This window comes from Watersipora subatra, chromosome 3 (assembly GCF_963576615.1).
Source record: "Watersipora subatra chromosome 3, tzWatSuba1.1, whole genome shotgun sequence".
Taxonomy (NCBI): domain Eukaryota; kingdom Metazoa; phylum Bryozoa; class Gymnolaemata; order Cheilostomatida; family Watersiporidae; genus Watersipora; species Watersipora subatra.
Genome location: NC_088710.1, coordinates 65,249,757 through 65,393,935, shown reverse-complemented (window position 1 = coordinate 65,393,935; position 144,179 = coordinate 65,249,757). Strand labels below are relative to the sequence as shown.

At 36.5% G+C, this 144,179-nt stretch overlaps 11 protein-coding genes across 14 annotated transcripts in view; 6 read left to right on the top strand and 5 right to left on the bottom strand.

Moving 5' to 3' along the window:
* LOC137392175 (MFS-type transporter SLC18B1-like) overlaps window positions 1-19,121 on the bottom strand; it is a 25,666-nt gene extending 6,545 nt beyond the window's left edge. Inside the window, exons 1-9 of the mRNA XM_068078814.1 lie at window positions 19,019-19,121; window positions 18,432-18,579; window positions 17,961-18,184; window positions 17,302-17,375; window positions 16,617-16,764; window positions 12,623-12,691; window positions 8,854-8,941; window positions 3,361-3,500; window positions 2,033-2,131 (exon numbers count right to left, since the gene is read on the bottom strand). Of these exons, the coding sequence (XP_067934915.1) occupies window positions 2,033-2,131; window positions 3,361-3,500; window positions 8,854-8,941; window positions 12,623-12,691; window positions 16,617-16,764; window positions 17,302-17,375; window positions 17,961-18,184; window positions 18,432-18,564 (975 nt within the window). The 5' untranslated portion in view covers window positions 18,565-18,579; window positions 19,019-19,121. The remainder of the gene's footprint in view (window positions 1-2,032; window positions 2,132-3,360; window positions 3,501-8,853; window positions 8,942-12,622; window positions 12,692-16,616; window positions 16,765-17,301; window positions 17,376-17,960; window positions 18,185-18,431; window positions 18,580-19,018) is intronic.
* Window positions 19,122-28,237: 9,116 nt separating this feature from the next.
* On the bottom strand, window positions 28,238-48,778 carry LOC137392174 (MFS-type transporter SLC18B1-like). Its single transcript, XM_068078813.1, has 12 exons — window positions 48,636-48,778; window positions 48,171-48,394; window positions 47,468-47,541; window positions 46,793-46,940; window positions 43,916-43,984; window positions 41,890-41,977; window positions 36,005-36,144; window positions 35,283-35,381; window positions 30,133-30,233; window positions 29,935-30,027; window positions 29,585-29,753; window positions 28,238-29,128 (listed from the first exon to the last, which is right to left on the bottom strand). The coding sequence occupies exons 1-12, from the start codon at window positions 48,769-48,771 to the stop codon at window positions 28,985-28,987; spliced, it is 1,485 nt and encodes a 494-aa protein (XP_067934914.1). The 5' UTR covers window positions 48,772-48,778; the 3' UTR covers window positions 28,238-28,984.
* A 656-nt stretch (window positions 48,779-49,434) lies between these two features.
* LOC137390882 (putative leucine-rich repeat-containing protein DDB_G0290503) lies at window positions 49,435-50,306 on the top strand. Its single transcript, XM_068077199.1, has 2 exons — window positions 49,435-49,497; window positions 49,764-50,306. Exons 1-2 carry the CDS (start codon window positions 49,435-49,437, stop codon window positions 50,304-50,306), a joined length of 606 nt encoding a protein of 201 aa, XP_067933300.1.
* A 2,626-nt stretch (window positions 50,307-52,932) lies between these two features.
* On the top strand, window positions 52,933-53,346 carry LOC137390881 (uncharacterized). Its single transcript, XM_068077198.1, has one exon. It carries the CDS (start codon window positions 52,933-52,935, stop codon window positions 53,344-53,346), a length of 414 nt encoding a protein of 137 aa, XP_067933299.1.
* Window positions 53,347-54,706: 1,360 nt separating this feature from the next.
* LOC137390880 (uncharacterized) lies at window positions 54,707-56,938 on the top strand. The gene is made up of 4 exons (XM_068077197.1): window positions 54,707-54,751; window positions 54,965-55,131; window positions 55,913-56,031; window positions 56,196-56,938. The coding sequence occupies exons 1-4, from the start codon at window positions 54,707-54,709 to the stop codon at window positions 56,936-56,938; spliced, it is 1,074 nt and encodes a 357-aa protein (XP_067933298.1).
* Window positions 56,939-74,299: 17,361 nt separating this feature from the next.
* LOC137392176 (MFS-type transporter SLC18B1-like) lies at window positions 74,300-91,187 on the bottom strand. The gene is made up of 13 exons (XM_068078815.1): window positions 91,051-91,187; window positions 90,735-90,862; window positions 90,269-90,492; window positions 89,573-89,646; window positions 89,081-89,228; window positions 87,959-88,027; window positions 85,790-85,877; window positions 84,107-84,246; window positions 83,385-83,483; window positions 76,267-76,367; window positions 76,069-76,161; window positions 75,620-75,788; window positions 74,300-75,157 (listed from the first exon to the last, which is right to left on the bottom strand). The coding sequence occupies exons 2-13, from the start codon at window positions 90,850-90,852 to the stop codon at window positions 75,014-75,016; spliced, it is 1,467 nt and encodes a 488-aa protein (XP_067934916.1). The 5' UTR covers window positions 90,853-90,862; window positions 91,051-91,187; the 3' UTR covers window positions 74,300-75,013.
* Window positions 91,188-91,549: 362 nt separating this feature from the next.
* On the top strand, window positions 91,550-100,449 carry LOC137391895 (uncharacterized). 3 transcript variants are annotated; one of them, XM_068078445.1, is made up of 6 exons: window positions 91,550-91,686; window positions 97,392-97,578; window positions 97,674-97,835; window positions 99,212-99,446; window positions 99,637-99,832; window positions 99,917-100,449. In XM_068078445.1, exons 2-6 carry the CDS (start codon window positions 97,399-97,401, stop codon window positions 100,116-100,118), a joined length of 975 nt encoding a protein of 324 aa, XP_067934546.1. In that variant the 5' UTR covers window positions 91,550-91,686; window positions 97,392-97,398; the 3' UTR covers window positions 100,119-100,449. The 3 variants fall into 3 exon arrangements, with proteins under 3 accessions (XP_067934546.1, XP_067934545.1, XP_067934547.1); XM_068078444.1 differs by having other exon boundaries at window positions 91,561-91,721; XM_068078446.1 differs by lacking the exon at window positions 91,550-91,686 and adding an exon at window positions 91,849-91,875.
* A 100-nt stretch (window positions 100,450-100,549) lies between these two features.
* Window positions 100,550-108,292, bottom strand: LOC137391894 (beta-catenin-like protein 1). Its single transcript, XM_068078442.1, has 13 exons — window positions 108,258-108,292; window positions 107,287-107,391; window positions 106,736-106,842; window positions 106,422-106,593; window positions 106,050-106,209; window positions 105,583-105,806; window positions 105,263-105,411; window positions 103,987-104,128; window positions 103,696-103,830; window positions 101,416-101,496; window positions 101,199-101,330; window positions 101,001-101,073; window positions 100,550-100,753 (listed from the first exon to the last, which is right to left on the bottom strand). The coding sequence occupies exons 1-13, from the start codon at window positions 108,285-108,287 to the stop codon at window positions 100,659-100,661; spliced, it is 1,605 nt and encodes a 534-aa protein (XP_067934543.1). The 5' UTR covers window positions 108,288-108,292; the 3' UTR covers window positions 100,550-100,658.
* A 124-nt stretch (window positions 108,293-108,416) lies between these two features.
* On the top strand, window positions 108,417-127,241 carry LOC137390231 (zinc finger CCCH domain-containing protein 18-like). Of its 2 annotated transcripts, none has more exons than XM_068076544.1 (19): window positions 108,417-108,729; window positions 109,169-109,390; window positions 109,891-110,058; window positions 110,204-110,244; window positions 110,435-110,683; window positions 110,776-110,859; window positions 111,059-111,194; window positions 111,321-111,508; window positions 111,662-111,798; window positions 113,995-114,121; window positions 114,236-114,342; window positions 114,813-114,953; window positions 115,617-115,688; window positions 123,982-124,142; window positions 124,284-124,467; window positions 124,733-124,899; window positions 125,264-125,436; window positions 126,458-126,551; window positions 126,844-127,241. In XM_068076544.1, the coding sequence occupies exons 2-19, from the start codon at window positions 109,243-109,245 to the stop codon at window positions 127,065-127,067; spliced, it is 2,601 nt and encodes an 866-aa protein (XP_067932645.1). In that variant the 5' UTR covers window positions 108,417-108,729; window positions 109,169-109,242; the 3' UTR covers window positions 127,068-127,241. The 2 variants fall into 2 exon arrangements, with proteins under 2 accessions (XP_067932645.1, XP_067932644.1); XM_068076543.1 differs by having other exon boundaries at window positions 110,204-110,253.
* A 467-nt stretch (window positions 127,242-127,708) lies between these two features.
* Window positions 127,709-130,671, bottom strand: LOC137389860 (ubiquitin-conjugating enzyme E2 H-like). Its single transcript, XM_068076003.1, has 7 exons — window positions 130,520-130,671; window positions 130,162-130,238; window positions 129,971-130,045; window positions 129,458-129,497; window positions 129,318-129,370; window positions 128,940-129,068; window positions 127,709-128,240 (listed from the first exon to the last, which is right to left on the bottom strand). Exons 1-7 carry the CDS (start codon window positions 130,570-130,572, stop codon window positions 128,080-128,082), a joined length of 588 nt encoding a protein of 195 aa, XP_067932104.1. The 5' UTR covers window positions 130,573-130,671; the 3' UTR covers window positions 127,709-128,079.
* Window positions 130,672-134,826: 4,155 nt separating this feature from the next.
* LOC137390038 (serine dehydratase-like) lies at window positions 134,827-140,801 on the top strand. Its single transcript, XM_068076269.1, has 7 exons — window positions 134,827-134,993; window positions 135,169-135,321; window positions 135,897-136,015; window positions 137,019-137,122; window positions 137,635-137,764; window positions 139,178-139,302; window positions 140,280-140,801. Exons 1-7 carry the CDS (start codon window positions 134,853-134,855, stop codon window positions 140,474-140,476), a joined length of 969 nt encoding a protein of 322 aa, XP_067932370.1. The 5' UTR covers window positions 134,827-134,852; the 3' UTR covers window positions 140,477-140,801.
* Window positions 140,802-144,179: the final 3,378 nt, after the last annotated feature.

Sequence of the window (144,179 nt, the reverse complement as noted above, 5' to 3'; positions counted from 1 at the left end):
TAAAATAATATTGTTGAAGATAATGCAAAACATGATTTGCAGAACATTGAATATATCATGCACATATATGACACCTGTGCTGAAATCTTTTCTGATAGATGGATTTATGAAGTGCAATCAGAGCTGCATGGACAGGCACTTTTGCATAACTCAACCATTTGCTTAGTATAACGTTAATGTTATACTAAACAAAATGGAGTGTCGATAACGTTGGCAGTAGTACTGCACGATATAATTCGATGTGACGATATATTTCAGTGGATGATTTTATATTTGGTCAGTTTTCAAGTCGATATGAATATCGAAGCCAATATTTTATCGAAATATCGGCTTATTTTATTTTGGAAAACTAGAGTTGTCTAATCTCTTTAATGTAAAAAGGTGACAACTCCTGTTTTTCAACCGATACTAACCAATATCCTCTAATATTGTTTATGTTAAAGCCTAACAATATATATCGAAAGAAGACAACTCCAATGTTTGATATTTTCCGATATTCGATATATTTAGAGACCAAATAATCAAATGTACATGCAAAGATATCGTGCAGCAATAGTTGACAGTCGACTATACAACGTACATGACTTCTAAGGATGTAGTTGGTTTCGCCACATATTCTTTTCAAAGACGCAGCTTGCTTATTTTACTTACGGTAGTAAGAAACTAGTTTTCGGTGTGGGGAATGATATACAGCCCCACCCCAGAATAGGCGACGGGCATAATGTGGGCGGGGCTTTTGGGAGGCTGTATATCGTTAGTGTGGGTAGCGACGGAACATTGCCAATACAAAGACCTTATTCTACATAGTTTGCTTGACAGAATTACCGTAGACCGGAAGAAATGGTAGTCGGTACTAAGATGTTTACACAGCATTTAGAAGAAGCTAATATGACAAGTTTTTAATTTTCCTTGTTTGAAGCCTTTGAGACATTGGTAATAATGTATCTGTAGCTGGATTTAAAATTTTATTCTAGCCAAATACAAACTATTATACTGCACATTATTGAATTATACAAATTATTATTATAGCAAATACAAGATAAAATATATGCCAATAGAGCCGCGTAGGACTAGACTTTTTATCGCAAAAGCCGATGTCAATACAAGAGATAGAGACAGATTGTATCACGCGTTACATCATTTTGGGCAAGTCTGGGCATGTTTTTTTGGCCTGAGCCTATTTACCGCGATCGAATTTTTTTGATTTTAATCTTCAAATATCTTGACCATGAGATCACCTAACACAACAAATAGCATATTAACTGATAGACAAAGAAAAATACTTTCTTTTAAAATCAACTCAAATTTGACGCAACCACATCTTCAAAGTGCTAAATTTATGACTGTTAATGTTATGTTGAATAACAAATGTTTTAAAAATAGTGTCCCCTTTACGTTCATGTTTAAATTTTATTATGCAGATGAGCTTTTAGAGGCTGATGCAGAAATTAGTGTTGCTGAGCACTTGAATGATGCATAGATTGTGCTGTACATCACATCTTGCAGTACCCTAGATGATTCTGATGAATAACATGAGAATGAGCCTGATACTATTGAACCTGCCACTTACAGCAACTGATGCAAACAACGTTTTAGATGTCCTCAGATGTTGTATAGATATGAGGGAGTGCAAGGACTATAATAACCGTTTAAAGTCTGTATCTACACTCAGTTACACTGTTGATCTTTCTCACAAAAATCACTTGTAAACCTTGACTACACTTGATAATTATTTTAGATGTAGCAACTAATCAGATGTAAAACACGCTTTGTTGCATCGGGCTTTACTTGCAACAAATAATCTATGTTTTTGACTTCTCTATATATAGTAGTTCGTGCATATACATGCACCTAAAGATAAGTACACACATTTATGACAAGCTCAGACAGGTTGAATACTCTGATAACTCTAACAATTTTGGTTGGCTCTGTGACGTTTAAGTTATCCAGGTTTGACTGTATATAATATACCACAACATGCATTTCAGAAGCTATCCGGGTAAATGAATCAAGAAATAAGAAGTTGTCTTACCTTATCACTGATATATCCAGAAAGAGGTGCACTGAGTGCATACACCCCAGGGCCAATCATAAAGATGAGCCCCACCTGAGGGATTGTCACACCCTTGAACTACAAGTAGTACACACAATAACCTTAGTCTATTCCTTCAAAAACAATGCATTTAGAAATGTACGGTAATAATTTAACATTCAATCAAACCTCTACGCACAGAGTTAATTTCTTTGGAGATAAACTTTAAATCTTAAAAATTTTACCAAATATGTTGAAGCAAATACTAACTTGAGAATACGCTGTAATTAATTCATTCCAAAACTCAACAACCTATCACAAACTAATTTCATTTAGCTTTCAAACAAGAGCATTACATAAAACAAAATAGAAAACTACATGTATATAGAAAATTACATTCGATGTAAAAACATAAATTTATAAAAGTGTTGATTATTACCTTATCTCAGAGACTCGCGAATCGACTTGTAGTCTTAACCAAGCATAAGTTCGGAGACAGAGATGGGAGACAAGGCGGAACTTACTCTAACAGACTGGATATTACTTACACCAACTTTGCTTATATATTGTTTATTATTTTCCATTCTTAAATTTTATTATTAATTTTTATTAGAATTTGTTAACGCCGTACGTTGGAAACTACTCTGGGTATAAAGGAGTCAAATGTATACTTAAACTAAATACAGTGAATCCCGCCATACGAAATTAATCCCTTTCTGGTGTTAGCATCGTAAGGCGAAAATGTCAAATGGAGAGAGTTATGGAAACCCATAGTAATTATCTAATGCAAACACCTCCTGGTAAAAACATCACAAATTTATATATGCACAGTAATTAAAAATTAATAACAAGATACATGTAGTATATCAAATTTTTATGTCTTTAACTGGAGAAAATCTTGGAACGTATTAGAGCATTTACATGTATTTTACTGATCTTATAAAGTAAAATCCCTATAACTTAAACGTTTCTGGAATGTATTACTTACAATGTAGGAGCCCCTACTGCACTTATAACGAATAATGCTGAGCTGAGACAGAGAGTGAGCATCGTATCTCTTTCAGGCATTGCGCGAGAGATTTTTGCGAATAGCATATCGACATCTTCGTTATTCCGACGCATTCAGCACACCGACTGCCAAATTTGAAATTCGAGAGACATTTTTGTTGATGTTGTATAGGGAAAAAAGCCGTCTGGAGAGGACGAAAAAACATCGCGTGTTCCACATCGTAAGGTGAAATAATGTGAAACAGGGACATCGTAAGCTGGGGGATGCACTGTATTGTAAGAGGCTTGACCAGTAAAATCAACCTGCAGAATGTACTCACAGTTGATGTCATCCATGGACTGAATGTAGGGTCGAGGAAGCTGAGCGCCATGCCACAGCTAACGATGCACAAGTAGATGACAAGACAGCCCGGGATCTTCAGTATGGCCAGCATACTGCCAGAGAGCTTTGCCACATTATCTACAGAAGAGATTACTTCAGCTCATCTAATCCGTCATTCTCAATGTGTCGCAATTTCAAAAGACACTTTGCAAAGTAATTAGTGTGTTTTGCAATGGAGAGACTTGAAGACAAGATCCACTAGCCATCATACAGACAGTCGATCTAGCTTTTAAAAAGCTGATAAGGATTTCTCATCTTGTTGCATCATCACTTTTTATAGATGATATCTGGGTTCGAGATTCCAAACTAAAAGATTACTGCATTCTTAAATACATCAATTACTCCTCTCTGATCAGCTTCGATACACAACATGGCCACGATCTGGCACTATTCTCAAGGACAAGGTTAACTTGACTGGCAACCTTCTAAGTCACTTCACATATATCATTCTTCTACCAGCGTGACAATTGGTAGATGTCGAGCTACTCTCCCATTCAAAATCAGATCTATGTATTTCAAATGTAACCACTGCAAGTAACAAACTGGACTTTTTTTGCAAAGAGTACAAATTAACTTTTGCAAAGAATACACATTAGCTGATGTCTATTTGCTTACGCTTCTAGAAGCCAGTTCTTTAACCTAAAAGGACATACTTCGTAATAGTGCCTTATGTAAATATTGACCAATTAAAAAATTCTCTTTTTTACATTTACCTAATACTTCTGTAATTAAAAAATTTGAAAATGTGTGTGTCTGCATTTGACTAAATGTTCACGTGTTCTGAAACCCGAGAACCCAGCATCTACTATATGTATTATATAACATAGAAAGTGTTTCATCACTACTGTTGTAACAAACATTTCATCACTCTATCGCAACCCAGGAAGTACACTACAGCATTGGAAGGTTAAATAATACTGTATATATTTGAAAAAAATCATTAAAAAAGAAACTTTAGAAAGTTCTTTGGAGATAGAAATCTTTTTGACGCATATTTACTGATCCATTTATTCACAATATTTCAAAGTGATGTATGTTAATTCTAATTGGTATTTTAAGCATAGCAACAATTTAACAGACATTTATAACAGACATGGTATAAAAAAGTATGTTACCATCAATACACAACATAAATGACGCTTTTCACAATTAGCCAGTGGATTATTGGGTATTCAAAAATCAATGGTGTGAAACATGAATTGTTTTTTGCTTTGTCTGAACACCAGTCTAGCCATCACAAGCTCCAAGGTATTAACTCTTTAAAGTCGAAATTAATTTCCAAAAAATATTTCAAATGTCAACATGGGCATATATAATATTTTATAACTTGCGAAATAATTGGTACATCTTTAAAGGTTGACTTGCAACAAAATTCACATTGCAGTTATTTGGCATCAAAAGATTCACCATGTCTTACTCTGCTGTGTTGTAGATGCCAAATATGTGGAAATGTGATTACAAGGTCTTAAAAGCTCAAAAACGAACAGTTAATCACAGCCATCACGAAAACGCTGTAGATTGGTATCTCTTTATTTTGACGACATACTCAAACATTGTGCTTATTGTTTTTGATCACGTGAATTTAAAAGCCAATAAAAGGCTCCATATATAACATCTCATAGCACTAGTTTGTAACAAACACTTCGGGTTCTACCGGAAAGCTCGTATCAAATATAGATGCTCATACCAAATATAGAATACTTTACAGTTTTGTTTCATCTTGGTCTAATCATCTAGTTGTAATCTGATCATGTGACCCGAACTTCCTGTCAAACAGCGCGAATAATTTCTGCAGCATTTGTCGACTATCACAGGTGACCAACAGGCTCGTCATGTTTATCAGCGGATGATATGCACTCCTTCGAGCTGAGGTTAAAAAATTAAACGAATTTTTATGGTAGGTTTTGAAATATCAATGCTCAAAATGAGAGCATTACGATGATGATGATATAGACGCATAAGGACAATAAACATGGTTTTATTGAACGCGTGAAGTATATTTGTTGAAAATATTTCGACGATTGAGGTTGCATGAAAGTGTAAACAGAAACCATCGTGTTCAACTACGTCCCATTTGAGCCGTTTTGGAAAGAGATTCCAATTTACGGAGTATTCGAGATGGCTGCGATGAACTGTTCGTTTTTGAACTTTTAAGAGCTTGTAATCACATTTCCACATATTTTGCACCTACAACACAGCAGAGTAAGACATGGTGAATATTTTGATACCAAATAACTGTAATGTGAATTTTGTTGCAAGTCAAACTTTAAACTGAAAATTACACCGTATTCAGCTTGGAATTTTCTTTTTTAATGATATATAAAAATAGCTAACTTTACTAAATGCTTTCATTTTATAATAATGGAAGAGATAGGATTTACAAAAATTATTTCTAAACCGCCCCTAAAACGCAGGAGATTATTGGCTATAAGAACAAAAAGTAGTGTAACACATGTTTTGTGACCTCTCGTGTTAGTTATGTCTATCATAGTGAACGCTGAAACCTTGTCATCATAGTAGCTTTTTTATTTTGCATTACAGAGAACATGTTTCCATCAAGCACCACATGGAGTTATGAGTAAGATTTCATATAACTTTTAACAATTTATTTACTTTTTCATGTGTTTTATTTTTTATTGTTTATACTTGGTTCTACGTTTTTATAATTTTTTATAGATCATAATAACGTAATATGATAAGCATTATAAGTAACTATAGTGATCATTAAAGATTAGATGGTGTATTAGCTTCTTTACGTTGTGTAGTAGTTGTTCTAAAGTGTTTGGCCCTTGTACTGATAGCAGGAGCAGCAGTAGCAAACCTTTTACCTTTACCTCCATCTTTGCCTTTTTCTACTACTACTGCTAGCTGCAGCAGAAGAGGTAGAAGGTGAATCAGAAATAGTCCCACAGCTCGTAAAAGACCCATTGGCATCAAAGACGCTTGTAGAAAGCAGAATTTGATCAAAAGTACTTGTCGAAGGCATGTTATTATCAAAAAGTAACGCTAGTACTAGTAGCATTGTTGTTACTAGTGTTACTACCACTAGTAGTTGCAAAAGATTTATCAGAATGATAAGAAGAATGCCTTTCATTGCTATGTAAATTATCTGGACTTCCTTAAATTCAAGATCATCCAAGTCAAAATCATTCTCATTTACTGTTAATTTTAGCCTCTGACTCTCAAATAGAAAGAATATTCTGAGTGCCTTCAGCACTTAGAACATTCGCATGACTGCGAGTAGCCATTTTGCCAAAAAGGGTGATTTTACCTTGATGAAAAGCAGGAACGGAAAAACATAAAGTGAAACGCACAACTTGTTGTTGCAGTTGAAACAGAGTCTATGTTTTAGAACAATCTTTTCTGTACAAAACCAAAGAAATTTGTTTCTAGACCTAACACTTACTGAAAAACTGCCGAAACCAACAGCGCCTGTAAAAACCGGTAGATGGGTGAGGAAAACTAGCTAGCTAGTTCTGTTGTTCTATAACTTTGCTAAAACGCTTTTTTTTGGTCGAAGCTGAATAAAAAATTCCTGGAGATTTCACAAAACAAAACTCACGTTGATTGTGTTGCTCGTTTCATAACAATAAGAAAAATTAAAAGGTTATGGAGGAGATAGGCAGGAAGCAGAGAGTGACAGAATGTAGCCATATTAGATTACATATGGGTGTGGTTCCACGACACACAGGTCTATCAATGCTAAATCAGAAAACTTGACTTGAATTACTTGCACAGAATACAACTAGCTTAGGATTAGTTAGACATTTCATGTAGAAAATCTCTAGAAGTTGAAGTTGTACATCAAAGGACTTATGGTGAACCCTTGAAAATTTAATATCAAAAATGGCCCGAAGCTTTGAGGAGGAAATTTTGACTCCTACCTTCTCTATTAATCTTAACTTAAATAAAACAAAATCACACTAACCCTGATAAGAATGACACCTGATTGATGCATCAAGTTTTTTATAAGGAATGATCAGGTGTAAGGCAACTAACTGATCTCAGTCCAAGCTAGTTAAGAAAATTCTCTTGAAACCACTATTAATGTTTGGGGGGGGGGGTGTGAAATGACTTGGGGCTATGTTTTTAATGTTCGGTATGGTTACTGGACTCACCTTTGTTTGCTTTATACCCCAAAAATTTTGGTGTTTGTTATTTCTTTTTAAACTTTGTTTTCATTGGGGATGGCATATAAAAACTGGTCGACAAAGTTCCCCAAAGCCTAAAAAGCAAAAGCACATATTCTTCACTTGGAAGGAGCCATTCACCAAAATTATTAATTAATTCACCAGTAATTATTAATACATGTACTAATTAATGAAATTATAACTTTTTGCTATCACCAATCATCGTTTTATTTTTTTTATTGTTTCACCGAGCTATATTTGTTTCAAACTTTCTGCGGCAGTTTTATCTAGTAAATTAGATTTATGATTTGACTTTAGATGTTCACTTCTCACTTGTAGAGAGTGAAGAAAATCGATTGATCAATGCAAATCTTCAACTTCCAGAACCAAAGCTTCGAATTGTTGGCTTGGCGTACTTAGGCTTTTGTTGAACATTTATTCATTTTTAAAATTACACTTGCAATCCCCATTTGAAAGCTTTCAGTAGATACGCGTTAGAATGACATATCTATGAATGACATATATTTATTGCATTTGTTTTACTGATTACAGGATGTTTAAGTGGTCCAACCAGCCGAAGCAGCTTTGTCAGTGTGGAAAAATCAGTCATTTTATTGAGTACTATTAGTGAGCCATTAACTTTCTTCTATGTAATACACCCTGTGGCCAAGATGGAGTCAATGTTCCATGTAATACACCCTGTGACCAAGATGGAGCAAGTGTACCATGTAATACACCCTGTGACCAACAAGATGGAGCGAGTGTTCCATGTAATACACCCTGTGACCAAGATGGAGCGAGTGTACCGTGTAATACAGCCTGTGACCAAGATGGAGCGAGTCTTCCATGTACACCAGTATCAATGTTTGGTCAAGGAATGGTACATCCTGAATTGGTTTGGCTGGTGCAAGCCTGACAAAAACAGTCTGAGAGCAAGGCCGACAAGATAGGGCAAAATAATATGCTACCAAGAGCAGACAACTATCTAGCATACAATACAACAAGACAGCTATCTCCATTACTCTAGCCCTCTAAGTTATAATGTGTCAAAGATATCGCCAAACAATATGAGTTAATCTTTGAAGATACAAGGCTTTCAAATTTAATACTACTAAACAAAATAGCAGTGAGTTGTTTAACCTGTACATTGTGCAGCTTGTTCTTTGCTCTAAGATAGTATAGTTAAGGTGGGCTCATGAAACCACCCTAACTTAGCATCCTACATTGAGCTATAATGAATAGCGCAATCAGAATGGCAAGCACGTATAAAAGGGAGGCTGTCAGAGTGGAGAAGAACTCACCAATAGGAGGAAGGATAAAGAAGGCAGCAATAGCCGTTATCCATACCAAACAGCCAATCACTATAAATGGTAGCAGGTACCCACCGAGCTGTAAATGTATCAGCATATTCAACAACACCTCAGCAAATGACCAAACACCAGAAAGTACAAACAGAGCAAAAATGTTACTTTCATTTTGTGTTGCACATTGGTTGTGTTAAATCCGTAGACAAAATTTTGATATAGTATTATTTTATCAATTGGTATTAAACTGGTAGACTCCTATATTTTTTTGATTGAAAATTAAAATCCTGAATATGTTGAATTAATAATAGCAATTCGTGGATCGAAGTATGTGAATAAAAGAAGGTTACTGTTCCAGCAGACGCTATTCATCAAAAATTTGAATACGACGATACTGGTACCTCTCGATAATGGTACAAATGTAAAAATGAGATATTGGACTTTGTCTGGTGCTTTATCTGACCAAACGGAGAGAGAATGTAGAAGCTATTCCTACCCGAGATAATACAATTGTCCGTGACGTGAAAAATATTTCCCTTTACCAATTTAGCAATCAAACTTTACAAAAAACCGGAAATAAAAGTGTAACTCAAATTTTTTTTTCAAAACGGCGCATTTAAAAATTACAAATTAAAAAATTAAGTGATGGTAGCAAAAGATTAGTCTTTCAACAATTTCTAGTTTTATTATACTAGAAATTCCACTGTCATACAGCCCACGACCAAAGAGATGGCCAGAGATACTGGCAAAAAAATAAAGGGTACTGATGGTTGAGAAATGCAATATTAGCAATCAAATGGCTCTGCAGTGCAATAGGATAACTGCAATGGTAGCTGTAATGTACTGGGTGTGGGTGTTATTATATACAACAATAAGCAATAATGAATGGAAAAGATGTTTATATTTTCCCCCTGCAATAGGAGAAATGCAATATTGGCCAATATTAGAAGTAAAATGCACTGATATTCTTAGAATAATCAATTTTATTAATATAGTAATAATAGAAAAACAATACACAATTTTGATTACATTTCAAAACGTAATAGGTAGCAATATCGAGAAGTGGTATTTATATAGGTTTTTAGAAAATTTATTTAAAAAGTGTTTGGTCATGACAAACAACAACAATGAAAGGAAAATATTACACGTTTATATCTCTCCCTTGCAATAGGAGAAATGCAATGTTGGCCAATATTATAAGTAAAATGCACTGATATTATTAAAATAACCAATATTGTTAATATAGTAATACAGCAATAATAGAAAACCTATGAGCGTTCATGCGTCTCGAAGATTTCTGCAAACTGCAGCAAAATAAAAGCTGTTATTAAAGTGTTATAAAGCTGTAGGCCTAATTTACTGTAATGTATGTAATTCAACAACAATAAAGAAATATGTTTATTATAACTCTGAAATGCAAAATTAGAAGTAAAATGGCAAGCTACTGTGTACTATACACAGTTTAAAAGTTGGTTGCGTTGAATGTGGAATGGTTTTGATAAGCGATCTTTAACAGAAAGCGAATAAGAGTATTCACGCGTATAAAACTGTAGCAAAATAAAAAATGTTCTCGTCATGAAGGGGCGTTGTAGTTCGGCCCTAGCTTGTACATAAGTTGTAAAGAATTTCGGTTAACGTTTCAAATAATGAAACCTTCGGTGATTGGACAAAAAACACAGGCTGATAAACTGTGTACCACAATTTCGTACCTGTAAATCGGTCTACGCCTCAAACGGTCTACGTTTATTACAGAAACCTTCGAATAAATTCGATTACAAGTGAAAAATGCCATAGACTGATGAAATGAGCACGGTTTTATCGTGAAATGCGCACTGCTAAATAATTCTACAATCGGTCGCACGGCTTTATTGGCGTTTCAATTTTCGGTCTTAACTTTTATTAAACCGAGCTTTTCAAGCTTTTTGTGGCAATTTACGTTCAAATTAATCCGTCTATTTGTGTATAATCCGATCAGATGGGTAAGTTTTAAGATATTATCGGTGGTTTACAAAGACTTGGTAACATATTTAAATAGGTTTAAATGTGTTTTGTATCGTTATTATACTTTAACGACTTTAAATTCCGATGCTTAAATTTTTTGATGAAATTTCTTGACGAGGGTTCGTCTCATTGTTGATGAATAATTTTCGTAAGTTGTGTGCGCATGCATTTATCATAAAACTCCCACACTTCCGCTCCGCTCGTGTGGTCGTGGGATAATTTTTACAAGCAAAAATATTTTCATCTCGGCATAAAGCTTTTATTAAAAATATTCATCAAGTCGTGGCTACTCACATAGTATTAGCTGATACAATAAGACAAATTCATCTACTGCAACAAACTCAAACAAAACATCATGGCTTATCCAGCACGCATTCAAGTCTCGCTTTCTCCTTTATGGCAGTTTCCACACTGACAAAGCTTCTTCGACTGGTGGGACGACATAAACATTCTGTAATCAGTAAAATAAGTAAATGTAAACAAAGTAGATGCAATAAATATGTCATTCATAGATATGTCATTCTAAAGCGTATCTATTGACAGCTTCCAAATTGGGAGTTAAATAGATTGTGAGTGTAATTTTAAAAACGAATAAACATTTAATAAAGGCACAAGTACGCCAAGCCAACGATTCGAAGCTTTGGTTCTGGAAATTAAAGATTTGAAATGATCAATCGATTTTACCCACTTCCTACGAGTGAAAATAATTTGTAATCATGACTCTAATTTACCAAAGAAAATTCGAAAAAAATATTATAGCTAGGTAAAACGGCAGATAAGCTATGAAACGATGATTGGAGATAGCAAAGAATTATCATTTTATTAATTAGTATATGTATTTATGACTATAAAAAATATTACATTTACTCAAGTATAGAAGACTCTAAGGTAATTTACCTCCATTCTGTCTTCTTCTGCAGCAAAACGCTGCTGACGCCTGTCAGCTTTGGCCATAGGCTGTCTACTCTAATCTTTTACTAAAAGTTGCTCAGATAACTCTGAGTAGCGGTCGCTCGAACTTGAAGCCATTTTAAAACTATGTATAACTTAGTAATTGTTGAAACGCGTTGAATCAGTAACGAGTAAATGAGAATGAATTCTCTAATTGGGAGAATCTTCGAGATCACAGACAACGCGTTTTACGAGTGATAACATTTATTACGGCCTATATAAAAATTTCGCACGCATGATTGGCTAACGAATCGACCTCATATTTATTGCTCGTGGTTTCGTTTCAGATACCTTGCTTGTGACGTCACGAAATAGGCACCCGCTGGAACGTGAGCTTTTTAAAAGAGGGCCTCATTCAAACGCATATATCTCTGGACAGGGTTGGTCTACAAAGACAAAAATGGCATCAAATTGTAGCTGATGTTTTAGCCTTTTATGGGTCCTAATTTCATTAAATTGACTTTTTTGACGCAACTACATCTTTAAGACTACTGTAACACCAACTCCAGTAAGTTTTAACTGCTGATTGATGTTAAGTGCTAAAATACTAGTAAACAGATGTTAGTGAGTTTGATATATATATCTATATATAGATATATATTTACATCTATATATACATGTATATAGTTTAAGTGCTCCCAGTCATACCACACTGAAGTAATCAAATGTTTCATGTCGCTGGTAGTTTTTATTAGCAATGAAGACAACCAGCAACTTTATTCATCTTTATTGGCTTTATTAAATTCATCTTGCTAATGGTAATATAGCAAGATGGTCTGACTGCAATGATGGAACTAGGAGAAAAGCTACTCACCCCATAGAGAGCACCACCGATGGATGGACCCAGGACCATTCCTATACCGCTGAACACTTCGAGTGTACCCTACAGAATATACATAGTACAACAAAATACTAGCAACTAATAACTTATTGTAATCATAGCGCCTATGTTGAGAGGCACAGTTGCTTAGTGCAAAAGCAAACAATATTAGAAAAGTTTCTAAGATGTGCAAATACACCAGTGAGTCAATATCTAGGATGTACATTTTATAGGTGGCTTATTCTGATAAGATACATCTCGGACAAAAGAGGGACAACTTCAATATCCAACCCTCATAGCTTAAACCATACGTGTAACAGCCATGAATAGGTTTCATCATTTGTTTCTGGGTAAATCAGACACGCTGATTCCGATTTTGTACTCAAAATAAAGATTGGTCTACCAACTTTCAAAGTCATGAAGGCTTTTTTACAGCATTTCAATATTGGCCTCGCAAATGACACAACAAGCTCCGCCATAAATAAGACGCAGCCTAGCTTTTTAGGAACAGAAATTGGGGGGGGGTTGTTTAGTCCGATCTAGAATTATAGAGATGGGTGTTTTAAAACCCATTATTATTGTAATTCAGCCTTCAAAATAATCTCACTCTTTGATGAAAGGTAGATAAACTATTTAACATTGTTCGTAGCTTGTTGCAGGATATTTAATAGGCCGAATGCCAAGAAAAATTAGCTTGAAAAGTGCGATTTTATCACAAGCTAGTGTTGTTATCGCGTTTTTTTCTCGGCGTTCAGCCTATTAAACATCCTGTAACAAGCTACGAGCTATGTTAAATGGCTTACCGTAAAACCTCTAATTGAACGCCACTGCTATTTGAACACCACCTCCAATTGACCGCTGCCCTGAGAAAAGGGTTGAAAAATAGACCGCAGAAAAAAGAGAATGTATCAGTTATTTTGATGTTGATGAAGCAATGGGCAAAAAATAAAACAATATTGCAGACCCGGAATTCATTAGGTGAGTGATAGAACTTGGCAGTTTATTACAGTTATTAGTGTGGCAGACTAAAATACAATTAATATAGTTGGTGGTAGGTTTGTAGAAAGTATCTCAAGTTTTAGATTTAATTAAAAAAAGATTGGTCGATCCAGATACCTAACCTTGATATCCGTGCCAATACCGATACCAGAATCTAAGCAACTCTAGTCAATATACCAAGGAATTATGAGAACAAGATTATTAGAGAGACTTATGAAGGAAATTTTAAAGGACTTCCTTGAAATTCTTTTGACTAGTCCACATTATTCAGAGTAAAGAACAAATTTGGACCACGACATAGATACCGTAAAACCTCTAATTGAATGTCGCCTCTATTTGAACGTCACCTCCAATTGACCGCCATCCTGAGAGAAGGGTTGAAAAATAGACCACCATTTTGACATAATTTGATCTTTACGAGCCCATAATATCAACTGATCAGTAGAAAAGTGTCCACAAAATCGTATTAATATGGAATCGTTTATATCAATAACATTTAATTCTCTCTTTGTCCAATTCCAAAGCTTTTCTTCTTTTTTTCGTCAGAACTTTGAAAGCAACACCGTAGACATAATCAATAACGGTCTCAGGGTAGTAGTAGCTCTCTGTTTAATGTGCCCTTTCTACTTCGAAGTAGCCTACATATATAGAAAACGGTTTAGGTTTACGATGGTAGATGAACTTTCAAAGCAGCACTATAGAAATAATTACCGTCTCAGGCTAATAGTGATTCCTTGTTTAACGCGGTCCTGATGTTTCAAAGTACATGTATGAAAACAGTTTAAATTGACGATGGTAGATAGAACTTGGAAAATAACACCATAGAAATAACTACGAACTGTCTCAGGCTACTGGTAGTTCCTTGTTCAACACGGTCCCAATACTTCGAAGGACATGCATATAAAAACTGGTTTGCAAGTTCTGGACCAAAGGTTATATGTTTGGCAAGCAAACTTTTAGCACTGCATCAATGCTAAATGCAGCACGTGAAAGTTTTGATCAGAAAAATTGTTTGGACGCTAATATCAACTGGTTCAGCAATACAGAAGAAAAATAGAAGCCAAAAGATATTGTGGAAGGTATTGGACAACAAGAAGATGTTTGTTCCACCGAAAGCAACAATCAGAACGCAGCTATCCTAGCAAACGATGGAAATATTTTTGTTTTAAAAACTTTAATATTTGTTTCGGCATGTAATATAAGTTTGGTTCGTTTATGACACTTGTTCATGAATATATATATATATATATTTGTATCATTTGATAAATTATTGTTGTATAACTTATAAATATACAGATTTATAGCATGTTATTTAATAGCGTCCTTGCAGCTATCTTAACAGAGTTTACAATGGATCGATGCTAATAACTCCACTTCTATTGCACATAAAAAGCTAGTTTTGGCTGCAAACTGTAGCAAACATATCAGTAAGTGCAGTGAAAGTTTATTCAACAGTGTTAAATATAGATATAACATAAAAATATGTCTACAAATTTAGAATTAAATAAAAATTGAAAACTAACTATTTAACAAATTACAAAGAAGGATACAGGTTATAATATCATCGCAGGTCAATTGCAAGCAATAAATATCAACTGGTAGAGATCTTTCCCGGTTTCTTGATGCTTATTTATTAAAATATCTTTGAAAAGTTAAAGGTTAGCATATTTGATACATTCAAAATGTTTAATATCGGTCTACTGGAAAAAGGGCGAAATATAGGCAACATTCGCATCGTCCGTAATAGGTCTAAATTTATCTTTCGACAATTCTGATGAGCTATTTGAAAAATAGATCGTCAGCCTCCATTTGAACGCCGCCTCAAATTTACCGCCTCCATAGAAGGGTGAAAAATAGAGCGCCATGGCGTTCAATTAGAGGTTTTACGGTATCTACTTTCCATGAAAGACTGAGATTCTTTTGGTGGCTGAATTTAGATAATAATGGGTTTTAAGACACCCATTTCTATAATTCTAGATTGGACTAAACATCCCCAACTTCCGTCCCTAAAAGCTAGGCTACGTCAAATATTTATGGGTAAAACTTGTTGTGTCGATTGTGTCATTTGCGAGACCGATATTGAAATGCTGTAAAAAAGCCTTCATGACTTTGAAAGTTAGTGGACCAATCTTTATTTTGAGTACAAAATCGGAAACAGCGTGTCTGATTTACCCAGTAAAAACAATGAAAGCTGTACATGGCAGTTATAGTTTAACGGGACTTGTGAAACATAATTTGTTATTTTGTGGTGCACGAAAATATATTCTCAAATAGAGCACTGAGTAACCATAAAGTAAACATAACTCAGCAAATACATTGTCATGAAAACATTCATTATAGCTTAGTGAATGCCAAAATGAAAAAGGATCATATGATTACAGTAATAAATGAAAAGGTGTTGGCGCTGATCAGATGATAATAGCTACATTAGGACCAGCCCACCCTTATGACACAAATTACTGTTGGCTGAGAGTTGAATGTAAGCTATATGGTACTGCAACATGGCTCAAAATAAGCTCCAACAAAACAGTCATAAAGAGCAACTACTGTTCCACTTTATCTAAAGCGTGTATACAACAATTAGTAATAATCATTGATAGCTATCCACAGTCATTCTTATTACCAGAATATTAGAATTTGTGGAAGTTAATTGGGAGAAACAGTAATTGGAAAAAATTTCACATGCACAAATACATTCACTAGTATATCAGTCTATATCACAAATCTATAGGCCATATATGTGCAGGAACGGTCATAAGCCACTTGAAATAGACCAATGTACGACAGCCAGACACTTAAAGTGGGATGCGTATGAAGGAGCTTTTGCAAAATATAGAAGCTAAAACATATAGCGTGAGTATTTCTTGATGATTATTTTCTGTGAGCATTGTTGTTATATTTGCTTAGCCGGTACATGAGACTTAATATTGACATTATCTAATTCAACTTTCACGTAGAGAACAATGAAGATAAAAGCCTTACTACTTACCAATGCCTGTCCAACATTCTTAGGAAAGGTGGTGGCCATGATGGCAAAGGAGGCAGTGCTAACCATCGAACACCCGTTAGCCTCTACAGAGCGGCATATAAAGCACATGGCTACATACACTGGACCATCGGGACATCGGTCAAGAAACCTGTATAAAGCATCAGTTAGGCCATCAGGCTGAACTACTATTTTACATAACACTATATATGCACATAGTTACATCAGACAGCATACAATATTATATTAACTTATTATGAAAGGAATTCTTTTTAGAATAACTTACATGGCACAGGAATATGATTATAAGAAACAGTTGTTATATTTAAAGGTAAAATCTCTGCTGTCACCAACAGCAAACCTTCCCAGGTAAACGGTGAACCCTACAACCGCTTTCAAAATACTTGGCATCCTAGTTAGACCCAAACCAGAAAAGGACCAGGCTCTAGAAATACTTCATTCCACATTTCGATAGATAAATCAAATTCAATGATGCTCAGCACCAATTTGCACCATGAATAGGCTACAATCTCTACCCTAGCGCAACTACATGTAACCATCCAAAGTAACCAGACCATCTGTTATCAGATAGCAAACAGAAGGTCAAGTAATGACTCAAGCAATGATCCACAGCAACTTCAGTGATAAACAAGCTTCACACATGTAGTGCTTGCTGACTTTGACTCACCCAAATGATATGCTGCAGCCACCAAGAATGAATGAACCAGAAATAAACATGTATTTAGCACCCATTTGTCGAATCTACAAAATTAATAGCATTCAGTAATCAATAATGTTGTAGAAATTGATTAAACCTCTCAAAAGGTCTTCATGTATGTTGCGTCTACAAAAATCTCTGGAGAACTTCCTGTCTGCATATCGCTCGTTGCAGTCGCTTTCTGTTTTAAGTCAGCTCTGTACCTCAACCCCAATCTACCACAGACAAATTTCACCAATATCACATTCGGCAGATTCTAAACAACCAATTAAAAAGTTCATGTCGTTCACATAAAATACAGCATGGGCCAAGGAGGGATCAACAAGTCACAAAGTTCCACAAAAAGCTATGTGAGTTTTAGCAGCAAAACGCAAACAAATTGCCTGCAATAAAAGGTGAAGTTTCAAATTCTCTGCCTTAAATTTAAACTAATACCCTTACATTCCGGGTACTCTCAGTGGCGGATCATAAATTAATCTGCCCAACAGCCATTTGAGAAACAATTGAGCAATATAGTCTTTGACCAGAATCTTCCTGCATGACTAGCATCATGCAGGAAACTTTAACATGCTTCAAAGTTCCCTTTTAAGTATTTGAGGAATAATTTAAGCATGCTGAGATGTACTTACAAATATACCATATATTGGTGCTGTGACAAACATTACAAGTTGAAATACTCCAAAGACGAGACCAACTTCCGTTGCTGTTGCGCCTTTTTTTGCTGCTTCAGTTGGGTAGAAAGGCGAGATTATTCCAAAGGATATACACAGAGACACATTCATTAATGATAAAGATATAGCAGTTAGTATTTGCTTTCTAGTCCATTTTTCTGCTTTAGGCACATCCTTGGAATCTACAATATGATAAGACCTGTATCAGTAGGTAGACCTTTGAGCTCTGATCTACAAGATGGAAGACCACCAGATCAAAGAAACCTTGAAATTGGTCGTTGAGTTTGCCCAAAGTTATCATCAAATGTATGGCCTAATCTGAGCGTGCCTCTTACAATGCTCATTATAGAAACTCCTGAAACACTTGTTCTAACGAAACTCATGCAAAATTGAATACAGATAACTCAAGAACAGTAAAGTCAAACCAACCTGAAGAGCTGGTTTCCTGAGAAGGCTCATCTGTTGAATTGGCTAAATCGGCATTGATACTACTAGCAGCAGCGTTGACGCTACTAACATTCTCTCCTGCTGCCGGTAGTAAAGTGGTCTTCTCAGATGACATTATCAGAAAATTACTCTAAAATAGAAAAGAGCATTTGTTTGTATCACCATTTCTGGTTCTAATAAGAGAAAAGATTAATTTTGCCTTTCAATGTTTTAAAATTTGCAAAAAAATTTTTAATAAAAATATGAAGCATTCAAACAGGTTTTCATGGCTTAGATGAGTTTCTATGATGTAGCCACGTTTCCGCGGTATTAATAGGTTTTGATGCTTGAAGGATTTCCATATTTGTTTATTGATTTTGATGGTTTACAATGTCTGTAATAATTAAACTCGTCATGGTTTTATCTGATTAATTATTGTCTTCCGTTTAATATTCGCTACAAACCACACGATCATGATCTCAAAATCTATTCTTCATTATCCAATTTATTTATAAGTTACACAAAATCCAGCATGTGTTACTAATTTACAAAACTAACTCTAAACAAAATCGTACAATAGTTTGAATAACCTTCAATTTTGTGTTAAAGTATACTCACTTCAATAGAAGCCAACGATGTTAAAAGTGTGATAGTGCACCAAGCTTTTCGAAGCTTGTTCTGCGATCGATCGTCTGTTTTTGACACAAACTACGTAGCCCGACCAATGCGTTAGTCTGAGATTACACGAATCCCCCAACCACTTGTGAAAGGATATCATCTTGATTGGTTAAAAAGTACGATATCTGAATTTGATTGGCGACTTGCTGAGTGATACCGAGTGCAAATGCCAAAATGAATTTGCCGCAATTATGTAAGCACATGTACTGTATAAAACGATTACGTATTTTGTATTGTTACCTAACATCAATAAACATTACAATCATTATTGCTGATTGTAATGTTTATGTATGTTAAGTATATTACCAGGTAGCATTAGTATAAGCTCTTTAATATTATGAAAAAAAGAACTCGCAAAAGTGGGGTGGGGACAACTCTTATTTTTATTCACTGCGCCGGAACCAATGCTGCCGTCAATACAACCTGCTGAACCCAACAGGAGGGAGCTGAAACCAACTTACTTGTGTACTGCTGAACCCAACAGAGTGCGTGGAACCCAACGCTGCCGAGTGTACAACCTGCCGAAACCAGCAGGAGGGAGCTGAACCCAACTCACTCGTGTTCTGCTGAAACCAACAGAGTGCGGTGAAACCCACGCTGCCAACGCTACAACTTGCTGAACCCAACAGGAGGGAGCTTAAACCAACTCACTCACACTCTGCTGAATCCAACAGAGTGCGCTGAACCCAACGCTGCTGACTGTACAACCTGCTGAAACCAACAAGAGGGAGCAGAACCCAACTCACTTGTGTTCTGCTGAAACCAACAGAGTGCGCTGAAACCAACGCTGCCAATGCTAGAAACTGCTGAACCCAACAGGAAGGAGCTGAAACCAACTCACTCACGCTCTGCTGAACCCAACAGAGTGCGCTGAACCCAACGCTGCTGACTGTACAACCTGCTGAAACCACCAGGAGGGAGCTGAACTCAACTCACTTGTGTTCTGCTGAAACCAACAGAGTGCGCTGAAATCAACGCTGTCAATGCTATAACCTGCTGAAACCAACAGGAGACAACACAACTCTTGTAAGGATAATAATTATTTAATTATCCAAATTATTTGTAGTAACTTTGTGTGAGCTTGCTAGTGATGATGATAAATGATATTTCTCCAATAACAACGACTTTATTATAGTTTACCAATCATGCAGCTATTTCAAGAGTCAAACACAAACTCAACTGCCTAAAAACTTGTGGCAGTATTTATATTACATAAGCGATTGGCCTAAAGATTGACGGTTATCATTTAAAGAGACCAATCATATAGTCTTGCTGACGGCTGAGTTTTTAAGTATTTTCACATTCAGAACAATAAGAAATTATTGCTATTATTGAAAGCGATTGCAGTGTAACAATCTAAACACTAACAAAAAGAACAGAAAATTCTACATACACTAGATAGGGAACAGTAATCGTAACAAAACAGTAAGACATATTTTGATAATGAAAAGCGTTAATTACCAAATCTTATCTCGAGAAAACGTATAAATAATAACAGAAACAATATTGTTTTAGAAATTTAAACAACTAATACTTAATTGGAACAGAAACTAGATTATTCTGACTTGTAACCATGAACGTAAGAAAATTCTTCAAAAGAGCGAACAGTAAGAAATAAATTATAAAAGATTGTTTCCTGCGTAAAAATCTTAAAAAATGGCATCTTTTTTAGGTCAACCACTGTCCCAGAAGTCCTTTCTTTATATATATCACCTAAGTCACCTTTTCCTTTTATCGGTCTACTATGCTTTTCTGCGCCGGGTGTCCGAAGCGCCTTGATGAGCCTGATGTCCATGGGACCGATAGCATCCAAATAAGACAATTCTTCGGAGTTATTCCCCCACAGCCTTTTTCATGGCCACCACTCCTTCCATAGAGTTTGTTCTTTAGAATATCTCGCTTTTGTTTTAAGTTTATTACAATTATATCATCATTTTAAAGCAAGCACTTGTACAGCTGCTCTAAAACCAATAAAAATGGTAAGAGTATTACCTCTGATGAGGTAGAACACTTCGTTAACTTTGGTGTAGTGAGAGTGCCTTATATGTATAACAGTGCGATCAAATATATTTGGCCTGGGGTTCAGCCATACCGCTGATCATGGTTAGCTGTCAGCTGGACAGCCCCTCATTTCGTAAATTTTTCCTTGGTAGAAAGCTTTGGTGAAAGCATCTGGAGTTCACAGAAATTGACGTTGCTCGCCACTAGCTGCTGACCTTGTAGTTGTTGAATGGAAATACTGCGAAAACAACATACCAATAGGGAATGCAGCAGACCACAGGATAAGCATATAATACGTACAAGCAGCAAGACGCATAAGGACATCAAAAGATCCGATAATTAGAAAATGTCAAAAGTAAATTAGCAACTTCAAAATTGGGGGAATCAAGCGTATAAAGTATGTCAGCGCCAGATGGAGAACATGACAAAGGAAGGTCGAAGCAGTTTCACCTACCAACCACCATCACCAAGAAACCACTAGAGAAACATTATCTGATTATTGATTTGTCTTTAGAGACGAATCAAATGAGTCACATACTGATCTGCCACACCTGTCAAACATGACCTAGTAACCAGAAGTAGGTCACGAGCTCCACCCTACATGTCAACATCACGTGCACCAGCTGAAGATTTACGCAGACAAGATATCTTCACACTCTTGACATAAAACATTGAACCTTAACACTCAACCTACACCCACAGGCTAGCCATCCCACATGCCAGGCATTTATAAAAGAGAACAGCTCCAATGACTCAGCATCTCTATGTCCATTCCTCTCTCTTCCCAAGGGCCTCCTTGGACCCTCTCTCCTCTGCCTGCTGAGGAGCCTCTTCCTCTGGAGCCTCTCTCCTTTTCCCTCTGTTTCTGGAGCCTCTACCCTTTCCCTACCTATGGAGCCTCCTTCGCCATCATCTACTTTCCAACTACCGAGCCTCTACATGTAAGGACTGCCATGACTCTCACTTGATCATCGAAACTCGCAGCCATATGGACATGGAAGACCACTCGAGCAAGGGTGTAACTTTATTAACTATTTTAACCTTTTGTCATTAATACTATTGTTTAGAATTTTGTTAGTTGTGTATTTAAGTTTTTGGACGTATGACTAACAAATTAACTTTTACTGGTAAATATCAGTATTTCTTATAACAGCTTAACACTTTCATTTGTACCTGAGCCAGTAATAATCAAATTAGTTCCCACAAGCTAAGCAAAAGTGCACAAATTAAACATAGTCAAAATAGAATAATATGACAAGTGATTTCAACACTGACGTTGTGGATGGATTCGGATTAGTTATGCATAACATAATTTCTCCACAACCACTTATAACATAGTTATTGTACGATCATCTGTTATCTCGTCATACGCTGACGAGAATGCGCTGTGAATGCTTTCTGCTTGCAAGATACATATCAGTAAGTTCAACCTGTGGTTTTTCGTTGCCTCTGAAGTGTTTGCAGGCCTAGATCATTTCATGCATCACATACACTTTTTCTTTATGTCTGCATATGAATCTTATAGCACTGTTCTGTACCATCTCGACATCATGTATGATGCTCTTTAAAGATGGATTCCACATCATGTCAACGCATTTTAGCGTTGGTCTGCATAGACTAGTGCATGCTATGAGACTGTCTGTAGGCTGGAAGAAGGTTGGCTGCTAGGCGGAGAAGTCTGTAGGCTGGAAGCATGGTCCTGTTGTCAAATGCAGTTGTGTGGCATTTTAAGTTGTTGAAGGTCATTTTCCACTTGAAGGACTAGTTATGTACAGCATTTATGTTTGACTGGAAGTTAGTAGCATCTTTCACAGAGTTTACTCGCTGATATAATAATGCGTCATCAGCATAATGGCTAACAACAATTAACAGTTCTAGGTGGATCATTTATGTACAAAAGGAATAATGTTGGTCCAAGCTCGCAGCTTTGAGGTACTCTGCGGTTTCGCTATTTTCTGTGGCGCACTGGCCACCAACTAAGACATTTGGTCTGCGATTAGGGATAAAGTCTTAGATCCTGTTTACAATCTGAGTGCTCAAATCCGGAATCTGTCACAGTTTTTGCAGTAGTAGTGAGTGAGGCGCTTTATTAAACGCCTTTTTAAATTTCAGCGCAATAGCATGTGTGCTCTGGGATTCATCATGTGTTTCTGCAAGGGTGATAAGTAGAGCACAGTTGAGTATCACATGATATTTCCTTACGAAAGCCCTGCTGTCTGTTGTGTAGAAACGTATCAAGAAGCTTGTTGAGGGAATGTTATACATTGTGTTCCACTTCTTGCAGGGAATACTAGTGAAGGAGATAGGTTGGTAATTGTTTGGCGAGTTTTTGCTCCCTGTCTTATGTATTGGTGTTACATTGGCAAGTTTCCATTTTCCCGGTAGTTTACCAGCTCTCACGGAAGCGTTGTTAATGCGTCGTAGGCAGTCAGCATTCATGTTAACATTAACTAGTAGATCCGGTTTTTTAATGCCATCTGGTCCAGGTTATTTGCTGTTTGGCAATCCTCTGATAAGCAACCTGAATGTCATCACCGTCACGCATGTTTATGGATTTCTGTGTGCATTGTGGTTTGGTGTAGCGCTGACTATGAAAGAAATGGTTCAGGATTTCAGCGCACTTTGCTAGATCATCTGCTGCGACTTCCATTTTGGTATCTAGGAGTTTCATAGTAAAGTTGTTTTGTTTATCTTTCTGATGTAGGTGTCTGAAGAAGGGTTTAGAAATTCCTTTTCCATAGGTTTGCAAACCCTTTCAATTGCATACATGTAGTCTCTTTTCATTTGGCGGAGAAGGTTCCGGCTGCATCTTCTTTCAGACTTGTATTTCATCAGAGCAAACGTGTTCCCAGTTTTGTGGTATTTGCATAAGGCCCTCCATCGTTTCTAAATGAACTTCTTAGCAGTTTTATCAAACCAGGCCGATCATCGGTAATCAATGGGGCCTAGAAATTTTTGTGGAATGTCATCCTCACATGCGTCGAGGAGTCCCGTTTTGAAGAGTTTCCACATGTCATCCGGATCTGTCATGTTTTGTAATTGTTCACAAGTAAATCAAAAACGTCTATGAACTTTTCAAACTCTGCTTTTTTATATATTCTCACAACTTCTGTACAATTTAGTTTTATGGGGACAATATAGTGGTCGCTTAGTCTAGAAGAGATTACATCAATGTCTGCGATTACTGTGGTATCATTTGTGCAGGCAATGTTGAGCATGTTCCCTTGGATATATGTTGGTTGCATGATGAATTTTTGCATTCTGTTTTCTAGAAGGATGCCAAGAAAGTCTTTGTGGATGTGTTTGCATCTCGCTCCAGATCTTAGTTTATTATTTTTTCACCCAATTGCAGGTAGGTTGAACTCACCAACAAGTAGCTTGAAGTGGTTAATGTATCTGTTTGAGATTTGCTCAATGAGGCCTTTCAGTATAAACATGTTTTGCATCCAAATGTATGGCCGGTATTAACAGCATACAATAATCTTGTGGTTCAACGTAATAGCTAACATTTTTTATCCTGGGTATCTAGGTTTATCTGAGTAGGTTGCAGGGAGCTGCTTGCTACAATGCTCACGGCTCTTACATCTGCCGTGAGCATTTCTATCAGGTAAGGAGTAATGAGAACATAATAATGATAATACAGAGTAACACAACAAAAAATTTTACACATTCTCTTCTCTAAAAAATCAAGATTTTGCACATTTTTTCGGTTTAAACAATTCAAGTTTAAACCGGAAGAAAGCATGAAGACTTTGGTCAGCACATAGTTCACAGGTCTCTAAAGTAGAGTCATGTAATTCGCATTCAGCCTAATCTAATAAATTGTCATTTTGTCACATTATGTTTTAAATGGGATGGTGTCTAAACACTATGTTGAAAGCGTACAGTACCTTCAGAGTCAAAATTTCAAGGTATGGACGCAGCTTTGCCACACACTTCAGCTCTTCTTTCATCGATACCAGTATCTGAGTTCACTACGACTTCTGCTCAATCACTTGCATGCCATTGCTTTCCATCATTTAACATATATGCACACTAGCTGCGTTGCCTGGAGAAAAAAATTTCTTTGCACAAAAAATTTATTTTTATTTTAGCAACATTATTATAATATAACAACATTTACCAATCTAACTTTCAAGTTTCATATCCTGAGAAAAGTGTTTTGTGCAGTTCAAATAATTTAACAGAAAAAATGAAACAACTGTCAAGGTTTGCGAACTTTGCTCAAACAACTGTAACTTTTAAACTACAAATCATGAGAAAAATGGTTTGTGCAGTTGAAATAAATTAGGGAGCAAAATAAAACTACTGTAAACATGTGTAAATGTGAAATAATTAGCAAGTAATGGTTAAATAAAGTTTGTTTTGCTACAATTATAATGAAAAATGATTGGACAATGATACAATTTGATGCGAACTTGGATAACAAATTAAAAATCATGAATATGTTGAATTAATAATAACCATTAGTATCTACAGTAACTTTAGTGTATTTAGTGATTATGATCTGCCATAAAATGTAGCATTACAATGTACTACATGCAGTAAATACTTTAGGGAGTTCTTGCCTTCGAGACTGACGTATAACAAAAATGTTGAATTTAACTTCAATAAATTCAGCTTACGAGACTCATACTCAAAGTTAAGTTTTAGTATGTATTTGACTAAACTGAACTTCAACTTTGTCATTGGCTAAAATTTTATCACCTGTTTCTGGTTTCGTTTTTACTATGACATAATGAATAACGCTGAACGGAGATAGTGAGCATCACATCTCTTTCAGGCATTGTGAGAGGGATTTCGGCTAATATCATTTTCGTTATTTCAACCTAACCAGCACACTGACGGCCAAATTTTAATTTCAAAAAATGTTCTGCCCATATGTTGATATCATATAACTGAAAAAACCGAAAATGTTTTCAGTTTTTTCTTAAAAAAGGCTATGAGCTTAGATTATTTTGACCCGCACTTATACATAAGGATGGCTATACTATAAGTCGTTTAATGCGCATTCACCTCTGAGTTCTCATTTGCTGCTCATCTCAGTTTCAGTCCAAATTTTGTCCTAACCTCAATAAGACCGTGTGTCGTTACATTAGGGTCTGATGTCGTACACTTCCAGTACCCCTTACGACATGTCCATACCTGCCAACTCTCACACATTGGGCGTGAGACTCACACAATTGCCCCATGCCTCACACATCTCACACCCGTGTCACGCAATTGCCCCTTTTACCCAAGCAAACCTGTGTTTTGCCCCAATCTTCAAGTAGTAATCATATAGTTACCACTAATAAACAACTATGTATAAACATTTTTGTGGCATTCTCATCTATTAATAACCTCCACGACGTGTGGTTTCCATATGGCGTTATATTATCTTTCGCTGTGGTGTTTTTATAGCTATGAAAATTTATCCCACTCGTCAAATCCTCGCGTTTTCATTGCCCCCAAAATAGACTCTCACTCCTTTCCTCACTCCAGGGTTGGCAGGTCTGAACATGTTCATTGAAGTAAAGAAGCTACTAGTTTATTTATTCTACAGTTTTTTATACTGTAGAATAAATAAATAGATGAATAAATAAATAGAATAAATAAATTTGATGCATAGATAAAAACACTCAAGAGCTCTGTATTCAAACTTTGTTTGTAGCACATAATCATGTTGGTACCAGTTTGCTTTTGATGTACTAATTAACTGTACTGCTGCTGTGCAACATTTAACAGCATAATTTATTTGCTGAGCAAAATACAGTCAAAAGTAAGTTCAAATATTTACATTTGCAGAATCTAGGGATTCTTAATAGTAGACAGTTTTACATTCCACATTAACAAATGTATTTTTAATCCAAGTGCAGATGAAAAAACTCTCAGATCGGAGGTGAATAAAACAAAACCGTAACAAGAGGATAACTCCAACATATAAGTATATACATGAATCGAAATGGAGCTACATTGCTGGACACTACGGCACTCATTAATAGTAACTAGTACGCTGGCAGTCTCATGCTGGAGAGATCATCATGTGTAATAGTTATCTGCATTATTATTCTGCAATGTATTAAGGTGGTGCAATTGTGCAGTTAGTAGTGACTCTGGCTGCTACGCCAAATATCCGAGTTCGATTCTTGTGAGATGCATTTTTTCCAGCTACCAAATGTGGCTGCCACTTAGATCTACAGATGAACGGGCATGGCTCTTTCAGTAGATTCAACTAAATGAATCTTTCTAGAGTGAGCATGGAGCAATTTGTGTGCTATTGCCTGTATTAGGTAATTATCTTTTGTATGAAACCTGCTGTCATAGATATTACAAAGGCAAAAACTTCATTTGATATGATAAGCTATAAAGACTATTTCTCAAATAGGTCACAAGAAGTTCACAACCACACTCTTATTTTAGTCTATACATTGTGGTTCAAAAGACAGTTTTGTGAACCGGTGAAATGCAAGCTTCTTATAACTATGGCATTATTGCTGTAAAACCTACTGCTGTATTACAGGTAAGTAGTTTCTCATCAATTTGACCATAGCAAGGCATTTGCTATATTGGGCTACAGTGTTTATGATATGCAGATGAATTCCACTGATTAAAGTGTTGGATCTATTTGGGTTATAACACAACAATTGACATTCTCGAATAACAAAAAAAAGGAAATTTATTCTCAGCTCAAAATTGCATTTAAAACAAATGCGCTCAAATTTGTGACTCTTGTTTACTATGCACGTTGTTTGCACATTACACTTTTTAGCAACACATCTCTATATTGCTTTACATAGATAAATCTTGTCTCATAGATTAATGAAACAAATGATTCGTACATTGTTTCCAATTTTTGCATCTACCTTTTTGTGATGATCATGGAATATTTGAATACATGGTAAATTCTAGTACAACTAGGTCAGATATAATAAGGTTTGTTGTGTACTTGCAGCTGCAATAATTACCCTTAAGAATTCAAAACTACTTTTCCCATAGAGATAGCTGCAAAATATTTTTCATCGGCATAATTTTTAAAAAACGAACCAATCAAACCGTACATCAACGATTTTATGTGTTCAGAGTAAGCAGAGGAGGAATGCAAAGATTTCATTGCTCCATAAACCAATGAACAAATGAGCATGGATTTTTTGGTTTATTTATTATTATTAGAATTATTGTTATTACCATAGGTTAGCTAGTTAAAACCAACCAAACCAACCCAGTTATCTGCTACATGATTCAATGTTACAGAATGTTCAACAGCTTATAACAGTATCTAAAATCTCATTATAGAACAATAATTGGTTTTGTCAGAATTAAAAATGTATAGTTTAAAATTTTGTACAATCATTGCTAGTTAATCAATACTGAAGGTAACAATAAAAATAGAATTATAATTTAATATCCCACCTCGGTATAACAAAATAAATTGAGCAACATCTAAGAATAAAAAAACAAGATCTGTCTTGGTAACGGATAAACAACGAAAGATGCACGCAAACATATATGATCTCTAAAGAAACAGTATATTATGATGATATACAAAACAAAAATGTAGATGCCTATGTGAGATTACCTATGACTACTGAAGAGATATTGTAGTAGTCAGAGAATTCAATAGTAGAACATGTGAAGAGATGAACAATCATTACCTTAGGTGATAATATTAACCCGCTAAATGTATAATCTATGGATGGCTGCAGAATTATGCATATCTTCAAATGCAATATTCAATCCCACCCACCATTTCCATAAAGGTGGTATGATTTTTTTCCGGATATCGTATTTCAGGTTACACCACCTGCTAAACACATTGAAAACCTTGGTTGACAGATGAAATGGGAATAGCTGGCACTTGGCATCATTGCACATGTAGATAGGAATGAACAGGACCTTCATGCATTAGAAATGCTTCCATAATCTGGAGGCTGAGGATTCAAGATGTTAGTGGATGCAGCCTCAGCTTCAACATTCAAAGGAACAGGAGGCCAGCGATGCAGAGATTTCATTGTCAACACATAGCCGAAGAGCACCAGACCCTATAAAACAACAGCCTCATATAGAAGAACAGCGAGGAAATTTAAACCCTCACAAAATTAGCAAGGAATATACATGACCAAACAGGGTTTTTTCTCTTCGGAAATTAAAAATCATACACTCCAATGTGAAAGTATATTTTAAGGAGGTCTCGTCAGAATTGACATTTACACTCCTGTTACTATGCAGAAATTGAAGTTTAACTTACTAGCCGCTGTTAAAGTAGATAAATTCATGCCAAGAATTTCAAGGTTGAATAAGAGTTGTCCGACTGTTATCTGACCAAAAATATATGACAACTCCCATTTTATTATTCTGCTAAAGCAATACATATGCTAATGTTTTTTGGTTAGCGCGGGCATTGAAGCAGACTGACAAACAAGCAACTGAAATTTCAACTAAAAGATAACAGTCTAAACACCAACCAGTGAACAGGGGTTTCCTTCTGGATGACTTACCACAGCTGCAAGTATAATGGCGCATATGGAGGAGGACCAGGCAAAGCCATACAAATCAGCAAAATAACTGGCAGCTGTTGGTCCCACAAAGCCTCCAAGGGAAAATCCAGATTGAAAAAATCCAGACACCAAACCAAAGGTTGCCAGATTATCTTCGAAACCTTTTTCTCTAAAAGTATAGAGTTATATAAAGTACAAAATTTATTTAACTAAAATTGTGATAAGTATTTGTGTGGATATGCTTCCACTTCATATACTGCTTGCATGACCAGCAATACATAACATACCTAAGTATGTTGATGTTATCTTAGTATTATGAAGGTACATGGAAATATACATGTCACACCTACCTGAGTATTGTAAGCGCCAGAGGAAACAGAGGTATTACTGATGCTCCATCAGCCAGACCAAGTAGTATTAGAGCTATGACAGTCTCCCATATTCTACAAGAAGAGTTGCCGGAACACTTAGATTAGCAATTATCATAGTGTCAAGTTTATATGAATTGGAGCATAGCTTGTGAATATGGGTCACTCTAAATTACTCACGCTGTAGGTATAAAAGATGAGAGGAGGGGGTTGGGTCCTAAAAGTACCAAGGCCACACCAGTCAGCCAAAAACCTCCAACTGACATCGAGGCTTGATAACCCTAAAACAATGAGGATTCATTCACTTCATTTTGTCACAATAAGTTAAATCCTTACTTTTCATATTCAGGAGACATGCAGTATTGATTTGTGGGACAAGTGAGGGTGAGAAGAAAAAAGCTCTTCTAAAATTGCTTGACAGCATGCTAATTGTGATACTTGCTAACTAGCTATAACCCATCGACATCCGTGCTGTTATCTCCGAAATCTATCTCAGAAAGCAGGTCTTGAATCAAATTACAGAATTGCTAAAGCACAATTTTTTTAATAGCATTATCACTTGAATTGGCAATACACTTGGCTGATTGACACAGTCATCCATAAGTTAACTGAGACCATTTTAAAATTACAATCAGCTCTTTGGTTTTTCGTTAATGAATTTGTCATCACTAAAGCCATTTGTGGAATTAAAAATATTTGTGATGTGAGCCCATAGCACAGTTGCGTTTCGCTAAAACATATATGCAAGAGAGCAAGAGCATATAGAGCAGGAGAAAGCCTACTATTATGTCCATGTTAGATAGCCAATGCTCGGGCGCCATACAATTAGCTTACAGCGGCTGCCATGTTGAAGGTATTTTATATTTCTGTAATATGTCAGTTGTATGCTCTTGTTAGTCAACATTAGAGATTCCGAAATTCAAAATGCATCAGCCAATCCAAATACTGATCCGGCCTACTGAGAGTTTATTTTATTACAGAAAATATAAATGTACACGTTGTATTTATATACTCATGAAATCTTTACTGTAATAAGAGCATTGTCCATTTGGCTGGCTGTCCAAAACCATGGTAACAGCTTTAGCAGGAAAAAAACCTCACACAAGAGTTAATCTCAGACCCTCAGTTTTACAAACCAGCGCTCTAACCACTACACTACTCAGCCACCTCACCACTTCACTGAATAATTATGTACATACTACTTACTCATGGTGATCACTAACGATGCACAGAACTGCCAAGCGTACTAGTATACTGTATATATATTCAAATACTGGGAATGTACTAATAAATTTAGACGAAATCAGTCAGTTTTTATGTAATTAGTGTTTCAGCTCTCTCTCCGTCTCTCTGTGAAATCTCTCTGTGAAATCTCTCTTCTATCAGGTCCACATATACATTACTACCAGTTTAAAGTGGATTAATGTTTATTTTAATTACTATTAATGTTTCATTTCACTTGGTTCAAAATATACTGTATATGTATAAATATAACAGTAGAAGGAAGCAAATTAGCTTCACAACCAAAGGAAACTAGCTATTGTCAGAAGAGGAAGTAACTTTACAGACCATCTGATCTACTTGTTTTCATAATCATAATAAATTTCAGTTTTACACTGCATTCTTAATTAATCATTGGCTTTAATAAATCTCATCGCTGTAAATGGGTAATACAATACCTAATTTATTACGTATACCGGTATTTGCATTTCGACTAAAACAAGAGAATGTATCAGTTATTTTGATGTTGATGAAGCAATGGGCAAAAACTAAAACAATATTGCAGACTCGGAATTCACTAGGTGAGTGATAAAATAAAACTTGGCAGTTTATTATAGTTATTAGTGTGGCAGACTAAAATACAATTAATACAGTTGGTGATAGGTTTGTAGAAAGTATCTCAAATTCTAGATTTAATTAAGAAAAGATTGGTCGATCCAGATACCTAACCTTGATATCCGTGCCAATATCGATACCAGAATCTAAGCAACTCTAGTCAATATACCAAGGAATTATGAGAACTTAGAGAATTATAGAGAGACTTATGAAAGAAATTTTAAAGGACTTCAGACTTTTTCATTAGTTTAAATTTCTTATACGGTAAAGTAATGTTTTAACCAAGTATGTTTCATAGCCATCAATTACTGTGCAAATTAATAATTACATTTGTATGTCATCTCCAAGAAAAAAGCATTTGCAATATACCTATATACATTATACCGATATACCTATATACATTATACCGATATACCTATATACATTATACCGATATACCTATATACATTGTACCGATATACCTATATACATTGTACCGATATACCTATGTACATTGTACCGATATACCTATATACATTGTACCGATATACCTATATACATTGTACCGATATACCTATATACATTGTGAACTGAAATTTTCAGGCTAGTCAAAAATTATCAGGCTAAACTGATTTTTCGACTAGTTGAAATTTTTTTGACTAGACCGCATTTTTCAGAGTAAAGAACAAATTTGGACCACGACATAGATACCGTAAAACCTCTAATTGAATGTCACCTCTATTTGAACGCCACCTCCAATTGACCATCACCCTGAAAGAAGGGTTGAAAAATAGACCACCACTTTGACATAATTTGATCTTTACGAGCCCATAATATCAACTGATCAGCAGAAAAGTGCCCACAAAATCATATTAATATGGAATCGTTTATATCAATAACATTTAATTCTCTCGTTGTCCAACTCCAAAGCTTTTCTTTTTTTTCGTCAGAACTGAAAGCAGTGCCATAGAAGTAATCAATAACGGTCTCAGGCTAGTTGTAGCTCTCTGTTTAATCTGCTCTTTCTACTTCAAAGTAGCCTACATATATAAAAAAAGGCTTAAATTTATGATGGTAGATGAACTTTCAAAGCAACGCTATAGAAATAATTACTGTCTCAGGCTAATAGTGGTTCCTTGTTTAACACAGTCCTCATACTTCAAATTACATGTACATATATAGAAAACGGTTTAAATTTACGATGCTAGATGAACTTTCAAAGCAACGCTATAGAAATAATTACTGTCTCAGGCTAATAGCAGTTCCTTGTTCAACGCGGTCCCAATACTTCGAAGGACATGCATATAAAAACCGGTTCGCAAGTTTTGGGCCAAAGGTTACATTTAGCAAGCAAACTTTTACGCGTTGCATTAATGCTAAATGCAGCACGTGAAAGTTTTGCTCTGCCAAAAAATTGTTTGGATGCTAATATCAACTATAGTTCAGGAAAAAGGTGAGGCCAGAAGATATTGTAGAAGGTATTGGACAACTAGATGTTCGTTCCATCGAAAGCAACAATCAGAAAGCAGCTATCCTAGCAAACGATGAAAATATTTTTGTTTTAAAAACGTTAATTTTTGTTTCTGTATGTAATATAAGTGTGGTTCGTTCATGTCATTTGTTCATGAATTTATTTCTAACATTTAATAGATTATTGTTGTAGAACTTATAAATATGCAGATTTACTGCATGTTATTTAATAGCATCCTTGCGGCTATCTTAACACAGCTTACAATGAATCATAATTCCACTTCTACTGCACAAAAAAAACTAGTTTTGGCTGCAAACTGTAGCAAACATATCAGTGAGTGCAATGAGCTTTTATTCAACAATGTTAAATATAGATGTAAAATAAAAATATGTTTTCAAATTTAGAATAAAATAAAAATTGAAAACTCCACAACAAATTGCAAAGAAGGACACAGGCTATAATATCATCGCAGGTCAATTGCAAGTAAAAGATATCAACTGGTAGAGATATTTCTCAGTTTCTTGATGCACATTTATTAAGAGATCTTTGACCAGTTAGAGGTAAGTTAACAGATTCATTGCATCCAAAAGGTTTAATATCGCCAATGATATACAGCCCCCAAGGATAGGCGACGGCTATCATATGGGCGGGGTTTAATGATCGTTCTCTGTTAGGATTGTTCTAGCCTGGGTTTCGGAGCTAACACACTTCTCACGGGGCGGTCGCGTTGCCTTGTTAGGTTTTGGAAAACACGACTCGCTGTTATCGTGTCATTAGCTTATTCAGCCAGTAGGCTTCGCGGTTCACAATAGCAAACCTTGAATTTCTACAATGTAGGGGTAACGCCTAACTTAAAAAATGGATCCATGGAAAATAAAACATTTCAAATGATATACTTTTACAATTTACTTTTATAATTTTGAAGTAGGTAGGTGTCGTAGTATATGCTTAAAGTTGAATATAATTTACCCAAAATCACCCGAACAACAGCCTTTTTTTCTCCTAGTTTTTGATTAATATTTTGCTACCCCTAATATAAAATGACAAAGTCTTTCATTGTTGTCACATTGTTTTACCTGGTCAATAGGATGGGACAGCAGGCAAAGCTGTGGAGTGTAGTTTTCATACTCAACATCTAAATATAAAACCGAATTTGGGTTATTTTACGATTGCGACTACTAATATCGTGAATGCTTGTGAATGGCTACTGACTGATCATAACGGTGACAATATTTGGCAACTATATTTACTTGACAAGAAAATGAAACCAACAGATCATTAAAACAACCACTACTGTTCATAATATTTGTAAATTTAGAAGGGGCTTTATTCAGCATATTTGTTTGTTCGGATGCCATGCTCGGGTTCATCTCAACAGAGCTCGATCATTAAACCCCGCTCACATGATGCCCGTCGCCTATCCTTGTGGGGACTGTATATCATTGATATCGCTATACAGAAAAAGAGAGCCAAATATGGGCGAAATTCACTTCGCCCGTAATAAGGCTGAATTTATCTTCTGAAAATTCTGACGAGCCATTCTAAAAATAGACCGCCAGCCTCTATTTGAACGCCGCCTCAAATTGACCACTACCATAGAGTAAGGACTGAAAAATGAGCGCCATGGCGTTCAATTAGAGGTTTTACAGTATGTATATATATAAATATATATGTTTAAAGCTTTTACCGGGTGATATTTGATGTCACAATATCTGTCCATTTTTGTTAATTTGAATATAAAATTTAAAAGTTATGTTTTATTAAATTATATAAGAATATTATTAAAACCCTAAGTTGTAATTTTATCTGCTACAAATAGTGCAATCATTTGGGAGCTGTAAGTTGAACAGTTGCCTTCTAAATTTGGGGCACGATTGGGTCCAAAATATGAATAGACTGGATTGAACATGGACAGCAGCCTCACCTAACCTTGAGCGTCTATGGGCACAAATACAACAAACAAAACCAACAATTTCCTTAAACTTGCCCGGGTATTTTAAAGGTCACCAGGTTAGACAAATCGAGAAATAAGAAGTTGCCTTACCTTATCACTAATATACCCAGAAAGAGGTGCGCTGAGTGCATACACTCCAGGAGCAATCATAAAGATGAGCCCCACCTGAGGGATTGTCACACCCTTGAACTACAAGTAGTACACACGATAACCTCAGTCTATTCCTTCCAAAACAATGCGCTTTTAAATGTAAAAATTTAATATTCTGTCAAACCTGTACGGCTGGAATTAATTTCTCTGGAGACAGGCTTCTAATATTTAAACTTTCATAAACTATGTCGAAGCAAATACTACTATGAGAATACACTGTAATTAATTCCAAACCTCAACAAGCTATGATAAATTCTGATGGTAATTCTACATAACATTAAAATATATGCATTACATGAAATTATACAGAAAACTAAATATAGAAAACTCCATTACATGTAAACCAATTATAATTAATAAGGAGGTGTTGATTATTGTCTTACTTTAGACACGCATGAACATATGTGTAGGTTTAGACATGCATAAACTCAGAGACAGAAGTAGAGATCGGGAGGTAGAGAGACAGGATAGGTAGCATAGCTTACTCTAACAAATTATATTATATAATCTTCATTTATTGTTTGTTATAATTTCTATTTTTAAAAATATTAAACGTCATACACTGGGAACTACCTTGAGTGTAGAAAAGTAAAAGTTATACTCAAACTATGTATTGTAAGTAGAGGCTTGACCAGTAAAATCAACCTGCAGAATGTACTCACAGTCGATGTAATCCATGGACTGAATGTAGGGTCGAGGAAGCTGAGCGACATGCCACAGCTAACGATGCACACGAAGATGATAAGACAGCCCGGGATCTTCAGTATGGTCAGCATATTTCCAGAGAGCTCTGCCACATCATCTACAGGAGAAATTTCATCTGCTCATCTTATCCATCATTCTCAATATGTTGCGATTTCGAAAAACACTTTTCAAAGTCATTAGCTTGTTGTGCAATGGAGAGACTTGAAGTCTATTATGACAACATCTACTAGCCATTATTCAGACAGTCATCTAGCTTATAAACAGCTACTCGCTGCATTATCTATTATCTATTGTTTATATATATATTTCTCTAAGTTGGTCGTATGTCCTCTGTAGCTGCGTCCAGCTATAGCGGGCGCTGATATTTTACTGATGCGGCCACCCGTTACGATGCCTCTGTTGAGAAATATTTTTCGTAAGGTTCGATTACTATATCTGGGGTCAAGGCCGATTCTTCTCACACGGACAATTATATTGTCTCTGTATCGTCAAATTCAAAGTTTTGATGGATAGCTTCTGGTGGAGCAGTAAACTTTTTTCTACACACAGGCCTCTATGCAAGAATTGTCATTATTAATTTTACATGTTCAGGATTTTTATTTTGTTTTCTCAGTTCGTATTAATTGTATCATTACTGTTTCATTTTTTATTGTAATTGTAGCAAAACCGACTTAATTTAGCTATTACTTGCTAATTATTTCACATTTACATCTAAACCTTTTTATAATCATTTCATTTTTTAAAATTTATTTGACCTGCACAAAACATTTTCCTCATTATATGAGGAAATTGTGAACTAAAGAGTCTTTAGTTCAATAGGTTTTTAACAAGTCAAGCAGGAGACAAAAATATGCGCGTCCTTCCTAACCGAACTCTAAGCCGTAAGCAAGTGCCAAGAAGATCCTCTCTCACGGTCTCACATTTGCCCTTCGCTTCCGGTCAAGGGCAGAGGTATAGCGAGACGATATCACATCTCCTTTTGTTTGATGGTAGCGGCTTTCTCGCTGAGGATGCTGACCTAGATTCTGAGAGATCCCGTGAGGCCTAATTCTCTGCAGCCTATATAGTCTGTAAGCGACTAATTGCTGATCTTCTGCACACCTAAGTGCACAAAGGAAACGAGGGTTTCCAGTAGAGTCTGGTATCTCTCTGAATGTTGCTATGAGTCTAGAGTCTCTCCAGATATCATCAAGGTTCAAACTGCGGTTTAGCCAGGATCAAGTAACAAATTCTCGCTGCAGTGTCCATCTCCTCTTCCTCAGCAACCCATGAATTAGGGTCTACCTGGCTGTGGTTACCAGTGACAGGCTGCTCAGCACAGTGTCCTTGTAGAATAAGGTCTCTGGCTTCAGTCATCAGCTCAGCATGGTCTCCTGTTGTGAGGTCGCCGGCTGTGGCTGGTGACGCGACGCTGTCTCCTTCCGACACAAGGCCTTAGCTCTCACGGTAGTCCCTCTTGTGACTAGAGTCTTCACATATCGCCTTACTGCTGTCCTTGGACTGTGATGGTGGTGGAAGGACAGTAGCAACAGGTTTCCTCTGAAATTTGGGAGCCTCGAGAGCCGCCCAGGAGCCTGAAGAGTCAGCTGAGGCTAGAATCTCCGAGTGGGCAGACCCTTTCATACTCTTCTTTCCTAGCACAGAGCTCTTTCTCCTGTCATTCAAGTTCCGCTGGTTCAGCCATGTACCGTCTCTTTAGTGCGGCACACTGTTCTTTGTTGTTCGGCTCCCAACTCTCCATCAAAATCGGTCTGAGGACAAGTGCCCCCTGATTGTCGCTCAGATGTCTTTTAGGGTGAAAACACCAGCGCGAATCACTGCATGCAGAAAGTCGGCTATGGGTTGGTTATAGCATTGACAATCGCTAAAAGGCCTATGATTCTTGTAAAAAATCTATGACCTCCTGCGCTCCCAATAGCTTTGTACTAGCACCTAACACCACATGTACTTTTTAGTTGGTGGATTTTTGTTTGCTTTTGATTTTTTACAGTAGCAACTCCTACCCCACTCAATCTCTTTCCACTGCACCAATCAAAACTGTGGAACTAGAATAAAATGGCAAATCCAAAGGCTTTCAAGTTTCTTCCCTCAACACAGTGACATCAGCCCCAGTGTTTAAACAGAAAAGAAAATCTCAGCCTAGACCAAAAGAGTGAGTCTGAAATCATCTGCTAGTCAACTAGAATCTCAGTTGGAAGCTATCCAAACATTCTTATGAATATTGTGGTCTTCCCTTGATTTAAAAGGACACTCCCTTTTAGCGTTATGCTTGCCATAACATGTACAACATCGACTTGGCCTGTCGCACGCACCTGCCATGTGCCCAATCTTTTTTACAATTATTGCATCTAACTTGGGGGCAGTTTTTCACAAAGTGTTCTACTGAGCCGTAGTCATAGCAGCTGTCATCACCTCCCTGGTACAGAAAGCCACGATGACTTCACCGATGACTATTCCTCTATGTACGGTCTTTGGGACTATCTGAATCGCTGTTAAGACTGTAATGGTGCCAGCGATAACGTCTTCCTTGACTGCCTTCACAGCTACCAGAGCCGTACCTGTAGCCACCATGATGCCCATGGCGTACTTGACTACTCTCACAACTGCTAGAATTGCGTCTGTAGTCATCGTAACGCCCATTGCATGCTTGAGCCTTGTAGTTGCCACTACTATCTTTTCTTTTTCGACGGCAGACTCGACCCTCTCGCTTTTGTACCTTGCCAACCTCCTGTTTGAAACGCAGCTGTCCAGTAGGCCCCCCGCCTGCAGCTTCCGAAAAGGTACTAGCCCCTAGGGTTGGCATTGCAGTTATTGGTGTCGCACTAGGTTGATCGGCAGAAGGTTGAGTAGAACTAGGCTCTGGCGTGAGCATATTTGATGCCTCTTGTGCTACCTTTCTGGTCCAGAGAAGGTTTGTCAACCTTTTCCAATCAAGATTATTTTGGGCCATCAAATCTCGACTCAATTTTGTGTCACGTAGTCCATTCACAGCAATGACCAGAGAAAAGCTCTTCTGTGAATCATCATTCGTGCCAAAATCCAGCTGCATACTAAGCTGCTCCACTCCACTGACGTAAACATTTTCCTCTTTTTCATAATGCCCTCTCAGCAGGTCCCAAGCCTGGTTGTAAGTTGAATCCGGGTTATTACACTCAAATCCCAATGATCTAAATGTTTCCTTACCTTATTGGGCTACAGCTTTGAAAAGAGCTAGTAATCGAGCCCAAGGCGTGAAGTTGGAGACCATGATGAAATCATCCTCCATAGTTGCCTCCCTCTCACCCATCTCAATAGCCTTCATCTCTATACAGAGTAAAAACTCATCACTAAATCTTTTCCAACTACCAAACACGTCAGTAGCTAAAATATTTAGCACAGAGAAGCTAGCAAAAATGTTAGTATTCATCTCTCCTTCAGCCATTATTCTAATTAATTAAAAAAAAATTAAGTAGAAGTCACTGAACAGAAACAAGAACGGAACGGTCAATTAAAATCCGTTCGTGTACTTATGGTAGTCACTACACCGCATTGCACCTCGCCGAGCGTCTATGCACACTCCACAATTGTCCAACACAATTCACTATACTAACCTCACCCTAACACTGCACTATTGTACTAACTTATCACTACACTATTGAATTAACTTATCACTACACTATTGTATTACTTCTCTCTTAAAAGTAAACACTCGTGATACCATGTGAACTAAAGAGCCTGTAGTTGAGTGGGTTCTTAATAAGTCGTTACTAAGCAGGAGACAAAAATAAGCACGTCCGTATGCACCGAGCTTTAAGCCGTACAAGTGCCAAGAAGATGCTCTTTCACTGTCTCGCATTTGCCCTCTGCTTCCGGTCAAGGGCGGAGTTATAGCGAGCCGATAATATCACAGAAATGAGAGTTTAAAAGTTGTTAGACAAAGTTTGAAAACCTTTACAGTTTTTATTTTTTCTCTCAATTTATTTCAATTACACATAATACTTTTCTCATGATAGGTAGTTTGAAATTTAGAATGGCAAATGTTGTTATATATTAAATACAAATCAATTTTCTGACCAGACTATTTTATTACCCGGGCAACGCCAGGTAGCACAGAGCTCTAGTTACTCCATAACGATGATATCAGGTTTCGGGAGGTCGAACTAAAATACTACAGCCTTCTTTAATACAATCAGCCATTCCTTTCTGATTAGCTTCAATACGCAACATGGCCATAAACTGATGCTATTGTCAAGGACAATGTTAACTTGACTGGCAACCATCACTGTGACTTCACAACGTATTAGTCTACAAATATCGTTATTTGCCGCAGTATGTGTTAGTAGTATATAGAAGATAAACTCAAGATAGCATGTGTATATTCACTACGAGATTATGAAAAATAAAGAACCTTTTAATGCGAGTCATGGACCAGTTCTGATGGTTGAACAGTTACAGACGCCATACAAAAGGAAATAAAGAGCTTTTGAAATGATACTACATGGTTTTACAAATGAAGATTAGATAAAAAAAGTATTGGAAAGAGGTGAGGATACATGGTATGAGTAATGCCAGATTGATGCATAAAACTGTTATAAGGAATTTTTGTGTATGAGGTGACTGACAGATCTCTGTCCAAGAAAATATTTTATTATGGCAGCTATTTATATTATTATAGAACTTCTTAGTCCCTTTCTAAAGCTCATGCTTTCAATTGTGATTAAGAATAAAAACTGGCATATGGACGCTGACAAAACTTCCCAGAGAATTAAACAGCAAAAGCATGAGCGCAATCTTTCACATGGAATGAGCCATGCACAGTTCACTTAGTCTAGTGCCTGCTATGAATGAGCCAGTAAATATTTTTCTATGTAACACCCTGTGACAAAGATGGAGAAAGTGTTCCATGTAATACACCCTGTGACCAAGATGGAGTGAGTGTTCCATGTAATACACCCTGTGACCAAGATGGAGTGTGTGTTCCATGTAATACACTCTGTGACCAAGATGGAGTAAGTGTCCCATGTAATACACCCTATGGCCAAGATGGAGTAAGTGTTCCATGTAATACACCCTGTGACAAAGATGGAGTAAGTGATCCATGTAATACACCTTGTGACAAAGATGGAGCAAGTGTTCCATGTAATTCACCATGTGACAAAGATGGAGAAAGTGTTCCATGTAATACACCTTGTGACCAAGATGGAGAAAGTGTTCCATGTAATACACCCTATGACCAAGATGGAGTGTGTGTTCCATGTAATACACCCTGTGGCCAAGGTGGAGCGAGTGTTCCATGTGATACACCATGTAGCCAAGATGGAGTGAGTGTTTCATGCAATACACCCTGTGGCCAAGATGGAGTAAGTGTTCCATGTAATACACCCGGTGGCCAAGATGGAGCGAGTGTTCCATGTAACACCAACATCAATGTCCAGTCAAGAAATGTTACAACGTGAATTGGTTTGGCTGGTGCAAGCCTGAGCACAACAGCCTGAGAGCGAGGCTGACAAGATAGTGCAATATAATATGCTACCAAGAGCAGACAACTATCTAGCATACAATACAACAAGACAGCTATCTCCATTACTCTAGCCCTCTAGGTTATGTGTCAAAGATATCGCCAAACAATACGAGTTAATCTTTGAAGATACAAGGCTTTCAAATTTAACACTACTAAACAAAATAGCGGTGAGTTTTTTAACCTGTACATTGTGCAGCTTGTTCTTTGCTCTAAGATAGTATAGTTAAGGTAGGCTCATGAAGCCACCCTAACTTAGCATCCTACATTGAGCTATAACGAATAGCGCAATCAGAATGGCAAGCACGTATAAAAGGGAGGCTGTCAGAGTGGAGAAGAACTCACCAATAGGAGGAAGGATAAAGAAGGCAGCAATAGCCGTTATCCATACCAAACATCCAATCACGATAAATGGCAGCAGGTAACCACCGAGCTGTAAATGCATATTCAACAACACCTCAGCAACTGACCAAACACCAGAAAATACAATTAGAGAACAATTGTTACCTTTATTTTGTGTTGCACATTGGTTGTTTTAAACCGGTACTCAAAATTTAGATATAGTATTATTTTATCAATTGGCACTAACTACATAAACTGGTAGATTCCTATATTTTTCAATTGTCTAAAATACCAAAAGCTGTTTACATTTCTAAAGTAGGTAATTTTTTTATGTACCATACTTTTCGGACTATTAACCGCACCCTTATATAAGCCGCATCTACTTTATTTTCAAAAAAACGATAACAAAACAATACATAGGCCACACCTTTGTATAGGCAACAGAACTCAGGACGGTGATTTTTAACACGGTTGCAACGTTGCTGGTTAAAACGGAACAGCGCCCAACGACACTGTTCCATATTAACTGACGCTTGTTAACCCATTGCCTAACGGAACAGTACCGTTAGGCATTGTTTCATATTTTCTTTCACCGCTAGAGGCGCACTAACCGGAGATTCTGGTTGATGCGCCCTAGCGGTGAAAGAAAAAACCACAGAATAGCCGCACCCTTATATAAGCCACATGGCTCAAAACATCAGAAAAAAGTAGCGGCCAATAGTCTGAAAAGTACGGTATTCTATAGATTAGCTGAAGATGGAGGTTCACTTGGCTTGGACTACTTTTACAGCACACTCTTCATGAAAGTTGTCTCCCCGTAACTCACAGACACGCTAATGATACCCAGGTACTAATTAATGAGCAGATATTTTATTAGGATCTCTCAGCTGTATGAAATCAACATTTCCCTCAGTTTGATCAGATGACCTTTCTGTTTATATATAGTGCATATAAAAATAGATAGTTCACTCGCACTAAGTATTAAGAAATATCTATCGAACATTCATATAAAATAACTACTCCTACTAATGAGGATTATATTCCAGAACCATCCTCGACATGTGAATTTCGGTGAAATGGAAACTAGATATTTTAAAAGTATGAGCCATAATTGCTACACTTATGCACACTTTAACTGCTCTCTAAATATTCACAATTATTACACATGTAAGTACATGAACTCTAGTATATGTGACATGCTTGTATATAGTAATCCCTCCCACATCGCACCTTCGCTCTATCACAGGTTGTTGATGACCTTTATTTGGATACGTATAACAACACACTGTCAGTCTTGTTGCTGAGGTATCGGACACAGAGCGCAAAGACTACTGATATGAAAGTCTCATGCAGTAATAAGAGTAGAAACCCTTCCAAAAAAGAGCTCGAGACCGTTCTTCAACTATTGAATAGAATTTAACCATCCTTCTTCATCGACAGAAAACCATCAATAAGCTCTTCTCAACATTTTGCTATCCTGACGCTGATTGGCTCAAGAATATTTGGCATTGACTTTACCTCTTTGATTCTCGCCCCAGTTATGCTTCTCCATTCAGATCTTATTAATCTTTTACGGATTTCAGAATTGTAAATACAACGTACTGTATATACAATTCTTTTCTTTGTCAAGATGTTTGTAACACCAATTCCAATAAGTTTCCAACTGCTGATTGATCTTAAGTGCTAAGAAACTAGTAAACAGAGGTTAGTGAGTTTGATGTGAACTTAACTGATATATATATCTATATATAGATATATATATATATATATATCTATATATATATATAGTTTAAGCGCTCCCAGCCATACCACACTGAAGTAATCAATTGTTTTGTGTTGCCGGTAGTTTTCATTAGCAGTGTTGATACATGATTATGCCCTGATGTGTCACACACACAACTTCTCTAGTAAATCTGTCAATTTGTCTACATTAATCTCAGGTTATTAACACTTTCTGGCGACACTGGCTAATGGTAATATAGCAAGATGGTTTGACTGCATTGAGGGAACTAAGAGAAAAGCTACTCACCCCATAGAGAGCACCACCAATGGACGGACCCAGAACCATTCCTATACCGCTGAACACTTCGAGTGTACCCTACAGAATATACATAATACTAGAAATTAACCTGTCATACAGCCCATGACCAAAGTGATATTGGAAAAAAAGAAAGGGTACTGATGGTTGAGAAATGCAATATTAGCAGTCAAATGGTACTGCAGCGCAATAGGAGAACTGCAATGGTAACTGTAATGTACTGGGTGTTATTATATACAACAAACAGCAATAATGAAAGGAAAAGATTATATGTTTATATCTCTACCCTGCAATAGGAGAAGTGCAATATTAGAAGTAAAATGGCAAGCTGCTGTGTAATATACGCAGTTTGAAAGTTGGTTGTGTTGAATGTAGAATGGTTTTGAAAGCGATCTGTAATAGAAAGCAAACATTAGCATTCACATGTGTCTGGAAGTTTTGTGCAAACTGGAGCAAAATGAAGAAATGGGTCATGATCACAGAAACCATGGTTAAGTCGGGTGTGTGAGATTTAGATTTATCTACACTAGCAGGAGAAAATTCTAAGTTATTTTGCAAAAAAAAATTTGATTCCATCTTAATTACAGCAGATTTTATAGTCAATAAACTGAATGCATGTTTACCATTAGTGAGAAAAAATAGTTCTGAGAAAACTGGTGTTAAAGTTTGAGAAACAAAAACCAATGAAATGTAAACAATTTTGTTTACATTTCAAAACGTCATAGCAACCAATATCAAGAAGTTGTGATATTTATTTAGATTTCCGAATTTAGATCCAACAGATTTTAGTCGGTTGTCATAGAAATAGCTGTATATCTATAAAAAAAAATGTAGGCCTATTACTTAATGTTGCAGATATTAAAAATGGCTTGGCAGTACCGCGATATTGGGCACAGCCGTAATATCATCAACAAAATCTTTAGAACAATAATAACAGTAACATATTGCACACCATCGGTCACTATATACTTCGATCTTGTAAATTCGAATGATTATTGTTATAATTAAATCTTATAATAATCTTATGAAATGGAATAATAAAATCGGCAGAAAAAAACGATTAACTTTAAGTACATGTACATCTACGTTAATTACAGAAACCTTCGGCAATTGGACAATGCCATAGACTGGTGAAATATGCATGTTTTTCTCGTGAAATGCGCACGGCTTAATAGTTCTACTATTTGTCGCACGGCTTTATCGGCGTTTTGTTGGCCGGTCTTAATTTTGATTAAAAAAGGCTTGTCAGGTTTTAATGGCGATTTTAAGCCAAATTAATCGGTCTAGTTATGTATTATCCGATCAGATGGGTAAGTTTTAGGATATTGTCTCAACTTTTCAAAGACTTGGTAACATATTTAAATAGGTTTATATGTGGTTTGTATCATTATTATACTTAAATGACTCCACACAAAAATAGTTAAATTTTTTGATGGGACTTCGGTACAAGGGTTTGGTTACAGCCGTTGACGGATAATTTTCGAGAGTTGTGAACACATATGCATTTATCATAAAGCTCCCAAACACTCGCTTCACTCGTGTGACAATAAAATACTAGCAACTAATAACTTATTGTAAACAAAGGGTCTAAAGGAGAGAAAATGATACTAGAAGCCTTCCTAAGGAGTGAGTCAATATCTAAGATGTACATTTTATAGGTGACTGATGCTGATAAGGTACACCTTGGACAAAAGAAGGTCAACTTCAATATCCAACTCTCATAGCTCAATGGGAGTTGTGAAGCATACCGTACTTTTCGGACTATTAGCCGCTACTTTTTTCTGATGATTTGAGCCATGCGGCTTGTATAAGGGTGCGGCTAATCTGTGGCTTTGTCTTTCACCGCTAGGGCCAATTAACGGGAATTTCCAATTAGTGCGCTTTTAGCGGTGAAAGAAAATACGAAACAGTGCCTCACGGTACTGTTCAGTTAGGCACTATGTAAAAAAGCGTCGGATAATACGAAACTGTGCCGTTCGGCACTGTTTCGTTTTAAACAGCAAAGTTTCTGCCGCGTTAAAAAGCAGTCCTGAGTTCTGCGGCCTATACAAAGGTGCGGCTTATGTATTGTTTTATTATCGTTTTTTGGAAAATAAAGCAGATGCGACTTATATAGGGGTGCAGTTTATAGTCCGAAAAGTATGGTAATTCGTTATTTTGTGGGGCAAGAAAATATATTCTCAAATAGAGCACCAAACCATAAAATAAACATAACTCAGCAAATACATTACCATGAAAATATTCATTATAGTTTAGTGACAATAGCCACAATAAAAAGGATCGTATGATAGCAGTAACAAATGAAAAGGTGTTGGCGCTAGTCAGGTGATAATAGCTAACTCCAGCCCACCCTTATGACACAAATTACTGTTGGCTGAGAGTTTAATGTGAGCTATATGGTACTGCAACATGGCTCAAGATAAGCTCCAACGAAACAGCTATAAAGAGCAACTACTGTTCCACTTTATTTGAAGTGTGTATTCAACAATTAGTAATAAACATTGATAGCTATCCACGGTCGTTCTTATTACCAGAATATTGGAATTTGTGGAAGTTAGATAAACAGTAACTGGAACAACTTTTTACATGCACAAATACATTTACTAATATATCAATCTATATCACAAACCTATAAGCCATCCATGCGCAGGGATGGTCATAAGCCACTTAAAATAGACCAATATACGACAGCCAGACACTTAAAGTGGGATGCGTATGAAGGGGCTTTTGCAAAATGAAGAAACTAAAACATAGTGTGAGTATTAATATTGATGATTATGATATGATATTAATTTGAGGCTTAATAATGACATTAAGTTATTCAGCTGTCATGTAGACAGCAATGGAGATTAAAGCCTTACTACTTACCAATGCCTGTCCAACATTCTTAGGAAAAGTGGTGGCCATGATGGCAAAGGAGGCAGTGCTAACCATCGAACACCCGTTAGCCTCTACAGAGCGGCATATAAAGCACATGGCTACATACACTGGACCATCGGGACATCGGTCAAGAAACCTGTATAAAACATCAGTTAGGCAATTAGGCTGGACTATGTTACATAACACTATATATGCGCATGGTTGCACCAAACAGCATACAATATTATATTAATTTATATGAAAGGGATGCTTTTTAAAATAACTTAAATTACACAGAATTATGCTTATAAGAAACTTTTGTTGCATTTAAAATTAAAATCTCTGCTGGCACGTACAGCAAACCTTCTCTGGTAAACAGTGTACCCTATAATTGCTTTTAAATGCTCAGTATCCTAGATAGATCCAAGCCAGAAATGGACCATTACATGGCTCTAGAAATACTTCATTCCACGTTTTGATAGACAATGAAATTCAATGAAGCTCAACACCAATTGCACCATGAATACAATCTCTACCCTAGTGCAACTAACCATCCAAAGCAACCATACCATCTGTTGTCAGATAACAACCAGAAGGTCAAGTAATGACTCAAGCAACGATATAAAGCAAATTCAGTTATAAAAAAAAACTTCTCACATGTATTGCTCGCTGACTTTGACTCACCCAAATGATATGCTGCAGCCTCCAAGAATGAATGAACCAGAAATAAACATGTATTTAGCACCCATTTGTCGAATCTATAAAATTAATAGCATTCAGTAGTCAATAATGTTGTAGAAAGTGAGTAAACCTCTCAAAAGGTCTTCATGTATGTGGCGCCTACACAAATCTCTGGGGAACTACGCCTGCATATCGCTAGTTTGCAGTCAATGCACTTTCTGGTTTGAGCCAGCTCTGTACCTCAACGCCAATATACCACAGGCCAATTCCACCAATATTATACTTTGTCAGAATCTAAACAACCAATTCAAAAGTCCATGTTCTACACATAAAATATAGCATGAGCCAAGGAGGGTTCAACAAGTCACAGAGCTCTACATAGAACAATGTGAGTTTTTAGTAAAACGAAATTTTTTTTGCCCGCAATCAAGGGTAAAGTTTCAAGTTATCCAATCTATCATTTATCACCTCCATACCTAAACTAACATCCTTGCAATTCAGTTATTCTCAGTGGTAGATTACAAATAAATCTGTCCAGCAGCCATTTGAGAAACATTTGAGCAATATAGTCTTGATCAGAATCTTCCTGAATGACTAGTTGCGAATGTTTGAAAGCAAACTAATGATAACTAACCCAAGAAATCATGTGTCACAGTTCCCTTCTAAATATTTGAGGAATATTTTAAGCATGCTGAGGTGTACTTACAAATATACCATATATCGGCGCTGTGACAAACATTACAAGTTGAAATACTCCGAAGACGAGACCAACTTCAGTTGCTGTTGCGCCTTTTTTTGCCGCTTCAGTTGGGTAGAAAGGTGAGATTATTCCAAAGGATATACACAAAGACACATTCATTAATGATAAAGATATAGCAGTTAGTATTTGCTTTCTAGTCCATTTTTCTGCTTTAGGCACATCGCTGGAACCTACAATATGATAAGACATGTATTGGTAGGTAGACCTTTAGGCTCTGATCTACAAGATGGGAGACCAACAGATCAAAGAAACCTTGAAATTGGTCGTTGAGTTTAAAAGTTATCAAATGTATTGGCTGTTGTGAGCGTGCCTCTTACAATGCTTGTTATTGAAACTCCAGAAACAATTTTTCTAATGAAACTCATACAAAATTGAATACAGATAACTCAAGAACAGTAAAATCAAACCAACCTGAAGAGCTGGTTTCCTGAGAAGGTTCATCTGTTGAATTGACTAAATCGGCATTGATACTACTAGCAGCAGCGTTGACGCTACTCGAATTCTCTCCCTCTATAGCTTGCAAACTGGTCTTCTTAGATGACATCATCAGACAATCACTCTAAAATGGAAAAGAGCATCCATTTGTACCAACATTCCTGGTTCTAATAAGAGAAAGAATTAATTTTGCCTTTAAATGTGTTATCATTTTGCAAAAAAATTTTAATATAAATATGAAACATTCAAACAGGTTTTTATGGTTTAAATGAGGTTCTATGATAAAGCCAAGTTTCTGCGGTTTTAATAGGTTTTGATGCTTAAAGGGTTTCCATATTTTTAACAGATTTTGATGGTTTAAAAAGTCTGCAGTCATTAAACTTGTCATGGTTTACCTGGTTAATAGTTGTCGTCAATTTAATATACGCTACTATTGAGATACTTGAAAACAAAAAAATCAATTGTTCTATTATTAAAAAGCTAAAGGCTATATTTTTATCATTCATTAAAGCTTTTTGATACTTATACTTTTTCTAGCAATAAAGCTAACAAACTGCTATATAAATGAAATCATATTCTGTACTCATCAGTCTAATCTTAAGTTACGAATAAACTACTATTGTTATTCAAACACTGGAAGGACTCAGTATTTCCAACCTTTGAAATAACCACATAAACTTCAAGTTATTGAGAAACATAACAGAAATTTATTGGTGACAAGGACTAAAACCTATAGATAAAACAGAAGTACTTGTTTATAGTATATCATCCGATAATGGCAGAGGCAATTGAGAACCTGATTAAGCTGATCCAGTCGCAGCAAGAAAAAGCTCAACAAGCTAGACAAGAACAAGAGCAAACTAGATAAGAACAAGATAGACAAGAACAAGAGTAAGCTAGACAAAAACAAGAGCAAGCTAGACAAGAACAAAAGCAGCTAGACAAGAACAAGAGCAAGCTAGACAAGAACAAGAGCAAGCTAGACAAGAACAAGAGCAAGCTAGACGAGAACAAGAGCAAGCTGGATAAGAACAAGAGTAAGCGAGACAAGAACAAGAGCAAGCTAGACAAGAACAAGAGCAAGCTAGACAAGAACAAAAGCAGCTAGACAAGAACAAGAGCAAGCTAGACAAGAACAAGAGCAAGCTAGACAAGAACAAGAGCAAGCTAGACGAGAACAAGAGCAAGCTGGATAAGAACAAGAGTAAGCGAGACAAGAACAAGAGCAAGCTAGACAAGAACAAGAGCAAGCTAGACAAGAACAAGAGCAAGCTAGACAAGAACAAGAGCAAGCTAGACAAGAACAAGAGCAAGCTAGACAAGAACAAGAGCAAGCTAGACGAGAACAAGAGCAAGTTAGACGAGAGCATGAGCAAGCTAGGCAAGAGCAAGCTAGACGAGAACAAGAGCAAGCTAGACGAGAACAAGAGCAAGTTAGACGAAAGCAAGAGCAAGCTAGACGAGAACAAGAGCAAGCTAGACGAGAACAAGAGCAAGCTAGACGAGAACAAGAGCAAGCTAGATGAGAACAAGAGCAAGCTAGACGAGAACAACAGCAAGCTAGACGAGAACAAGAGCAAGCTAGACAAGAACAAGAGCAAGCTAGACGAGAACAAGAGCAAGCTAGACGAGAACAAGAGCAGCTAGACAAGAACAAGAGTAAGCTACACAAGAACAAGAGCAAGCTAGACAAGAACAAGAGCAAGCTAGACAAGAACAAGAGCAAGCTAGACAAGAACAAGAGCAAGCTAGACAAGAACAAGAGCAAGCTAGACAAGAACAAGAGCAGCTCGACAAGAACAAGAGTAAGCTAGACAAGAACAAGAGCAAGCTAGACAAGAACAAGAGCAAGCTAGACAAAAACAAGAGCAAGCTAGACAAGAACAAGAGCAAGCTAGACGAGAACAAGAGCAAGTTAGACGAGAACAAGAGCAAGCTAGACGAGAGCATGAGCAAGCTAGGCAAGAGCAAGCTAGACGAGAACAAGAGCAAGCTAGACAAGAACAAGAGCAAGCTAGATAAGAACAAGAGCAAGCTAGACAAGAACAGCTGGACGAAAATAGAAAATTAATAGAACTAACTTTGGAAGAAGCTAAGGGAAAGAAAACATCGACAGCAACTGTACCGAAATTTCATGAATTTGATTCGCCAACAGAGTTGCTAACAGACTACATGGACAGATTCAACACCTTCAGAGAAGCTAATTCAATTCCACCTGAGAAGGCGGCAGGAGTTTTTCTAACCAATCAATGCCCAGCACCATATAAACAACTAAGCAACATGGCAGCACATTTAGGTACACCTAAAGCTATCAATGATTTAAAGCACATCAATTACATAAGTACTGTTTCAGCTTATTCAGGTTCTTAAATATCTTGGCTTTCAAATGAGCCATTGTTTGACATGGTGAGACAGATATTGGTCGGTGTTTATATTATTTCCCCAGAGCTCGACCACAGAAATGTTCAATGGTATAGGCTCGGAAATTGTGACGTCACAATTTTCATATTCGGTGTTGTGTGCTCTTACCGCTTATTTTATCGCTTACCGCTTATATTTATCAACTAAGATAATGACGCTAGTGGCATGCGAAAGTAGGACAACTCCAGAGAACCAATGAAGATGACAAAGGAATCAGTGTCATTAGCTCTCCATGTGCAGATTATTTGTATGATAATTAACTCAGATGCCAAGCGCCATACTATATTTTCCCGATGATATTATGCAGTAGCCCTCTCTTTTTACTGTGATGTTGAGGGGCACAACTGAGGCTAATTAATTTCAAGCATTGTGTGATCTCGCGAGAGTGCAATCTAAATATAGTCCTAGGGCCACGCTACTGCAGGTCACAATTTAATCGATGTGATTTCATTACCTTTACCACCATGGGTGGTTAACAACCAGGTATGTTGTTAGTAGTCATTTCTGTTTTTGTTTAATTTTGTTGTATAAGTCAATTGAATTAAATCAATCGTTGGGGTTGACTCACTGCACTCCGGGATTGTTCAGAATGGAGAAGCTTACTGTAAATAACTTAATCTGCCTATGAGCTAGTATCATACACAAAGCGATTATTTTAACTGTCCAATGCACCTGTTTTCTATTTTCCATATACTGTAATTTATTCGAATATAATATCAATATTGTAATTTTTATATTTTTTTCTTTTTGATATTTAATTACTAATTAATCAAGTTATTAATTAATTCTGTATGGGACAAACAATGCCATCATATAAAACGATGTGATAATAATTACTATAAAAGTTTGAAATGAACGAAAGGATGAAAAAAGCACTCTAACAATCACCCGAAATTTATTAACCCAGAACATGTGTTTGTATTAGTAGGGCGTTAGCACCATCCCCGGGCATTGTTGATTATCTATAATCCTAGTTTATTATTAGCGCTCTCTGGGTTTAAGAGCACCGATTGTCACAGAAAAGCGCAGCCTCAATGGCAGCGAAAGGGATCGACGATTTAAGGCTAAATGATAATTATGACATCACATTGTGGGAACCACAAGCAAGTATTTTTTATTGCAGGACATACTTTTGACACTGTTTTTTATAGTTCTATTCTTTTTTGTGTATTGAATACAGACTCATTCGAAAGCCAAGACTCTGATGTACTGAAATATATGATAAAAGTACTTATGTAATTGATGTGCTTTAAGCATGGATGAAATAGTTAATTTTTTTAAAGAAAAATTTGACCCAGCACAATTTATTGTAAGAGAACGCCACCAATATTGGAGTGATTTGCAGCGAAAACCAGGAGAAACAATTCCAGAACTTGCAGCAAGAATATGCCAAGATGCTACAACTTGTGGTTTCTCAGACATCATAAATCCATTAGTTAAAGCGATGAAAACAAGATTCATTTGTTCTGTCAACAATGAGGCAGTAATAAAACCATTTTTTAAAGTTAAAGATGGGGAACTAACTTTCAATAAAGCCATTCAAATAGCTCAGGAGACAGAAGCAGCCACAGTTGCCAAGGAAACTGTTTATGGAAACCAGCCAAAACTAAACAAACTTTTCACCCAGAAGAAATTCTAAGCACCATCAACACAACAGCACAACACACAGGAAGCAACTAGACTATTACAGAAGAAGCCATGCTACAGAGGCGATAGAGTTGGACACCTGCCAGATAACTGCCGGTTCAAATCTGCAATTCACAATTTTTGTTAGAAAATTGGACACATTGAGCCAGCACATATTAAGAAGAAGACAACTCTAAAACCAGTAAAAAGAATTGTAACTCTACACATGACAAAGACTTCCGCTAATTCCGTACCAAGGTTACATGAGGAAATAGAACTACAAGGACAAACCTTCACCATGGAACTTGACACAGGAGCCTATAACAACTTCATAACTCAACAGATTTGGGAGCAGCTAGAAAAACCTGACCTTCAACCTACACAAGTGGACTACAAATCAGCTTCAGGACACATGATAAAGACCACAGGACAATGTAACATTGAAACCAAAATACCTCTGCAGGAACAGAAAACTCTACAGTTTGTAGTAAGCACTGTCCAAGACCTCAATCTACTAGGAAGAACCGCTATCAAGCATTCAGGAATCTGCATTGATGATAAAATAAGAGAAAACACAATTTCTACAATCACCACAGACCAGCCAGACACCATTACAGAAAGATTGCAAACAACTATGTGAAGAATTTCCAGACCTTTTCAAGAAAAAACTTAGATGTCTCCAAGACTACCAACTGGAGATGAACTTCAAAGCTACAGCAACACCAAAGTTTTGTAGAGTACGGCCAGTACCATTTGCAATATTTGATGACTTAAATAGACCTTATAATGCAGGAATAGCCAAAGGAATTTAGGAGCCAACGCAATGTAATGATTATGGTACCAGTCCGAAAGCAGAAGCTACCAGGACATAACTTCGCAGACATTAGAGTATGTGGAAACTTCTCCAAGACAGTGAACCAACAATTGGAAACCCCCAGACAACTCATTCCCTCCCAGAGAACTTAATTCAAAGGCTAGGAGGATATGGCTACACCAAAATAGACTTAGCAAATGCATATAAACAAAATAACCTTAGGACCAGAGAGCCAAAGAAAGCTAGCATTATCTACACAGAGGAGTTCTGCTACAGAAGAGACTTCGTTTTGGCATTAGTTCAGCACCAGGTTATTTTCAAGAGATTATGGAACAACTCACACAAGATGTACCAGGAGTTGCAGTTCCTCTGGATGACATTTTGGTTAGTGGATCTGATGCTAACAGCCATCCACAGAATCTAAGGAAACTACTACAGAAGCTATCTGACAATGAACTGAGAGGCAAGTTGAAGAAACGTTGTTTTGCACAACCTACAGTTGAATATCTGGGACACAAGCTCACTCCTAATAGAATAACTAAAGGAAGGAAAGCAGACGCAGTCATGCACATGCCACCACCAACTAATGAAACAGAGCCACGATCTTTCTTAGGATCTACACAGTTCTACAGCAAATTTCTATCCAACTTATCAACAATAATGAAGCCACTACACAGATTGACTCGCAAAGATGAAAAATGGAGTTGGGGCCCACAGCAGCAGACAAGTTTTAACAAGATTAAAGAGATGCTTTCAACAGACCGAGTGTTAACCCATTTTGATCCAGCATTAGACATCGGAATCTCCTGTGATGCTTCAGAAACTGGAATAAGAGCTGTACTATTCCACCGGTATGCTGATGGTAAAGAGAGACCAATCTCCAACATCTCAAAAACCCTCAGCAACATGCAAAAGAAGTATGGACAAGTTAAGAAAGAAGCACTCCCTATCGTATTTGCTCTAAAGAAATTCCACCAGTTTCTATATGGGAGATAATTTATTCTAGTCACAGACCATACGCCTCTTCTAGCCTTGTTTGGATCAACAAAAAGAGTTCCAACACTAGCAGCCAACCGATTATATAGATGGGCATTAGTACTCAACCAATACAACTATACTAAGGAACATAGATTTGGCAAATATCACTAGAATGCTGATGCTCTCAGCAGATTACCAGTAGGACCACATGAGGAATTTGACAAGATGGAAGATAACGGAAGTTGTCGATATTGTATGCACCATTCACACGATCAGCTTAATCCTACAGATAATGGAATAGTATCTAAAAAGACTTTCCCCAGTTCTAGCAGCAGTGATGAGATACACTACTGAAGGATGGCCTCATAACAAGGAGACAATAGGAGCAGCATACAAGAAGATGGCAAACTTGCTGTCAGTAACAGAAGGATGCCTACTATATGGAGCTAGATTGATCATTCTTTAGAGCCTTCAAAAGAACGTCCTCCAGATCCTGCATCTTGGACACTTTGGAATGGAGAGAATGAAGAAATTGGCTCGTACAGAAGTCTACTGGCCAAGAATTGATGCTGACATAGAAGATACCTGCCGACAATGTACATCATGTGAAGAACGTCAACGCCTACCACAGAAGTATGCAATTCACCACTGGATACTTTCTGAAAAGCATTGGAGCAGACTTCACTTGTATCATGCTGTAAACTTCATGGGGAGCAACTGTAATGATTGATGCATATTCCAAGTACCCATCTTTTCACAAGACCTTTTCAACATCTACCAAAGTAACAACTGACATACAGTGGAACCTCAGTTCTCGAACATAATCCGTTCCAGGTTGTTCGAAAACTGGGTTGTTCGAGATTCGAAACAATTTCTTCCATTATAATAAATGTATGTAAATTTTACTTTGCTCCAAGGCGAGAAAACAACTTTGGTAAAGTATTTTTTCAACATTTTACACCATAAACTGTACTGTATACTGCATACTATAAATAAAAACGGGTAGATATATATCGTGTTTAATTTTAATAAAAGGTTTTCTATTTATGATGATGGAAAAAAAACAAAAGTAAAAATTTCGTATGTTTTGATCTTAAAACATAAAAAACATTAAAGGTTAAGATACAATAACAAAAATTGATAAAGAAACAGCAAAAATATGCAACAGATCAGTTACAACAAAAATTGTAGAAAAAAGGAAATTCAAACAGCAATGGCACGTTTACTTCACATCTTTGAAGGAAAATTCTCCTCCAAAACAAATTAACGTAACTCGACTAGATGGGTTATCTCCCTAGCAAATCTCTTCGGTAGAGGAGCCGTCGTCCCAGATGGTTCCTCCCTTTCTGTAAAGAATTTATGGAGCATAAATTGCTTCTCGGTTTGTTAACAAATGTTTCTATGCTGTTTCCAGAGTTGTTCCCATTCTAATGCGCATGCTCCAGTTTGGTCGAGAATTGAATTTATGTTCGAGATCCGAGACGAAAAAATCTCAAAATCTTGTCGAAAACCGAGTTGGTCAAGAGCTGAAGCGTTTGAGAACCGAGGTTCCGCTGTATTAAAAGAAAAATTTGCTCATTTTGAATACCCAAACACAATAGTGACTGACAATGCTACTAGCTTCAATTGAGAGGAATTCCAAACTTGGAGCGGAGAGAAAGATATAGTTCACTTAGCAGGAGCACCTTACCATTCAGGAACCAATGGAGCAGCAGAAAGACTAGTACAGACATTCAAGCAAGCATTAAAGAAATCTGAACTTTCACCAAAAGCAGCTCTACAACAGTTCCTGATGCAGTACAGGAGAATACCGCTACTAACCGGATTTTCACCAAGCCAACTACTAAATGGAAGACAGATCAGATGCAAGATTGACACCCTACGTCCATCTCCAGCTCACTTGGCACAATTACACCAGTCAAGAGTGGCAAACCAGGCAACCCAATTTACAGATCAATCTCATAAGATAGCAGCAAAAAGACACATATACTCAGTAGGAGATGCTTGCTATGCATGCTATTATGGACCAAAACAAGTAGGACAGCTTAGATGGGTTCCGGCTAAAGTTACCAAACTCTATGAAACTCGCAGTGTGAATGTGAAGGCTGTACCAAATGAGACTACCTGGAGACATCATGTTGAGCAGTTACAAAGAAAATACTCTACTGATGAAGATGGCAACCCTGGTGAGAAACCTAAGATGTCCAAGGAGCCTCAACCATCAGTACCGGTTCCACATCCAGCTAGACCAGATCCAGTTGTACCACAACATATACCCACTACACGAAGAAATCAGAGACGCAATACAGACTCCAGACTTACAGTCCACTTATCGACAAATTTTTTTTCACTGTCGAAGAGAAGGCAAGATAAAAGGCTAAATCTCTTTGTGAAGGTGAAAGCAAGCAATGTCAAGAAGACTTATTTGATATTTTTTTAAAAACACTCACACAATACAAGACAAAAAAGAGCGTGTTTGTCCCAGCTATAAAAACCACTGCATTATTCAACTCTTTCTGGCCAAGACCAACCAGAGACATTCGCAACAAACAAAGTAGAGTTGTAGATGAGTGAGGTACTTGTAGGTATACTTTATTTATTTTCTGCACTGACTTACTTTTAATCTCAACCACAAAATATTACTAATACGAATACTAATTAATAAATAAAAAAATTCATGTATATACATTGTACATAAGCACTAAAAAAAGTAAAATTAGAGCATTGTGCAGAATTTTTGCAAAGAGTTCCACGCTGTTGCCTCATTTTGAGGATTTGAGTGGGAAAATTTTTGATCTGACTCAAACACTGGAAGGACCCAGTATTTCAAACCTTTGAAATAACCACATTATAAACTTCAAGTTATTGAGAAACATAACAGCTGCAAACCGCACTATCGTGAGCTCCAAAATTTATTCGAATTTTATCTAATCTATAGGCCTAAGTACCCCGAATTCCAGGATGTGTTACTAGTTTACAAAACTAACTCTAAAGAAAATCGTATAGCAGTTTGAATAACCTTTAATTTTGTGTTGAAGTATATTCATTTTAACAGAAGTTAACGATGTTAAAAGCGTGATAGTGCACCAAGTTTTTAGGAACCAAACACGCCGAGTTCGGTGATCATGTGTTTTTTACACAACTATGTAGGCTCAGATCCGTACAGCTTCAGAGATCCGCGCCCAAAACCGGAAACATAAACGCTTGTTTTCAAACAAACCCGATCGACATACTGATCTCTAATGGAATATAGTCATAATAGTCATATCTCGCTCTCAATACCTCTCTTTCTTGCATTCACTTTACGTTTTTACAAAAGTTTATTGGTAGTTTTTTGTAGGGGATTTTGTCTTTTTTCAAATAGTGTATGATACAACAATCAATTTCAAAGCGACTGCAAATGAGAGTAATTTTTGTTGGTTAATGTTGCGGCTTCTCCATTATAACTTATATAAAAATAGTAGGCGTGGCTTGTTTGTTTGGAAACGAGCGAGCTCCCATGGACGCTTCCATTGATCGTGGGACTCCGTGAAGCCTATACGGCTCTGGTCGCAGGACTCTGTGAAGGCTCTTATACTCGGCTCTGTGTAGGCCGAGTCAACGAACGCGTTAGTCTGAGATCCACAAAACATTCCAAACACTCGTGAAGGAATATCATCTTGATTGGTTAAAAATCACGATGTTTGGATTTGATTGGTGACTCCCTAGGTGAAACCGAGTGCAAATACAAAATGAACTAATCGCAATCACTGAATTATACTACCTTTAAAATGGCCAAGGTCATTTATCTGCGTATCAACTTAATCGTCATCTTTTTTAGGCTACATAGTCATGCTCCCTTTTATAGTAACCTAGCAACATTGTACAACATTTAATCTCAATGAGCTTGTGGGTGTTTTTATCCATTCCCAATCTTAATCAACATATATATCAAAGTCAAGATAAAGATCTACATATTCATTCAACCTATATATCAAATTCAAGCTAGCTAAAGATCTACAGGTTCTAGGCTATAAGTTTTTGTTGTAGATGGTTCTTGGCATGGTTTCAACAATAGGTAGACAACTCTATATGGGCTCTATATAATTTTCATTTCTTATCAACAGATGTTTCCACTGGATTTAAGGGTATCATTGGCATCGCTCGCGTTACCAACCCAATTTTAGCTTTAAAATTTATTGACTATCTATTAAGAGATCACAATGGTTGTTTACATCACCAAGAGCAGAAAACTGGCCAAAACTGTTGTATACATTTGACTAAAATCTTGCAACCTACATTGCTTTGTTCGAAGAGTGGTTGGATTGGCCTCGAGCCTAGATTAGCTTTAGCTATTGCGCCAGTAGGCCCCAACACTCAATATATCTTGATTTGTGTTATATTTATATGTGTTATTTATTGATGTAGACCAAAAGCAAACTATAAATCTTAACTACAGTATACTTGACCACAAAATATATTTGTGATTTAGAAAATAAATGATCTATGCATAGAAAATGAGCCAGATGCTCAGATGCTAATACCATGTCTAATAGCATTATATATAAAAAGTATATAATAAATTAAACAACTAAAGGCCTTCGAACTGTACAAATTGTATGCATATATAAAGCAAACTATAAATTTTAATTACATTATGCTTGACCATCAAATTTTTTTTGTGATTCAGAAAATGAAAGATCTATGCATAAAAAATTAATGAGCCAGATGCTCTGATGATCCTAATATCACGTCTCCTAGCATTATAGTATATATAAATTATATAATAAATTGAACTACTAGATGCCTGCAAACTGCACAATTTGTATGCATATATATAGAGGTCTTAAAAGTAAATACTAACTTAAACCGGCTATAGCCAATTTATGTCACAGCGACATAACAGTTCACTGTCCTCTAAATAATATGTTTTTTGTAGCATTATGTCTGATGTTCACTTTATGTCAATGTAGGTTTCTTGCAAAGTGGTGCTGTCTTAAATCAAAGTACAGTATGTTTCAACCACTAAAGCTAGGGGTGAGAATTGATGATTATCAATTCCTACAAAAGTGTCAGTACAATGTTGCTTTAATTCAAATATATCATAGCGTGCAATCTCCTCTTTTACACACTTCAGAATCTTGGGATATTTCAAACATTGATTTGCTGATGTAGCCGCCGTCAGATACTTTTCGATGCATAGAACAGTTGTTACGCATTTTAAGCATTTTTCTGACAAGCCAACCAAGATAAATATACAGCAATGTTACCAAGAACAGGATGTGATGTAATGTTTAGCATTCCTTCGGGAAGCATAGTTTGACTGTCAATAACATCTTCAACATAATCTTCACTACCAACAGTTGGTGGCACATAGGTAGTAGAAGCTTGTAACAATGCAGTGTCATCCATAGACCTGATATTATCAGTAGCTCCTGGTGTAACACCACATCTTGTATCCAAGCGCCTAAAGATATGCTGAAACTGCTGGGTTGTTGTTCCAGCCTTCTGAAATAATAACAGTTATCCTTTGATGCAATTGGAAATAAAATGGAGATGTGCTAAAATATGGACTGAATAATAATGATTTATCAGTTTTATCGATCATAGACTCATTGAAGTGGGCACTACATATAATTTCATTTTTGCTGGGGCTCTCCTGCCGCCTGGAAACAGTCCACCAAGTATGCCATCTTTCTGGCTCTTTCTCTTTACTCGGAAACCTGATGATAAGAAAGCTAGGTAACCAAATTATTAAAAAAACATACAGATTAGGATTTGTGGTCTTATAGTCAGTTATAATTAGGGAAAACCTTTATTGACAAAGAAAAAACTGAAAGATTGACTTTCAACCTTTTAGAACAGTGTACCTTTGATCTTCAGAATGTTTTTTATGTATTAAAACACTCTTATCAACTAATAGAAGTTTACTTTATTAAACAAACTTGCTCTAGTGATAATGATAAGGATTGCAGTTACTAACAAAGTTTGTTCCATGTAACTGGCACTCCTGATCTATGAGAACAGTGACTGTTGTTATTTGAATTTAGTAGCACCAGTACTGACCTACTTTGTCTCCAAAACCAGCCAAGATGAATCAACCAGCAGTACAAATTAATTCTAGTAAAAACAGTCAACGATAGTGATGTGAAAAATAATAAAAATCAGGTAAAGGTTCCCTAAAGGCTGGCTGTGAGTAGTAACAGAAGCAAGCTCCTAACCAGCTATTAGCAAGCTACTACTTACCAGTTGCTAGCAAGCTTCTACTAACCAGCTACTAGCAAGCTTATAATCAGCTACTACTAAAAGCTACTAACAAGCTACTAGCAAGATACTAACCAGCTACTACTAGCAAACTACTACTAACCAGCTATTAGCAAGCTACTACTAACCAGTTGCTAGCAAGCTACTACTAACCAGCTATTAGCAAACTACTATTAAACATCTACAGCTGCTGTACTAGTGCTACTAATGCAGGAATAAAATGCTAAACTCACCTGTGAAATTATATATCATTAACCCTCCGTGTTTCACTTTCAGGGTTGTCGTAGTGGTAGCAATTAATGGCAAAACACTGATTTCCAGCAGATAAATGAGTTTTTTTTGGGATAACTATGATCCGTCATTTCACTAATTACAGCTGGAAGCCCATGTAGCAGTAATCAAGATGGCGCTCAAATCGTTGCACGGAAGTTCTTTGGTTTAGATAGGCCAATGCCATTCTAGGGGTAGTATAATCCAGTGGTTCTTTTAACCACACGATCCAATAACAGCGATGCGTGAAAGAATTAGTAAAACGGTACGCCTAGCGCAACTTCCCGATAGAAAATTCCGTTCAGTTTCTTGTCAAGTTCTAGAAAGAGAACTCATTTTTCATTTGAAAAAAAAGTGGCCCGGCCCCACATAGATTGTTTTTTAGTTTGCTTTTTATATCCTACAATTGTTTTTGTCTCTTTATATTTATATAAATAAATATGTGCAAATATTGCCAATATATATAATTTAAATGTGTATATATATGAATATATATATATTTAAATCAGGGCCGTATCCTCCTATACTGCAGCTACTGCCATGGCAGTACTATTTTTTGAAGCTAAAAATCTCGGAATTCACGTCATTTTTGCTTGATTTTAACCCTTTGGCTGAGGAAACGACCAAAATGTCATTTATTGGTTGCGTGGGGAAACGACATTTATGTCGCTTTCAGTAGACGTTTATAAAGCTGTCATCTAGTAACGTTAAACAAAGGATATGAATGCTAGTATGTTTTAAATATCATCAGCGAGATATTAGTCGATGAATTACAATATGAAACGATTATCTGAGAGGCGTTGCTTTGTGCTAAAAGCTAAAGAGATCGCGCCGCTTTAGAAAAGAATAAAAATTGAAAAACCCAGTCAACATCGGCTCGACTTTAGAAACGGTAAAAAAAATTATTTGATCCTGCGATCGTTAGTGATTTTTTGTCTAATTAGAATAAAAATAATACAGATGATAGAAGTGATGTAAACTTTTTGGACTTTTATTATACTTTGGAATATACAGAGAAAAACGATCATTATGGTAGCTCGCACGGCAATGTTATAGCGTTGGACTCTACCAAAAGGAATGCTTCCAAGCATTTCATACAGAGAAAATTGTACATGGTTGTATTTTTTTGTAGTAGTAGATATGTAAATTAATGCTTATGTACAAAAGATTTTGTTCATAAAAATGAATTTAAGTTTTAGCTATGCATGTAACATGCATAGCTCAAACTTAAATCTACTACTTGCTTAGTATTATAGACTGTATAGTATAAGTGCATTATTTTTAACATGGTGCTCTATTAATTTTACTTTTTAACTTTACAATATTATTTAATTAAATTATTTCATAGGAGACTACTCATCTCTTACACCATTCAGCATTGTGCCTGGCGATAATTTTACCTCATGCTAGCTGTTTCCAACCCCTTTCAGCTTTCATTCACATTATATTTTTAATAAGCGATGTTGAAGACAATCTCAATAAACAATTTCCCGGGAGAGGACCCCCACCCACCGAGAGGGCGCTCGGCACCCCTCTCGGACTCTCCCCGCAGTACCATTTTCAAACAGGTAGATACAGCCCTGATTTAAAATAATATTATTAATCATTTAATAAATTTTATATAATATGCGCAAATGCAGTTCTGTAAATGGGACACCCCAATTACTCACTTTGCTTTTTTTTACAAACCCGGGTTAGTTTTGCGTAACACAACTCGAGTTCATCAAAAACCCAGGCCGAGTTCTTTGAACAGCAACTCGAGTTCAACAACTCGAGTTGAGAACACGGAATGCGAGGCACTGTAAAGGCGTGGTCACACGAGCACCGAACCGACGTAGGATCGGTTCGGTTCGGAGGCTGGTTCGGTTCGTGGCACATGTCACACGGCCACCGAAGTAACTTAGCTTCCTAGATACCATACGCATAGAGACAGGACACGGTTTCATTAGTAGTTGTTATGTATTTGAGTTAAATATTTCTATTGTAAACAAAAAAACTTTGAGGAACAATTATAAATTATATTTACACAGCAGATTTATCAGAAGATCGTTCGGCTGCTCAAAATAAATCACTCGATACAAATATTTTGCTAACCCTTCCCATCAACATAATTATATTTTTTCTATTAACATATGAATGTTTTTCTATGCTGAGTACATAACAAACAAAAACAGTCTTTATCATAGTACTGTGGTTTTACATAAATAAATCAGTCAACGATAGTTCATTATGATGAATATGACACATTACTTATATTCTACACGAAAGAAAATCACAACCATTCCCTTACATTTATGCAAAACTTAAGTGCACCATCTTACATTTATGCAACCCAATCACAAGTCCGAGTGAACCTTGTCGTAAATTGCTTCATGTTGTTTATTTAACGAAATAAAAGTATCGTCCCATTTCTTTTTTAACTTTACTCACACGCACGTAAGAAGAAATGTGACGTGTGCTCGCTAGAATTCTAGAATTTTAACCAGCCAATAAGAGCAAGGGTTCGGCACGAAATTTCGAGCAGTACCGAAATAGTTCGTTTCGGCCAGAAATGTCCTCAGCCGAACTTTTTAGAGCTGAAAACGACGTCGTTTTGCGTCATTTAGTTCGGTTCGGTGCCCGTGTGACCACGGCTTTAGGCGCCATAAATTAAAATTCATTGGTTTTAATTATAGAGTTATCTCCCCCTAGAGTGATAACTACACGAGCGTTTCCGGTGCCAACAAGGAGCGTTTAGGCCACGCCTCTTTTTTGTGCTAGTCAGTCGTAGTGATTGACTAGATCAATAACATCAGCCATGAGAAGGGTTAAACAAGGATCATGAATTCTAGTTGAGATAGTAATTAATGCTCATATTAAAGAAATGATGATTATAGTTTATCACTTTAATATATGCTTATTATTTAAAGCAATTCAATACCTACCAGGGATTGCTAAACATATTATGGAAATGTTTACTTTTTCATTTCCATAAACATAAATATTTCCATAATTTTAGGGAAATGGATATGGAAATTTTATTTTACAAGTATGGAAATAGTATGAAAATGGAAATAATATGGAAATAAATTATGGAAATGGAATTAATATGGAAATGAATTATGGAAATGGAAATAATATGGAAATGGAAATAATATGGAAATGAATTATGGAAATGGAATTAATATGGAAATGAATTATGGAACTTTTATGGAAATGGAAATAATATGGAAATGGAAATAATATGGAAATGGAAATACTATGAAAATGAAGTAGGGAAATGGAATTAATATGGAAATGAATTATGGAAATAGAAATAATATGGAAATGGAAATAATATGGAAATGAGTTATGGAAATGGAATTAATATGGAAATCAATTATGGAAATGGAAATAATATGGAAATGGAAATGAATTATGGAAATGGAATTAATATGAAAATGAATTATGGAACTTTTATGGAAATGGAAATAATATGGAAATGAAGTAGGGAAATGGAATTAATATGGAAATGAATTATGGAAATAGAAATAATATGGAAATGGAAATAATATGGAAATGAGTTATGGAAATGGAATTAATATGGAAATGAATTATGGAAATGGAAATAATATGGAAATGGAAATAATATGGAAATGAATTATGGAAATGGAATTAATATGGAAATGAATTATGGAACTTTTATGGAAATGGAAATAATATGGAAATGGAAATAATATGGAAATGGAAATACTATGAAAATGAAGTAGGGAAATGGAATTAATATGGAAATGAATTATGGAAATAGAAATAATATGGAAATGGAAATAATATGGAAATGAGTTATGGAAATGGAATTAATATGGAAATGAATTATGAAAATGGAAATAATATGGAAATGGAAATGAATTATGGAAATGGAATTAATATGAAAATGAATTATGGAACTTTTATGGAAATGGAAATAATATGGAAATGAAGTAGGGAAATGGAATTAATATGGAAATGAATTATGGAAATAGAAATAATATGGAAATGGAAATAATATGGAAATGAGTTATGGAAATGGAATTAATATGGAAATGAATTATGGAAATGGAAATAATATGGAAATGAATTATGGAAATGGAATTAATATGAAAATGAATTATGGAACTTTTATGGAAATGGAAATAATATGGAAATGAATTATGAAAATGGAAATTGTGACATACACGTAATCCCTGATACCTTCATGACTTGCCAAGGCACTGAATAGATAGTGAGTGAAAGTGAAGGTAATGCAAGCAGTTACTCATAGATAACATACATAGTCATACTGGGGTTGTATTACATTGGTGTGATGGGAAGCTAATTGACTGCCATCAACTATGAGCTGTACTACCCGAGTTGCCCGAGTAATAAAAAAGTATTTGGACAGAAAATTTATTTTTATATAACATTTACTATTCTAACTTTTAAACTTCATATCATGAGAAAATATTTTTAAGCAGTTTAAATGAATTAAGAGGAAAAAGAAAACAACTCTAAAGGTTTGCAAGCTTTTTCAAACAACTACAACTTATAAATTTTATATCATGAAAGAAGTGTTTTGTTGAAATAAATTAGGAAAAAAATAAAACTGTAAATGTGTTTAAATGTAAAATAATTAGCAAGTAATGGCTAAATATAATCTGTTTAGCTATGATTACAATAAAAATTATTTAATAAATAAGGTAATAAAAAAGTCTATTTTATTTTTATATAATTATAGTTAGTAGAATTAAGCATAATTTATTTTTATTTAACATATAACAACATTTACCACTTTAACTTTCAAACTACATATTATGAAAAGTGTTTTGTGTAATTGCAATAAATGAAGAGAAGAGAGAAAATAAAAACAACTGTAAATGTTTTCAAGCTTTTTCAAACAACTACCACTTTTAAACTTCATATCATGAAAGAAGTTTTTGTTAAAATGAATTAAGAAGAAAAATGAAACTGCAAATGTGTTTAAATGTAAAATAATTAGCAAGTAATGCTAAATATAATCTGTTTAGCTATGATAACAATAAAAAATTCTTGTAATCATAGCTAATTTTTATTACTTTATTTAATAAATAAAGTAATTCACAACTACTTTTTTATTACTCTATTTAATAAATAAAGTAATAAAAAGTCTATTTTATTTTTAAATAATTATAATTTAGTATAATTAAGTATAATTTATTTTTATCTAACATATAACAACATTTGCCACTCTAACTTTCAAACTTTTTGCTTGCTTACATCAAGCAAAGATGTCCACTAACTAGTGGACATCTTTGCTTCAAGCTAGTCTATGTATTTGATTGATATGTATTGAAATCTAATATTACATGCAAGGGCTGTTTGTGAACTGAGGTGACAATGAATCACTCTATCACCATACAATGTCAATACTTTCAGTTGATGGCAGTCGATTAGCTTCCCATCACACCAATGTAATACAACCCCAGTGTGACTATCTATCTTATCTATGAATAACCAATGATATACAGCCCCTCATGTGTGGGGGCTGTATATCATTGGAGTAACTGATTGCATTAACTCACTTACTTAACACCATCTATTCAGTGCCTTTGCCATGCATGTAGGCATTGAATTGCTTTAAATAATAAGCATATATTAGAGTAATAAACTATAATCATCATTTTTTTAATATGAGCAATAATTACTATCTTAACTGGAAATTCATGATCATTCTCATGGCTGACGTTATTGTTCTGTCGATCACTACGACTGACTAGCACAAAAAAGGGGCGTGGCCTAAACGCTCCTTGTTGGCACCGGAAACGCTCGTGTTGTTGAATGCACAGTTATCACTCTAGGGGGAGATAACTCTATGGTTTTAATACACCTAAAATTCACTGCTTTGGCCATATTTTCTTCCAATGCAAGATAAACTTTTGATTAAAAAAAAGAAAAAAAATTGGTTTTGTTACTCTTGTACTGGGCTGCTAACGTCTAAACTCTATGAAATTAAAAATAAAGCTTCACAAAGGATTGAAAACATTGTTATCAAGGTTAGCATTGTTAACAGCGTTAACAATTAACAATTTTTTGTTATTAAATTATTATTTTTATTAAAGAAATTTTATTTATTTTCTAAATGTTTGTTTTAGCATTGTCAGATATAGTAAGACACTTTCTACAACTCTAAACTAAAAAGTGTGTTCAAAATTTTATTTTATAGTTGAGCTTGTGATCTTTTAAATGCTCTAAAAAGTGTGCCATCTATTCTCAAATAAAATGAAAAATTGAAGTAGGTAGTTTAAACCGTAAGGTATGGGGTGGGTTGGGTATTTTACTAAAACCTTTTATATTGTATTAATTGCTGTAATATAGTTTTGTAGTGAACAACCTTGAGTTGTCTTGAAAACCAGATCAAGTCCAACTGAGAGATGTAACACCCCTTAGGCGAGGCAATGTCAATAGAAAGTAGGAAGAGTCTTTCTTTCCACTATGTAATGCTCAATTGAAATCAATGATTGAATTCCTTGATATGCTAATCACTTCATTGGTATGTGATAATGTCATGGAATACACCTTATTGACTATCAACAATGTGAACGACGATTACTCAATCTATACTCAAGCCTCCTAGATATATGTATCTAGATATAGTGTCTTATAAAAACCCTCCTCAGAGTTGTAGTGTATATGTTTTGTAAGTGTAATGAATAAAATGCATTAGCAATGATATTGATTAAAAGTAAAAACTGTGTACAGAAGAAAAAAAAGCTCTGTCTATCCGCCAAAAATATTACATAATAGCATATGCGATTTAAATATGAACAGATAACCCTATGAGAGCACAATTCTAACTAATTAAATAAATGTATATACATGTAGTAACAATGTTTCAAATATGGCTGTTCCATTGCGTGTTTAGTTGTGTAAATGATTATAAATTTTTACTAGCTACAACTTTTTATTGGTTGAAATTTAAACCTTCAATAAAACTTGCCATGATATAATATTTCAAAAATGGAGCATCCAATGTATTACTTGATATGCTAATAGTCACTGATCTGTGCTCAGGTACTCATCACACAGCTATAGTCATTATGCCTCTAAATCGTCTGATGGACGAACAAGTTGCTAAACTTAAATCAGTTGGTATGTACAAATGCATAATTTTCTGTCCTTTTTAAGGGTTATAGGTTAGAAAGCTTAGCAGAAACTGTATTATATATCTTACAACAGTTGTTATACTGTGTTTGTTCAATAGAATTGTTGTTTTGATGTAAAAAATATTAGGTCTCTTTTAATGACTGTATTGAACCTCGTCATGCTTCTATTTTACAGTTCATGTTGCATGTTTCAGTTCACTAGAACTGCTTCTATCTTCAGTTTTTCAAGTTCTCTATTTTTCCCCGCTCTGTTCGTTGGAGCTCTTACTGTTCTTTAATGTAGTTCTGCAGCGGTTCTGCTTCATATCCCATTTCTTTTCCAAGTTTTATGAGTTCTGATAAGCTTGCCATTTTGAGTTCAGCTTGGTTGTAGTAATTTCTAATTTCTTCAGAATAGCTCTGGCAAAGGTAAAACGATTCCAATTGTAAAGATTCGTAGATTATTGGATGTAGTATCCACCAATGAGATCACCTACTATACCCTCCCCCCGGTCCTCAGAATAATTCTGGCTAAGGTAGATGATCCCGGACAAGCCCCCAAATATGTCACACAGTAGATGTGGTGACACCCCGAGTTCTTATATATGACCCCTTGTGCGGGTCTATCAAGAAAAGATTAAAACTTTTCACTAGACGTTGCCTTTATTGCTAGTGAATAATGAATGTCTCAAGCCAGCAGCATGTCAGTCTTTATATACTAAAAACATTATTCCAGTTATTTCCAGAAAAAACAGCATTATTAGTCAGTTGCTAAAAATAGAATATTGCGTAATAACTGAGTAAGTGAACTGTGCTAATAAAGAAATAGTATGACTCAACCTTTGATTGTGCAATACTACATCAGCCATTTAACTATTGCCGCAACATGCATGTACAAAGTTAGCAGTCTGATGCAGATTATATTGACAATGTGCATAATAGTCAACCCTATATACTTGATGCAAATGTATCATATTTTTCTCATCATAGACCAGCTAACCATAACCAAGAATAGAGTTTTTATGGTGCCACCTGTAGGACAAGGATCTGCTGTGATGGAACTTAATGACACTCAACCTGCAGCATTAGTTCTGGCAGTACAAGCAGCCACTCGGAAAATGATGAGCAATTATGGTATATCATTGGCTAAGTGTTACAAATTTCTTCAAACTTTTTCATTATCCCGATTTCTATAGTGTGCTTGGTAATTTGTTAGCGTTAAATAAAAAATGCTAAAAAAGAGTGTAACTATTTATACATTTTTATTGGTTATAGTGCGGGTGATGTTTTGTTTTGCGAGTTAAGTGTCTACACTGCCTTGGAGGGCTAGTGCCAGAGTTTATATATACACAGAATATGCAAGTAATTATATTTTTTATTGTAGTCTAAGTGACTATTAATGTAAAAAGAAGTTGTGTGCACCTGCAGCACATTCACTGATTTTCTCTAAACGTCCTGAAATCCCACTGGAAGCAAGAGCAGCAACAGCCACAATGCACCAAATTCTACCAGCTACTCTGACCATCGTAAATACTTGTGGTACATCATCTAAATGTTGCGTTTTTGCAGGCATTTTTATTGTCTTGAGATCTATTGTGTTCTCAAAAGTTTGTTAGAGTTTCATAGCATTTATTGAAAAGATCTTATCATTACAAGTTGCTACAATAGTATAATTCTATTTGTATAAAACGCTGCAATAAATACTTGTGGATTAAACAAAGCAGTAATTACATTTGATGATCAAGCGAGTGTTGGTATACCTTTAGCTATGGAAACCACGGAGGCTGTATTATGCGATTTTTTAGTATCTGATTGACAACAGTATTACCGAACAGGATGAAAATATTCGATGGATTCAATAATTCGCGAGTTCGTGGACAGTAAAATTCGCGAATTATTAAAGTCAATGACTAGTTAATTTCATTTTTAACACAAGGGCGTATAACTTCTACCTCAAACTAAAAACTAACCGTCAGGCAGAGTTAATATACGTAGCTGAGTTCTAAACTTTTTAAAAATCATCGTCGGGGCCTTGAGTTAAACACATTGCCAGTGCATCACATTTCTTTACAAATATTGTCAAGGTTGTCCCAAGTTATTCGGAATTTGGCATGACATCATCAATAAAAAAACCTTTCCTGCAGTTTCTTTACATTGAAAAAACTCATAATTTTCCACAAGTTTTTGGTTCACCAAAGGCCTCAAAATCACGAAAACCTATAGATGCAGCCGAAATTTTATAGCTTAGCATGATCGGCATTAATTTTTCAGCTAAATAAAAACATACAAGTGTTATACGCACGTTATGGTTTTACGCTATTGCTAGCTGCTTTCATGGATTAATTTATTCGCGAATGTGTTCAGCTGCGAATAATTTAGTCCGCCAATATAGGCCGTGGGCCAAGGCAGTTTATCTTGCATTTCCATTGGCACCCCCTTTCAGTGGCGATTTCTGCAGTGATTTAGACTAATTTTAATATGGAGAATTCAAAACTGAAGAGTTGCCACAGCTGCCATTCCCACTTCTATAAGAAATTTAATAAAAATAGTATTTTAGGATTTATCTCCCCTGTCAATAACATTTCTTTCGTAGAAGCATCAAATTTGCAACTCTTTATCATAATTATTTTGCTGTGATTTAGGATGTCAGTGGTGAAGTAAAAATTCATCTTCTATTTATTTTCGAACATTCCATATCCTACGATTGTTACACCCACATGTAAACTATTTACATGTGTATATGTACATGTGTGTATAATTGTATGGTTTAATAGCTTTATTTTACAAAAAACTTCAAAACACTATAATTATGTTTTAAAACCTGACACTGATGAATCATAGAAAATAATAATTGGTGATTATTATTAGCATTATTATTAGTCGTATAGTATTAGTAGCTAATGTCAACAGTCTCACAAAACGAGCTGGGATATTTCAAAATATCGCATATCTCAACTATTTGTTCAATATGTTGAGTTCTTAGTCATTTTCCTCACCATCGGTATCCTCTGCTACTCCTGCTACAGTTTTGTTTCAGTGCACGCATGTGCAAAGCTCTGTGTAAGGCAGTTCTGCCATGATACTGGCACATCAGTTCCCTCGGCACCTGGATTCTTGACACTCCCATAGAACTGCTATTAGAATATCAGGTGAGGCATGATTCTGGTATGACACTTTACTGCATACTAATCGTTTTTCTTACCCAGTGTCCACCCATGTAAAGAAGGAAATGGTACATTGGCAAGTTATGTTGTTGCCTCTTTCCATATACATCTAGGTAGCTGCTACGTAATTGACACAATGCACATGGTTTTTCAGCGGTTGAAGGAAGGGAGGGACTGACTGGCCTAGACCTAAACACAACAGCCTGTCCTTTAGTCAGCTTAAGTCTGTGCCATTTTCCTGGGTGCCTACCTTCTTGGCCATAGCGTCTGCATGTGTAAGTCTCACAGAGAGAATAAAGTTGCCCCGAAACTTAAATGATTCTCAGAATGCTTTCATTGCCTCCTAAAAGTCGACTTGTGTTTTTATGAGTTTCCTATGACTCTTTTTTCCTTAGCCTGCAAAGGATGAAACTGCATCACAGCTAGAGAAACCATGCAAACCTATGAGATTTTCACATTGTAATTTATCTCCGAGCATAGTAGCCTTAGTAGCTCTATTCTTGCAATACTTTTCCATCACAAAATCCACACAAGCAGCCTTGTACTTCTTAGCATGAGCAATAAGCACATCAATAATGGTATCAGCAAGTTGACGAAATGTTGAAGAAATGGCACTGGCACGCAGGGCTTGAATAAGCCCCATGGCATTCACAAGGATGGCCCCACATCCTCAATACCTTGGAGTCACTGCATTTATGGCAGTTTAATCATGTCTGCCATAGGTATGAACTAGTCCTTTGAGAAGGTTTCTAACTCAGTTGCCCTCTGAAAACCTGGGCTGTAATATTCACAAACTGCAGCTGGAGGCACAGCTATCTGCTTGTCCCCTTACATAAAAAGTTCCAAGATACCATAGGTAAGTAGTGAACAATCTTAATTGATTCTGTTAAGGCAAGGTTGATCAACATTTTCACCACTTAACCAGTTGTGTATCGAGCATTATATCGCAGATATACTCAGCATAACACTTGTTATGAGAGGCCATCTCTAAAGCAACCACATCTTGATCAAAGTTCTACAAAGTACACGTTCTATCCTGTTTGATGGTAGCAGCATTCTTCAATCCATCTGCATATGTAGACAGGTGCACCAATGTGTACCTGTGCAAAATTAGCAAGTTGTTTATGCAAAACCATGCTTGAAGATGTCAATAGGAGTTTAAATCCGTTGTGAGGGCCATAGTTGCTTGTAGGGCGATATGATGCCAATCATTAGTGCCATACCAGTACAAGTTGGTCTGCAAAACAATACAGGGCACTGCTTATCAATTACTTAATCATAGTCAAAGCAACTGAAAAAATCATATCTTATCTTAATTTACAGAGTAAGTAGACATACCAGCAGACACAGTTTTGGCCACATGAAGGACAGCTTTGCAAGTAGTTGATTTGTGTGAGTAGTACCGCACCTTATTTTCACAAATCATGCATACATGTTTAAATGTAGGTCTTGATGCGTATAAGTGGGCAGCAGAATTGGTTCTTGTGATTTTCTTTGGTGGCTCATCTTCATCTTGACAAGGTGTATCATGAGTAGCAGGTTTCGGACTCTTTTCATGTGGCTAAATGAATACCAGAAAAACATTAACTGGGGAAATCACTATCACTTAGTCAGCTTAGACCAATAAACTAGAGTGAATACATGCATGATTTGTCCATTTGGTAAACGTGGGCAAAACTAATGATTAATGCTTTGCTGGATTGAAATTTAGTTATTTTTCAAACTGAATACAAGTATTTTGATCAGTAGTTACTACTAGTGGTTTGTACACACTACCATGTCAGCATTCCTTTCATCTTATTATTAAGCGTAATTAAATTACATAATAATTATTTTATAGAATAATTATAAGTCCGTTATCTCACCTTAAATGTTTGAGTGGTAAAGTATCACAAGTCTAAAAAAATACTCACTCACCTCACTGTGTTTTCTCATAGCAAGCTCAATTTTGCTGTTGTTAGTCTCTGATAGCGTGTTCTGTGAATCTGAGAGCCCTTGCAGACAAGTTGAAGGTATACACAATTAGAAACAGACCTTTCAGGCTCTTTAAAAAGTGTTTTTCCGCTTTCTAGACAGTGACTGAGTGTTTGACCTGTGTGCTTAGTCAATGTTTATCAAATTAATTTCTTGAGAGCCATGTATGTGTGCTACACAAGTCATGTCAAAGCTCAAACTATGAATGCACTTATCTTGTAGCTTATTATTTTCTATGATTTATCAGCGTCAGGTTATAAAACATAATTATACTTTTACTGTTTTGAATTTTTTTTGTAAAATTAAGCTATTAAACCATACAATGATATACACATGTATATATAGGTATATACATGTATATAGTTTACATGTGCGTGTAACAATTGCAGGATATGGAATAATCGAAAATAGATAAAAGATGAATTTTGATTTCACCACTGACATCCTAAATCACTGCAAAATAATTATGATAAAAAGTTGCAAATTTGATGTTTCTATGGAAATAATCTTATTTACAGGGGAGATAATTGACATTCTCGAATAACAAACAAAAAAGGAAATTTATTCTCAGCTCAAAATTGCATTTAAAACAAATACATTCAAATTTGTGACTCTTGTTTACTATGCATGTTGTTTGCGCATCACACCTTTAGCAACACATCTCTATATTGCTTTACATAGGTAAATCTTGTCTCATAGGTTAATGAAACAAATGATTCTTACATCGTCTTTAAATTTTGCATCAACCTTTTTATGATGATCATGGAATATTTGAATTCATGGTAAATTCTAGTACAACTAGATCAAATATAATGATTTGACGATGAAGTTTGTTGTGTACTTGCAGCTGCAATAACTACCCTTAAAAATCCAAAAATACTTTTCCCATAGAGCTAACCGCAAAATATTTTTTCTGGCACAATTTTTAAAAAGCGAACCAAGCAAACCAGACATCAACGATCTTATATATTCAGAGTAAGCAGAGGAGGAATGCAAAGATTTCATTGCTCCATGTACCAATGAACGAATGAGCATTGATTCTTGATTTATTTATTATTGTTATTACCACAGGTTAGCTAGTTAAAACCAACCAACCCAGTTATCTGCTACATGATTCAATGTTACAGAATGTTCAACAGCTTATAACAGTATCTAAAATCTCATTATAGAACAATAATTGGTTTTGTCAGAATTAAAAATGTATAATTTAAAATTTTGTACAATCATTGCTAGTTAATCAATACTGAAGGTAACAATAAAAACAGAATTATAATTTAATATCCCACCTCGGTATAACAAAATAAATTGAGCAACATCCAAGAATAAAAAATACAAGATTTGTCTTGGTAACGGATAAACAATGAAAGATACTAGCAAACATATATGATCTCTAAAGAAACAGTATATTATGATGATATACAAAACCAAAATGTAGATGCTATATGAGATTACCTATGACTACTGAAGAAATATTGTAGTAGTCAGAGAATTCAATAGTAGAACATGTGAAGAGATAAACAATCATTACCTTAGGTGATAATATTAACCTGCTAAATGTATAATCTATGGATGGCTGCAGAATTATGCATAACTTCAAATGCGATATTCAATCCCACCCCCATTTCCATAAAGGTGGTATTATTCTTTGCCGGAAATCATATTCAAGAATACACCACCTGCTAAACACATTGAAAACATTGGTTGATGGATGAAATGAGAATAGATGGCACTTGGCATCATTGCACATGTAGATAGAAATGAACAGGACCTTCATGCATTAGAAATGCTTCCATAATCTGGAGGCTGGGAATTCAAGATGTTAGTGGGTACAGCCTCAGCTTCAACATTCAAAGGAACAGGAGGCCAGCGATGCAGAGATTTCATTGTCAACACATAGCCGAAGAGCACCAGACCCTATAAAATAACAGCCTCATATAGAAGAACAGCGAGGAGATTTAAAGCTCCATAAAATTAGCAAGGAATATACATGACCAAATTGTGTTTTTTCTCTTCGGAAATTAAAAATCATACACTCCAATGTGAAAGTATATTTTAAGGAGGTCTCATCAGAATTGACATTTACACTCCTGTTACTATGCAGAAATTGAAGTTTAACTTACTAGCCGCTGTAACACAGTTATAGTAGGTACAATCATGTCAAGAATTTCAAGGTTGAATAAGAGTTGTCCGACTGTTATATGATCAATTATATGACAACTCCCATTTTATCATTCTGCTAAAGCAATACATATGCTAATGTTTTTTGGTCAGCATGAGCATTGAAGCAGACTGACAAACAAGCAACTGAAATTTCAACTAAAAGATAACTGTCTAAACATCAACCAGTGAACAGGGTTTTCCTTCTGTATGACTTACCACAGCTACAAGTATAATGGCACATATTGAGGAGGACCAGGCAAAACCGTACGTATCAGCGAAATAACCGGCAGCTGTTGGTCCCACAAAGCCTCCAAGGGAAAATCCAGATTGAAAAAATCCAGACACCAAACCAAAGGTTGCCAGATTATCTTCGAAACCTTTTTCTCTAAAAGTATAGAGCTACATATATTCCTTCAAAATATTCCGCAAAATATTCCTTCAACTAAAATTTTGATTATATTCTTGAAGAATTGCTTCCCTTTCATATACTGCTCACACGGCTAACAATGCATATAACATATGTTGATGTTATATTAGTATTATGAATGCACATGGAAATACAGATGTCTCACCTACCAGAGCATAGTATGCAGAAGAGTAGTTACTGGTGTCGTACCTACTCTGGTATCGTTAGTGCAAAAGAAAAATACGGATGTCACACTTACCTGAGTATTGTGAGTGCAAGAGGAAATATGGGTATTATTGATGCTCCAATAGCCAGACCGAGTAGTATTAGAGCTATGACAGTTTCCCATATTCTACAAGAAAAGTTGCTGGACCACTTAGATTAATAATCATCACAGCGTCAAGTTTATATGAATTGGAGCATAGCTTGTGAATATGGGTCACTCTAAATTACTCACGCTGTAGGTATAAAGGATGAGAGGAGGGGATTGGGTCCTAAAAGAACGAAGGCCACACCAGTCAGCCAAAATCCTCCAACTGACATCGAGGCTTGATAACCCTAAAACAATGAGGAGTCATTGGCTTCATTTCGTTGCAACAAGTTATATCCTTACTTTTTATGTTCAGATGACATGCAGTATTGACTTGTGGGAGAAGTGAGAAGCAGCAAACCCTTCCAAAATTGCTTGACAGCATGCTAATTGTGATACTTACTAACCAACTACAACTCATCGACATCTGTGCTGTTATCTGCTATCTGCTGTGTTATCTCCGCATTCTGTCTCAGAAAGCAGTTTTTGAACCAAATTGCAGAGTTGCTGAAGCATAATTTCGTTTGAATTGCATTATCACTTGAATTGGCAATACACTTGGCTGGTTGACGCAGTTATCCATAGGTTAACTGACAGCATTCTCAAATTACAATCATGGTCTTTGGTTTTTTAGTAATGAATTTGTCCTCAGTAAAGCAATTTATAAAAATATTTGTGATGTGAACCCATAGCAGTTGTGCTTTGCTAAAACATAGACATATGAGCAAGAGACAGCCTATTAATGTCCATGTTAGCTAGCCAATGCTCAGGCGCCATACCATTAGCTTACGGCGGCTGCCATGTTGAGGTAATTTATATTTATGTAATATGTCAGTTGTATGCTCTTGTTAGTTAACATTAGAGATTCCACAATTTAAAATGCACCAGCCAATTCAAATACTGATCCCCAAAGTTTATTTTATTACAGAAAATATAAATGTACACGTTGTATTTATATACTCATGAAATCTTTACTATAATAGGAGCAGTGTCCGTTTGTCTGTCTGTCCATAGTCATGCCAACAGCGTTAGCGGGAAAAAAGTATGTTCCATTGCTTCCATTGACATCGATTACTGGGCAATTTGTAATTAAGTTACCTCCAAGAAACAAGGTATTTTGCAATATATATATACATATATATATTACGTTTATATAGTAGATATGTTGTGAACTGAAATTTTTTGGTTAGTCACAAATTATCAGACTAGACTGATTTTTTGACTAGTTCCAATTTTTTAGATTAGTCCGCATTTTTCGAACTAAAGAACAAATTTGGACTACAATATATATATATACAGTCAAACATGGATAACTCGCTCTCGGATAGCTCGAACACATGGTTAACTCGAACGGTTTCTTTGGTCTGTTCCCGCGTAATGATAAATTGCTTTAGATAACTCGACCTCGACTTTATTAACTCGAACAGTTTTTTGCCCAACGGCTACCGAAACGGTTGTTATCGCTTTAGAAAATCACTTTATTCCAAGCCATAGAGGTAAACCGCAACTTTTCGTAATTCATAGGCGTCGTTATTACCACCATCGGCAAAATATTTTTGTCAACGACTTTTCTAAAGGTTTGGTGAAATTTGATTTTTACCAAACATCCGCTTAGCGATGGACCTTCGGAAGCAAGGAAAAGTGAGGTAACCTTCCAGGGTTGGCATAGTATTTCCCATGGCGGTTATTACAGCTGGTTTATACTGGTTTTTACCGCCCCGGGAAAAACTCATTTTTGTCCAAAAGTGGGAAAAGCGGGAAAAACTAAAAAACCTCTTTTTTAACAAGTTGACTAATGAAGAATAACGAATAACAATACACTTATACCATTAGCTGTCATAGAGCTTGTTTATGGCTCTTCAACAGTACACAGGCTAAAAAAGCGCCTAACTTTTATAATTGGTTTCTTTACTAAATATTGAATAAAAAGACCAGATCACAAGATAATATTCGTTTATTTACATATATTAAATAGTACTATTGAATGAAAAGCAAAACTGATGTGTGAAACATGACAGTAAGCATAATACAACAATTAGAAAATAATTGAAAAACGAAAACACATGAAGATGATGCCAAGTAGTCGAGACCGGTGAACTAAACAAACAGATTAGAGTATTGAGAATTGATTGTCCAAGAAAAGTTAATCCTCGTATTCGGCCGAAGCATACCCTAAAGAAATTGTTTTTAGGTTTTGGTATCAAGCTACCAGTTTGGACGCTTTCTCCATTCCAAGCATGTCGCGCAGCTTGGTCTGCACTAAGGAAAAAAGTGCTAAACAATACACGTCAAAACAGTTCTATTTCCTGACTGTAAAAGGCTCATCGTTATTTAACGTTGGCCCGTTTCTTGGGTGTTGATTTTTTCTAATTTTTCCCACTTTTAAACACTATTTTATTTCCATTACTATTGATTAATATAAATATGGAGTCACACAACTAATTGTTTGGTCCAATTTGCCATTTTTATTATATTTCATTGTTTAGCAAAATATTTGGCGAAAAAAATTCTGGCGTTATATTTCCCAGTTGTTCCCGGTTTTTACCAGTTGTTCCTGGTTTTTACCAGTTTTTCCGGCTGCCCTGGGAAAAACAGTTTTTCCCGGGAAAAATGCCAACGCTGCAATTTTCGCATAAACTTCAAGAAAAATCGACAAAATTGATCTTGGTTAAAACACTCAAAAGAAAAAGATGTCTTTTCTTCTGAGCATTTCAACAACGATCAAGTTTTGCCAATTTTAGTCTAAAGCCGTCCTGGCAATAACATCACCTCAAACAACAAACCAATCTCAAGTGATAGAAAAATCTATACTTTTGGATAAAAAAGTTTTACACTTTACATTCGAAGCATTTAATTTGAAACAAGCCATTTATGCTTTTGATTTATATTATAGTTTGTATACGTACATGTATCTACTAATAAATAAATACATACATGGACTTGTGACAGTGCTCTGATAACTTGAACGCTCTGATAACTCGAACACTTTCGCTCGGTCCCGCGAAGTTCGAGTTATCCATGTTTGACTGTGTATATATATACAGTCAAACATGGATAACTCGTCCACGGATAGCTCGAACACATGGTTAATTCGAACATTTCCTTTGGTCCGTTCCCACGTAATGATAAATTGCTATAGATAACTCGAACTCAACACTGTTAATTCGAACTGGTTTTTTGCCCAACGGCTACCGAAACAGTTGTTATCGCTTTAGAAAATCACTTTATTCAAAGCCATAGAGGTAAACTTCATCTTTTCGTAATTCATAAGCGTCGTTATTACCACCATCGGCAAAATATTTTTGTCAACGACTTTTCTAAAAGTTTGGTGAAATTTGATTTATACTGCTATACGATGAATAGCACGGGCTAGCCGGGTCACGCGTGCAAGGATTTTCGCCACGCACATACAAAACAAAAATCGCATGTTGTTTTTGTTTTGTATGTGCGTGGCGAAAATCCTTGAGTGCGTGGCGTAACCCAGCTAGCCCGTGATGAATAGTTTTCCGACGATGATTCCGTGTTGAATCAACGTCGGAATGTTGAATGTTTAAATCGTCTTAAAAATTCTTGTAATTAAACGTATACGTTGTCTGAGCTACAAAAAAACTATTCATCGTTTGACCTAAACACAGAATACGTGTGTACATTCAATAAGTATCTATTAAAAAAGCGTGAGTGATATAGAATGTACCGTAAAACCTCGTAAAACTTCTAATTGAACTGCCTCGGAGTGTTGCTCTTAACTAATCTCAGGTAAAGTAAGGTAATCTGCATAAACTTCAAGAAAAAACGGCAAAATTGATCGTGGGTAAAACCCCAGAAGAAAAAAATGTCTTTTTTTTTAGCATTTCAACAACGATCAAGTTTTGCCAATGTCAATCTGAAAAATGTCCTGGCAATAACATCACCTCAAACAACAAACCAATCTCAAGTGATAGAAAAATCTCTATACTTTTTCATGAAAACGTTTTAAACTTTACATTAGAAGCATTTAATTTGAAACAAGCCATTTGTGCTTTTGATTTATATTATAGTTTGTATATGTACATGGATCTACTAATAAATAAGTAAATATATGGACTTGTGACAGTGCTCTGATAACTTGAACGCTCTGATAATTCGAACACTTTTGCTCGGTCCCTTGAAGTTCGAGTTATCCATGTTTGACTGTATAGGGGAAGGCGGGGTACAGTGTGCCAAGGGGCAAAGTGATCCACCATATATTTTTTAAATTGTAATTTGTATTTGGAGTTATCATTTTTACAAGAGGTCATGTGATCACTGGAGGTCCTTTTGAATAAAGAAAGAGCATTGGAAAGCTGAAGGTAAGAAATTTATTAACAAAAAACTGATTTTTGATGTTTTTTGTAAATTTCCAGCTTTGAGTTTGTGGTCTTCATTTTGTGTTAATGCTTTGTTTTACATAAATAAAAAAGTAGAGAAATATTATCCCATATGATTATAGTAAGCATGTAAAACATGAAAACTCTTGCGCATCTACAATTTCTTGCATGCTTATTTTTCTCAAGAAAAGTCAATTGGGGCAAAGTGAGCCAATGGCTCACTTTGCCCCGCACATACACAAACTCTCAAAAATGTTACACAAAACTAAAGCAAGTACTGCTTACATTTTAGAATGGTGCGAAACTACAAAGGTAAAACTGGGCAGGCAGTCATAAGTCAAGTAGAATATGCTGCAAAGATTATTGAAGAAGGAAATGGAAAGTCAATTAAAGAAGCTGCCAGAATTCATGGTGTGAACTGTATGACTCTTAAGAAGCATATTGAAAAAGGACGTGTTGGAGGTGCACAGCGTAGAAGTGAAACTAGTTTACACCAAGAAGCAAGAAGAAGAGTTGGCTGGCCATGTAAAAAATCTAGACAAAAGATTTTATGGTTTATCTACTGAACAAGTACGTAAACTAGCTTACGAATACAGCATGGCTAATGACCTGAGCATTCCACCAAGCTGGTCAAGAAACAAGAAAGCAGGTGAGCCGGTGTTTAAAGTGTAGCAACATGTGTCTACTTGGTTTAGATCTACGCTAAAAACATCCAAAGTAACTGTGACTAAAAACAAGACAACAAAAATAAGAAAAAACAGCAAACGGATTCTTCATCAGAAGAAGAGAGTTAGCCTAAGAATTATTGTGTTCTGATGAAGAGAGTCCAGATGAAGATGAAAAGGAAGATGTGCCAACTCCTACTAGAGACAATATTAACATCAATGATCATGTTTTAGTTTGGTACGAAACTAGCAAAGGTTGACTTGCAACAAAATTCACATTACAGTTATTTGGTATCAAAAGATTCACCATGTCTTACTCTGCTGTGTTGCAGGTGCAAAATATGTGAAAATGTGATTACAAGCTCTTAAAAGCTCAAAAACGAACAGTTAATCGTGGCCATCACGAAACCACCGTAGATTGAAATCAGTTTATTTTTCTGACGTAGTCATTACATTTGGTTGTTGTTTTGTCACGTGATGTTCTCACAGGAATTGAAAGGCCAATAAAAGGCTCAATATAAAACTTCTCGTAGCACTAGTTTAGGACAAGCACTTCGGGTTTTACCGAAGACCCTGTATCAAATATAGGTGCTCGCTACTTTACAGCTTTGTTTCGACTTGAACTAATCGTCTAGTCGTAATCTGATCATGTGACCCATACTTTGCGAATAATTTCTGCGACATTTTTCGATTATCACAGGTGACCAACAAGCTCATCATGTTTATCAGATGATGATATGTACTCCTTAACAAAGGTTAACAAATTAAACGAATTTTCACGGTAGATTATAAGTTATCAGTGCTGAAAGTGACAGCATTACAATGGCGATGAAATAGACACGTAAAAACAATAGACATGGTTTTATTGAATGCGTGAACTATATTTGTGAAAATATTTCTACGAATGAGGTTGCGTGAAAGTGTAAACAGAAGCCATCTTGTACAACTACGTCCCATTTGAGCCGTTTTGGAAAGAGATTCTAATCTACGGCAGTCTCGTGATGTCTGCGATTAACTGTTCGTTTTGAGCTTTTAAGAACTTGTAATCACATTTCCACATATTTTGCACCTACAACACAGCAGAGTAAGACATAGTGAATCTTTTGATACCAAATAACTGTAATGTGAACATTGTTGCAAGTCAACCTTTAATGTTTAGTATGAAAGAAGAGTCATGAAATGTAATCAAAACTCTGTTACCATCAATTTCATGAGAAAAGCTGGTGACTGCTTTGTTTATCCAGAGGAGGAAGACGTTCATGATGTTGACTTCGAATCTATAGTTATATTTTTGGGACAGCCAGTAAACACTGGTGGGACTCTGAGGGTTAGAAATCGAACTACATTCAGAGTGGAGTTATCTGCTTATACTGTAAGATAAACTATTCTCAATAATACTGCTGATAGAGACATTGTGGGCGACACACTTTTTACTACATTATTTCACGATAATGCTCATACGACTTGTTTCCACATTTTACGTTATAAACTATGTATATTTAGTTTACCATGTTCTATGTCTTAGTCATGAGTCAAATTTAATTAGCCCATTGTCACACTTTATGTTTTAACACAGTTAAAGATATCAAATATATATTATGTGCAAGCAAATCACATATTTATTGCTATGGCTCACTTTGCCCCATTGGGTGGATCACTTTGCCCCAGTAGTGGGGCAAAGTGAGCCAGGTGTAACATGTTGCAAAAACAATAAGTTCTCGCGATGGATCCAAAGTAGAGCATTGGAATTAAAATACAATAATAACAACATGTTGAACTCTCTATAGACCAAGTTTCTGCTCAATTCAAGCAGTCACTTTTATTTTATTTGAGAAACAAAAAAATTGGCTCACTGTGCCCCGTCTTCCCCTATATATATATGTTTAAAGCTTTTACCAGATGATGTTTGACGAATGTCCAATATCTGGCCATTCTTCTCAACTTAAATATAAAATTAAAAAGCAATGTTTAATCAAATTATACAAGAATATTATTAAATCTTAAGCTGTAATTTTATCTGCTACAAATAGCGCAATCATTTGGGAGCTGTAAGTTTAACTTGAACAGTTGCCTTCTAGATTTTGGAGCACGAATTGGTCCAAAACCGATTGACTGGATTGAACATGGACAGCAGCCTCACCTAACCTTGAGCATCTATGTGCACTAACACGAGAAGCAAAACCAACAATTTCCTTTAAACTTGCTCAGGTATTTTAAAAGTAACCAGGTTAGACGAATCAAGAAGTTGTCTTACCTTATCACTGATATACCCAGAAAGAGGTGCACTGAGTGCATACACTCCAGGACTAATCATAAAGATGAGCCCCACCTGAGGGATTGTCACACCATTGAACTACAAGTAGTACACACAAAAACCTCAGTCTATTCCGTCCAAAACAATGCGCTTTTAAAATGTAAAAATTTAACATTTAGTCAAACCTGCACGGCTGGAATTAATTTCTCTGGAGACAGGCTTCTAATATTTAAACTTTCATAAACTATGTCGAAGCAAATACTACTATAAGAATACACTGTAATTAAATCCAAACCTCAACAACCTATGATAAATTCTGATGGTAATTCTACATAACATTAAAATATATGCATTACATGAAATTATACAGAAAACTAAATATAGAAAACTACGTTACATGTAAACAAATTTAACTAATAAGGAGGTGTTGATTATAACCTTTCTTTAGAGACACATGAACATATGTGTAGGCTTAGACATGCATAAACTCAGAGACGAGGTTGAGATCGGGAGGTAGAGAGACGGGATAAGTAGCATAGCTTACTCTAACAAACGATATTATTTAGAAGTAATTTATAGCTTGTTATAATCTCTATTTTCAAAAATATTGAACGTCATACACTGGGAAATACCTTGAGTGTAGAAGAGTAAAATGTATACTCAAACTATGTATTTGTAAGTAGAGGCTCGACCAGTAAAATCAACCCGCAGAGTGTACTCACAGTTGATGTCATCCATGGACTGAATGTAGGGTCGAGGAAACTGAGCGACATGCCACAGCTAACGATGCACAAAAAGATAACAAGACAACCCGGGATCTTCAGTATGCTCAGCATATTGCCAGAGAGCTTTGCCACATCATCTAAAGGAGAAATTTCATCTGCTTATCTAATCCGTCATTCTCAATATGTTGCAATTTCAAAAAACACCTTGCAAAATCATTAGTGTGTTTTGCAATGGAGAAACTTGAAGACAACATCACTAGCCATCATTCGGCAATCATTTAGCTTTTAAAAAGTTGACATGGATTTGTCATCTTGTTGCATCATCACTTTTTATAGATGATATCTGGGTTCGAGAGTACAAACTAAAAAATTACTGCATTCTTAAATACATCAATTACTCCTCTCTGATCAGCTTCAATACACAACATGGCCACGATTTGACACTATTGCCAAGGACGAGGTTAACTTGACTGGCAACCATCACTGTGACTTCACAACGTATTTTTCTAAAAATATCATTATTTCCCGCAATAGATATTAATATACAGAAGATAAACTCAAGATAGCATGTGTATATTCACTGCGAGACTGAATCTTTCCCGCAGAACCTTTTAATGTGAGCCATGGACAAATTCTGATGGTTGAACATTTACAGACGCCATACAAAGGGAAATAAAGAGCTTTTGAAATGGTGTTGCATGGTTTAACGAATGAAAATTAAATAAAAAAGCATTGGAGAGAGGCGAGGATGCATGGTATGAGTGATACCTGATTGATGCATAAAATTGTTACAAGAAATGCTTGTGTGTGGTGACTGATAGATCTCTGTCCAAGAAAATCTTCTATTATGGCAGCCAACATGAAGAATGATATCAGAACTTCTTAGTCCCTTTCTAAAGCTCATGCTTTCAATTGTGATTAAGAATAAAAACTGGCATATGGACGCTGACAAAACTTCCCAGAGAATTAAACAGCAAAAGCATGAGCGCAATCTTTCACATGGAATGAGCTATGCACAGTTCACTTATTGTAGTGCCTGCTATGATAAAGCCAATAAATATTTTTCAATGCCACACCCTGTGACAAAGATGGAGCAAATGTTCCATATAATACACACTGTGACCAAGAGGGAGAAAGTGTTCCATGCAATACAACCTGCACCCAAGTCAGAGCAAGTGTACCATATAATACAATCTGTAGCCAAGCCGAAGCAAGTGTACCATGTAATACCAGCATTCCATGTCTGATCAAGGAATGTTAAAACATGAATTGGTTTGACTGGTGCAAGCCTGACCCCAACAGCACACATAAGATGGTAAAAAAGCTAGAGGCCAAAAAAATATCAAAATAATTTGCTACCGAGAGCAGACAACTATCTAGCATACAATACAAACAAAACCATTTCCTTTCTTTTAGCACTCTACGCTTCGAAGTAAAGCAAAGCATTACGAATCAATTTTTGCAGCAGTAAAGCTTTGAAATTTAACACTATTAATTGAAATAGCGGTGAGTTTTTCAACCTGTACATTGTGCAGCTTGTTCTTTGCTCTATGATAGTATAGTTGTGGTGGACTCATGAAGCCACCCTATCTTAGCGCCCTGAATTGAACTATATGGAATAGCGCAATCAGGGTGGTTAACATGTATGAAGAGAGGCTCTCAGAGTAGAGAAGTACTCACCGACAGTAGGAAGGATAAAGAAGGCAGCGATAGCCGTTATCCATACCAAACAGCCAATCACGATAAATGGCAGCAGGTACCCACCGAGCTGTAAATGCATCAGCATATTTAACAACACCTCAGCAAATGACCAAACACCAGAAAGAACAAACAGAGCAAATGTGTTACTTTCATTTTGTGTTGCACATCTGTTGTTTTAAATTGGTACTCAAAATTTTAATCCTGTATTATTTTATCAATTGGCAGTAACTACATAAACTAGTAGATTCCTATTTTTTTTTGATTGTCTAAAACTACCAATAGGTGTTTAAATTTCAATAATACAGTTTTTTCTCATATAATATATATATAAATTATACACAGAAGATATATTCTATATATAACCTTCATCTTCAACTATTCTATAGCTGAAGATGAAGGTTCACTTTGTTTGGACCACTTTGACAGCCCACTACTTACTACTACTAGGCAGTTACCGACACACTAATGATTACTATACACTGTGTCTAGTGAATTCGGCTGTATGAAATCAATATCACCCTTAGTGTAAGTTTAATTTTTGTTCATATATAAAATATATAAACAAAAATGTATATTATGTTTGTGTTGAGTATGATCAGACCATCTAACAAACTATATATATATATAGTTCATATACATGTATATGGTATATATATATATAGTGGTATACATACATATATACATATACATACATACGCATATATATACCCATATGTATCACTAGACCAGGGGTCAGCAACCTGCGGCTCCGTAGCCGCATGCGGCTCTTTCATCCCCTCGCTGCGGCTCCCTCTGACTTTAGATTTTTTTCCTTTTTCACCATATGCCAAGTAATTCATAAAACTATAGAAGTTTTTATCACTAAATTTTGTAAGATAATTTTAAAAAAAGTGTAAATATGGTGATAAATCAAACATTGTCGTTTGTTATGCATCATTATTTACGTTCTATTATTATTATTAGTACCTTATCACATGATTGTCACGTGGCTTTAACTTTAACATAAAAGTACAGAAAAACGTACTACCGAATTCGCACAGAGGGCCAGATCGCTACAAGATACCTTATAATATTTTGTCAACAAACGGAGTTAAACAATTATAAATCTAGTAAGGCTGGCCAGCCACTTAGGACCGCAATATCGTCAACAACACTTCTGGCAAACAACAACACTAATACAGGTAGCACACCTTATAACAGTTTATGCGCCAATAAGACGGCCAAAACTATTTTGTTGTTTGCAAAAGTGTAATTTTGTTTTCTCAGCAGTTAAATCATTACATATGCCACACCATTTCGTTTTATGGTGTAAACAGGGTATAAAAACATTAAAATCTAAACAAAAACGTTACGTGTAGTATTTATTTATTTTTAATTAAAAATATCAAAAGGGGGTTTGTGGCTCCCACTGCGTTCTTTCCTGTGGAAAACGGGTCCAAATGGCTCTTTGAGTGGAAAAGGTTGCCGACCCCTGCACTAGACGGTGTTTAGTATATGTATATAGACGAAAGTTCAGTTTAATAACTCTCAACGTTAAAAGGCTACTCGTCATTTTGCTAAATTAAAATTATATTTACATAAAGTATTTCGGAAAAAGGATATAAAATTATTTCTGAATTATTCTTCTTATGCTATAATAAAATAAAATGAGCAACTCCAAATATAATTGCTTCCGTTCTTTGTCAAGATGTTTGTAACACCAACTCTAGTAAGTTTCCAACTGCTGATTGATGTTAAGTGCTAAGAAATGAGTAAACAGAGGTTAGTGAGTTTGATGTAAACTCAACTGATATATATATATATAGATATATATTTATATCTATATATATATATATAGATATATATTTATATATATATATATCTATATATAGATATATATTTATATCTATATATATATATATATAGTTTAAGTGCTCCCAGCCATACCACACTGAAGTAATCAAATGTTTTGTGTTGCCGGTAGTTTTTTTTAGCAGTGTTGATACACGATTATGCCCTGGTGTGTCACACACACACAACTTCTCTAGTAAATCCGTCAATTTGTCTACATTAATCTCAGGTTATTAACGCTTTCTGGCAACACTGGCTAATAATAATATAGCAAGATGGTCTGACTGCATTGATGGAACTAAGCGAAAAACTACTCACCCCATAGAGAGCACCACCAATGGATGGACCCAGGACCATTCCTACACCACTGAACACTTCGAGTGTACCCTACAGAATATACATAATACAGTAAAATACTAGCAACTAATAACTTATTGTAAACAAAGGGTCTAAATAAGAGAAAATGATATTAGAAGCCTTCCTAAGGAGCGAGTCAATATCTAGGATGTACATTTTATAGGTGGCTGATGCTGATAAGGTACGCCTCAGACAAAAGAGGGACAACTTCAATATCCAACTCTCATAGCTCAACGGGAGTTGTGAAGCATAATTTGTTATTTTGTGGGGCAAGAAAATATATTCTCAAATAGAGCACCAAACCATAAAATAAACATAACTCAGCAAATACATTACCATGAAAATATTCATTATAGTTTAGTGAAAATAACCACAATAAAAAAGGATCATATGATAGCAGTAATAAATGAAAAGGTGTCGACGCTGGTCAGGTGATAATAGCTAGCACCTGCCCATCCTTATGACACAAATTACTGTTGGCTGAGAGTTTAATGTGAGTTATATGGTACTGCAACATGGCTCAAGATAAGCTCCAACAAAACAGTCATAAAGAGGAACTACTGTTCCACTTTATTTGAAGCGTATATACAACAATTAGTAATAATCATTGATAGCTACCCACAGTTGTTCTTATTACCATAATATTGGAATTTGTGGAAGTTAATTGGGAAAAATTTCACATACACAAATACATTCATTAGTATATCAGTCTAGACCACAAATCTATAAGCCATCCATGTACAGGGACGGTCATAAGTCACATAAAATAGACCAATATACCGTTGCCAGGCACTTAAAGTGGATGCGGTATGAAGGGGTGTTGCTGATAATGAGATGATAAAGAGATAACAGTAAATATGCACCTTGGTCTTGAGGCTTGGAGGAAGCCAACATAACTAAACGCATCCGTTTAATTTGCAAAATAAAGAAGCTAAAACATATGGCGTGAGTAGATTTCTTGATGATTATTTTCTGTGAGCATTATTGCTATATTTGCTTAGCCAGTGCATGGGACTTAATATTGACATTATCTAATTCAACTTTCACGTAAAAAACAATGGAGATTAAAGATTTACTACTTACCAATGCCTGTCCAACATTCTTAGGAAAGGTGGTGGCCATGATAGCGAAGGAGGCAGTGCTAACCATCGCACACCCGTTAGCCTCTACAGAGCGGCATATAAAGCACATGGCTACATACACTGGACCATCGGGACATCGGTCAAGAAACCTGTATAAAGCATCAGTTAGGCCGTTAGGCTGAACTACTATTTTACATAATACTATATATGCACATGGTTACATCGGACAGCATACAATATAATATTAACTTACTTTGAAAATTTTTGTTAGCATAACTTAAATGACACAGGAAGATTCTTCTAAAAAAGTTGCTGTATTTTAGGTAAAATCTCTGCTGTCACCTACAGCGAATCTTCTTAACTATCTAAAGCAATCATACCATCTGTTATCAGATAGCAAACAGAAGGTCAAGGAATGGCTCAAGCAATGATCCACAGCAACTTCAGTGATAAACAAGCTTCACACATGTAGTGTTCGCTGACTTTGACTCACCCAAATGATATGCTGCAGCCTCCAAGAATGAATGAACCAGAAACAAACATGTATTTAGCACCCATTTGTCGAATCTATAAAATTAATAGCATTCAGTAGTCAATAATGTTGTGGCAAGTGGGTAAACCTCTTAAGAGTTCTTCATTTATATTGTGCCTACAAAAAATTGCTGAAGAACTATGTTTGCAATCTACCACAGGCCAAATCCACCAACATTATACTTAGCAGCATTTTAACAACCAATTAAAAAGTTTATGTCCCCCACATACAATATAATATGGACCAAGTAAAAGCCAAGGGTTCTCAGAGCTCCATATAGAGCTATATTATTGCTTGGTGATAGGTACAAAAACTTGCCTAGAATCAAGGGTCAAGTTTTTATGACGATGGTACCGCCGCAAAGTTATCACCCCTAAAGCATTATCCTTACATTTTGGGTATTCTCAGGAGCGGATTAAAAATTAACTTGCCCAGTAACTATTTGTGAAAAAATTGAGCAATATATAGAATAAATTATATTAACTTATATATTGTAATATTTTTTATATATAATCTTTGACCAGGATCTTCCTGCATGACTAGTTAAGGTGGTTTATTCCCTGTCACCTTTGAAGAGAACTTATCGCAACTAACACAACAATCAAGCTTTCTTCTGAGCAGTTGAAGAATATTTCAAGCATGCTGAAGTGTACTTACAAATATACCATATATCGGTGCTGTGACAAACATTACAAGTTGAAATACTCCAAAGACGAGACCAACTTCAGTTGCTGTTGCGCCTTTTTTTGCCGCTTCAGTTGGGTAGAAAGGTGAGATTATTCCAAAGGATATACACAAAGACACATTCATTAATGATAAAGATATAGCAGTTAGTATTTGCTTTCTAGTCCATTTTTCTGCTTTAGGCACATCGTTGGAACCTAAAATATGATAAGACCTGTATGAGTAGGTAGACCTTTAAACTCTTATCTACAAGGTGGAAGACCACCAGATCATAAAAACCTCAAGCGGTCAAAGAGTTTAAGAATTATTCCCAAATGTATTGTATATTCTGGTCGTGTTTCTTACGAAGCTCGTTGTTGAAATTCTTGTAACACATGTTCAAATGAGTCACAGGCAAAATTGGATATAGCTAACTAAATAACAGTAAAATTGAGCAAACCTGAAGAGCTGATGTCCTGAGAAAGTTCATCTGTAGAATCGGCATTAATACTGCTAGCAGCATTGACACTAACAATCCCTCCCTCTGTAGCTAACAAACTGGCCTTGTCAGATGACATCCTTTTAATTCTAAAATGAAAAATAGTATTTGCTTATATCAGCATTCCAGGCTCTAATAAAAAACGATTCTTTTTTCACCCTTTATGCCTTAAAATTTGCACACCAAAAATTGCATAAAAATAATTAGCTGTGCTATATTAAAGCGGGTTTGTAAATGCGGCTAGCAAACTGATTAATATCATGAAAACTAACAGTACCAGATATGTAAATAAGTCCTGCAAACGAAGCCAATAGTAAAAAGGCTGACAAGCTCATGAAAGGTTCACGCGACCAATGGTATGTGCAATGGATTGCAGTCATCTTCTTATGATTTCTCTAGGCGGCTTGCACCATCTAACAAAATCTGTAGACAAAGATTTATAAATCCTGTTGTAAACAATAAAGTTATGCGAATTGTTGGATAACTTTCGATTTCGCGTTATAGTTATAATAAAAGCTAACGTTTATAATATTGGTGGAATCAAACTTGTCTTATTCATAGACCAATCTTTTTTTGCACGCAGACTATGTAGGCGGAGTCTACGAATAGATTAGTCTGCGATCACGAACTTCAAAACCATGTGCGAAAGAAAATCAGCTTGATTGGCTAACAAGCACCAAATTTGCATTTGATTGGTGACTCCTCAGCGAATCCAGGTGAAAATCTAATAGAAACTTGACGAATTTGTCGTAGTTATGTAAGTAACCACGTGATTATGAAGATCGAGTTATAAAACCTTTTCGTTATATGTAGATAGGAACATGGTCTTATCCCATTTATAAAACTTCGTTTCTCATCGCCAACCACGTTTTGTGAGACAGGCATTCAAGAGTGTGCCCGGCCATCTCGATCGGTAATCTCTTTGCTCGTTACGATTTTTGTCTATTTGTAAGTTTGTTTTAGAAAACTTTGCTTACCTTGATGTCAACAGGCATGATGAATTGGTTGAACGTTGTGCGTCTTGTAAGTCATAGACAGCAAGAGTGTGTTGTAAGTTGTTGTGAGTTTGGCTATGCGTTCATTCAAATAAAGAAGTAAATTGGTAAGTTTTTCTACAATTTTTTGTTTTTGCTACCACTTGTAAATCAAAACGCCAGACTTTCTATTCAGACATTATCTTCCGCGCAGAATGCTGTTGACTTTTTTAAATTAATGACATCAGTTTGGTTTTTATTTGTTGATTAGCTTTGTGTGCTGCTCTGCAACATTTAGCCGCTTTATAATATACATTTGCCATGCAAAATGTACTGTCGAAAGTAATTTCAAAAATCTGCATTCATGAATACTAATAGAATATGAATAAAATGTTTAGTACAGGCATAGATTGAACGGTTTTGTTGGTGTGTATTTCACATCTACTACCTGTTTAGCTCATTATCTTTCATATAACACCTGCTATTAACATAACAGAGGCAAAAAACTTCATCTGATACGATAAGCAATAAATATATCTCTCAAACACATCATTCGTAGTTTGAAACACATCCTTTTTTTAATCTATGAAATGGACTTCCCTTAAAACCTTTACAGTAATACTTCAACTTACGAGTGCTCCAACGTACGAGAAACTTGAGATACGAGCCAGCTTTCAAGCAAGTTTTAGCACTAACATACGAGCCATGTTTGAGATACGAGCATTTGAGTCAGTTGCCAAGTATGCCGGAGGTGTTTTATGAGAACAGCATCACTCTGTATTTTTCAACTGCTCAGGTTATACTGTTGTACCGTGTTTTTTTTGTGCACGATTTTCTGTGCAGAATTATGTGAATTAAACGTACTGTGCGTAGACCGAAAGTTTGCCAGTAAAATGAAAGATAATACAAAGAAAAAGCAAATGATAACAATTGATATTAAACGGAAAAATATGCGAAATGTGTATGCATGATCGAGCTAGCTCGGCAATATGACAGAAATACATTCATAATTATCAAACAGAAGGATTATATTCAGGGCATTTAGTTCGCAAAGGACTAACCGTAGTTTCTAAACGGTGCAGCGATCTTCACGACCGCTGATGGCATTGGACAAACAATTGGCCGGTGATAGCGTAACTGAAACGATGCTATGTGAAAAGGCCGGCGCTATCTATCCAAACTGTTTAATAGACATTCGGACAAGTTGGCTAGTGGTCGTGCATTAACCATTTGTGACTACACCTGTGTTCGTCCTAATCGCAACATGTTGCAAGGGCGACAAAGGCAAACGTCCTTAGATAGGTTTATCTTAAAACGGCTGGCTAGTCGTGAAAGCGAGAGAAAAAAGGAAAAATTTGTCGCTAACCAGCGAGAAACTTAAAACTTTGAACGCCGAAGAAATTTTAATTACGTTTAGTTGAAAATAAAAGTTTGCTTTTAGGTTTGCTTCTAAGTTTGTCTTTTAACACTTTGATAAAATCCAAATTTATCAAAGTCAACTGTTGTAACGAAGGATAACTTATATCTCCTTCCCTGGCAAATGCGAGTGTTAACTGCTATTGCATGTATTTAATTTTACATTTTAATTAATCACATTTCCTTGCATGATTTTTTATTTGTTGCTTTTTGAAAGCATGTAGTACGTAAGGACAATAACCAACATGTTCTTTCTGTTACAATATCTTGTTTTAAGTGTTTTATTTGCTTTTTTTAGAGTATGGAAATCAATCAATATATATTTAATTGTTCTATATATAAATAAATTGCACCAACATGCGAGTAAATTGACATACGAGCTCAGTCTCGGAACGCATTAAGCTCGTAAGTTGAAGTATGACTGTACTTGAATGCCACCTTCAATTGAACGCTACATCTAATAAAACACCACTAAATCGAAAAAGGGTTTACAAATCTAATGCCACCCTTTAATTGAACGCTACCTCTATTTGCCCGCCACTTTAACATTCTTTGATCTTCATGAATCCATAAAAAAGGGTCAGTAAAAAGGTGTCCATACTGACTCGGTTACATCAATAACAATTAATTTTATCGTTGTTGCTGTATTGGTTGCCATAACTTTGGTGATGGTGTACCTAGGAAGGTCGGTCGATCATCACAATCATTTGGACTACACTGTGATTCAAAAGCATTAAAGTCTAAATCATATCCATTGTTTTCAGATTCGTCCATAATGTGTTTTACAATCTTACCTGAAGACCTTTCCTTAGAAGATCTTACCTGAAGACCTTAGAGCGTTTAATAAACAATTAGAATACTTTTCGGGAACACAATAGGACGTAATAGCAGCCGTTAATATGGTGTATTCAAACTTTAAATTGTTTAAAACGTCTTTAAAAAGGTAAAATCCATTTTCTAAGTTCAAAGCCTTATAGTTTTCGTATAGTTTTCTTTAAAGGTTGACTTGCAACAAAATTCACATTACAATTATTTGGTATCAAAAGATTCACCATGTCTTACTCTGTTGTGTTGTAGGTGATAAATATGTGGAAATGTGATTACAAGCTCAAAAACCAAAAGCCGCCGTAGATTGGAATCTGTTTATTTCTCTGACGTAGTCATTACAGTTGGTTATTGTCTTGTCACGTGATGTTCTCACGGGAATTGAACGGCCAATAAAAAGCTCAATATAAAACTCTCGTAGCACTAGTTTATGACAAACACTTCGGGTTTTACTGAAGACCCCGTATCAAATATAGATGCTCGCTACTTTACAGTTTTGTTTCGGCTAGATCTAATTGTCAAGCCGTAATCTGATCATGTGACCCAATACTTCGCAAATAATTTCTGCAGCACTTTTCGATTATCACAGGTGACCAACAGGCTCGTCATGATTATCAGACAATAATATGTACGCCTTCGAGCTAAGATTAAAAATTTTAACAAACTTTTATGGTAAGTTATAAGATATCAGTGCTAAAAGTGACAGCATTACAATGATGATAAAATAGACGCGTAAGAACAATACACATGGTTTTATTGAATGCGTGAAGTATATTTGTGAAAATATTTTGACGAATGAGGTTGCATAAAAGTGTAAACAAAAACCATCTTGTAACAACTACGTCCCATTTGAGCCGTTTTGGAAAGAGAATCCAAACTACGGCGGTCTCGTGTGGCTGCGATTAACTGTTCGTTTTTTAGCTTTTAATAGTTTGTAATGGTATTCCCACATATTTTGCACCTACAACACAACAGAGTAAGACACAGTGAATCTTTTGATACCAAATAACTGTAATGTGAATTTTGTTGCAAGTCAACCTTTAAAACTTTGAAAGCGAGACTATCGAAATAATTACTAACAATACCACGCTAATATTTTATAATCAAAGTAGTTCTTTGGTTAATTCAGTTTTATACTTCGGTGTACATGAAAAATGTTTTAGCAAAAATGGTGAGGCTGGCAGCATTAATGTCGATCCACCTGAAGAAGAGTGCAAAGTATAGGTGACATTAGCATCACTTCACTCGTAAAAGGGTTAAATTTTTTTTCCCGAAATTCTGATGAGCTAGTCGAAAGACACAGTGCCACCCTTTATTTGAACGTCACCTCTAATTACATACCGCTATAGAGAAATGGTTGAAAATTGGAGCGCCATGGCATTTGAATAGAAGTTTTATGGTCTATGGGTTCACGGTGTTTTACGGCATTATTGGTCTAGGACCTACTGCTGTATTACATGTAGTCACTCCCCACCAATTTGACTAAGGTGGGATATATTTGCTTTTCATCTCAACATTCTTAAAAAGCGAATACAAGTGAAAAATTAATTTTCAGCTCAAAATTTCATTCACAAAAAAGATTCTAAGTTATGACTCATATTTGCTATTCATTTGGTTTGCTGGCGAGTTTCACTTTTTCAGCAACGAATATCTCCTTGCTTGGCTTAGTTAAAACTTGTCTCGTCAAATAATGAAACAAGGGTTCTAATGCCGCCTTAAATCTTTGCATCATGCTTTTTCATCGTAGAACATCTTAATTACGTGTAGTATACTTTATTACCATTATGTTTATACCTAGGCAATTAAAGTTGAATGTTCATGTGTCACTTACACTTAATTAATACTAGTATTTAGGCTGCATATCATCAACATTATCGGGCTATGAACTTCATAATAGGCACAACGTGCCGTTATTTTCTTTACAGGTTAATCGGATTCCAAAATAAAAACCTTCGAGAAATGTTGGAGGAGGCATAAATCTTTATCCATATATCTAAAAGCATATCAAAATATTAACTGACTGCAAGCTTAAAGTTTTTGCAAAACGCTGTGCCTGATAATGCTTTGCTTAGCTTCAAGCCATAGAGCTAAAATCTCAAGCCATAAATTGATTGAGTAATGCATCTACTGGGGACTCACTTTACACTTACAAAATCATTAGCTAATATCTGCCCCAGAATTATGCTATTTCCTTACGTTTGTTGTCAAAATTCCTTTTCCATCATAATGGTAGTAGACTCAGTTGTTAATCATTATTATTATACTCGAATTAATACAAATAACAAAGATTAACAGAGAAGCAGCATCTGTTTCAGTTTCATACGTGACTTGATGGATCAAGGAATTTGATCAAATTTCACCAGGAATTTAAATCAGGAATTTTATCAAATTTTTTGTCTATCCATTAGAATCAGTAAGAACAAAGTTAATCATTACTTAACAAAGCAAGACAGCCATGTATTACCAGTTAGGAAGCTAACAGCTTGCTATACCAATATATATTTGTTTCACTACTGTTATACTACTTTGAAAAAAGGATGAGAAGGTAATGTTCATTGGTAAACGTATTTGTATATATCACAGCTCGACAAGTTAATACATTTTAACAATTATAGAGCATTTGGTTTGCGGTAGTTTGTTTAAAAACATCTAAAATTCATCATTCTCGCTTCTTTAAATGAATCTGATTTATAAGCTGCCGTCAATTTACACCGCTGACTATTTTTAGTTTAATAGAATACACCAGACTCTCTTGCCCATCGACCGGCTCCAAGCATCAAAAGCTAGTTATTTCTGTTTTATTCAGGGCTATTTTATATTAAACTGCCTTACAGAGCTGTAGTACCTTCACTATTTGAGTATATGAACTTGTACCATATGTATCTATATTGCTGTATCGTGAATGAGTTTCTTTGTATTTGAAATCGTATTACATATGTTCAACTCAGTGCATACTAATACTAATGTAGACTAGCAAAGAATTGCATCATTCTTAAAATGACATGTTGTCAAACTTTAGTAATAAAAATAATAATTTTATTCAAAAGACATAATGTCAGGGTCTTTATGGCATAAACACTACTTGGCTATATGATTTTTGCATTTAGCAAATTACCTTGTTTTATATAATGAATGTGGTGCTATATATATTTCCTTGAAGCATTTATCATTGTCTATTGTTTGGAATCTGGAACGAGTTTTCCAAATTATAATGTATGTTTATAAAAATACTTGCTCCAACTTCTGACAGTTTGTAAACATACAGAGTACGTATCGGAACATATCAACTTTGTACTCAGCTTAGTGTTTTTATTGTTTAAGATGCTAATTGTGTGGCCTATAATAGAATCGTATCATATGTAAAAGAATAATATTGGCAAGTCAATAGGAATTGTAATTTTAGACAAAAGATGGGAACACAAGTGACACTCTGGGATGATAACTACTTGGCTATATGTGCTGTGGTCACAGTGGCTATGCAACTCATTTTCTTCTTAGTTGCTTTTGCCTGCAAGTTTGACAAAGTTACTGATTTTGCTGGTGGAACCAACTTCGTGATTCTCGCTCTTCTCACATTCAGTCTTGCTCAGGTATAGTTTGTTTACTACTGTGAAGTGGAAACTCAGCACTTCTTGCAGTCATTCGTAGGAGTTGATCGCTGTTGTTACGATTAAGGTTATTGTAGACCTTTACCATTCGCCAAATCGTTGTCACAGCCTGTGTCGTGGTATGGGGTGTGCGACTCTCTGGATACCTGCTGTATCGAATCATTAAGATTGGTGAAGATAAACGCTTTGATGACAAAAGAAAAAGTTGCATTAAATTTGGACTTTTCTGGACTTTCCAGGTTAGTTCGTCGTATCACTTGTGAAGTTTGCAGTGAGTAGTTAGTGAGTTGTACACTCATATTTACAAACATGAATTTTAATATGTTTACCATATCTGATTTTGTTCTCATGGATGAAATGGTGAATTTTCATTATCTCATGTAGTGTATAATGAGTAGGCCAATATAAATTTTGTATTATATTTTTACAGCAAGCCGCTTTTTCATGACATTGCTTTTTTGAGTGCTCAATTTCTGTTTCAAAGTGCATACGATTGTGATAGGTGACCATTTTGTGAAATGAAACCTAATTTATGAATGCAATGTACTGCAGAATGCCCGACATAGCATGCGTTATAGAAGTCTGTAGAAAATCTATTTTTATTTAACATATGACAAATTTACCTTCATAACTTTTTAATTTCTTGTTATGAGAAGTGTTTTGTGCGGTTCAAATAAATTAAGAGAAACAACTGTAAGGGTTTTCAAACAACTGTAACTTAAATTTCATATCATGAAAAAACTGTTTGTTGAAATAATTAAAAAAAAACTAAAGTCACTGTAAAGGTGTTTAAATGTGAAATAATTAGCTATTAATGGCTAGATAAAGTATGTTTTGTTACAATGATTACAATGAAAAGTGAATTGATATACAATTAAAATGAGCTGATTAAACATAATAGAAATCATGAATATGTTGAATTAATAATGACGAAGAGAATATAGAACTGTGCGTATATAAAAGAGGTTACTGTTGCTGCAGAAACTATCCATCAAATTTTTGACTACCATGACGTTATTGGTGCCTTTCGATAGTCGATACTGGTGCAAACGTAAAAATGAAAGGTCGAAATTAAATACATCAGTAAAGTGCACGAGGTACTTTGTCTAACCGAATCAAAAGACAATGTTGAGGCTATTTTTACTTGACAATGTCCACGTGAACATGTTTTAGTTTTACAATTTTTAGCGATTTCCCTTTGTGATAACCGGAAGTTGAAGATTGAAATTGTGCCATTGCAATTATAGTACTGTAGGGATTGTCATTGCTAGACTTTAATCGCTATACCTGGACACAGCGACGACAGAAAACAAAAGACAAACTTTGAGATTTATATTTATATAGAAGATAGATAACAGATATATACGTATGTTTGCATTACACTATTCGTTTTTTTCGTAAAAAGCTATAAATACAATTTTATACATACATTTATTACGAAATGGGAAACAAATCCCATCTTACAAATTTCTGATAAGGTCCTTATCAGAAACTAAGACTTACGACTTATCAGCCTTCAAGTCTCTGTTGTTACATACGAGTGATGCACATTGTTATTAATATTGTTCCATTTTGATAAATTAGTTTATTCGCTTGGTGTTCATTTTTATCACAGGCTGTCTGGGTATTTACTGTGAGTCTTCCTGTGATATTTGTCAACTCTCCCCTGACCGCCGACAACCTCAACATCCCGCAGGCAAACCTTACCAACAATGCTAATAGCTTCACCGTACTTGATATTATTGGACTGATCTTTTTCACGATGGGCTTGCTTATCGAAACCGTCGCCGATTTTCAGAAATTTTTCTTCAAGAACAATCCGGCAAATAAAGGAAAGTGGTGTGCCGAAGGTAAGCGAGCAGCTACTTAGTGTACAAGACTGCTTTATTCATATTACATGTTTAAAGCGAGTACTAAGATTGTCTAGTAGTTTAGACGCAAGTTTAGCAATATACCAGCGTCTTCTAGTTTTATTAACCCCGAGAATTAAGCTGATGTATGCTGGTTAGCGTTTACCTCTATTTGTTCTACTTTTGATAGGTCTTTGGAAGTATTCTCGACATCCCAACTATTTTGGTGAACTGATGATCTGGTACTCGATATTTCTCATGTCTTGCAACATTCTAAAGGGAGCGCAGTGGGTCGCCGTCTTAGGACCTCTGTTTATCACATCTATCATTCTTGGGCTTAGTGGAATACCGCTTTTGGAGAAGAAAGATGATGAACGATACAAAAAGTAAGAGATGCAATTCATCTTTACAAGTGCCATTTACTAATGGTTTAGCAAGAGTAATTATTGGTAAGGGCTTATTTGTTGTAGCAATCCAGACTACCTGCAGTACAAGAAGTCAACAAGCCCACTGATCTTACTACCACCAGCATGTTATGGTAATCTTCCAATCGGTCTAAAGTGTTGTGCGTGTGCGGAATATCCATGCTATAATAACTTAGGCAGCTCAGATGAGCCAGCGAGTGGAGAGGAGAAAGCAACAGAGGCAACATGCTTGTGTTCTAATGCTTGAACACATTAAGCATGAGACTTTCTATCTTCTTATCCGCAATGTTCAATGGTCTGCTCAAACCTCTCGATCTTCTTATCCCCAATGTTCAGCAGTCTGCTCAAACGCTCAATGTGCTAGTTGTTTTCCAATCATGCTCTAGTCGTCACCAAAGGATCTTGTACTGTGATAGCAATAAGCTAAATGCATGTCAATAACAAATTGTTTTTTTTTCATGTGCTCAAGTCTCTTCGTTGTTAGACATTTCTCAATCTTTTGATGTTTCTTCCTGTTATATTCCTTTAGAATCTATACGGCTGTGGTTTGTCATGACAATAAAATAATGCATTATTTATGGGATATTTGTCAACGAGCATTAAAGTGAAGTTTTGTCACAATTATTGGCTCATTGTTGTTAGCATCAATGCTGCTAACATATTTGATGTTCTGGCATACACTATACACGATGAATTCTATACAAAATGATATATACAGTACATAAAAAATCCCTCAATTTCAGTATGATCAGTTTAAATAAAATGGGATAAGTCAATAATGGTAAAACTATGGTTGAAATTGGTCCAGATATCCGATGATCCTCTCTTGTTCTTTTCCCCGTTGCTTTTCATCCAGCGTTTCGCCAATGTTTCCAGCATATTCTACAAGATAATATATTGAGTAAAAGGTTATTTAGCATTAGGTCAGTCTACTTGTTACATAAATCTTTCAAGCAGTAAACGGTTAAACACACAGTAATCAATTATGCTGAGATCAATACTCTGCATTTAACTGTCCATGGTTGTTATTGGCAACTGGCACACCGCTTCTGATCCAATAAAATCAGCTGACACAAAATGTTTAGTGCATGAATCATTCGAAAGGAGAAGACGGATGAATAAAACGTACCTCTCATTATACCCCGTATGGCTTTGACAGACTCGCCTCTCATGTTTAGAATCCTCATCACCCTAGACTTGATCTGCCACAGAAATAAACAGCTTTATCTGGTCTATGCAATGTCAATACCCAGTCATGCGCTAATGTGTCAGAAGCGACCCTCACATTTCATAACATACAAAGCAGACTTTGTTTCATAAAACCTACAGTGGATGGGCCAGTTGCAGTGACATCTATCATAATATAGTCAAGCAGTTGGAGAACGAAGAGACCAGAATCCAGCCGTCTCATATAAAACTCATCATCTTTTTCATCAGTGACATCATCTATTGTCAGCGTCTACCAAGAAAATCAGACAGTAGCGTAATACGGTATAATACCAACACAGGCATTAACTCTTAGGTAGCCCATGTGTGTTACTCACTCGTTTCTCCCTCTCTATCACCTTATCACAGACTCTCACTCGCTCCAAGTACTTGAAATGCAACTCCATAAGCCTTTCAACCTGAAACAGATTTGTTCTATCAGAACAGTGGCATATTTAATAAACACGAATTTCCATTTTAGGTTAATTAGATGGTAAATTAGATGGTCGTAAAAATATCATCAGCTGAACTAAAGTTTCCATTAATGTTGGAGCACACAGACAGCTCTTTTCAATTAAGGCAAAAGATCTACAGTGATGAGCAAAATAAAGCAACCACCCTAAAAACTGATTATTATTCCTTTTCTTGCAATGCCTTGATATTTTACTCAGGACTAATGCTTCAGATCAATGTCGTATGTATGGCTTCTGAGCTGCTGCGCCCTGCAATGCAAGCTAATGCAGATGTGTTATTGATGTGAACCAAATAGCTATGAACTTGCAGGATGACGCTACTAAATCCTGCCCTCACTCCATAAGAGCATTGTCCTGTACGGTTGCACGATTTATCCAAAATATTGGTCTGAATCAGGCATAATGAAAACAATGCATACCATATATCAAATTAAACCTCATTCTGTAGAGTTTTTGAAGGATATAATCTTAAAACCATTAGGTCAGCTTGTAGTAGTTATGAACTACTTAGAAAATACCATATTGTCGGCTGATTATGTACAATTCGGTCGAAATCTTATCTTTATTAAATGTGCTAATATCACTCTTTCTCATGCTCGTTTTAATCTCATTGTGCCTGAAGTTATGTGATATATGTTGTTTAAAAGTGAGCCTTGATAACAGTCTTGCAGCATCCTAAGCCCACAACTGCTAAAAATTCTAAATACATAAGGGTGAAACTGTTTACTTTTACATTTCATCGATGAGACCAGAGAATTGAGTTTGTGATAATGTCACATAGTGAAAACAGCAAAAGTTATGTAGTTATTCACCTTCTCATATGTGGATGAGAAGGTGGATCTATAAACCTTAGCTTGACAACCATTGCTGAAATCTAGGTGTACACTTGAAACCTTTTAGCAGTGCAATGTTTATAATCACTAATTTAGTTGTCAGCTGTTACCAGTGAATAAGATTACCATTATAGCCAAATAGAAGGATGATCTGTTACACCGATTTTTTGATCTCAACACTTGATCTTTTACATTCTTATAAAATTCAAATTGTCAAAAGCGGGACATTTGTCACAGACTATTCTTAGTATGCATGTTTGAAAGACGAGCTCACACTATAATGCTTCGACTTATGTCCAATTATGGAGATACAATTATAATGCAGATGCTCCTACTAGATGCTTATCTTTACCATCCAGTATAGAAAACTAATGTAAAAATAATTTAGAGTTTAATATGAAATAAACTATATGTATCTGTATAAATAAATCTCAGTTTGTCGTCTGCCGTTTGGTCTGTCCAGCTACATATAGCAATTAGTATCTAGCAATGAAAAATCTGTGTCGCAGAAGATTTGATCTTGGAGCCTCCCATTTACCAGGCGATAAACTAACCCAATGAGCTATGCAAGATGCAATGGATTCATTGGGTGATATGAGTCATATAGGTTAAAATACGCATAGCGACTCTGCATTACTAAAGCTTGCTCTCATGGTTGTTGTTACTAAGTTTAGTAATGCGGATACTAGCTTACTCAAATTAGCCAATAGCGAGGTGCCAGGCTAATCGCAAGTGGCGGGCAACTACATTACCTGCCACTGTTTATAAGCCATTTTTAATACCTGTGCAACACGGCTAGTACAGTTCGGATAGTACAGTTATAATATGAAAACATATTATAACTACTGAGGACCATGTCCAACAAACGGTATAGATGCAGTAAATACTGTATATTGTGCATAAAATAATAAATAAATACTAGCTCTTTTTAAAGATTACGTTTTTCCATCTCGTGTTTTTGCCCTTACCCTTTCTTGTAACTTTACTTATGTTAAAAGTATAGGCAGAAGACAAGAAAGTTGAGCAATAAATATTCTGCCGTCAATTGTCCACGACAAGCTATTCAATGACAAATAGTCCGCAATAGATTTCCTTAGACCCGCTATAGTACTGGAAAGAAAGCACGCCTGGTTACAAGATTTTACATACACATACTGTGTCTAAATCGTATTGCCCATTGTGGGTACAAACAGTGGGATAACATCCGGCACAAAAATAATTTAAGTATGAGCATACTTCAACAGTAGCATAGTTTAAGAATTTTGGCCATGCTTCAACCGAGCGCAAACTGATTTATTTAGTATATTCTCACCTTTTCATGGTCATTCTCAACAAATTTATTTAGAATCCTCTGTTTTTGGGTCGAACTGCATGCTTTGACTATGGATGCAACAATGGAGACGATGTGCTCCTCAAGTTGTCCGGCTGTTAGACCTTTCTTGTTTACCTTCAGAAATTCAAGAAAACAAATGAGTTTCAGTATTTCCTCTCTAGCTTACCTTCCTCTCTGCTCAGTCACATTTCCCTAAATGAGTATGATAATGAAAATGTTTATATTCACAAAAATATACCCAAATGCTTGATAGATGTGATAGGAACTTACTTTTGGCGTTTTCATAAATATTGGAAAGATGGTTCGCAAACCAAGAATGTCAACAAATTTGTGACAGAGTTCAGCACCTTCTGTGCCAGTCATAGCATAGTCTAGCACCTTGATTGCACTGTTCCGGGATTGTCGTTTCTCTCTAGTGAAGGAAAGATTTAAGGTGAGTTATGAACAGGTGAGTTATGAACAGGTGAGTTATGAACAGGTGAGTTATGAACAGGTGAGTTATGAACAGGTGAGTTATGAACAAGTGAGTTATGAACAGGTGAGCTATGAACAGGTGAGTTATGAACAGGGGAGCTATGAACAGGTGAGTTATGAACAGGTGAGCTATGAACAGGTGAGTTATGAACAGGTGAGTTATGAACAGGTGAGTTATGAACAGGTGAGTTATGAACAGGTGAGTTATACAGGTGAGTTATGAACAGGGGAGCTATGAACAGGTGAGTTATGAACAGGTGAGTTATGAACAGGTGAGTTATGAACAGGTGAGTTATGAACAGGGGAGTTATGAACAGGGGAGCAATGAACAGGTGAGTTATGAACAGGTGAGTTATGAACAGGTGAGTTATGAACAGGTGAGTTATGAACAGGTGAGCTATGAACAGGTGAGCTATGAACAGGTGAGTTATGAACAGGTGAGTTATGAACAGGTGAGTTATGAACAGGTGAGTTATGAACAGGTGAGTTATGAACAGGTGAGTTATGAACAGGGGAGCAATGAACAGGTGAGTTATGAACAGGTGAGCTATGAACAGGTGAGTTATGAACAGGTGAGTTATACAGGTGAGTTATGAACAGGGGAGCTATGAACAGGTGAGTTATGAACAGGTGAGCTATGAACAGGTGAGCTATGAACAGGTGAGTTATGAACAGGTGAGTTATGAACAGGTGAGTTATGAACAGGTGAGTTATGAACAGGTGAGTTATGAACAGGTGAGTTATGAACAGGTGAGTTATGAACAAGTGAGTTATGAACAGGTGAGTTATAAACAGATGAGTTATGAACAGATGAGCTATGAACAGGTGAGTGATGAGCAAGTGAGGCTAGATAGAAAATAGATGAAATCACAAGCTGGCAAATGAACAAATGAACTGCCAGTAAGTAAGGGGTCAATAGCCAGACTTCAGAAAGTAACATCTCACTAGCTGAAGTGAGATTTCAGTAAGGGGCAACACGCAAGGTATCGATAAGTGAGACCTTAGCCAATGAAGTCTTGACCTAACCACGTGTAACACAATACTATTATTGTTAGCTAATATATATTGATACCTGAGAAGAAGATTCATAAGTTGAAGGCCTTCCCCTCGCATAAACCGTTCCTTGTTGGGAGGATACATCAGGCAAGAACATAACGCGTTAAATAGATTCTCCATACATTCAAACTCCTCAGATGTGTCTGGATCCCTCCTCTTGTATGACTAGAGGTCAGAAAGAATACACATACTAATCTGAAGTTTGCACCATTAGCACATGAACCAATTCTGTACAAGGCCATCGCATAGACTGCATAATTTGTTACAATTATAAACCAATGCATTGCTGTAATAGAACACTGCAATGCAGTAGATTGAAACCCAAACCATACTAACATTGAGTTGCTGTAGAAGAACATCTATCCCCTCTATCTCGCCAAGAAGAGACCTCGTGTTGTCATTCTCTTGCAAGAGAATGGCCAGCAGCTCAGATGCATACAACTTGTTGCCATCAAATGGCAACTTTTGCTTAATTCTTTGAAGGAGCCATTTAAGAAGACCTTGAGAGGCGAGGTCATGGCTGCATTCTGGCTTGAACTCCACAACATTCTCTAGAACACCTGATAAAGAACGCGAGGACATGTTATGTTCACTGCTATACTTCTTGTACACAAGATAGACGACTAACACCGATACTAATAGCTACTGGTACAAGGAAATGTAGTTGGCCAGAGAAATTGCCAAACCTTAAATAATTTCGTTACTGTAAGTCCTGTTGTTTAGCCTCAGGCTTGCAACTAGTTTTTAAACAAAGCACCAAGGCTACAAGAGCTCATCTATACGAAACTCTAAAATAAACCAACCTAGAGAATTATATACGCCATCAGCTTCTTCTTTGACTGTCTCATCTAGCCTCTCAATATTCTGTATCAGAAGTGCTGTCACCTGTCCCTCAAGCAGCGATTCGACCAGAGCTTCAGCACCATCTTCATTCTCATTCAAAGTGTCCACTTCTGTCAACTCCTACCACGAGTTATGTGGAAACCATGAATTGTAATGTATGCATATAAGGCACATCGTGTATATTTATCAAACAAATTTTTAAAATTCCTTAGTATAAATACGAATCGCGGACTGCATTTGAATGAAAATTATAAATTATCATTCTAGCTGTTGACTGTGAAGATACTTGATTGAGAGTAAAAGAGATCAGCTGGTGATCGTGGATAACTAACCTGTAGGAGGTCGACAGCTGCGATGGAGATATCTGTGTTATCATGACTTAGGAGATGAAGTAGTGACTGTACAGTGTTGAGCTCAGTAATGATGCTGAAGTAGTCTGGTACTGTAGCCAACACATGCATCTCCTGCAGTATCTCATTCAGCTCTACCTCTGACTCCACGAACCTGCAACATACAACAACTCAAAGTGGGGGTAGTCATAGAATGAATGAAGCAGTAGTACAATTATACAAAGTGGGGGTACTCATAGAATGAATGAAGCAGTAGTACAATCATACAAAGGTTTCTTTTATGCAAACCAACTTACTTTTCAGGGTTTTCTGGAAATTTTATTCGTAATTCTTGATTTCGGCTTAAGCGTTTCTCAAACTTCAAAACCATTTTCTTCACACTAGTATCATCGATGGTTTCCACCTGTCAACATGCAATAATGCATCCACAAGACATTGCCTACAAGGAGACTATACTTTCATTTTAAAACCCCTTGATAATCTTCTTCAGTTCATTGCTAAGTAGACACGATACAGTAGGATAGTATCACTAGAGATAGTTGGTAGTTAGTACTACTAGAAATAGTTGGCAGTTATTGCTATTATATATAGTTGGTAGTTATTACTACTAGAGATAGTTGGTAGTTATTACTACTAGAGATAGTTGGTAGTTATTACTACTAGAGATAGTTGGTAGTTATTACTATTACAAACAGCTGGTAGTTATTACTATTAGATATAATTAGTAGTTATTACTATTAAAGTGAGTTGTTAATTATTACTATTAGAGAAAGTTGTTAGTCATTACTTCTAGTGATAGTTGGCCAAGCAACTGATACAAAATACATAAAACAATGGCATTGCGCACCTCATTGTCTGCTTCTTCATCGGTGCTTTGAATCTTTTCTCTCTTTTTAAGCAGCTTACTCTCATCCTCTCCTTGTTTACGTTTTATTCCACCAGGCGTTTCTGGCTGCAATGGAGAAGCAGTAATTCGTTTTTGGAAAAGCAATTACAGTATGTTAGATGCAAGGGCTACAAATTTGGGTTTTTATTTAGAGTATGTTACAGACTTTCCTAACCTTCTTTTACCAGCTTATGTCTGTACGTCAAAGCGATATAAATAAGCCTCAAGCTTTACTTTGAAAGACTTATTGGTCACATGGATGGGCAATCAGAGTCGTTTCAGCTGTTAGTAAAACTTAAATCATATGAAAATCATGAATAGATTTATATTCATATATAATAGGATTGCATAAAGTTAGTAAAATGCAGTCCTTACTGTATGGATATTTAACTGGACCTTTTCATGTATTTGTTGTTAAACTTAATTAATAGTTTTTAACACATCAGTCATAGTTTAACTAGTTGAAAAATCCGTCTGTCAAATTATGTTTACTGCTTGAATTAAATTTAAATAATGATTTAAAATTGTTGAATTATAACGCACCAAAATATTTAGTGTCAATTACATGACATCTCCATAGCCTTTGTTAATGACTTTCGTTGTCAAGTCAGAATTGAGTTTTAGCCAATATCGATCGCACACAGATGAATTGTGGTAGTGTAATGTGCTGATAAAAAACTATTAAGCAATTTTCTGCAATTATTTTGTTATAATTAAACAATAAAATACACAACGAGGTAATCACATCGCAACTTGTGCTTGTTTACCAAACCGAGAAAAGTTTTGCTTGGTGGTTTTGTCCATCATAGCTTGTTCTTATATATTTAGTAACAGCTGTAAAAATTCAGTTCAACTTTGATTAGTTTAAATTTAGGTAAACTGTTGCCCATAGCTGTTTTAGACGACCTTCTACATCGCTTGAAGGTTTTTACCTTGAAAGAGAGTAATTCGGTAACGTTCATCGTATTGCCGCAGTCGCAATCAAACTTGAAGTTTCTTACCTCATGCATCCAAGATCTCGTCGCGAACCGCTTACGGTTGTGTTTGACCAATCAACGCCAGCCGGTCAGCCATGTTGATTATTAGTTAATTTGTGGATCGAAAATTTAACCCCTTGCATATTTCTAAGCCAAAAGGCACTGTTGTCATTAGCATTATCTTTGCATTTGTGAGTAAACATTGCTAAAACATTTTAACAACCTTTAGAACTATAATTATTCGTTATATCACAAATCAACTAATAATAATCACATGAGCAAAACAAATCATAAACCTGTACGAGCCAAAGCCGTGTGTGGACGAGAAATATTACATGGTTGACAGCTATATCGTCACATCGTTGAATATCTTGCTAGTTTAGAAGATTGTTTCATCATTTGATGCGAATGAACAAAACAGAACCAGGTAACTATATGCAATCTTTGCATTATCGCTTTGCGTTTGTTATTGTCAAACATTGTTTTCGCCATATTCTGCAATTACAAGTCGGCCATCTTGTAACCTAGAAGACAACTCCATAGTTTATTGCAATATTCTATGCGCGAGAGCACAACTTGAGTTTCTCATCAAAATTTACTGATGATCAAAGGTACGAGCTACTGCAATTTATTAATACCATATATAATTGATTGCTTGTGTGGTAGCATGGTTACTTACTAATCAGTTAAACTAGCCATAATTTGCTTTAGGAGATTGTTTGGTTTCATGCTATTCTTCAATATCTCCTAAACTCAGTGATAAGATACTATTATTACTATATACTGCTATCTTATGGTTACTGGTCAGTAGGACAATGATAAGAATTACATTATTTTGAGTAGAAGCAACAAAGTTTTTCTTGCAGTGCAAAAGATAAGAGAGCCTGATCACCCAAAACTGATTCCTTAGAAAGTGGGCAGTTTAGGAAATTAATACAAAATGAGTGATGGTGATGCCCAGACACCTATTCGTAGTCCCAAGCCGAACGACGAGGAAGAAGATGAGTCCTCATCTTCAGATGACGAGGGATCGTCATCTGAATCTGTTTCTTCTTCTAGTTCTGATGAGGAAGATGAAGAAGGAAATGGTGAGAATGATTTTATTGTTTTAAAATTGTCTAAACTACTGTTTAGCTTTCTTCTTCGAAAAAAAATCAAGCTCAGTTTTTATTTGCGCTACCACAATGGGTTTGGGTTTTTATTTGCGCTACCACAATGAGTTTGGGTTTTTATTTGCGCTACCACAATGGGTTTGGGTTTTTATTTGTGCTACCACAATGGGTTTGGGTTTTTATTTGCGCTACCACAATGGGTTTGGGTTTTTATTTGCGCTACCACAATAGGTTTGGGTTTTTATTTGCGCTACCATAATGGGTTTGGGTTTTTATTTGCGCTACCACAATGGGTTTGGGTTTTTTAGCCAGAATGTAGTACGATGTGCAATCGAAACCTCGCTTAATGAATTAAAGCTTTCCAATTATTCACAATGTTGCCATATATCATAAGCTTAGTTTTCTATTTCACTGATCTCTTCTGGTAGAAACTTTGTAGTCGTGTAACACATGACAGAAACTCAATAAATTTTTAGAAAGAGATGGTTTAAGTTCAGCTGAAACAGATGGCAAACTTGAAAGAAATGAGGATAAGCTCTCTGCGGCTAAACTGAATCCTGTAGTTGGCGAAAATGTGACTGATGCATCGAATAATAAAAGGGGTGAATTCGATGAAGACATTGCGGATGAAAAACTTGTTAGAGGTACGGCACAAGACATGGAGACATCCTGTGGAAACACAAATAAGGAAGATTGTTATACGCTGCTGTTATATGCTATGAATCATTTATGATGTATAAAAGAGTCGCCTTCCTAGATTATAATTGGTTTTATACTTTAATGTTTTAGGTTCTAGTAACGCTGAAGCTAGCGAAAGTGGACAAAAAGATGTGAGTAAGGTTGGTTATTATTATTTATGTGTTGCCATGGAGATATCTTAGTTCTTTAACATTGTTAGTTTATTTGTTACTTTGGAAACAAAAACACTATAATATGTCTTTTTTGTTTTTTTACTGTATTCTTGCTATTCATTGAATTTGTTACCATGTTGCATCATTATTTTTCTACTTAAAATTTCAGAATGAATCCAGCTCTGCATCTAACCTGGAGCATGGTGATGACAACATAGAGCTAGACTATGACATTGACCTTGCTCAAGATGTTTCATCAGCTGACATTGGTTCAAATGAACAGGGATCTCTGTTGAATGACGGTTCCAAGACAGTTGAGACGCGATCTACCCTGGAAGAGTCATCTACTGAAAAGAACTCTCAATCTTGCAAAGTTGTAAAGAAAAAAAATGAAGCACATGACAAAACCAAAGCAGAGGTAAAGTCTATTCTCATTACTAGAGTAAGTTGAAAGGATGTAAATTTTGAAAGCAAAATTATTATAGGATAATGTAATTGGTGAATTTACAGGATGACAGTGAGGAGGAAGGAGAGTTGTCAGACACCGACGGCGAGTTAACAACTACTGATGAAGAGGATGCTGCTGTTGTCGAGGTTGGTGGCAGTCAATCCACTTTTTCAGTAGACAAAAAAATCTTTGTAAATCATGCAAACAAACTCCAAATTTTTCCACCAGTGTATTTATTCTTGATTTGTTGAGTAATTTACTATTCTCTGCTAGAACTCAACCATAGCTCAGGTCTACATATTATTAGTAATATTATTGGTACTTACTTAGCTATATATTTTACAGGAGGAGGTTGAAGAGGGTGAAATACAGGATGGTAGGCATTTCAACACAAGAAGCCAGCTTTGTAGATTCTTCGTTAGGGGCCTGTGTACTTGGGGCTACACCTGCAGGTTTCTCCATCCCGGTGTGAATGACAAAGGTAAACCATATTAGCATAAAATGCCCTCACTCACTAATTTTAGGTTATCATGGCTGTTTGGGTCACAGGCTACTAGGACATCTTACCGTGTGGAATTTGGAATAGGACTGTTTAAATTATTTGTAGGAAACTATCAGCTTATTGAAAGGCCTGGTTTGAGACCCCCTCCAGGGATCTATCGACCTCCTGATGAGGAGGCTGATGCTACAAAGGAAGAAGAAGAGCCAGAACCAGAAGCAGAAAAGGCTCCTAGTCCAGAACAGCCACCGAAACCTGAAACACCTTGGGAGCGCGGACTGCGGCAAGCCAAGGAGGTGGGTCTCTATGACATCGTAATAATTTAGTTACGAGTGTAACTACTCATGTGAAAGATGATGACGATCGTTTTGGTGACCATCATGAGGGAGTGACTTATACTACTTTTTCTGACTTTCGGTCATGTGATATGAAATCTTGGGTTTACTTAGGCATTGAAGCGGGCGAGCAGAAAGAAGGAGATGGAGCTGGATATAGAAGAGAAGAAGATGAACATGACACTTGATGACATAAAAAACAAGGATATTGATCTGGGTGGAAAGGATCCGTACTATGATTGTCTACAGTAGTGAGTAGTTCATTTTTGTATTGCTTATCTTTACTCCTTAACATGATAAGAGCTTTTTTTTATGCTGTGTTTGACATTAATCTCACCTTGAACTCAAGAGTTTTTTATTCAGAATGTTAGTGATGACATGTATTTGTTGTGCAAGATGTGCCAGTATTCAAGATTTGGTATTCAAGTTGCTTGTAGTAAATACTGAAGTAATATTATAAAAATTTTATGTTTAAGCTCCGTATTCTTCAAATTTTTAAAATAGCTCATCAGAAGTTTAAGAACATAAATTTAACCATTTTACGGGTGAAGCGAATGTCGCCTATATGTTGCACTCTCCTTTTAGTGGAATGACATTAACCCTTCTGGATGCAATAAATCTGTTAACTTCCAACTTGTCATAGAGCTCTAAATAAATATGCATCGAGAAGCTGAGAAATATCTCTATCAGTTGATATCTATTGTTTGCATTTTACCTGTGACGATATTATAGCCTGTGCCCCTGCTTTGCAATTCGTTGGAGCTTTCAATTTTTTATTTCATTCTAAATTGAAAGGCATATTTTTATTTTATAACTATATTTAACAGTTTTGCATTAAAACTCATCGCACTCATTGGTATGTTTGCTACAGTTTGCAGCTAGAATTGGCTTTTAGTGTGTAATAGAAGAGGAGCCATAAGCGTTGATTCATTATGAGCCGAGTTTAGATACGTCATCGCACTGATACTATCAAATAATATGCAATAAATCTGCAAATTTATAAGTTATAATAATCTATCAGATGCTACAAATACATATTAAAAAACAAGTGACATAAACAAACTATATTTATAATAGATGTAAAACCACAAATTAACATTTTCGAGACAAAAATATTTGCATCATTTGCTCGGCCGGTTGCGCCCTGGGTGTTGCCTTTGTCTGAAAACATTTCATCTTGTTCTGGCTTTTCAATACCTTCCACAGTGTCTGCTGACCTCAACTCTTCTTTTGCACTGTAGAACTAGTCGATATTAGTGTCTAAACAATTTTAGCAGAGCAAAATTTTTACGCTTTGCTATTTGGAAAAGTTTTTGCCAAAATAATGATAAACTTTCAGATGCATGTGTGCTAAGCACAGCTTTTATAGCCTGAAAATAGTAGTCCAGATTCTTTCGTAATTGTAAACCGTTTTTCATATACGTCGAAGAATCAAGACGATGTTGAACAAGTAACTACTATTAGCCTGATACAGTGATTAATTATTTTTGTGGCGTTGCTGTTAGGAGTTAGAATTAATTGTCAATGATGTAACGGAGTCATTAGTAGCACCATTGTGTGGACACTTTCCTACTGATTACTTGCTATTATGGGTTCGTAAAATTCAAAGAATGTTAAAGTAGCGATTAAATAGAGGTGTCATTGAATTAAAGGGTAGTGCTCTATTTTTCAATCCTTCTATAGTGGGCGGTCATATTGAGGTGGCGTTCAACTAGAGGTTGTACGGTAGTTTTAGAGAGCATTAGAACATTTTAGTTTCAGCTGCTGTGGAATCAAATGGATTAATGTTATGTTTTTTATAAAGTCTTAAAAACATTAATTCTTTAAATTTAATATTCACTGTTGTTTTATATTGAAAACTTTCAAAGTAACCTGGTCATAGCAGTACAGCATCTTACTACTTGGCTCCGGCTACTTGGCTTACTAAAAGCGACTTTATGGTGTGACATGATTGTCTATAAAACGCTCCTCAAAACCGTTCTGGGGTGTAACTAAATTGAGTCTGCTTAATATAAGGGTAGGTTATAATAATACAACCACAGTTCGTACTTGTGTCATAGAAGCCCCAATTCTCTTAACATAGAAATATAGATGCCATAACGCTCTTATCACCTCAATCAGGCACTATCAGTACCATCTTAAAATGGCTGATATGCAGCTCTTTTACTTCTAGATACGAAACAATCAGATATTGAAACTGGTTTTGCTTTCACTTCGCAGTTCAAATTCTATAGCAGTAGATGTATTTGATGTTCATTCATAGATGTTTGTTACGATTCAGGATTTGTACTTTGTATTAGGTCATACTTAGGGTTATCAACAAATTGAGCTCGCTTTCTTTCTTGACAGCTTTCTTATCTGCCTGTCATCTTGTAGATTATTTTTCTATGGCTATGCATAACAAACACTCAGTTTCCAAAATAGCATCGTAACTTTTATTTTGACAGTGATGAGTTAGACCCGATTCAAGCAATGGCCTTTGAAGACAGCCACAGGGAAGACGATTGGGAGAAAGCTGGATTTGAGGAGATATCGGAAGTAGAATGGACTCATGCCAACTATGAGTTTCCACATGTAAGTCTCATATCTTCGTGTCCTTTGACTGTTTGGAAGAATATATACCTTGTTGAGGTATATTTGGGATTCTTATTGTGAAGACATTATTGTAACATAGGCTGTTGTTTGCAGCTGTCAGGGCCTCCAGAACGAGAGTGGAGAGATGAGAGAATGCGGCCTCCGGATTATAGAAGAGCGTTTGAGAGGGGCGGTCGACACAGATACAGGAGTCCTCTAAGGTGTGTTTCGCCTGACATATCTTTTGGAAATTTCATGTTTATTGACACACATTAGCATCACCGATCAATAAGTAGTAGAATTTGTTAGTGAAAACCCACTACTTCATCTTACTGTAAATCTGTCAGATTCATCAAGATTCGAATTGGTTTATTGATACCATTGAGTTCAATGTGGATTTTAGTATGCATTTTTTCAACACTTACAGTTAAAAACATTTGCATGCCAAACTTTTTTATAGTTTTCTTTGGTAGTGCAAATTTTGGTTTTTAATTTCAGTTTTTTTTTCTTGATTTCACCTCATTTTGTGGATATTGTAATATCTGCTATTTCATATATACTAAGAATCCACTCATTTAGCTGTATTTTTCTTTTTCTTTGTTTAAACACTCATGTATGTTTTAGTAGCACAATGCTTTTAGCTGAGTTACGCTCAAGGTTTAAGAAAAGGCTTGTAATGGTTATTTTTTAGGCATCCTGGTAGAGATTACAGGCGCCGGAGGCCGCAAGAAAAGGGGGCTTTAAAAAGACAAGCATTTGGCAACGATGGTTGGGTAGATCCTTGGCAACGTGTGAAACCAGGCGATCGGCGCCGAAGCAGAAAACGCTCTAGGTAGGGATGAGATATGTACATATATATATATGCTAATTTTGGCATCATCTGTGTTCACTCTGTTCATGATACTGCTATTTCAGGTGTAAGCATTATATCACAACATTTTGGCAAGTTTGCATAACATATTAGTTACTGATAACATACTTAAATGTTGTTTTAGTTTTTTGATTTCTGGTAGTGTGTACTTGCAAGACTACTGATATTTTTAGTAGTGTGTACCTGAATGTCTACTGATTGTTAGTAGTGTGTACCTGAATGTCTACTGATTGTTAGTAGTGTGTACCTGAATGTCTACTGATTGTTAGTATTGTGTACCTGAAAGTCTACTGATTGTTAGTATTGTGTACCTGAATGTCTACTGATTGTTAGTAGTGTGTACCTGAAAGTCTACTGATTGTTAGTAGTGTGTACCTGAAAGTCTACTGATTGTTAGTAGTGTGTACCTGAATGTCTACTGATTGTTAGTATTGTGTACCTGAATGTCTACTGATTGTTAGTAGTGTGTACCTGAATGTCTACTGATTGTTAGTAGTGCGTACCTGAATGTCTACTGATTGTTAGTATTGTGTACCTGAATGTCTACTGATTGTTAGTAGTGCGTACCTGAATGTCTACTGATTGTTAGTAGTGTGTACCTGAAAGTCTTGGTTTCTTTTGAAGCTCTGGTTCTTCCTCCTTCTCATCATTGAGTGGAAGCAGTCGGAATTCTAGCGCTTCTTCATTCTCGTCAAGGTCAGTTACTTATGTCATTTATTTCAACATACCAACATACCTGCTCAGCATACTTACCCACTATGTGTATTCAATAAACCTGTTTAAATCGCGTGCTACTGCATCAACTAGATTAGAGATACTTGTGACATTTTATATTGTTGGCTAGGTGACCTTTCAGGCCTGGCTCGCAGTATAAATTTGTTTAATCCATGTACAAAGTGGCACGTAAGTTTTCAAAACAGATCACCCATTCTTAGTAGTCTGGCAATAAATCACTTTAAACAGACAACAATGTCATCTAGGATGTTTGTTAAAACGCTAGTTTTAGCCTTCCAAAAAGAAACTAACTTTTCATTTGCTTTTGAATATGCAACAGATATTAATAACAGCTCTCCAAAAACTCATTAGCTTTATGGAAGTCTAGCTTCAAGTCTTAACAACCGCTTGTGTGTTTTCATCTATTAGATCTATGCTAGATTTTTGGTAATCATCGCTATGAGGCAGGCAAGTCAGAAGTTCATGAATACTGCTCAAGACGGTATAGTTACCGTATTTATGATTGTAATAGATTCAAACCTTTTAAAAATTTGAATACTTGGTTCAGTTTAATATAAGACACTAAAAGGAATGATGATACACTGAACACAGATCCAGATAAAGACTGTCTCTGCAATGAGGCAAAATTGTTCAAGTGTTTAAGAAAGTCAACACGGTCTTAGTTGAGTCTATCTAAGAAAGTTCATCGGTGTGTAAAGAGTCTGCAAGTCTATCTAAGAAGGTTCATGGGTGTGCAAAGAGTCTTCAAGTCTATCTAAGAAGGTTCATGGGTGTGCAAAGAGTCTGAAAGTCTCTCTGAGAAGGTTCATGGGTGTGTAAAGAGTCTGCAAGTCTATCTAAGAAGGTTCATGGGTGTGTAAAGAGTCTGCAAGTCTATCTAAGAAGGTTTATGGGTGTGCAAAGAGTCTGCAAGTCTATCTAAGAAGGTTCATGGGTGTGTAAAGAGTCTGCAAGTCTATCTAAGAAGGTTCATGGGTGTGCAAAGAGTCTGCAAGTCTATCTAAGAAGGTTCATGGGTGTGCAAAGAATCTGCAAGTCTATCTAAGAAGGTTCATGGGTGTGCAAAGAGTCTGCAAGTCTATCTAAGAAGGTTCATGGGTGTGCAAAGAGTCTGCAAGTCTATCTAAGAAGGTTCATGGGTGTGCAAAGAGTCTGCAAGTCTATCTAAGAAGGTTCATGGGTGTGCAAAGAGTCTGCAAGTCTATCTAAGAAGGTTCATGGGTGTGCAAAGAGTCTGAAAGTCTATCTAAGAAGGTTCATGGGTGTGTAATGAGTCTGCAAGTCTATCTAAGAAAGTTCATGGGTGTGTAAAGAGTGTGCAAGTCTATCTAAGAAGGTTCATGGGTGTGCAAAGAGTCTGCAAGTCTATCTAAGAAGGTTCATGGGTGTGCAATGAGTCTGCAAGTCTATCTAAGAAGGTTCATGGGTGTGCAAAGAGTCTGCAAGTCTATCTAAGAAGGTTCATGGGTGTGCAAAGAGTCTGTAAGTCTATCTAAGAAGGTTCATGGGTGTGCAAAGAGTCTGCAAGTCTATCTAAGAAGGTTCATGGGTGTGTAAAGAGTCTGCAAGTCTATCTAAGAAGGTTCATGGGTGTGTAAAGAGTCTGCAAGTCTATCTAAGAAGGTTCATGGGTGTGTAAAGAGTCTGCAAGTCTATCTAAGAAGGTTCATGGGTGTGTAATGAGTCTGCAAGTCTATCTAAGAAGGTTCATGGGTGTGCAATGAGTCTGCAAGTCTATCTAAGAAGGTTCATGGGTGTGTAAAGAGTCTGCAAGTCTATCTAAGAAGGTTCATGGGTGTGCAAAGAGTCTGCAAGTCTATCTAAGAAGGTTCATGGGTGTGCAAAGAGTCTGCAAGTCTATCTAAGAAGGTTCATGGGTGTGCAAAGAGTCTGAAAGTCTATCTAAGAAGGTTCATGGGTGTGTAATGAGTCTGCAAGTCTATCTAAGAAAGTTCATGGGTGTGTAAAGAGTGTGCAAGTCTATCTAAGAAGGTTCATGGGTGTGCAAAGAGTCTGCAAGTCTATCTAAGAAGGTTCATGGGTGTGCAAAGAGTCTGCAAGTCTATCTAAGAAGGTTCATGGGTGTGCAAAGAGTCTGAAAGTCTATCTAAGAAGGTTCATGGGTGTGTAATGAGTCTGCAAGTCTATCTAAGAAAGTTCATGGGTGTGTAAAGAGTGTGCAAGTCTATCTAAGAAGGTTCATGGGTGTGCAAAGAGTCTGCAAGTCTATCTAAGAAGGTTCATGGGTGTGCAAAGAGTCTGCAAGTCTATCTAAGAAGGTTCATGGGTGTGCAATGAGTCTGCAAGTCTATCTAAGAAGGTTCATGGGTGTGTAAAGAGTCTGCAAGTCTATCTAAGAAGGTTCATGGGTGTGCAAAGAGTCTGCAAGTCTATCTAAGAAGGTTCATGGGTGTGCAAAGAGTCTGCAAGTCTATCTAAGAAGGTTCATGGGTGTGCAAAGAGTCTGAAAGTCTATCTAAGAAGGTTCATGGGTGTGTAATGAGTCTGCAAGTCTATCTAAGAAAGTTCATGGGTGTGTAAAGAGTGTGCAAGTCTATCTAAGAAGGTTCATGGGTGTGCAAAGAGTCTGCAAGTCTATCTAAGAAGGTTCATGGGTGTGCAAAGAGTCTGCAAGTCTATCTAAGAAGGTTCATGGGTGTGCAAAGAGTCTGAAAGTCTATCTAAGAAGGTTCATGGGTGTGTAATGAGTCTGCAAGTCTATCTAAGAAAGTTCATCGGTGTGTAAAGAGTCTGCAAGTCTATCTAAGAAGGTTCATGGGTGTGCAAAGAGTCTGCAAGTCTATCTAAGAAGGTTCATGGGTGTGCAATGAGTCTGCAAGTCTATCTAAGAAGGTTCATGGGTGTGCAAAGAGTCTGCAAGTCTATCTAAGAAGGTTCATGGGTGTGCAAAGAGTCTGTAAGTCTATCTAAGAAGGTTCATGGGTGTGCAAAGAGTCTGCAAGTCTATCTAAGAAGGTTCATGGGTGTGTAAAGAGTCTGCAAGTCTATCTAAGAAGGTTCATGGGTGTGTAAAGAGTCTGCAAGTCTATCTAAGAAGGTTCATGGGTGTGTAAAGAGTCTGCAAGTCTATCTAAGAAGGTTCATGGGTGTGTAATGAGTCTGCAAGTCTATCTAAGAAGGTTCATGGGTGTGCAATGAGTCTGCAAGTCTATCTAAGAAGGTTCATGGGTGTGTAAAGAGTCTGCAAGTCTATCTAAGAAGGTTCATGGGTGTGCAAAGAGTCTGCAAGTCTATCTAAGAAGGTTCATGGGTGTGCAAAGAGTCTGCAAGTCTATCTAAGAAGGTTCATGGGTGTGCAAAGAGTCTGAAAGTCTATCTAAGAAGGTTCATGGGTGTGTAATGAGTCTGCAAGTCTATCTAAGAAAGTTCATGGGTGTGTAAAGAGTGTGCAAGTCTATCTAAGAAGGTTCATGGGTGTGCAAAGAGTCTGCAAGTCTATCTAAGAAGGTTCATGGGTGTGCAATGAGTCTGCAAGTCTATCTAAGAAGGTTCATGGGTGTGCAAAGAGTCTGCAAGTCTATCTAAGAAGGTTCATGGGTGTGCAAAGAGTCTGCAAGTCTATCTAAGAAGGTTCATGGGTGTGCAAAGAGTCTGTAAGTCTATCTAAGAAGGTTCATGGGTGTGCAAAGAGTCTGCAAGTCTATCTAAGAAGGTTCATGGGTGTGTAAAGAGTCTGCAAGTCTATCTAAGAAGGTTCATGGGTGTGTAAAGAGTCTGCAAGTCTATCTAAGAAGGTTCATGGGTGTGCAAAGAGTCTTCAAGTCTATCTAAGAAGGTTCATGGGTGTGCAAAGAGTCTGAAAGTCTCTCTGAGAAGGTTCATGGGTGTGTAAAGAGTCTGCAAGTCTATCTAAGAAGGTTCATGGGTGTGTAAAGAGTCTGCAAGTCTATCTAAGAAGGTTTATGGGTGTGCAAAGAGTCTGCAAGTCTATCTAAGAAGGTTCATGGGTGTGTAAAGAGTCTGCAAGTCTATCTAAGAAGGTTCATGGGTGTGCAAAGAGTCTGCAAGTCTATCTAAGAAGGTTCATGGGTGTGCAAAGAATCTGCAAGTCTATCTAAGAAGGTTCATGGGTGTGCAAAGAGTCTGCAAGTCTATCTAAGAAGGTTCATGGGTGTGCAAAGAGTCTGCAAGTCTATCTAAGAAGGTTCATGGGTGTGCAAAGAGTCTGCAAGTCTATCTAAGAAGGTTCATGGGTGTGCAAAGAGTCTGCAAGTCTATCTAAGAAGGTTCATGGGTGTGCAAAGAGTCTGAAAGTCTATCTAAGAAGGTTCATGGGTGTGTAATGAGTCTGCAAGTCTATCTAAGAAAGTTCATGGGTGTGTAAAGAGTGTGCAAGTCTATCTAAGAAGGTTCATGGGTGTGCAAAGAGTCTGCAAGTCTATCTAAGAAGGTTCATGGGTGTGCAATGAGTCTGCAAGTCTATCTAAGAAGGTTCATGGGTGTGCAAAGAGTCTGCAAGTCTATCTAAGAAGGTTCATGGGTGTGCAAAGAGTCTGTAAGTCTATCTAAGAAGGTTCATGGGTGTGCAAAGAGTCTGCAAGTCTATCTAAGAAGGTTCATGGGTGTGTAAAGAGTCTGCAAGTCTATCTAAGAAGGTTCATGGGTGTGTAAAGAGTCTGCAAGTCTATCTAAGAAGGTTCATGGGTGTGTAAAGAGTCTGCAAGTCTATCTAAGAAGGTTCATGGGTGTGTAATGAGTCTGCAAGTCTATCTAAGAAGGTTCATGGGTGTGCAATGAGTCTGCAAGTCTATCTAAGAAGGTTCATGGGTGTGTAAAGAGTCTGCAAGTCTATCTAAGAAGGTTCATGGGTGTGCAAAGAGTCTGCAAGTCTATCTAAGAAGGTTCATGGGTGTGCAAAGAGTCTGCAAGTCTATCTAAGAAGGTTCATGGGTGTGCAAAGAGTCTGAAAGTCTATCTAAGAAGGTTCATGGGTGTGTAATGAGTCTGCAAGTCTATCTAAGAAAGTTCATGGGTGTGTAAAGAGTGTGCAAGTCTATCTAAGAAGGTTCATGGGTGTGCAAAGAGTCTGCAAGTCTATCTAAGAAGGTTCATGGGTGTGCAAAGAGTCTGCAAGTCTATCTAAGAAGGTTCATGGGTGTGCAAAGAGTCTGAAAGTCTATCTAAGAAGGTTCATGGGTGTGTAATGAGTCTGCAAGTCTATCTAAGAAAGTTCATGGGTGTGTAAAGAGTGTGCAAGTCTATCTAAGAAGGTTCATGGGTGTGCAAAGAGTCTGCAAGTCTATCTAAGAAGGTTCATGGGTGTGCAAAGAGTCTGCAAGTCTATCTAAGAAGGTTCATGGGTGTGCAATGAGTCTGCAAGTCTATCTAAGAAGGTTCATGGGTGTGTAAAGAGTCTGCAAGTCTATCTAAGAAGGTTCATGGGTGTGCAAAGAGTCTGCAAGTCTATCTAAGAAGGTTCATGGGTGTGCAAAGAGTCTGCAAGTCTATCTAAGAAGGTTCATGGGTGTGCAAAGAGTCTGAAAGTCTATCTAAGAAGGTTCATGGGTGTGTAATGAGTCTGCAAGTCTATCTAAGAAAGTTCATGGGTGTGTAAAGAGTGTGCAAGTCTATCTAAGAAGGTTCATGGGTGTGCAAAGAGTCTGCAAGTCTATCTAAGAAGGTTCATGGGTGTGCAAAGAGTCTGCAAGTCTATCTAAGAAGGTTCATGGGTGTGCAAAGAGTCTGAAAGTCTATCTAAGAAGGTTCATGGGTGTGTAATGAGTCTGCAAGTCTATCTAAGAAAGTTCATGGGTGTGTAAAGAGTGTGCAAGTCTATCTAAGAAGGTTCATGGGTGTGCAAAGAGTCTGCAAGTCTATCTAAGAAGGTTCATGGGTGTGCAATGAGTCTGCAAGTCTATCTAAGAAGGTTCATGGGTGTGCAAAGAGTCTGCAAGTCTATCTAAGAAGGTTCATGGGTGTGCAAAGAGTCTGTAAGTCTATCTAAGAAGGTTCATGGGTGTGCAAAGAGTCTGCAAGTCTATCTAAGAAGGTTCATGGGTGTGTAAAGAGTCTGCAAGTCTATCTAAGAAGGTTCATGGGTGTGTAAAGAGTCTGCAAGTCTATCTAAGAAGGTTCATGGGTGTGTAAAGAGTCTGCAAGTCTATCTAAGAAGGTTCATGGGTGTGTAATGAGTCTGCAAGTCTATCTAAGAAGGTTCATGGGTGTGCAATGAGTCTGCAAGTCTATCTAAGAAGGTTCATGGGTGTGTAAAGAGTCTGCAAGTCTATCTAAGAAGGTTCATGGGTGTGCAAAGAGTCTGCAAGTCTATCTAAGAAGGTTCATGGGTGTGCAAAGAGTCTGCAAGTCTATCTAAGAAGGTTCATGGGTGTGCAAAGAGTCTGAAAGTCTATCTAAGAAGGTTCATGGGTGTGTAATGAGTCTGCAAGTCTATCTAAGAAAGTTCATGGGTGTGTAAAGAGTGTGCAAGTCTATCTAAGAAGGTTCATGGGTGTGCAAAGAGTCTGCAAGTCTATCTAAGAAGGTTCATGGGTGTGCAATGAGTCTGCAAGTCTATCTAAGAAGGTTCATGGGTGTGCAAAGAGTCTGCAAGTCTATCTAAGAAGGTTCATGGGTGTGCAAAGAGTCTGCAAGTCTATCTAAGAAGGTTCATGGGTGTGCAAAGAGTCTGTAAGTCTATCTAAGAAGGTTCATGGGTGTGCAAAGAGTCTGCAAGTCTATCTAAGAAGGTTCATGGGTGTGTAAAGAGTCTGCAAGTCTATCTAAGAAGGTTCATGGGTGTGTAAAGAGTCTGCAAGTCTATCTAAGAAGGTTCATGGGTGTGTAAAGAGTCTGCAAGTCTATCTAAGAAGGTTCATGGGTGTGTAATGAGTCTGCAAGTCTATCTAAGAAGGTTCATGGGTGTGCAATGAGTCTGCAAGTCTATCTAAGAAGGTTCATGGGTGTGTAAAGAGTCTGCAAGTCTATCTAAGAAGGTTCATGGGTGTGTAAAGAGTCTGCAAGTCTATCTGAGAAGGTTCATGGGTGTGCAAAGAGTCTGCAAGTCTATCTAAGAAGGTTCATGGGTGTGCAAAGAGTCTGCAAGTCTATCTAAGAAGGTTCATGGGTGTGCAAAGAGTCTGCAAGTCTATCTGAGAAGGTTCATGGTTGTGCAAAGAGTCTGAAAGTCTATCTGAGAAGGTTTATGGGTGTGCAAAGAGTCTGCAAGTGAATTTGATTGGAAAGAAAGAAGGCAGATAGTGGTTAATCTAAAATTATCATTATTTGTAGGGTGTTGGCTTATTCTTGAAAATGGCAGCTTTTTTAGCTAGTCGGCAAGAAAAGTGTTATTAAGTCATTGAACCTTTAATGAGTGAAATCTTGGACCAGAAAGCTAGAGAGGTTTATCTAGAGCCTCGTTTTGTTAGCACTGAGGCCTGTGTATCACTCAGCAACAGTGGTCAGGGTTTTTAAGGTCAATGAACAACAGCCACATAGGCAGTAGATAGATCGTGACGTAATAAGCGGAATGAGTTGGTTTTTCATCATGAGTGAATCCGTTAACTCTTTCGCTACAAAGTGTTTGCGACTCTTTCAGGCAGTGTTTGCGTATGGCCAAGAGCCGCATGATGTGGCTTTTGTAAGCTTTGTACAAAAGGTCTCTGATTAGTGAGTAGTTAATTAATTAACCCCATCATATCTGTACTTAAATGGAAAGAAACAATTTTCTGCATGCTTTGAGAAAATAAAAAATATATTTACAACCCATCCTGAGTGTAGTTTTATTTTACAAATACTTTATTTTTCATCACGATTTATTCTTACATGTAGCAACAACCAGCCCTATCAGACACATTACAACTATGAAGGTTTCATTAATTTTAGATCTATGGACTTTCGAGGATTTTCATTGAGCAATAATATCACTGAGAGTTATTATTTCTAGCAGTGATAATAGTGCCGTAAGTCGTAATAAGATGGATTGATCGTTCGTTCGTTTCATTTGAACATGCTCACGGTCGTAGCGGTAATGGCCAAAAAAGTGTCCGAGCTCATTCTGCAACATATTTGGGGCATTTTTATGGCATCACCTGATGTAAAATTTTATGCTGAAAAATTTGGTATCAAAATATTTTTTTCTAGACTGTGTGGTTCAAAAGTTAAGGCATTTTATACACACCCTGTCAAACATTAGATTTTACTGAAGACGTAATTATGTCTCGGTAAAGAAATTAATTTAGCAGAAGCTGTTATTATGAACATTGAAATTATCTGAGAATATTTTTCTTGTCAGTAGAAGTCGCACTAGAACTCCCACACCTCTAAGGAATGTGCAGAAGCCTAAGAGTTTTGTAGCCTCTTCTGGCAATCAAAGAAACGATGATCGGAGGGCAAGAGAACCGCTACCTAATTCGCATGAGCAGAGGGCTATCAGAAAGGGTCCAGAGTGGCCTTCAGGTTTGACTTCGATAAATAATTATTTATGGAGAACTCTATCTAATTTGCATATAAATTTCATATTTCTTTGCTTACCTACATTTCTTTTCTTCAACACATTTGAACTGTCTTGCTAAATCGTATCCCTTTTTGTCTTAACAGCTTCCACCAGCGGTCTTGATCGTCAAAACTCATTATCCAATAGAGATAAAGTGGGGTATCCAGCAGACAAATCTTTACGAGAAAAGCCTGGACAGGAAATGGCAAGCAGACCATCTCGAAAAGATCAATTGCCAAACAGTAAGAAAGATAAAGCGAGAGGCAAAAGACGAACTTCTTCTGTCAGGTAGTTGTCTTCTTCTGTCAGTTAGTCACTTTCTTCTAGAAGGTATTCGTTGCTATTAAATTGCTATAGTTGTGCCTCAAAAAAATGTTTATGTTCAGTAGTAGACTGAAGTAGTACTAGTAGAAAGACCGCTTCGGCTAATTACTAGGATCTACTTTGAAAGACAACAAGTCAAAGAATGCAAGTGATATTGGTTTCTCGCCCACAAAGTTTTTTTTGTATATGAAAACAGACGTGTAGAATGGTTGATGGTTTGTTTTCTTAGTTCATCGAGCACTAGCAGCAGTGACTCAAGCTCCGACAGGTCACATTCCAGCAGCAGCTCTGACTCTAGCGGGTCTAGTTCCTCTTCCGGTTCCTCATCAAGCAGCAGCAGTGATTCTAGTGGCAGCGACAGTGATGAGCTTTACGCCGGTATTAGCAAACCTCACAGTAAGTCTCTGCAAATTAGTGGATACAGATAAGTAGGTATAATGATAGAATGTAGAGTGGATGAGACTTAACTGCACATATTGTGAATATTCATTTTAAAGCGATCGTTGGTCAAGTTTGAGTGCCAAGACAATTTTTATAATCCTGCATAAAATGCATTGGGCACTAATCATATATTCATATTTTCCATGTTTTGCACGAGTGCCGAAGGTGTGTGGCGGAAAGAATACTTGTTTTTAAAAATCGCCAGAATGTTTTGGACTCAAGATAACTCTGCATTACATTAACATGATTATCATGTGCCAGTTTTGTGTCTGCATAAGGGTTTGGTAAAAATGTCATATTCTATCGGCTGTGGTTGCAGAAGAAAAACGAAAGAGGAATATTGAACACACAGCTAAACCGATGAAAGAAAGACGTCCACCCGTTAGCCGTCCGCCTCCTCCACCAGTCAGCAGAAAGCACATCGAGGACTCAGTAAGGGAGACAACTACAAGCACCAGCAAAGCTGGCATTAAACTCACTCTTATGAATAAGGTATATGTTTTATTTCATCCTGAGTGACAGAGAAAAACATAATGACTGTGAGAATGTATTGGAAGAAATTTGACAGTTAATTTTAATGGTCCAACTGTGCAATAGCACTGCAGCTAGTCGATGACCTGAGAACTAAATTGGCAAATGTCTAAATGGTGACTCTGGTAGCAAATGTCTAAATAGTGACTTCGGTAGCAAATGTCTAAATGGTGACTCCGGTAGCAAATGTCTAAATGGTGACTCCGGTAGCAAATGTCTAAATGGTGACTCCGGTAGCAAATGTCTAAATGGTGACTCAGGTAGCAAATGTCTAAATGGTGACTCCGGTAGCAAATGTCTAAATGGTGACTCCGGTAGCAAATGTCTAAATGGTGACTCAGGTAGCAAATGTCTAAATGGTGACTCCGGTAGCAAATGTCTAAATGGTGACTCCGGTAGCAAATGTCTAAATGGTGACTCCGGTAGCAAATGTCTAAATGGTGACTCAGGTAGCAAATGTCTAAATGGTGACTCAGGTAGCAAATGTCTAAATAGTGACTTCGGTAGCAAATGTCTAAATGGTGACTCCGGTAGCAAATGTCTAAATGGTGACTCCGGTAGCAAATGTCTAAATGGTGACTCAGGTAGCAAATGTCTAAATGGTGACTCAGGTAGCAAATGTCTAAATGGTGACTCAGGTAGCAAATGTCTAAATGGTGACTCAGGTAGCAAATGTCTAAATAGTGACTCCGGTAGCAAATGTCTAAATGGTGACTCCGGTAGCAAATGTCTAAATGGTGACTACGGTAGCAAATGTCTAAATGGTGACTCCGGTAGCAAATGTCTAAATGGTGACTCCTGTAGCAAATGTCTAAATGGTGACTCCGGTAGCAAATGTCTAAATGACGTCCAATAGTAACTCTTTTCTTCATTCACTGCGATGTTGAAGCTGCGCTTTTCATCCAATCAATAATTCTCTCAGCTTCATCTATTTTATCAGTTACATGCCATGCTATGCACTGCTATTCTGACTCCTTTGCAGACTAAAGTGCAATCAAAAAAGAGAGTTTTGGACTCTCCCCCACCTGAGCAATTACCCCCAACAAAGAAGGCTAACTTACCAATGCCAGAAAAAGGTAAGCAGGCAGCTGGGCGAAAGAGAATTCTTTACACATTTTAATGTGACAGAACAAGGTCTTGCCTCGAGTTATTGAGTTTTGTATTTCCATATAAATATTCTATATTCCATGATTCTTTCCAAACACTAGCTAATTGCTTTTATAACTAGCCGAAGCTCGTTTCCTTGAAATAATCGTATGCCGTTTAATAAGCAATACCGAGGCTTGTAGACTTCCATAAATCTAATGCTAACTTTGATGCCTCTGAGCATCATGAAATGATAAAATTTATGCATTTGTGTTTTGCTAGATCGACCTAAACCTCCAGTACCAAAAGTGCCAGTATTGACTCCAAGCTCTAAGGCAAAAGCTAGTGCTAAACCGGTCGTACCGCCCGGCACATCAGCCAAACCAGGAAAATCGATGGCCAAAGCTTACTCCGCCAAAAAATCTCAGCCTAACCGAAGGGAAGAGTTACTCAAACAACTCAAAGCTGTGGAAGATGCTATTGCTAAGAAGCGATCAAAGAATTAGTATTTGGCCTTTCCAGCAAACTTCAAGGCATTATACCAACCATTCTACATTCTATTTCTGTTAAGGTATATTCGTGTAAATATTTTACCCTCTCATTCTAAATATCACTCGCAGCATGTATGCCATGTTCAAAATACAAAAAGGTCTTTAGTATAATATATATTTATGCTTGCATTTGAATTGTTCTGAAAGGGAATCTTGATACCCTAAAATCAATTTTCAATGTTTCCTGTTACTACCTCTATCTCATAGTCTAGCAGACTGTATGACACAGAGGTAGTAACACTACAGAGTACTGCAGACTGCTGTCGTACTCTGGCACCTTCACTACCTCATTCTTAATCTCACTTTTTAAGTAACTATCTTTCCTCTCCGCTCTTAAGAACCTGTTTGAATTATTCACCATCTCATGGGCACTCAAGCCTCATTCAACATCTCCCAAGTCAAGGCATTGTTCATCAAGTCTCTACTCACTTCTCTATTTCTCAATCTGTTAGCTGTCACTATTACAGCAAACTTTTTTCTATCAGTTTTATTTGCTACCTTGGCATGTCTGCTCAAACTCGCAACTTCTGTCAAGAGCTTCTTTAGCGATCTCTACTGACGTGTCCTGTCACATGTAGTGTCTAAGGGAACTCAAATTGTCTTAATTTTTTTATTAACAACAGAGTAAGAAAAACTGTCTTAGTCATTCTCAATCATTCCTCACAATGTAATCATCCAATTTCACATAAAATATAATAGGCAGTTTTTCTGCTGTAAGATAGTCTAAAGAGTACAGCAATAGTGACCCACCACATGAATACAAACAAGGTATAATATAAGAAAGGCTAGCATGCTAACAGAACAGGCTAATACATAGCTTATCATAGGATAGATATAAAATATAGGAGCCTTGTATTGAGTACAATCTAACTGCAATCATTAGTCTACAGGCACAGGTCATGTAATGGGGGTATTCTTGCTTTAAAATGGTAATATAATAGATAGCCATATATGTAATAATGAGTGATCATAACTCCATATCCTGAGCTTCATCCTCTGAGAAATCGCTGAGAGAAGATTCCGAATCATCCAAAGTGTTTACACCGTTGGTGCCATTAACCTCTTCATTGGTGGCTTGCCGTATTTGCTCATTTGTCGCCGCTTCAGTAGCGTACCTCCTGACATATTCTGCAAATATACTTGGTAGATGAGATTATGCTCATACAGCAAAGCCAATAAGTACATGACTGATATGTTTCTAACCGAAAAAATTTTCAACTGAGAAGCCATAATAAAATATCAATGAGTAAACCCAGGCGTTTATGACGTGATAGCTTTTATTTAGCCAATGTATAGTTGAGAGGAAAGCTTGATCACTTTTGTAAATGAATTTTGTGTAAGGATCTGTAGAAATAAATTCAACTGCTTTATAATGCACATATAATAGTACTAGTGTCCTTTAGAAGTGTCACTCTGCATACCCTTGCTACACGCTTTGAAAAGACACCGAACCTGTTCCAAAATTAAAAATATCTGTTTACCTAGACGACAATACCTGCTAAACCTAGATGACAATACATGGTAACCTAGACGACAATACCTGGTTACATAGATGACAATATCTGGTTACTTAGATGACTACACCTGGTTACCTAGACAACAATACCTGGTTACCTAGATGACTATACCTGCTTACCTAGATGACGATACCTGCTTACCTAGATGACAATACCTGCTTACCTAAATAACAATACCTGCTTACTCTGAATACCTAGAAATCAATACCTGGTTACCTAAATGGCAACATTTGGTTATCTAGATAGCAATATCTGCTTATTCAGAATACTAAGAACTCGATACCTGGTTGTCAAAATAGCAACACATTACCTTTCACTTTTAGCTTATACTCTTCAGGTTTGTGCAGTAAAAGGGCAGCAGCATCTCCATTCAAAGGATCTGATGGATTGGGATACCTTAGCAGCTGTGGCAAGAATGACTCAAAGATATTTTTCAGATCTACAAAACACCATCCACAAGTAATGAGGCGTGCAGATGAATAGCGATGCTAGATCAACACAAGGCCTCATTAGTCATGTCTTTTACATAAATGAGCCAAAAGTGTAAAGATTCACTAGAGTAACAAAAATAATTTTGCTCGGAGTAATAGGAATTCATGGAGAAATGGAGAATACAGCGGTCTGGTAATAAGATAACTATGGTCAGCACCCATTTCAGCATCATAATTCAACTTCTTTATTTACTCACCATAGAGAGCTGTCCATGTCTGGTTAATAACATTGAGACAGACGGTCCCAGAACTAAAACAAACAACATTTTTTTAGCGAATGTGTGAAATGATTAATCGTGTTATCCTGGCAAATAATGTAATTAAAGACAAAACTTACACTTCATCAATATTCGGATGGTATATCCTGTTCATGAATCCTGAAAAGACAATGCATTCGAAGGTTATTCACCTGCCATTCATATTAGCTAATAGCACTAACCAATAAGCATCTCTTTAAATATCCATCAGGGAGTTTTACACAAAAATACAATCATGGTTAGAAAGAGGCACAAATAAAACAATGAACTAAGGGACTCACAAAAAATAGTAAAGCAAATCTACATAAACCATGCCTCGATACATCAAACTATCTAATCGAAAAAACTGTAAATATGTTCCTTCAAACTGGATTAATGTACATGTATCTATATATATATATATATATATATAGCATCTTTTCCACAGACTATTTAACAGATTCAACAAACTGAATCAGTCACCAGGTGTTTTAATAATTTTTTTTCAATTTGAACAGATTTATAACATTGAAGTCCCTGATAATCCTACTGAGTATTCTTCATTAGGCCACTAAAGTAATCATCCAGAGGCATCGAAGCAATATGTGTTATACCAATTGAAGGACTTTTGAAAGGATACGCCTCTGGGAGATCAACTCGTACGTTCCACAGCCCTCCTTCATAAGCAGCTGAAAGAATTTAAAAAATGGGTGTAGTCTGAAAGCCAACAAAGTGAATAAGTCTATTTATGATATGTTATGTTCTCAAATATTCAGACACTCAACATGCATTGACTGCAACTTACTTTCACTAGGACCCTCAAAGCGTACAATGAATTCGTTCATGTTATCCAATATGGTCACTTGATATTGGCTTTCCATTCTACAAACAACGGCGATCGTTTTGCAAAAGGATAGTAATTAATATGTATTGCTTAAATGGTTTTGAATGAGCATATGAATTCTCATTATTACATAGAAGTGGCTCTGACAAAAAAAAAACAAAGAATATCAGCAAAAATATTGCACTACCTCACCGGATGCCCGTTTTAGCACGCCATAACCTTACGACGTTCTAAATGCATTCCAGCGAACAATACGAATACGATTGTAAAATAACGGTAAAACAAAAATAAACAAAATAGTGTCAATACAGCTACATACAATTTAACAATATCAGTATCCATTCTTCGTTTTCCTGGGCTTGGCGAGGACATTTTGCTTGATGTGAAAATAAGGTTAGCAGAGTAGTAAACTATGGTAAACGGGTACTTCTGTCTCCGTGTATGATAAACAGCGATGTGAACTGACTACAAACGAGCGCACAGCGATTCGTGAGAATTAGTCACGTGATGTAAACAAATACTTATATTCGAAATGCTTTTGAACTAATTTCTGTTTTGTTGTGAATGTTTGCTCAACTATTTGTATTTAATATTTGCAGTAAACAAAATACGTTTTTTAAATACAATGATTTATTACATTATGCATAAAATCTAAATTAATAAACTAGCACGAAATATTAAATAAAACAGCTGATCGTGTAAACAATGTCACGCGGCATTACCTTTTTAAGCTAAGAGTAGAAGTTTCGTTTTAGTAAGAACTTTCGGTTTCTTGTTGCTGCAGCGATCGACTGTCGGCGTTACAATAAATAGCTTAATTTTTTGTATTGACTTAACATTATTTAGATAATCGTAGTTTGATTTTAATTGAACTGTTGTTATGTCAGGCATTTTTTGGCAACATATAGGATAATGCTGTAAGATATGTCTTTGGGATGGGCGGAAATTATGAGGAGCTAAACATTGTATTGTGAGGAACGACATAATTAACTTTGGTACAGAACTATAGCACGAAGAGACACATTATGACCAGACACTAAGCAAGCCGTTTTATTCACGATAGTAAAGCTATGGTTTTGTGCGTTGCTTGAGTTTGCTTGTTATCAGTCGTTGAGCAATGGTGGTATCAATATTTCGCGCACAGATTAAATCTAGCAAGACTCTAATATACATGTAGTCTTATCCGATAACTTGCTAGTGTATTTTGCTGGTATTCTTATGTAAAGGTTTGTATGATTATTGCTGCGCTTATGTGGGTAAAGCCTGCCAGATATAATTTTGGAGTGAGTAGTAGTGGCATGCTTCTGTCATGTAATGACAGTGCTTGGTAGTGTTCTCATGTTCCCTGTTTCCTTATCAGGAGTTTCCTAAATACTTTTTGTGCGTCAGCCTTGCTGCCTAAGTAAATTTTATTTTTCCATTTTACTCTGTTGTTAGATACAGACGTCCAGGTGTTAGGGCCAATATTAAAAGGTTTGAGGTTCCGTTTAAGTACGTCTTCAAATCGCAGATGTGGTCTGTCAGTTGGGCGGGTTCCGTTTTCCAGTACACCATGAAGAAGCTGATAGGGAATTCTGTCAGCTGGCACTTGATTGATATGACCAGCCCAACGGAGTCTGATGAACTTCAGTCTGGTAGGAAGAGGAGCAGATCCAGTCAGCCTGAAGAGGTTTTCATTAGTGAGTTTATCTTTCAAGGTTTTTCCTAGGATAAACCTGATGCTTCTGGTGTGAAATGCACTGAGCTTGGATTCTTGTGGTCTGTAAGTTGCCCACGTCTCTGCACCATAGAGAAGAACACTGAGAACGCAGGCTTCATACACACGAGCTTTGGTTTTGACACTGAGGTGCTTGTTTTTCTAAAGAGACCCAGTCTTTTTGAGAAAACCTGGAGTTCATTTTGGAAGGTAGCACAGAGAGCAGCATCATCTGCATGCAAGAATTATTGGATGATGCACTTTTTGGTCTTGGAGCTAGCTTTGAATTTAGCCAGTTTGAAGAAGTTGCCATCATGTATGGTCAACAGAAAGACACCACATGATGGGTGCAGGTGTAGATTGGTGACTCTGAAGACATATGAGAAATAGATGCCAAAGAGAGTGGATGCAAGGACACATCCTTGCTTGACACCTCTTTTCATAGGAAAAGCATTTGACAGTTTGCCCTCAAATTGAATTTGAGCTTTCATACTAGTATGAAGACTTGATCAGAGATAGAAGTACGGGCGGACATCACTCTTCCTGAGGACTGTAAATAGTGATTCTCGATCCACCAGATCAAAAGCCATGGTCAGGTCTACGAAAGCTAAATATAGAGGCTCACATTGGTCTCTAGACTTTTCTTGGAGCTGGCGAACAGCAAGTATCATGTCAGTTGTTGATCTTTTAGCTCTGAAACCACACTGTGATTCAGGATACACATCTTCAGCAATTGTTTGTAGCCGGCTAAGCAGGACTCTTGCCAGCAATTTTCCTGTAACACTGAGAAGAGAGATACCTCGATAATTGTTGCAGTTTCCATGATCCCCTTTGCTTTATACAGGAAGAAGATTTTTGCATCTTTAAATTCCTGTGGTACAATTTTGGTTGCCCAGCACTTGCAGATAAGGAGGTGGATGTGTTGGAATAGGGAGTCGGAGCCTGTTCTCAGATGCTCAAGATAAATTGCATCTATACCTGCAGCTTTGCCAGGTCGAGGATTCCTGATTGCACTGACTATTTCAGCAAGGTCAGGTAGTACATCTAAATCCTCACGAATTGGAAGATTTGGCAGTTTGACAATGTAATCATAATCAACATCACCAACAAAACCCTAAAATTCACTGTAGTGCTTAATCCAGCGGTTCAGTTTTTGCTCTCTATTCTCAATAACTGAGCCACTTTTACATTTCAGCACTCCATCGCTTTGGGCAGTAGCAGTTTTGATGGCACTGAACATATCCTTGATGTTTCCAGTGTCTCTGGCTGCATCAATAATAGTGCATAACGAGTCCCGGTAGGCCTGCACACAATTTTTGACAGCCTTTTGAGCTTCAGCCTGTGCAGTGCGATAGTTTGCAAGTGCTTGTTTAGTCAGTCTGGATTTCATCTTTATCATGACGTCTCTTTTATGTGCAAGCACAGGTTCAAGAAGTTCACGAGAGTTGTTATACCAGTCAGGGTCATGCTTTTGCCTCAGGCTAAATATTTCTAGCCCCGCGCTATGGATTGAAGATTTCAGTACTTCCCATTGGTCATCAGGTGAGGCTTCAGTGTTGAGGCTTTCTATCTTCTGATCAAGCAGCTTACGATATTCTTCTTGAAGTTGAGTTTTCTTTGTGTTTGACACGTCTATTTTTGATTGTTTTATCTGATTGTGGTATGGTCGCGGCTCGAGCAGCAGCTCTGACACCAGCTCTGACACCATTAGACTATGATCACTGTCACAGTCAGCACTATGGCAGGTTCTAGTATTAAAAACATCCTTCCTGTATTTAGAGCTTGGTTTGAGCTGGTGCTAAGTTTTTGAGCCAGGGTGACACCAAGACATTTTTCTGTGAGAATCGCCTGGAAAAATGGAATTGGTGACAACAAGGTTGTTCAACAAGGTTGTATTGAGTACGTGTTATAAAATTTGGACCTCATCATATTCTTTCTGTAAACAATGAACATTCACAAACTGAGAGACGAAACATTTGCATTTACATGGATATAGATTGACTTTTTAGTTTTCAGTAGGATGAAGGTTATGTAGCACTATTTGTGATATGCATACTCTACCCGCTAGTAAATTTTCGCATTGAGAGTTCTATTTTAATTTGTTTTGCTAAACTATGCAATCACATGCTTATTACGCCACTGTTATGTAAAACAGTTTCAGCATCTGATGAGCTATGTTTTTTGCATTTTTACATTTATTTTAAGTGTAACTGGTTTACTTGCATTTACCGTTATTTCTCGTTCTTGAGTTTTTGTGTATCATAATGGTCAATTGATTCTACCCTGAAATCTAATGCGATGAATTCTGATGGATTCGTGTAAGCTTTATGTCTGCAGCATGTGAATTGTAATTGAGCTATGATTGCAGACCAAAATATTGATTTAATAAAAGTCATTTGAGAGCCATAAATGGATCTAATTTCCATAAATTAGAACCATTTATGGAAGATGAAAAAAATTTTAAAGATTGGCATAGCGAGTCTATCAACACTATTAAAGTTTTTCACATTTTGAATCGGCAGCATTTTTCTAAGTATAGTTGACATCTAGATCAAGTGTTTAGGCAGGTTCAGGTATTATCATAGTATTCATAGTTGAACATGATATAGTTATTGCATAGCCTAAGTTGCTTTGCACAGATTAATTGTTTTGCGCAGATAATGTTATACATATTCAGTGCTTTTTAAATCTTTTACTAAACTCAATTAGGATTGCTTAGTTTAGATAAAAGCAAGCTATGATGCTTTTTGACATCTCTTTAGTTTAGTTGTGTGAATATGGACTGCATCATAGCTAAAATATGTGATCAGCATTATAGCAGCATTGATGTAAAACTTCAAATAGTATTACACACAATGAGGGTGCATTTGAGGTCTCTTCTTACCTGCTGTTTATTACAGTTCACTGTTTTTTTATGTAGTTTCAATGTTTTTAAGTGATTTTGTAGTGAGTTTCAATGGCCATGCATGTGGAAACACCACTTATTGAGAGTACTCCACTATCAAAAATTGCTTCTTGTCGAGTCTTTCTCAAACTGGAAAACTGTCAGCCAGCTGCATCATTTAAAATACGAGGAATTGGCCTTCTATGCTCAGAGGTATTTGAAAGTTAGATCTCTATCACTAGAATAAAAATTAGACAACCCAAAGCAATAGTTTTCGGTGCTGATTAGAAACAATGCTCAATTTATTCTTTGTATCTCTATTCCTTTATGTTCTTTGCAATTTTATCTCAGTATACAAGCTGGTGAGACAACACTGTTTGTCCCACAGGCTAAGCGAGCTGGAAGTTCTAGAATAATTTGTTCATCAGGAGGAAATGCTGGACTTGCTGCTGCATATGCCAGCCGAAAGCTTGATATGCCCTGTAAAATATTTGTACCTGGCAGCACCTCTGAGGCAACTGTCGAGAAACTGCGTGCAGAGGTACAGTCTAAGCTTGGTTGTTAAGTAGAGTCTCTGAACTTAAATACATCATAGTAAAATTATATTATCAATTAACCAGCACTGTCTCTGCAAATCAAACCTATTTGATCAGTAACTAATAGGTTGTTAGAATGATAGAATTTGTTTTCTCTTTATCAAAGGAGTGGGCAATTTCTATTATTTATAAACAGATCTTTTAAAATAAAAAATTTAGCCATTCATTAATGGCATCAGCTACTAAGTTGTTTGTTTGCATATGGCTTACACTTACCAATATGTACCTACTACATTTGACTGACATTTTTTAATATACGCCTCCATCATACTGATTCAGAGATTAAGGCCCGCAGACACGACCTATTATAATCACATATATTGATACTATTGTTAGTGGTATTGAATTGCTCCAAATTTACATAATATTTTTGGTGTTGTAAAGTACAATTTAAATTGTGCACAAAATGCTTAGTATTTGCAGAAAAAGATGCAATTTTGGTATTACGTCTTGGTAACCGCTTTGGGCTGACCATTACACTTGGTGTGTATTTAGTATAATCACTTGCTTGTGAATTTAGAATGCGGAAGTTGAAGTTGTTGGCAAGGTCTGGGATGACGCCAATAAAGAGGCGCTGAAACAGTTGGAGTTGTGTACCGACAGCGCTTTTGTTCACCCATTTGATCATCCTACCATCTGGTGTGTACTTTTTTATGATTATTTTGGTTTGCTTCAGGTAGAGTTGTCCTACCATGGTAAAAAGAGGCCCGCATTTATTCCCACGGAATTTTTTTGTTACATATAGATTTCATAAAATTTGTTTACCACAGATCAACTAGTGACAGCTTATCGGTAGTCCAGTAGCTTATGAGTCATCACTGACAGCGGTCAGCGTGATGTATTTCTCCTGTGAGATTCTGCTCCCAGCCGTTGTATGTATTTTCTGTGAGGGTTGGCCTCCAGCTGCTATGTATATTTTCAGCCATGATGCTTGCTTGTATTACATGGGGCTTGCCAATGGTCATGCTTCTGCATCCCCACGCAGTACGGTTTGATAAGGTTTGTCGTGCGTGTCACCTTTTGGCATGCATTTCACATGCCCTCTGCTGGCTGCTTATGCGTCATTCACGCGAGATTAAAAACTTTGTTTTATCTCAAACTCTACCCGTCGTTTTAAGCCTTAAGTAGAATCAGTTGTGGTGGCCGATGCTCAGCTACTGCTCTGTTCACAATATTTTCAACCATTCATAGATTGATATTTGTTATATATACAAACACCAGAGGGAGCTGCAGTCAAAGTTATGAGTCAGATTTTTGCCTAGTCGGTTGATTGCACTGTCTGTATCGAAAATACTCGGGTTACTACTCCTCTTCATGTGAGATCAGCGAGAACTCTGTGCCTTTTCTCATTTCATCAATGCTTGCTTTGCCTAATATCCTGAGGTCATCTAGCGGGCGCGTTAAGACTGTCCCGTTTTATCTGCTTTTCAACGCAACTCAAGCGTTTTTCTTGGAACTTGCGTATTCTCCTCGTTTAAGTTCAATTGCAGTGTTTAAGCATTGTTGCTCTTTATATTATTATTATTATTATGGTTGTTACAGTGTTTGTAAATTATTTTGAAACATTGCCCGAGGTCAGGACATTTTACATTATTGTATTAAGCATCAGGGTAAGCATGATGAGGTCATCTTGTTGTTACAGGAAAGGACACAGTACTATGGTACATGAGATGAAAAAACAGATGGGAGACGGGATATTACCTGGAGCTATTATAGCCTCAGTAGGTGGAGGAGGGCTGCTCACTGGTCAGTCCCCCAACAACCGTTTTAGTGCCTTTTTTAAACTAAAACTTATAGCCTCAGCATGGCTGGAGGATTTACTGCTTAAATTTATGCAGCCTTAATTCCTCAATTACTAGTGTCTGCCAAATGATCAAAATCTATTTCTTGGAGATATAGAGTTGATGCCAAATATCTGAAAAACATCGTTTCCTGCTGGTTTTGATGGCAAATGTCATAGAGAAAATTACAACAAAACTTTTAAATTCGCAACCCGTACAGTATTTTATTACTTTATTGTATATTATTATTTATCATGGTGACGATATCATTATTATGCGTAATTATCAAAGTAGGCTACCATTTTATTATTCCTCACCTTGGTAATCAAGTACAGCCTTGATAGCCTGTCCTATATGAATTCAGGTTTTGTAATTAACACAACAAATGATTGCGCTTCTTCACAATGTCCAATATAATAACTCAATACAGAGAGAGATTTCTCATACTTCTGCTCAATATTTCTGCTTCTCTTACAGGTATCATACAAGGTTTGGATGAAGTTGGCTGGTCAGATGTTCCTCTTGTTGCTATGGAGACTAAAGGTGCAGACTCTTTGGCAGCATCTATGAATGCTGGTAAACTCACATCTTTGTCAGACATAACAAGGTAAGTGATTGGTGCTTGGATAACTGCGATGTAGTGAGGAATTGTCAAAACTCATTTTATTTAAATCAAGTGAGGCAGTTTGTATATTAGTGAAAGAAGCCTTTCTTTAGTAGAGAGTCGTTAGTTTGTTCATGAGTTCACGTTAGTAGAGGAAGTTTCTGTTTAGTTGAGAGTCTTTGGTTTGTTCATGAGTTCACATCAGTAGAGGAAGTCTCTCTTTAATGGAGTCTTTGGTTCGTTCATGAGTTCACATCAGTAGAGGAAGTCTCTCTTTAATGGAGTCTTTGGTTCGTTCATGAGTTCACATCAGTAGAGGAAGTCTCTTTTTAGTAGAGAGTCTTTGGTTTGTTCATGAGTTCACATCAGTAGAGGAAGTATCTCTTTAATGGAGTCTTTGGTTCGTTCATGAGTTCACATCAGTAGAGGAAGTCTCTCTTTAGTAAAGAGTCTTTGGTTTGTTCATGAGTTCACATCAGTAGAGGAAGTCTCTCTTTAATGGAGTCTTTGGTTCATTCATGAGTTCACATCAGTAGAGGAAGTCTCTCTTTAGTAGAGAGTCATTGGTTTGTTCATGAGCTCACATCAGTAGATGAAGTCTCTTGAGCTCATAAAGTTGCATTCAGCTGTTTGTGACTCTGAGTTTATAAAATATGAATCAATAATCATTCTAACGTATTATCAGTTGTAGAAAGCTTTTCAGTGAATGTTGTGGTGAGACAATCGGTTAGTGTGGTGAAGAGGACAGAATAAGACGGTGTGTAAAGTGGTTTGTTCATGCATTGATAGGAGCTTGGCTCACACACCCCTGCCGTCACCGCTTCATCTTACTCTTAAAGATTTTAAAGCTTGTCTGCTCTGGGGTTGACTCTGTGAGGGTGACAATAGAACAAGTTGTATGTGACAGTAATTTGAGTCTTGTCACTGGAAATTCTAGCTTTGACAGAAACAAACTGGAGACGCGGCTGGCTGAGGTGTTGCCTTGCATATAATCTACCGTAATATGAAAACAAGAACTTTTCATTCTCTAACAGTGGGAGATTTTGAAAAAACAAGTCAGTCAGCCAACCGCATAAAAGAATGTTTTCCATGACTAGCTCTGATAATTGCTTGTCAGCTCTGTAATCTCAGGTAGAGTTGGCCCTTGCATCTTTTTAAATAAATACGTTGTAGATTTTATCACTTGCTGAATAAAAAGCACTGTTTGCTACTCACAGCGGTACTTTATGAATGTTTGTGGATATTTTTATCAATCTGTAGTTCTTTGAGTAGCCACAATATTTAATGCATGAAGGAAACTGCTATCAGATTTCATTTTTTAAAATCTTCAAGAAAAACATGCTCTAAAACTCTCCAGTTGTCACAAACTATAATTGTCTGTACTGTATATCAAAGCCGCTATTTGGTTATTGACAGCATTGCAAAGACTCTCGGCAGCAAAACAGTGTGTCAGCAATTATTTGACTACACAAAATCTCATCGGGTCATTTCAGAGGTGGTTACTGATGAAATGGCATTGAACGCGTGCTTCAAGTTTTCAGGTAAGAATTCAGCTGTTTGCGTTTTATTCTTCAGCTGCTTACGTTGAGGAGAAATAATGTGAATGTATTACTATGACAGGGTAAGCAGTCTATTAGGACACACCAAGTCTTCCTTGTCACGTGCCTAACAATATAGGCCATGGACACTTTCACAATGCTCTGGTTATTGTTTATCCTTGTATTTTTTTAACTTTTTCATCTCGCATTTCTGTTTTTGATGTGATTATTTTGAACATTTCCGGCTCTGCAATGCTTATGATGTTAAGTCAGCTCTGCATTTCTGTTGTTCCAACTTTGAAACCTAATATTGTCATCATTTCTCTCTGACAACAGTTCTTTATTTTCATTCTGACACATTTTTATGTTACCAGTGATTTGGTTTATTCTGCTGCTTACAACTGGGGCTTGGTCATAACTGGTGTGCACTCTCGCATCATATTCATAACGGCAGTGAGCTCATGCGTTCACTTTAAATTCAAGCTCTGGAGTCAGCTGACACGAAACCCGCTATACAAGTATGTTTGCGATTTGACTCCAGAGTTTCTGTTACCTTCATACACTTGCTGAGCTGTGAAATGCATCAAAAGTATGTAGTAAAGCGACATTTGTGTACTCGATAAAAAAACAATCTAGCATATCTGATAGGTAATCCGATGTAACTCGAACAGGCACCGGAGCAAGAGGTGTAACTATGCGCCTATCCTCATACGATCAGTGCTTGTTACACTTGATGACACTGCTAGCTCATTGTATAACGGTAAATTTGCTGAGCTGATCTCGAGGTTAACTTAACTTGTACAAGCGCTCGCTTGGCGAGTTTCTCCATGCTAACAACTCGTCATTATCACCCCATTATCACCTATCATCACTGGCACCTTTCACCTGCTTCTGCTTGCCAACCTCTCTACCTACTGCCATACAAGTGACCTGTTTGTAGTCTCTTATCCGTTATCTTTCTGCCCTTTCGTACCTAACAGATGATGAGAGGATGCTGGTGGAGCCATCTTGCGGGGCGTCTCTTGCTGCGGTATATTCATCTGTGGTTCGGAGACTACAGACCGAGGGTAAACTGCCAGAAGAACTGGATAACATAGTTGTGGTGGTGTGTGGTGGCAGTAGCGTGACTATTGACGTCCTAAATCAACTAAAATCATCTCTCACTACTCCCCCCTAAACATACTCACTTTTTATAGTTTTTTACACCATTTTGGACAAATAGTTTGTCATGATTATTTCTACACATGAATGGTTGTGTCTGACCAGCTGCCATTGCTTTATTATAGCTATTTTAACAATGGTTGTTTTGTTTTAAATCTTTTTGTTTTGATCTCAACTGTAGTTAGACATTCACGCTTGCCTACTTCTCTTTGGTAAGTTCTTACTACGCATGATACTCATGTGATTGGAAAAACCATCCATACATACCTGTTGTAATGTTGTTCTTCATATAAACAGATAATTTACCAATCATATTACACTGTACAAACTATTTGCTATGAGACTCTGTCTTGATCAACTCCTTTATCCGTCAATTATGCTATTGACACTGGTATTGCATCAATTGCTTTAGCTAATTGGAAATGCCTAGGCCCCCACCCCTCCACGTTACTTGGATGTATTGGTCAGAGGGCTATTTCTGATGACCATGCTCTATTTTTATTTGTTGCAAAAGTTTATTCTTGGGCAAATAACATTCAAATTTGTCAAAACATGAAGGGATTAGCCAATTAGACGCAAGCAATGCAAAAGAGCTTTGAACAGAGGCCAACGCATTGAACCTGAAGCCAAGCACCTGCCTCCACGTAGATGTTTGGCTCGTGATCGAGATTCTATGAGGCTGTAAAAACAATCCTCAACTAGCCCCTGCATAGATATAAGTGTTGGGAAATATGTCTTAAGTGATTTTCTTTGGTAGTTGACAAGCTGCAGGCAGTATTTCAACAGAGAGGCATAAAATTCAAACAATCGTGGTCTCTGACCTGTGATAAAAGGTCACCAAGCTATGTCATAATTTTTCAGATTTAAGTTGTTGTTGCAACTCTGTAACAAAATAATTAATAGCTAATATATAAACTGGAGCCCTTAGAATGTACAAAATATTTAAATATTCTTACCTGAAGTAAACCAAAAGAAAATGTTTAATTCTATTGCGAAAAGTGTAAAGACGCTGCAATATTCATTAATTTTAAGCTCGAACAGACACCATTACCAAGTGACAGGGTAGCATACTTTCTCTGCACCAATGTCCACCAAACACCAGATCATCAAATTAGTTTACCTTTTGTATGCTTGCTGTAAGTTAGAGAACTCCATTCATAACCGAACAAGGGGCAAGGAACCTCCAAGAAAGAAATTAAGAATTCTGGAGACTAAAGCATGCAGCAGCTGTAAAGAGGAGTTTGAATCACAAACAAATGACATCACCACTAGTGATCTTTGCCTACCTCCATATGATTCATTAAGATCTTGTTTCAGAATGCACTAAAGATTATACGGGAACAATCACACTTGCAGACTGATTCGTCACCTTTGAGACGGAAGCTTTAGTCAAAAATCTGAGGTTCACGCACTCATCTCTTATAACACAAATAATAAAGACGTTCCATATATAGCAGGTTTCAGCCAGTACCATAACTTCAGCAGTATATTCACAAGCTGTTTACACTCAATAGTTGTTAGTGCTGCTGCCTCAATTCCATGTGAACAACAGTCAATAGCTGAGAATTGTTATTATAAAAATATGACTGCATTGTTATTCTTATGCCCTCCCCAATAGTTGAAATGCTCACCAGTGTTGAGTTATTACACAAAACTGATGGCACCAACTTATTTTTATGACTTTTATCCAATAGAGCTGCACTTATGCTTTACTATAATAAGACCAGTGTCTGTTCGTCTGCCCAAAGCCAAAATAAAAGCGGTTAGAAAAAAGTTTGTTGCACGGGAGTTGAACTCAGATACTCCTATTTACAGACGGGCGAGCTAACCACTCTCTACTCCAGCTCCGGGGCACTTCATGAATTAATTCTGCACATATAAATTACTAGTTACAATTCTTCAGAGTGCACAGGACTGCCGAGTGTACTAGTATTAATAAATTTAGAAGACAAGGTAGTAGTCTAGATCTAGACACACCTACGGGCGCCATTGTGGGGCCGATTAACTCTAAAGTCGAGAGAAACTTCTTTAAGCACTAAGTTCACAGTCTCTTAGATTAGACTAGCTATGAACCTTTCTTTGATTTTCAATCAGGTATCAGACAGGTGGGTGTTTAAGAGACAGTTCCGAAGAACCAAATGCACTTTTGAAATGAAATATTTGTAGCGATTTGATGGAAGGCACGAAGCATTCGCGTGGGAAGTTTGGATGAAATCGGCGAAAAAAATGTGGAAACACGTATCATTTACGTGGACAAACAGACAGACATGAAGACAAAATGACATTCATTAATATAGATAAAAAGATAATAATTGTTCAGGTTCTGGCTCTGTCTCAGGCCCACTGGTATGACATTAATAACTAAACAAATATTTAACACTTATTTGGCTACTAACCGAAAATTCAACCCATTTTATATTTACCACCAGCTTTATATAGGTATCAGCTATAGAAATTGCTACCATTTTGCACTCGAGTCACTTCACATCACATGAGATTGATCTTAAAACGTAAAAGAAAAAGCATCAATCAGGGGTACTACATATACCAATTAAAATTAACCAGTTTTATCATGGGTAAGACAAACATCTCAGTTACTGTCGATATTTACTATTAGAAAATCTGTGAGACTAGTTTTGTCACTGAGAAAAGAGCAAGCTTATTGCAAGCATCGCGTGCAAAGGGTCAAGATATTCGCATGCTACCTTTTGTTCACTTTGACAAATAGTCTGTCTCAGTTCGTATTGAAGCTGTGGCAGTACTGCGGCTGTTCGCACAAAGGCTCGTGGTAGAATAGGCTTAGCATATGTTGGTGTGGCCTGCCAGCGCCGCACTATTGGTGCCTCCGTGTCTGGGTGAACCACTGATGTGTACGAACGACTACTGAGATAATTGTGGGTTTGCGACACGCAAGCAAATACATTTCGATAGGAATGCTTAGAAACGACTCTTTGCCATCATCTAACAACACAATAGTGTCATTGTTCAACAATCTTTAATATAAAAATATGCATATAGAGAGCATTATATAATAGATTATTGTCGATTTGTATGAAGTTGCCAACATTTTCGACATAACGCAAAACTTTGTTTAAACATAATTTGAAATTCTAATGTTGGCATCAATCATAGCATTTGAAGCTATTTTCACGTAGTAGAAATTTGCAGCAATCGTAGCATGAGAATATTTTTTACTTTTACAGCAAGCAAAGAATCAAATGCTATATAAGTTCGTTTCTGTAGAATGTACTAAATATATATGTAGTTTTATTGGGCAGTCCGTAATCATTTTTATAAAAATATTTTTCACATATGGTACCACAAAAAATCAATAAATAAAAAGGTATTGCCATGTGATGTTATAAACGCAAAAGCAAACATTCATGCTAAAAAGGCTCAAAACTACTAAGTTTATAGGTTCATTTTATCTCTTTTTGGCAAAAGATTAAAAGCATTAGTAATACAATTGTTGAGTACAGCTTTTGGTAAGTACAAACTAAAATCATCGCGCTGTGGATATCTGGTACTTGAGAATTTAAACATATCAGTAATATATGAAAGAGCTGAACTATTCAGTATTTTGAATCCAACAATGTCTGTAACATAAGTTAACATATTTAGTATGGAGAGAACATCTACTGTTCTAAACAAAACATTGGTGGTACAAAACATAATTAGTTCAAGTCTATTGCGAAGTGGTCATGTTTCGTTATCTCTGT

Coding starts and splice junctions, on each gene's coding strand:
- LOC137392174 (XM_068078813.1), bottom strand. CDS start 48,771: ATGATGTCATCTAAGAAGACCAGTTTGCAAGCTATAGAGGGAGAGAAT. Junction 48,395..48,635: donor TCAGGAAACCAGCTCTTCAG/GTTGGTTTGATT, acceptor ATCATATTGTAG/GTTCCAGCGATGTGCCTAAA. Junction 43,985..46,792: donor AGAATGTTGGACAGGCATTG/GTAAGTAGTAAG, acceptor TATATTCTGTAG/GGTACACTCGAAGTGTTCAG.
- LOC137390882 (XM_068077199.1), top strand. CDS start 49,435: ATGGCAGAGGCAATTGAGAACCTGATTAAGCTGATCCAGTCGCAGCAA. Junction 49,498..49,763: donor AGCAAGAAAAAGCTCAACAA/GCTAGACAAGAA, acceptor GAACAAAAGCAG/CTAGACAAGAACAAGAGCAA.
- LOC137390881 (XM_068077198.1), top strand. CDS start 52,933: ATGACAAAGACTTCCGCTAATTCCGTACCAAGGTTACATGAGGAAATA.
- LOC137390880 (XM_068077197.1), top strand. CDS start 54,707: ATGAGGAATTTGACAAGATGGAAGATAACGGAAGTTGTCGATATT. Junction 54,752..54,964: donor TAACGGAAGTTGTCGATATT/GTATGCACCATT, acceptor ATCATTCTTTAG/AGCCTTCAAAAGAACGTCCT. Junction 55,132..55,912: donor CGTCAACGCCTACCACAGAA/GTATGCAATTCA, acceptor TGCTGTTTCCAG/AGTTGTTCCCATTCTAATGC.
- LOC137392176 (XM_068078815.1), bottom strand. CDS start 90,852: ATGTCATCTGACAAGGCCAGTTTGTTAGCTACAGAGGGAGGGATTGTT. Junction 89,229..89,572: donor GGCTGCAGCATATCATTTGG/GTGAGTCAAAGT, acceptor TGCTTTATACAG/GTTTCTTGACCGATGTCCCG. Junction 85,878..87,958: donor TTGGTGGTGCTCTCTATGGG/GTGAGTAGTTTT, acceptor ATGCATTTACAG/CTCGGTGGGTACCTGCTGCC.
- LOC137391895 (XM_068078445.1), top strand. CDS start 97,399: ATGGGAACACAAGTGACACTCTGGGATGATAACTACTTGGCTATATGT. Junction 97,579..97,673: donor TCACATTCAGTCTTGCTCAG/GTATAGTTTGTT, acceptor AGGTTATTGTAG/ACCTTTACCATTCGCCAAAT. Junction 99,833..99,916: donor GATGATGAACGATACAAAAA/GTAAGAGATGCA, acceptor TATTTGTTGTAG/CAATCCAGACTACCTGCAGT.
- LOC137391894 (XM_068078442.1), bottom strand. CDS start 108,287: ATGAACGTTACCGAATTACTCTCTTTCAAG. Junction 107,392..108,257: donor CCGAATTACTCTCTTTCAAG/GTAAAAACCTTC, acceptor TCTCCATTGCAG/CCAGAAACGCCTGGTGGAAT. Junction 106,843..107,286: donor ATGAAGAAGCAGACAATGAG/GTGCGCAATGCC, acceptor GCATGTTGACAG/GTGGAAACCATCGATGATAC.
- LOC137390231 (XM_068076543.1), top strand. CDS start 109,243: ATGAGTGATGGTGATGCCCAGACACCTATTCGTAGTCCCAAGCCGAAC. Junction 109,391..109,890: donor GGAAGATGAAGAAGGAAATG/GTGAGAATGATT, acceptor ATAAATTTTTAG/AAAGAGATGGTTTAAGTTCA. Junction 111,195..111,320: donor TCCCGGTGTGAATGACAAAG/GTAAACCATATT, acceptor AATTATTTGTAG/GAAACTATCAGCTTATTGAA.
- LOC137389860 (XM_068076003.1), bottom strand. CDS start 130,572: ATGTCCTCGCCAAGCCCAGGAAAACGAAGAATGGATACTGATATTGTT. Junction 130,239..130,519: donor GATACTGATATTGTTAAATT/GTATGTAGCTGT, acceptor CGTTGTTTGTAG/AATGGAAAGCCAATATCAAG. Junction 129,069..129,317: donor GACATGGACAGCTCTCTATG/GTGAGTAAATAA, acceptor GGTGTTTTGTAG/ATCTGAAAAATATCTTTGAG.
- LOC137390038 (XM_068076269.1), top strand. CDS start 134,853: ATGGCCATGCATGTGGAAACACCACTTATTGAGAGTACTCCACTATCA. Junction 136,016..137,018: donor TTTGATCATCCTACCATCTG/GTGTGTACTTTT, acceptor TTGTTGTTACAG/GAAAGGACACAGTACTATGG. Junction 139,303..140,279: donor CGCGTGCTTCAAGTTTTCAG/GTAAGAATTCAG, acceptor CGTACCTAACAG/ATGATGAGAGGATGCTGGTG.